The sequence below is a fragment of the Pygocentrus nattereri genome, chromosome 1, assembly GCF_015220715.1.
Source record: "Pygocentrus nattereri isolate fPygNat1 chromosome 1, fPygNat1.pri, whole genome shotgun sequence".
In the NCBI taxonomy this organism is placed as follows: domain Eukaryota; kingdom Metazoa; phylum Chordata; class Actinopteri; order Characiformes; family Serrasalmidae; genus Pygocentrus; species Pygocentrus nattereri.
The window spans coordinates 23,111,263-23,235,343 of NC_051211.1; the positions used below are offsets into that span (position 1 = coordinate 23,111,263).

General features: G+C 40.8%; 5 protein-coding genes and 1 non-coding gene across 15 annotated transcripts in view; all 6 read right to left on the reverse strand.

The window, feature by feature from the left end:
* setdb1a (SET domain bifurcated histone lysine methyltransferase 1a) overlaps positions 1-1,804 on the reverse strand; it is a 22,604-nt gene extending 20,800 nt beyond the window's left edge. Inside the window, exons 1-2 of one of the 6 annotated variants that reach the window (XM_017715359.2) lie at positions 1,694-1,804; positions 465-662 (exon numbers count right to left, since the gene is read on the reverse strand). In XM_017715359.2, the coding sequence (XP_017570848.1) occupies positions 465-655 (191 nt within the window). In that variant the 5' untranslated portion in view covers positions 656-662; positions 1,694-1,804. Of the gene's footprint in view, positions 1-464; positions 663-1,392; positions 1,652-1,693 lie in introns of those variants that run through there. The other 5 variants (XM_017715361.2, XM_017715358.2, XM_017715360.2 and 2 more) reach the window with 5 other exon arrangements.
* Positions 1,805-6,716: 4,912 nt separating this feature from the next.
* On the reverse strand, positions 6,717-30,153 carry lrrc71 (leucine rich repeat containing 71). Of its 3 annotated transcripts, none has more exons than XM_017715379.2 (16): positions 29,993-30,153; positions 28,690-28,824; positions 27,206-27,325; positions 26,922-26,997; positions 26,503-26,577; positions 25,936-26,004; positions 23,082-23,241; positions 21,379-21,462; positions 20,311-20,385; positions 18,690-18,791; positions 15,715-15,793; positions 11,678-11,751; positions 11,509-11,532; positions 9,587-9,698; positions 9,419-9,507; positions 6,717-7,943 (listed from the first exon to the last, which is right to left on the reverse strand). In XM_017715379.2, the coding sequence occupies exons 1-16, from the start codon at positions 30,066-30,068 to the stop codon at positions 7,821-7,823; spliced, it is 1,473 nt and encodes a 490-aa protein (XP_017570868.2). In that variant the 5' UTR covers positions 30,069-30,153; the 3' UTR covers positions 6,717-7,820. The 3 variants fall into 3 exon arrangements, with proteins under 3 accessions (XP_017570868.2, XP_017570867.2, XP_017570869.2); XM_017715378.2 differs by having other exon boundaries at positions 18,690-18,800; XM_017715380.2 differs by lacking the exon at positions 29,993-30,153 and having other exon boundaries at positions 18,690-18,800; positions 28,677-28,820.
* Positions 30,154-33,261: 3,108 nt separating this feature from the next.
* ash1l (ash1 (absent, small, or homeotic)-like (Drosophila)) lies at positions 33,262-75,856 on the reverse strand. Its single transcript, XM_017715356.2, has 27 exons — positions 75,706-75,856; positions 74,567-74,668; positions 69,340-70,108; positions 64,132-68,467; positions 60,190-60,898; positions 59,846-60,019; positions 59,624-59,718; positions 58,199-58,272; positions 57,976-58,021; positions 57,744-57,852; positions 56,887-57,093; positions 56,204-56,350; positions 55,324-55,432; positions 53,636-53,797; positions 53,058-53,128; positions 52,721-52,893; positions 50,250-50,402; positions 48,053-48,107; positions 46,665-46,797; positions 45,547-45,819; positions 42,515-42,601; positions 42,177-42,267; positions 41,423-41,561; positions 40,763-40,935; positions 40,295-40,461; positions 37,330-37,813; positions 33,262-36,086 (listed from the first exon to the last, which is right to left on the reverse strand). Exons 3-27 carry the CDS (start codon positions 69,916-69,918, stop codon positions 35,995-35,997), a joined length of 8,838 nt encoding a protein of 2,945 aa, XP_017570845.1. The 5' UTR covers positions 69,919-70,108; positions 74,567-74,668; positions 75,706-75,856; the 3' UTR covers positions 33,262-35,994.
* A 6,218-nt stretch (positions 75,857-82,074) lies between these two features.
* si:ch211-81a5.1 (E3 ubiquitin-protein ligase RNF115) lies at positions 82,075-95,026 on the reverse strand. 2 transcript variants are annotated; one of them, XM_017715377.2, is made up of 10 exons: positions 94,786-95,026; positions 92,033-92,091; positions 91,797-91,869; positions 89,129-89,367; positions 88,946-88,979; positions 88,472-88,540; positions 87,991-88,063; positions 86,401-86,494; positions 84,768-84,883; positions 82,348-82,475 (listed from the first exon to the last, which is right to left on the reverse strand). In XM_017715377.2, the coding sequence occupies exons 1-9, from the start codon at positions 94,861-94,863 to the stop codon at positions 84,793-84,795; spliced, it is 810 nt and encodes a 269-aa protein (XP_017570866.1). In that variant the 5' UTR covers positions 94,864-95,026; the 3' UTR covers positions 82,348-82,475; positions 84,768-84,792. The 2 variants fall into 2 exon arrangements, with proteins under 2 accessions (XP_017570865.1, XP_017570866.1); XM_017715376.2 differs by lacking the exon at positions 88,946-88,979 and having other exon boundaries at positions 82,075-82,475; positions 94,786-95,007.
* Positions 95,027-95,547: 521 nt separating this feature from the next.
* Positions 95,548-95,710, reverse strand: LOC119264436. The gene has a single exon (XR_005131021.1). It is a non-coding gene; the product is annotated as a U1 spliceosomal RNA (small nuclear RNA).
* Positions 95,711-100,383: 4,673 nt separating this feature from the next.
* On the reverse strand, positions 100,384-116,777 carry scamp3 (secretory carrier membrane protein 3). Of its 2 annotated transcripts, none has more exons than XM_017715355.2 (9): positions 116,260-116,777; positions 116,098-116,181; positions 106,745-106,855; positions 106,246-106,366; positions 103,963-104,091; positions 103,425-103,584; positions 102,584-102,685; positions 102,313-102,430; positions 100,384-102,136 (listed from the first exon to the last, which is right to left on the reverse strand). In XM_017715355.2, exons 1-9 carry the CDS (start codon positions 116,311-116,313, stop codon positions 101,987-101,989), a joined length of 1,029 nt encoding a protein of 342 aa, XP_017570844.1. In that variant the 5' UTR covers positions 116,314-116,777; the 3' UTR covers positions 100,384-101,986. The 2 variants fall into 2 exon arrangements, with proteins under 2 accessions (XP_017570844.1, XP_017570843.1); XM_017715354.2 differs by having other exon boundaries at positions 106,246-106,369.
* Positions 116,778-124,081: the final 7,304 nt, after the last annotated feature.

A 124,081-nucleotide genomic window follows, 5' to 3' on the forward strand; every position in this document is an offset into this window, starting at 1 on the left:
CAGTTACTTGGGGTGAGTAATCAATTTAATTAAGAGTGATTGTGGTATTGATGCATCCCTAATATGCAATACATATCACGATATTCTGACATGAAGACAAACACACTGTAAGTTGTATATTTACATTCTGTTTTTATCTTATACTATCCAGTATAAAAAACATCACATTGGCCAGATTAATCTGCATAAGTGTCTTTTCCAACATAACATGCCCCAAATTTGCCAGACAAGTCTAATTATGAGCCAGGACCATAGAAAACCAACAAGCATTGCATCAATGCCCTGTAAGTATCCCAACATAAGGTTTCCTCAATTATTCCCCTTACACAATCTGACAAATACAGTTACATAGGCAGGAAGATCAGCACTTACACTGACAAAAGAACTGACCTTGCTTTTATACCTCAACCATACTCCTGTTTACAAGCAATGGAATCAACCTGCTTAAAGCTGAGGGCACTTACTCGCAGGCATTGCTGTAGAGCAGGCGGGTGTAGTTGGCCTCCCTCTCTTTCTGCTTCACCCAGTCCTCCACCTGGGCCAGCTGCGCCCGCCTCCGCACCAGCTGCTCATCCTGGTCCACCTCTGCCCGCACCCAGCTCTGCAGCTCCTCCTCAGTCATGTTCAGCTCCTCATCCTCCTCGTCACTCTTCATTGCTGTGCTGCCACAGGACAGAAACCCAGACAGGTTAAGGGCAGCTGCAAAATCTGAGCAAGTTATACAAAAAGGTTTAATCTGAGAGGGCTGAGATTTATAAAGAACATCATGGTGACCCTTTCCTTCAGTCGGATCACACCAAACAACAAACTAAGACCTGAGGTAATGACTGACTGACTGACTGAAAGACTGACAGAATGACAAAGACTGACAGACTGTATGACTGACTGACTGAAAGAGTGACAAACTGAAAGTTAAAGACTAAGACTGACTAAAAGACCGAAGGACAGACTGATTGACAGACTGAATACTGACTAAAAGACAGACTGACTGACTAAAAAACTGACTGGACTACATGATAAAATGCATTAAACGCCTGTGTTCTCCTTTTAAAATCTCCCGCTTCTAAACTCATGAAATCGGCGCATTTCCATCACACGCGCCATCATTTAAACACCGCGGCTCAGCGCGTGAAGAAAATCATGACGGGAAAACGGCGGATATGTTTAAACTATACTAAAAAGCAAGAAAGCCGCGGCTTCCAGCAACAAAATACGAGACATTCGTGTAAAATATTCCCCCTGTTGCGGTTTATAAGCGCTACTTTAATCACAGCAGCCGTTCTGCGCGCCTTGCTGAACAAAAGGCGCAGACATGGAACAGCTAACTGGCTAACTAGCCCGCTGCGCTAGCTCCAGAGCGCACAGCAGTGCCGTGTTGCCTTCAGCGCAGACCTTCACACACGGAGCTGCCCAGAAAGTGACCACAAGTCCGCGGCGGCACCGGCGGGACCCGCTCTTACCAAAACGGCACCTAAACGCTCGGCGGGTGTCGCGTTTTGGCGGAATTCTGAGCGCAGCGCTGTCGCTTTAGGGCGCATGCCGTTCAGCTCGTTACGGCCCTGCACACTTCCCCTCGGGGACGAGACCCCCGTTTATCAGCCCTGAGCGGCTTCGTCCAGCGCGGGTGCCGGACATGTTTTTTCAAGCGTTGTGCGTGTTGTGTTGCAGACGCAATTAAATGGGCGCAAAGTACCTTGAACCTGAGCGGGTAGCTAGTGAAGAAGGACGGAGAAGGGGGAGTGAGTAGGGAGAGGGCTCAGCAGCGTGTTTAGACTCCGCCCTCCGAGAGGCTCAGACCTACGGGTCTCACGAGGGGACACGGGGCGAGGTTGTGTTAGTTGCGTGGATGTCCAAAGTGAATCTTGTGTGTACAGAGGGGCCGTCGCCTGCTTCGGACCCCACTAGAGAGAGAGAGAGAGAGAGAGAGAGAGAGAGAGAGAGAGAGAGAAGGGAGAAAGAGTGCGCGGGAGAGAGAGAGAGAGACGGAGAAAGAGTGCGCGGGAGAGAGAGAGAGATGGAGAAAGAGTGCGCAGAGAGTGTGGTTTATTTAGTAGCGATGCTGTGAAGGTGTAGGAACAAACCCGTCTCTTGCATATAAAGATGTTTATTAGCATTGAGAGGTCGAAGTCACAAACAAGCCTTCGTGAAACAGCTTGGAGAGAACAGCCAAAAGTCTCTGACACATACATTCCAGCTCCTGGTTTTGTAGCCCATATCTGGTTTCTGTTAAGATAGGCAGTTTCGATGTTTGGCACCTCTCAAGCCATATTTGGTATTTAACAGACATTCTTCTCCAGAATGACCTTGGTCTTCTAACCCCATATATAGGCATTGTTTACATTCAGGGGCCCCTTTCCTGTCCAGATGCCTCTTTTCTCAGCTCCACTGATACCCTATGGTCCTATTACTATTTCAGTCAGAGGCCCACAGAATAAACTTCAACCAGGATCTACACAGTTATAATAACCAATATGACAGAAATTAATGTTACGACTATAGAATTAATAAGATCAAATTCACCACAAGAGAGAGAGAGAGAGACGGAGAAAGAGTGCGCGGGAGAGAGAGAGAGACAGAGAAAGAGTGCGCGAGAGAGAGAGACAGAGAAAGGGTGCGCGGGAGAGAGAGAGAGACGGAAAAGCACATGACGGGAGAGAGAGAGAGAGAGAAAGAAAGGGGAGAGAGGGGAAGGGTAAAAGCACGCGGCAGGAGAGAGTAATGAGAGAGAGTGAGAGAGAGTGCACAGGAGAGAGAGAGAGACGGAGAAAGTGTGCGGGAGAGAGAGACGTAAAAAGCACGTGGCGGGAGAGAGAGAGAGAGAGAGGAAGGGAAAAGGCGGGGGGGGAGAGGGGAAGTGAAAAAGCACGCAGGGGGAGAGAGAGAGAGAGAGAGAGAGAGAGGAAGGGAAAAGGCGGGGGGGAGAAAGAGAGAGGGGAAGTAAAAAAGCACGTGGGGGGAGAGAGAGAGAAAGAAAGAGAGGGGAAGGGAAAAGGCACGCGGCGGGAGAGAGAGACAGAGAGAGAGAGATTTTAAACCCAGGGGTTATTTGTTTAGTGCAGTGTTTTTAGTCTAATATGTATGTCTAGAATGTAGCATTATTTTTTATGCCAGTACAGCACATTTAAATTTGATTGCGAGAGGGAGAGTGGAGAAAGATAGAGAGTAGAGAGAGAGTGGAGAAAGATGGAGGGAGAGAGTAGAGAGAGAGAGATAGAGAAAGAATGGAGAAAGATGGAGAGAGAGAAAGTGGAGAAAGTGAGAGTGGAGAAAGATGGAGAGAGAGATAGAAAGATTAGAGAGATAGATAGAAAGAGAGTGGAGAAAAAGTGAGAGTGGAGAAAGATGGAGAGAGATAGAAAGAGAGTAGAGAGAAAGTGGAGAAAGAAAGTGAGAGTGGAGAAAGATGGAGAGAGATAGAAAGAGTAGAGAGAGAGTAGAGAAAGAAAGAGTGGAGAGAGAGTGGAGAAAGAAGGTGAGAGTGGAGAGAGTAGAGAGAGAGTGGAGAAAGATGGAGGGAGAGAGAGAGATAGAAAGAGAGAGTGGAGAAAGATGGAGAGAGAAAGAGAGTGGAGAAAGAAAGTGAGAGTGGAGAAAGATGGAGAGAGAAAGAGAGTGGAGAAAGAAAGTGAGAGTGGAGAAAGATGGAGATAGAAAGAGTGGAGAGAGAGAGAGTAGAGAGAGAGAGACAGAAAGAGAGTAGAGAGAGAGAGAGTAGAGAGAGAGACAGAAAGAGAGTAGAGAGAGAGAGACAGAAAGAGAGTAGAGAGAGAGAGAGACAGAAAGAGAGTAGAGAGAGAGAGAGAGACAGAAAGAGAGTAGAGAGAGAGAGAGACAGAAAGAGAGAGTGGAGAGAAAATGTGTTTGTGAAATTTCTGTCAAACATCCATTACATAAAGATTCAGTACATAAACATTACATAAAGACTCGACCTTAACACTGCAGTGAGTCTGTTCACTGATATTTTGTGGCCGGTCTCTGTTTATCTGGACACTCATAAGCATGGTGCGTGTTTAAGCACGATCTTTATACATGATTATTGTCTCTTGTTCTGTTTTAGGTGCTATTTTTGCATTTAAAACACAATAATAGCTAAGCAATGTTCCTCTGTTGGCAGAACATTGTTGTTTATCAAATAGCGATGATGTGAAGATGATGAAGGAATCTCCGCTGACACCGTCTTACTTGTATATAAAAAGGTTTATTGCTAAAGAAGATCAGCATCAAATCAGACACCATGGATTGCCCGCGAGAGCGTTCCACGCCAATATGAAAACTGAAAAACAGCTCTGACTCACACTTTATATAGGGTGGTTGTTTTCCGTAAAACTGAGGCACAACATATGGAATTTATCTGAACAATCTCATCTGTCTGGTACTGAGAGAGAGAGTGAGCGTGGGGCCCATCTCTTGCGGGACTTTGACCTTTGGACCTGGTGTCCCTTAGCTTAAACATATCAAACTCATAAAGTTGGATATCATATAAAGCCCCAGACACCACAATGTCGGGAAAATGTACTTGAGTCCTAATTAATAAAAGTTCTGTAACAGTCATTAGCTCGGAAATGATTAAAAGCAGACCTATAAGCATTTAACTGAGACAGGCAGACTGATTTAGCGGAAGAGCAGGCCTAGTGTTTCCATATATGGAATGGAGTGAATTTCCACTCCAGACACAAAGCAGGGAATTGTATGAAAGAAGCCTTTGTGGTAGGAAAACACCTGGAAGGTCAGGGAGAGTGAGAAATCACTGCTTGTACAGTAGAAGCTAAGTGGGAATAGGAGGACTAGCTGATCAGGGTTGGTAAGAACCGGTCTTTGAGCCACATTAATAAGAAAGTGTTTCAAACGACTTCAGGCATGACAGGAAGACCTGATAAAACAAGGGCGAGAAAATGAATGAAAATCTCAAGTTGGATGAGAAATAATGGTTACCAAACATCTCAGGAAAATTAGACATATTGGGAATCAAAACTTGGGTCCAGGGACATTAAAAAAGGAGGGGCGAAGAATCGACCCGGGAGGGGTGATAAGCTCATCCAGAAGGGGTATATAGTGAAATGTATTGTGATGTATCATTGCACTGTGGCTTTCCAGGAGCCATCTAATCACCTGGAACTTAATAAACGAAGAGGGCCTTTTTCCTTTCTTCAAAAGTTGAACCTGCGGCTGAAGTTTGGTTTTTCAGCTCTCTTTGACTAGCAAGAATGCTTTTTCGGTCTTTTTGATTCGTTACGCTTTTTTGCATTAGAACAGACTTTATTACTTTTTCTGCATGAGAGAACAGATTAAATTAAAATGAAAACTTTAACATGAATTCATTAGCAACGTTTTTTCCACATCGTCTGGGACTTGAGGACGGGGTGCTCTGAGTCCCGACAACAACATCACTATAATTCTTTGTTCCTTTTCTGTTGCTGTTTTCACTCGTCTTGGACATGCCAGTCAACGTGGCTGAATCACTGAATCACTTTGTTGATGTATAAATCCTTTTACAGGTTAATTACAAAATATTGGAGAGGAAATCCCAGAACAGTCCCACAGTGAACCTGGCTGAACCCCCCGTTCAGACAACACACCTGAACTGTACCATATATGTAGCATGTAAGGCCGTTTCCACCCCTGGAGAAAAATATAGCCATTTCTCATAACAATAAGAAACTTTTTCATACCTATGAGGAAGAAAGTCATAACTATGAGACTGTAAGACATGCTCATGAGATATTAAGTCATAACTATGACATAGAATCTGATTATGAGATAGCAAGTCATATTAATGAGATGCAAAGTCATAATTATCACTACCTCCAGTCCTCATCCTCACTCTATGACCTGGATGGCGACAATTTGCCAAATGCAGTCAGACACACTCTCAGTATTGAAAGGGCCCATATAATGGGAGGGGGTTTGGTGTAGTATGTAAACATTTCTAAAGTTTCAAACTGTTCACTTTTCAGTCCATACAGTCCATTTAATGGATGTGCAAATTAGGCTGTTGCGAAGTTCTTAAGAGCATTATGGCCTGGACTGCTTTTCGTATGAGGCCCAGTACAGGGCAGTCTCTCAGAACAGAGGCTTACAGTGTCTGCAGTTTAAAGTCTTAAATGACTTTTTCTTTTAGAAATATAGTAACTATATTCATAATTTTATAAAAGCTGCAGTGAAGAGCAGCACCGTAACATGAACCCTATCTCTTACCATGCAATACACGTTTTCCTCAAATCCGTGCGTGCCACAATTGTTGGCACCTCTTACTTTAATCCTTTGTGCACCCTCCCTTTGCAATGATAACAGCTCTTCTCATGTAGTACACATATCTGAACTGAGACACAGCAGTATGTGACTACATGTCTTATATATGAGACTACAGCTCCCTAATCTACTACAAATCCAATTTTGTGTTTTGTAGGTTCAGATTTACGTGAGTATGTGAGTGAATAAAACTTCCTTACAGTTTTCTCTTGTCCCAGCAGTTTTTAACATTAGTATATTTAGCATAAAATGTGTTCACCATTTTAATTGTAACATTTCACTTAAAAATCCTTCTATAACATTTACACAGATTTTAAAAAATGTGAACAATCGCGATTAACTATGTGAAATTCTGAGATTAATCGTGATTAAATATTTTAATCGTTTGACAGCCCTTATACACACACACACACACACACACACACACACACACACATTTATAAATTAGATCCGTGACCACCAGTGAACATATTTTATTTAAACGTTTACAGAAAGTTTACGGAATTAAACAGAAAGTTTTATAAAACAAAGTTTTATAAGGATCCCACCGTCGCATTACTCGGTATCATTCCAGCAGGTATACAGGGTAGAGCTAAATTATATCTCTTAAATATCTTTTTTGTAGCAGCCTTGAAATGCATTACTATTAAGTGGATGCAATTAGAGCCACCCACCTACAATGCTTGGGTCTAAAAAGTTGGCGAACTGTACCAAATGGAAAAAATAACATACATACTAAGACTCCAAAAGCATATTTTCAGTTTACGGTGGGACTGTGCTAGAGCTCTACTCAGGTAATGCCCCAGTTAGTAAACTTGTTGCTGTAATGTCGGGTACCGCGTCCTTGCCACTTCAAGTAGATATTTTATTTAATCATTCATTTATTTTTCCTACTCTTGATTTATGTGATGCTGAAACCAAATGGAACCTGTTGTAAAACACTATTCTGAGATGTTTATTTTATTTTACTGAATGTCTGCACAATGCTCTCTAATTACCATCTGAAGTACAGTTGTATGATCTGCTCTGTTGTTAAAAATTCAATAAAAATTTTAGTTCTAAAAAAAAAAAAAGTTTTATTCTGTTCAAAAGTTTTATTGATATTCCATTTGAGTGTCCTCAGACGGAGGCATTTTACCCCAATACTGAGACAAGACCAAGACCATTTATTTACAGTCTCAAATCTGGACTCCAGTACTAGAACCTTGTTTATCAGGCAAAAGTTCATACTGTAAGATAGCACTCAAATAGCTTTTGTGTGTATCATTGAAAGAGAGAAAACTAGAGCGCATGCGGTAAAAGGCCTGAAACGCACCCTGTGTAAGTACGTGAACACAGAGAATATATGAAGCTGGTGCCGCTGTAGAACAAAGAAAACTGTTTTCTGATATGAGACAAGATTACTTCATCACAGGAAGATGCATACACATATACATATGCATGTGCATGTATATCTATATCTATATCTATATCTATATGTGTGTGTGTGTGTGTGTGTGTGTGTGTGTGTGTGTGTGTGTGTGTATATATAAATATATATGTATGTATAAGCAATATGTCTTTCTGCTATGCTAAGCTGCCTGTCTCTGCTCATCATCCACCTGACAGGAGCTAGTTTTGTTTAGAGGATCCTTAAGTGACATAATTTCCTGAATCTTCAGGAAGGTCTCACAGTCTGGGGGGAAGCAGTTCCTCTGGAAAGCAAATTGGCAGTGTTGAGGTTAACCCTTGAAATGTGAGGAACCAAAACAAGAGCACAATGCTGACGGTAACCTGTTAGCATTAGACTTTACAGTACAGACCATCAATAAAATGCAATTGAATTACCATTGTTGAATTAAAAAAATTGGCAAATGCTGCTTAAATGAGTCTATCCCTGCTCCCACACACATTCTTTTGCAGTTACTGTTGATAAGTTGTTCAAGCTTTACAGTATGTTGGCGAAAATCTCATTATCTTATTGAGAGATTGTACTGCTAATTTCTTGTTTTTCAAAATACCTTCATTTAGAGTGCGTTCATTTCAAATGGTGTATAGTTTGTAGGTCTGCAACAACTAATTGACATTATTGATAACATTGATGAAAGAATTGTTGGCAACTGATCATGTTATTAATTAGCTGACTTGTCAATTATTTTTAGGTCACTGAGATTTATTTGAGATCAGTATTTTATCAGTATTTGAACTGACTGATAAAAACATATATATATATATATATATATATATATATATATATATATATATATATATATATATATATATATATATATATATATATATGAAGGTCAACTGATAAAAATTTATATATTTGAAAACGATGACATTATGCACGTTTATAAATGTTTTACATGGGCTGATCAGGCCTTAGGTCTTTGGATCTGACCCAGCTGATGACTGGACTGTCAGTCTGTGATCTGTAATATCAAACTTTATAACATTATATTATTAATCACACAGTATTATTTTATTTAATTTTGCTTTATTGTCAGAAGAGATATACAGAAAAAAACAGTCTGCTTTGGACTACCGCTTAAGATTAGGTGGTACAGTTCCTTTATTGAACAGAGCTGATGCCCTTGATAGAATTCCTTTTAAGAAGATATGACAACATTAAAAAGAAGATTTAGGTGTGTTTATGTTTTTTATTAAGAAAGAATAATCATTGCATTTTTTTCATTTGTTGAATGGAATATTATTGCCATACTATAATTTGCAAGTTTTGTTTTAAGGACTAACTGATTAATCAAGTTATAATGCACCAATTAATTGATTGTGAGCCCTAATATTTTCTATGTGTAAACAGTCACACTCTTAGGATCGATGGGGTGCATTGTTTTCAGTTGTGTAATCCAGCAAATGCTAGCATGATTTGTCATTTACAACTTGTCTAGTTTTGAACAATAAATACAATACCATTGTCCAGCTCGATGACATAGTGTTCTAAAGTGGACACGTTATGTAGCCAACATAAATGAATTAAATAAACATTGTAGGAGTTTAATGTAATTTTTATATTTTCACAGAATTGTGTATCTCAGTTTTTCATTATTATAAATCAAAATTTTGCCAACTCATATAAAGCTTATCCATCTTCACAACTCTAGCACATGGATTGTGGGCAGAGCATGGAAAAGTCAACTTCAGAACAACCAAGGAAAATGAATCTCACATTGAGAGAAAGACGCAGGAGACCTCCTTCACCTTGGCCGACCGCAGATGCCAAGAACCTCTGAAGTGACAGTTCTGTCAGTTTATTACCTAAATGAACAGAAAGTGGTCTTATTAAACACTCAGCACACTCACAGACATGCTTTAGTATGAGCTGTGTATGACTGACCTGACAGGTTCAGAGAGACAAGTGCTGTGTTTCCTGGCTGAATGACTTTTCCATCGATGTGCCGTATGCCAGGATCCAGCAAAGGGCTCAGTGCCTCAACCACCTCACCTGTCTTATACACACAAACAAACACAGAGTCTGTTTATTTAGGAAATATATAGCATCCCTGGCCTGCACTCATATCTTGTGGAACTTTCTATCTAAAGCTGGCTTTTCACAGTTAAACTTTCATGCAACCTACATTGAACTAAATTGCACTTAAATCGCACAATGTAAAGCATCCTGTGATTCATTTGAAACTTTCTATCAAAGCACTGACAATGGATCACATGATCACAGCAAATGACATCATTTCAAACAACTGATTTCACCAGATGAACAGACAAGAAAACAAAAAACGATTCTTGTTCAGCCTGCTGTTATTGTGACCTGCATAGCTAGATAAATTTCCCCTGGCTCAATACTCCCTAATTTCAAGAGCTCAGATTTATTTGGAAAATCAATACAGAAGAGGAGACCAAGATGCACTCGTCTAGGACAGGATTAGTGAGACATCAAGTAGGCTAGACAGATAAAAAACAGATATAGCACTAAAGAATACCAATGACAGCAGAGAAATATACAAATATGATAAACTTGCAGCATATATGCAACTTTGCAGATGACTTTAAAGTGAGAGCAATATGTATAAAAATGAGAGCTACTAATTTGGTTAACTAGCAGAGTAACTGAATGAATTATACGTGACGTATGTGAAATATATGCTGCGAATTGCTTCATGTAAGTGTCAAGTTGCACTGAAATTATGTGGCAGGCAACCCACAACATGCAACTAGTTGCATGAAAGCAAGCTTAAAGAATTTAACTTCACACTGACCCAAAATTCCCCAAAAAATAGTTGTTGAAGATAATAAATCAATGGGCAAAATGAGCCAGTGTGAAAATAGGACAACATCCTAGCACAGTGCAAATGGATAGATGGGAATGGTACATCAAACCAATGTTTGGGTTGCGTTTTTTGGGGTCAGAATTCTCTGAACTATATCTGGACACTCAGATTCCTTTGGAGAACTATGGATCCAAACTAACTTCACATCGAATGATAGAGTTTGACTTTATAGGCTGGTTTTATAAGATGAAACTTCTATGCAACAAGCTGCATAATGTGAGCTGCATGCAACATTATTTCCATTCAACTTGACAGTTACATGAAGCAATTCACAATCAAAGTTGCATGCAACACATTTGGTTACAAAAACACTTGCTTTTTCCACAGCTGTTCTTTTTTCCATATCTACACGTCTTTTATCTATCTAGCCTAATTGATGTGTTGCTTACCCTGTCTTAGAAGCACATTTATCAAGGAGCACATCTCTGTCTCATCTTCTGTAATATTTTTCATCCTTTAGATTTCAAGTGAATCTGAGTTCCATGTAAAATTAAAGCACGCCATGAGAAGAGAAAATGAATCAAGGTACATATTTCACGATACCCGCAGGCCAAAGAAGAATAAAAGCTGGCATTAGCAGCCATTTAAACATCTGTTAACGTTAGCAGATTAGTTAACACAGCTTGTTACTGTAAAAGTAAACTTAGACAAACTCATGCATGTTGTCATGGATCAGAAAATTAACAAAATGAACAACCACCCTGAATCAGTCAGAAAAATCTCCTTTTACATGCCTAATAAGCCAGATTCTGTCCATTGAAGCATTTATATCAATAAAACCATGTAGTTTTACATGAGCATGTGATGCGTTATTGGTGTTTTGACTGAAACTTGTTCCACAAAGATAAGACGCTTTCAACTGTTGCGGCTCAGTTTCAAGTGAGTTGCAGGAAGCTTTAAATTATGCAAATAAATTAAAATTATACAATTATTGTATAAAAACATAGATTACAGTAGGCAGATATGAACACACCTTCTGTACAAAGCTGTTCTTTTCCTGGGAGGAAAACAGATGAAGAACATTAACTTAAAACATACAAACATTTTTAAAATAAATGTTTTGCTTTTGTGTGATCACATTGACTGAGGAAATGACCTTACAGATTTTTCACTCCGGACATCCTGCTCTTTCATTATATTACCTCTTGTTCTGATCCTGGTAGGCGCTTGTCTTTCCCTTCTGACTTTCCTCCTTGACCACGTGGTACCTTAGTGTCTGAAACCGTGACAGACAGCAAATAAAATTATGTTAAAAGCAAGATTTTAGCACTAAAGCTAGTATCTGCCAAACCCAGATGTGTCCATCAGACTCACAATTGGTAAAACATTTTCCAAGCTGTTGAGGAACCATTCTTGTGCTGCCATTACTCAGCAGTGAAAGCTTTTCATCATTACACCATGGGTCAGCAACCGAAATGTTAAGAAGGGAGCCACAATATTTTGTGTGTCTCAGTATGTTTCAATGTGTTAGTTTAGGCTAATAAATCTTATATAAACAAAAATGCACTTACTTTGCTCTGGTTTAAGCTTTAGAACAGCTATAGCTGGTTTTCTCACATCTCCAACAGGAAACTTTTGTAAAAGTGTGATAGTTTATTGTAAAATGTCTCTCAAAATTTGTTTTTTTATGAGGCTGAAGTCAGTTTCTGATTTGCTGGCTTCTTAAATGGTGCAGCACCTTCCTGACCTTTTAGTGTTTGACCATTTCTCACTGCAGATTGAACATATACAGGAAACCTGCTGGAGTCCTTATAAATTGAAAGAAGTCACCAAATGCTTTACGTTTGTCTTAAATCTCTCTCTTTGCCTTTTTGTGATCTACTAGCTAGGTGAGTTTTTTGTCTGCATTGCGGTGTGATCAGCTGTCTGTGCACCAACCTTCAGTAATAAAGGATGAATAAGCAGTTATACATTAGCTACAGTGATTAAGACCATTTAATGTTAAAACTGTGTTAGATCTTATGATCAGCAGTGCTCTATTTTACTGCAAAAGATGATTATTTTATTTTCTACCTAAAAATCAAATTCTACTGTGGAGCCACCACAATGCGTATGGTCTATCATTTCATGGCAGAGATGTTGTTGCTCTTCAACATTTACACTTAAACTGACTTGTTCGAAAGATGACATCCTATGACAGTGCCACTCTGAAAGTCACCCAGCTTTTTAATCCAATCCATTCTTATACAGTAAGGTATTGCAGTGAGTGCATTTACAGGCATGCAATAATCAAATCATACTTGGATTACTGCAGTTGTCTGATTATTCAAATGGTCATGTAAACAGCATACTTTGATTTCTTAGATCAGAGTAAAGTCTAGAAATCCAATAAAGAGAGCTGGATTTTAGCTCAATATTCAGATTTCCCAGTGCATGTATACTGTTATTCTGATTTCTTCCAGATTTCTCAGTCTGTGCATGTGTGTAAACAGACCGTGGTACTGGGAATAAGCAAGCAGCATTGCCACAAAAGAAGCATGCATACTGCAGCATGAAGTTTGAGTTTTTCATTAGGTTTATGTCATGTCTTCTGTGATTATACTGGCCGAGTGCAAAGCAGAAATCCAGTTACTGCCCGACTCACTTTGACCCGGGTATTGCATTTTTTTTAAGTTGGTGGGATTTCTGAGAGAAGATGAATGAATTGTAGATTATCTCCTGTAATCAAATTATAATCTTTCTAATATAGAATGCTTTGCTTAAGAATGCTTTGCTAACAACTAGGAATATTAGTTCTTTAGCTTTTGTGTCTCTGTGTGGCCTGTGACGTGTTCCTTGAGAAGGATGCTGTGCACATAGATAAGGACTTGTTTAAGCCCATCTCCAATAAGTTCATCCAGGTGAGTAAGTTATCCAGGCTAACTGATCTTAACTAAATTTACCTCACTAACTAAGGAATATAAGCAAATAGTATGTGTTACTGGATTTGTATTAGTAATTTTAAACAAATTAGAAACTATGCAATTCATCAACTGAACTGGACCTGTTTCATTTCTTGCATCTGAATAGGTGGACTTTCTACTGCTGTGAATATCTATGTCTGATACAGTGCATTTTTAAGGACATGGTTCTAGACCTGGAGGAGCAGAGCTGTAAGAGGTACTGTTTCTTTCTCCTCCTGCTTCCTCACCGCGTTATGACCTCCAAGCTGGAATTAATGCTGTTGGAGTGTAAGCAGCAATTTAAGCAAAGGATTTTGTTCTGCTGAGTTTTCATTGTTTTGATAGCACAAATACACAGACATAGAAACTAAAGCTGTTGAAATTGTTTGTCTTTAATGTTTGTCTGTCATAAACAGCACTATAATGACACAGTGTGACAGATAATACTTCTGTCATATTTATGCAGTTTTTATTAGATTTTTGGGATTTTTCTTTCTTGATGTGCAGCTCATTATTTACAGACTGCAGTGTAATGTTGTTGCTGTGCTATGAGGAGTTCCTCTTTTGAAAAACTGAACTTAAGCACAGAGAAGAGGGTCATGGATGACTAACCCTGTGTGAGACGGGAAAAGCCTGGTCCCTGGAGAGAGAGGACTCATTACCAAGCCACAGCATCAGCACACAGCATTAGAATTCTAAGACTTGTCTCTGGAATAGTGGGAACGGCAGACCTTTTTCTGGTTCATTATTATACGCCTGTGTATGTCTTATATTTTGAGAAATTCCCGGCAGGCTTGGGATGAACCCTGCCTTCAAAGACAAGACGCTGAGGACCTTTGCGAGAAGGCTGATTAATGAGATCATGAAGACTCTGTGATCCATGGTGGACATAATGGAGCAGGGAGAGTCAGGGGGCTGGTGCACAAAAGGCCTGTCCACCGTTGAGATGAAGAGACACTTGTTGTCATGCACGGTATGAGGACATACGTCCTCACTCCAACACCTTTTAAATATCATGCAAACAGCCCTGAGTTTTAATAAGAGTTTTATCAAAAATGACTACTTTAAAATTACTAAAATAAGTTAAAATCATATAAAAATTGTTGAAAAAAAGTTATAGTCGTATAGCTGAGACAGACAGATCTCCTCAGTAGAAAACAGGCCTAATGTTGTATGTATGGGACAGAATGAACTTCTGACGCAGGCACAGGCAGTGCATTGTATAAAGGGAGTTTTGGATGGCAGAAAACACGTGGAGTTTGGGAGGACTGAGAAGTACTACCTGTACAGCAAAAATAAGAAACCAAGCTAGCTGTTAATGAGAAGACTGGATGATAAGGACTGGCAAAAGGAAAGTGCCCTACCAATGGCCTTGGGGATAACTCAAAGCTCAGGATGACTCGATACAGAAAGGCTGACAACATTTAAAAAAATATATGTTAAGAGTGGTTGAGTGATTGGAAATAAGGGTTTCCAGAAGACTTGTTAAACTAATACGTAATGGGACCCAAAAAGGGATTCAAGGACATATAATAAGGGATGGGCGGGAAGATGAGCTCACCTCAAAATAGGATGTAAAGAAGGATGCTTTGTGATGATCTTTGCATTTGGTTGACCGGGAACCATCTTGCCACCTGAAGCTCAATAAATGAAGAGAGTTTCTTTTCCTTCCTTCGAAAAAGAACTCATCAACTGAAGTTTGTTTTTCTTTTTCTTTCACTTTTTGCAGAATGTGTTTTAGTTTTATAAACTTTTTGCATAAGAGATCAGAATAAGTTTAGAATAAAAACCTAACTTAGAATAGTTAGTTGTAATATAACATATGCCCGGACTTGGGGCAGAGGCTTAACTGCTCGTAGTCCCGACAACTTCCTGCTGTTTATCAGAGCATCACCACTACACAGTCTCAGTTTCAGTTTCCCAAACACTTTAGCCGACCACGCTAACAATATTCCTCCTAATAAACAGACACACATACAGCTTTGCCTCCTCATTGTTCACCACCATCACTGCAATATTTTATCTGACAAGTTTTATCAACATTAACTCACAAAGATAATAAGAGGGCTGGTTGAGATCATGCCTGCAGTGTCTGTGATTTTTCAATTTTAAACAAATTTTAGTTATGATGTGGTAAATTACCCAACAAGTGCGACTGCCCAAAAATGACTGCAGGATATTTTTATGTAAAACCGCTGTGACTGGACCATGTCAGTCAAACTGTCCCAACATGGCTCTGAAGGAGGTGTGATTGAGATTTAATGGAGATGAGGATGTACCTAAGTTTCAAGTACTACCTTTTTTGGTCACTTCTTTTTTTCCTGCAGTAGCTGCTGTCTGTAGTGCTGCTGTCTTCTCTTCCTTCTTGGGCACGTCCTGCAAGAAAACATGTTAAAGTCACTCAGGGCCGTTTCTGAACATCTGGGAGCCCTAAATGACAACCTACCTGGGGGGTCGGGGGGGACACACTCTAGCCACCCAAGTAGAAAGAAAAGAACTAGAAGAATTAGTACTTAATGTAGAAAAAGAAACAATGTACGAGCACCTCTGGACTCACTTTCTGACAAATAATGTTCATTCATTCATTCACTCATTTTCCAAGCCGCTTCTCCCTCAGGGTCGCAGGACAAATAATATTAAATAAATTAATTAAAATGACATATTCCAGTCCCCCGGTGGCTCAGTGACTGCTTATACCAGGGTGCCAAATCTTATCAGCAAAGAGTCAGAGTGGCTGCAGGTTTTCATTCTAAACAAGCAAGAGCACCTTTATCCTTAGCAGATAAGACTGGATGATCATTTTCAAAAAGGTTCTATATAGAACCAAATACATTCCATTCTCCATCATACTGAAGAATCATTTCACCATGCAAAAAACCATTCAAGCATGAAATGATTCTATTTAGAACTCATGCTTTATAAAGGACCCTAGAAGAGCCATCTTTTTAAGTGTAGTACTTAATTTTTGAGACAATTTGAAAATGCCAGATCATTTCCTTATGTGAAAGATTCATGACAAATGGAAAAGTACAAATGCCCAGATCTGCTTAAAATAAAATCTTTTTACATTAACTTACACTGGAATTCAAGGAATGGTGGAAATGTTTCTAAGTTTATTTAAGGTTAAAGTCTTTACAAGTAAAACAGCATTAATCTGAGTTAGTTCTCGAGCAGCAACTAACATACAGAAAGGAAATATATCAATTTTATACACCTCTGGGCAAAGGAGGGGTTCCCCTGCTCTCCTCCTCTACCCCTCCCATTTCATTCATCTCTGCATCATTTGGGAACCATTAAAGCTCATGGTGCTTGATCTTCTTGGCTTCCATTATGTCATCAGCATATTAGTTTTAGGTCATGTCCAGCTTTGTCTGAAAAAGAGCTGTATTATTTTTCTAGGCCATTTTCCAAATCCACAAAATCCTCCTTATTTCTATTTTAGAGACTATTTTAGCTCACAAAATCCTTCTTATTTCTATTTTAGAGATGTGCTTCATAAAAAATAACTAGGAACAGATGTCAAACCTGGCCATGATTACAATATCTGAGTGTTACGAGAACCGTCTGTTTAGAAAGGTACAGAAAGGTAGAAAAAATGCTACATTGTATTTGGTTGTAATCTTATAGGTCACACTAAATTTACTGTGACTGAAGGCACACTGTGAAGTGAACAAGAGTTCACTGCTCTAGAGCTACAGAACTTTCAGATCCTCCACAACATCCTTCAAATCCTCCACAACGTTTTTCTTTCTCCTGAAAATATAACATTTCAGGGATGCAAGGTTTTTGTCCTCCAGCGAAGTGCCCTAGTCAAAAAGCAGTTCAGGTTGTGTTCTTGAACGGGCTCAACTAAACTGCTATAGGCTGAATCAATGTATATAAGTAAATGTGCTGGTTTTCGTGACATCACAAAAACAATGAATGCAAAATAGATTGTTTTATATATGGACTGTATGTATGAAAACTTTAATAATGCTACATATGATGTCATTATTTTAAAATTTTGGATTTGCATAATATGGGCTCTCAAACCTACTGGATTTATACACCAGCTGCTGTCTGAGGAAGAGCAGGGGGACTCCACCCACCCACGCCACTGTCTGTTCTCACAGCTGCCAAGTGGTAGAAGATACAGAAGCATAAAGTCCAGAACCAGACGGTTCCGAGTTTCTTTCCCCGGGCCATCAGGCTGATGAATGGCCAGTGGTTCTGGTGCATCGGTCTATAGGCCTGTCACTGCACCTCTGAGTCATCATCATGATGACGTCCACGGACAATCTACACACCTCATCCACATCTCAACAGTCTTACTTTGATCTTACTGCACCTTCAATCTAGCAATTCTATATACAGTACTGTGTGAAAGCTTTAGGCACCCAAGTTTTCAAAATGTATTTATTTGTGTAGTATGTGTTTATTTGCTGAGAAAAGTGTTAATATTTGAATAAACAAAATTTATAGAATATCAATTAATAATGATTATATATATATATAATTGTGATTTATGGATGTTAGTGTGGGTTTCCTCCAGGTTCTCCGGGTTTCCTCCCACAGTCCAAAGACATGCAGTCAGGCCAATTGGACCTGTTACATTGCCCCTGGGTGTGAGTCTGTGACTGACTGACTGTCTGTGTCTGTCTGCCTTGCGATGGACTGGCGACCTGTCCAGGGTGTTTCCTGCCTTCCGCCCGATGACCACTGGGATAGGCTCCAGCACCCCCCCCCCCGCGACTCTGAGGGAGAAGCGGCTTAGAAAATGGATGGATGGATGTTCGTGTGTTTGTTTAACCATTTTCAAGCCTCTCCTCGAGGAAGCCCAGTATTATATGTAGTTAAAAAGCAGCTCCTGGTTTGACCAATCAGTGCTTCAGTAAATTGTGCTCATGATGTAATTGATGATATTAACGAGTCTCTGTGGAGGCTGTGAAGGTGTCAAGGAAAAATATGGACCCAAGAAATTCTTGTTACTTTTTATTGTTTTTATGTTTATGTGAATTATGAATATGACTTTATTCTAATGTATATTGTGAAAAACTCACTGCTGAGGTCAACTGTTAAAAAATTTGCTTAGATGCCTAAAACTTTCACACAGTACTGTATAAATGATTATAATTCAGATAAAACTAAAGGCATAAACACATTAAGGGAATAAATAATCTGACAGACCCTTTAAAAACAGTCTCAGACTACACAGCTAAAATGGCTCTCTAGATTAAGTTTTGAGGGACAGTAAGAATTAAACAAGCTGATGGGAGAAACAGAGTGACAGTACCTTTTTCTTAGAGGCACTCTTGGTTCCTTTACTGCTTTGTTCCAGTGATGAGCTGCTAGGGATGGAGAGAGTGCGCTCACATTTAGAGTCTGCAATGTCCACCTGAGATGGCTAAATAAAATGAGAGGTGGGGAATGAGAGAGTGTGGTGGAGGAGAGAGACAGAAACAAAAGAACAGACTGAGCTAATGGACGGCAGACAAATTGCAGAGCAAATATGATTTGAGAATGTGACCATATCAAGGACTGAAATGTTGGTGTCATAAAAACAACAGAGAAAAATTTGGCTAAAATTCCACCTTTTTTAATCTTTACAGAATGAAATTCTGAGTGGTTTGATGTGAACTGCTCCACTGGAAGGAAAATGAGTCTGTTATGAAATAAATATGAAAGTGAGGATTTTTTACAGTGGTGGTGACTGGAACTACTGTCTGAAGAGTTCAATGCCTCTGAAACTCTTACATAAAGTTTTAATATGCAATAGTTACAAATCCACTGGCTGATGTCTGTGACATTGTGTTACAATAGTTTTGAGATAAGATTTTGTTTTAAAATGTACTTTTTAAAACACATTCATGGTGAAGAGGCACTTGTGTGGCAAAAGTTCCCAAAGAAAACATATTTTTTTGACTTACCACTACTTTAACATCATTAATCTTACATATAAATGTAGGCTGTATCAAAGATTTTCTTTCTAAGCAACATTACCACAATGCCATCATTTTACCATCTATATCTAAATAACAAAGTAATGTGATACCTTTCATAAACAATCTACTTCACCACTAGAAAGTGAAGTCATGACAGTTCCTGGTAAAGCTTGCAAACTCTAAATTAATTCGACAGTGTCAAAATGCAAGCTAGCTAGCTCTTTCACAGGTAATTGCTCAGGCTAAACCAAAGAGGCCTTGGTTTCTGTGCAGTGGGTCTGAGGTGAGGGACAGATGATGAAAAGTCTGCCCTAATTCTGACTGATACCAGGAAAAAAATGGTTTCTATCTAAATTGTCTAATCGAAAATAGCTCAAATCAAATCCAACAGATGAATGTAAGGTGTAAACATAAATGCATTGTTTCATGTGAAATGCTCTGTTCTTAAAAAACAAACTGAGTCAAAATTGTTTAGTGATGATGGCAGGAACCAGGCATCTGAAGAGTTTAGTGCCTCTAACGCCTCTTAACTTCCTTAAATAAAGTTATTACATGTAATGGTTACAGAAACGCTGCCTGACACATTGTTTTATGATAGTTTTGAGAGAAGATTTTGGCTTAAAATGTACTTTTTGAAACATTCATGGTGGACAGGTTCTTCTTTTCTTAGATTAACAATTTTTTTATCATCAGAAGATATGTGTAGGTTCACTGGTGGAGGTTTTAGATAAATAGCAAATAAAATTGCTATATTTGTGCTGTAGACATTGAGATGCCTGGTTACCATCACCACCACTGTAAAGAAATCTGTGTTGGTAAATTTCTCTATAATGAACCATTTCGCATCAATTCACTCTTTATTACTTTTTTTTAAAGATTGAATTATGCAGAATATTTTAAAAGATGGTAGAGTTCTCCCTTTAAGCACAAGATCCAACAAATAAGAAATTACAATGTCATGTGATTCCTCACCAATTGGTCCCTCTTCATCAACTGCCTCCTTCTCTCAACGATCTCCTCATGTGTCAGAGCAAAGGGGCCAATCACCTATACAGAGGGACAGAGTCAGTAAACCTGTGTGGATTTGGTGACAAAAGCTTCACCTTTGAGAGGAGTACATGTGTGGAGTTTATCATAGCCGGTCACTTTACTTATATGTCCATAAATGATGTATGCTTTTAGAAGGTATATACTCACTTGTATGTTTACTCTGTATTTTTTTGCTTAAGATGACAGATATGTTACTCTGAAAAATTAGGGTGGACTATCAAATGGTCTACTCCTCACATTTGTCCAGGCCTCATGTTTTTCTCTCCTGAGGCCTAGCTAGCTGACAGGGGTTAATGTAAGCCATTGTTTAGTGGCCTTGAGGGCACAGACAAGAATGCTTCTAGAAAAGGCCGGGTGTATGAGGACTTTCTGACCATATAAGCGCGTTTAATTATGCATATATGTTTACATTTTCATGTTTATTCATATCACAATTAGATGTAACCAATAAATTGTAACTTCTTTGTTCTCTGTTAAGCAATGAAAAGTAACAACACCCTACTTGTGGAGTATATAACCGTTGTAACCTTGGTCTGCCTTTGGAGATCTCTAGGTGCTCTCCTGGAGTTTCTCCCTGGCCAAGAGCTTTTCAGTAAACACAGTACTTTGAATCATTAATTGTGACTATTTTCTGATTTATTTAGTTACTTTCTATGACACCTGTTTATACAGCAGGCATATTTGGTGAACAGATAACATTCAGATTTTACTTCATCGTATGAAAAGCCAGGTGTAGACACCTCTAGGATGCATTGAATTACACTCAAATCACTCAAACCTCATTCGGAGGTGGTCAGAAACAGATCATGACCACATTTATCACGAGTGTAACCAAAATACATTTTTGAGATCCATATAGAATTACGTCTGCTGTGTTCTGACTAGCAAGTGGCTAGAGAGAAAACTAGCATAGCTGCTTTAACTCTCTGTGGAAGGAGGAATCCAATAATTTCTATATTCATAAAGGGTTGAGAATCTATAAAGATGTACCTCAGCCAAACAGACCGCCCCAGTATCTGTAATATGATTGTTGGCCAGGGAGAGACACAACAAAGAGCGGTTGAGACGCAGCCCCTGAAAAAGATTAAAAAAAAAAAAACAATAAAAACAGGCGAGATAGAGAAGGTCAAATGCAAACAAAATATCTTGAGAAGTGCAAACATCTTAAACCAGTCAATAAAGCTTATATAATAATAGTTTGTTGCAATAGCATTTCAAGATTATTCAACTTATTTCTGAATGATTTTATTTGTTTTGTTGACATTTTTTCTACTGAAAGAGTCTTATTTCATCATCACATACATTTGTAAGCATTACTTTGGTTTAATTTTACTTTAGGCATTATTTTTTATAATAAGCAGAAGTATCTGCCAATGGAATAAGACATTTCCGCTAGGAAATCATTACTTCAAAATTAAGTAGCAAAATATCAAGAAACAGGCTAAATGATTTTATGATATTCCCATATCCCACAATAAGAAATGTTATATATATATTGACTAGATTCCAATTTTAGCCTTATTCCATTCCAAGGCTACTTCAGTAACTTTAATAACTTTAAAGTAACTACAATTCAAAGTGGCAGTTAACAACTAGGTTGACGCGGCTACATTAGTGGCTTATTAAAGTCCAACAATTAGAGTCGTGACAGTCTGGGGTCAGAACGTGGTCAGAACAAGGCAGGCAGATACACACATTCATTAATCAAAACCAGGAGATGAAGCAAAAGTATAAACATCACTAAGAATAGTGATGAGACATAGAGACTTTTCAACTAGCAGACCAAACAAAGGGGTTTGTATACACTAATGTCCTAGAAATGAGCTGGAGTTGTGTGTAGTTATGGAGAGGTGAAATAAGTGAGGTGCAAGATTTGGAATGAGCCATTCTAGATTAGGTCTCCAGGGGTGAGGGCCCTGTTGCAGTTATTCTTAAAACTGCACTACTTAAGTTTTTTGTTAAAATTTAAAGAAGTAGCATTAAATTGAAAGAAACAGCATTAAACACTAATAATAATGTTGGGGGATGTCATGATAGATTTTGTGGAGTTTTCAAATGACGCCACATGTCTTATACATATTGACGTCACACACCAGAGTCAAAAAGAAAGTCCAGCTCTATGTTTGGATCACAAATGCAAAATCAACATTATACTGATGGAGCTAGGATTGTAATAGCAGATCATTCACTAACACCCTCAGAGTTTTGACTGAGTTCTCTTTGAATACTCTTTCAACGCACTTGCAACCGGCAGTTTCATTTGCTCAAGGAAGAGGTCTGAAGCACGAAGCGTTCTTCCACAAGTTGCATGCAATTACACATTTGCACCAGAGAGGTCCAAATACCCAAATCTAACATTGCAAAGCTTAGAGCCAAAAAATTGAGTAACAGACATTTGGGCCTGCTGGTAGATCCTAGCCATTTGAGGAGATGTTTTTGTTCTCTATCATATAACTTTTTTACAGTTAAGACATGCATACCAACTACTGGATGCTTGTAAAAGAGCACAGGATCTGTCATTGGCATTCAGACGTTGGTTTAGTGATGCAAAATTCAAGATCATACACCATAAAATCTCAGAACAGACCTAACTAACTGCAGGTAAAGAATAAAGGTAGTGATTTGTGATTTGTGCCTATGGTTACAGACTTGCTGTTAGTTTGTTGTATTTAGATTTCTGTAAACTTCAGCACCTGCGCAATATGAATGGCACCTCCATCACCAATAGAGTTGAAGGCCATGTTGAGTGTTAGGAGGTTCTTGTTGGCAGAATGTACTGTGGAGAGAGCTGAACCAATCAAACATGCTCCCTCCTCTCCTATACAGTTGTTCCGCAATGACAGGTGGGTTATCCTAGCAGTGGCAGGGAAAAGGACTGGTATAGTTTAGAAGCAAAAAAACAGTCTATGTGTACTGGTTCAAAAGCAGATTAGCACATAGACCTCTGAGGATGTGCTTCATAGTCAATGGCATGGCCAAATAAGCCTTTTATCTTTAGAGAAAAAATCAATGCTGTTTTTGAAAATTGTCACTGTAGCACCCTGTGGGGAAAAAATTGCAAAGTTGATATGTTTAGTGCTATGAATTATGGAGTCATTTACAAATCGAACACTCTTGCGCTCAACTAATGTCACTAAGTTACATGAAAGTAAAGCTACTCTTATAACTATACACTACTTCAATATCAGACTGATGCACAGACAGACAACAGGGAGGCTCAAGCTCCTGATCTTTTCCCTTTAGTTTATTGGAGCGTATTACACATAGCCTCAGTGGTATAGGCTGAAATATTTTAGGCAGTACTGAGAAAAGTGGGTAAGCCAACAGGTAGATACAGTTTTCAAATGTGTCATGTCCCACAATGTCATAACATCACCCTACATATCCCAATGCTTCTGCTCTGTGGTGATACAAAACAACAGCAAGACTGTGTACACATCAACCAGAATTCTGAATTCATATAAACACAACCAACAGTGCTGCATTCTTCACTATAAATCATGGGTCAGCCTGTGATAGGTACAGCTTTTGCCCAATGAAGGCTAAAACATGGCCATGGCAGGAGGGTCTAATGAAGACAACATAAGTGAGATAAAATCAAACTCAACTGAGATGTAAAAAGACAGGAAAAAACAACACAGCAAACTTAAAAACTTTTTAAAACCTAATTATCCCAGGCTAAAGCATACTACCACAGCAGATAGGAAAAATGTTATAAGATCATTTATGTCTCACCTTTGATATCTTGATGCATTGAAGCAGACATTTGCTTTGACATTTCAGTTTTTGTAGTAAAACAGTTGTAAAACAGTAAGTACCAGTTGTACAGACCACAGATGACTATGATGTTTTTAAAATTTGTTTCTACCTAAATAGATAGAAAATTACTTTTTCAGAGACTAGATCTCACTTTTATCCTGGTCAAAATGACATGCTTGAAACTGCTATTTGCAGAAGAACAGATGAGAAAATCCCCTTCTTGTGTATGGAAAGAAGGTTTAGCTCATAATAAGTGAAATGTAATCTGGCATATTGAGATTTGTAAGGGTGAGAGAGTCGTAGACGAACACAGACCGGTAAGTAGCGTAATTTTAATAAACGGTCAAAGTATCAATAGAGCACAACAGAATTGTGGTCAAAGTCTGAGATAAGGTCAAAAAGGTACAGATCTAACACGACAAAGGCAGAGGCATCCAAAATAGGGGCAAGGCAAAAAACAAAAGTCAGTAAACCAATATGAAAGTCCAGACACATGAAAACAAACGGCACAAAGATAAAGGCTCGGTAAGGTTCAGCAGAACAATACTTCGCATTGTAGCTGTGCAATGTCTGAGCTTAAATGGCTCAACCTTAGAGTCCAGTCTAATCTAATGCAGGTGCAAGTCCTTAATAATCAGGAGACTTAGATCTCTGCCAGGAGTGGGGTGGGGAGTATGAAGTCATGTGAGACTCCAAAGGACTCTGGGAATTGAAGTCCCTGTCTTGCAAGGCTGGATCCAAGCGGTGACAAGATTCTAAATATGTTAAAATTGATTTTTTTGTAAGTAGGTTTTCACAACGGATTTTACAGGTTTTACAAAATATTTACACATTTACAATTTACACATGTGAAAATGACATATTTACTACTAAAATGCACGTCTTACAAGTAAAAACTGACTTATTACTATTAATAGTAACTATGTATATTTGCAAATCAAATTCCTGATACCAATATTTTAACATTTATTAAGTGAAATTAAATTTTCATATGCGTAAATTGAATTCCTGAGATAAAATAAATAAATAAAAGTTAAAAGTTTGCTGTAGTAATTAGAATTCAGCATGTTAATACAATTTTTAACTGTAATAAAATCATTTAGTACCAAATTGTAATATCAACGCTACACTTTATGTTAGCCAAAATTATTACTGTAATTACAATAAATTTGAAAAGGAATTTTAAGATGTTATAATTTGTGTCCTTATACAGGTCTCTTTTTATGGTAAAAATATTTTCTGACTAAGAAACAAATTTAAAAGCATCTTCAGCAAATTCCAACAGAAGCATCACTTGACATGAGTCATTAATATGCATAAGGTCATTTACATGTCTATTCTGATTGGCTCTTGCCTCTTAAAGCCACATTAAAAACACTGGCTTGCTAGTCACCACCACAGTGACTTTTTCTTATTTATCATGTTGCACATTTTGCATGATGGTACACTGTACCATCTTTTATTAATCTGTACTGAGTTTTATCAATCAGGCCCTCTATCTCTCTAAATAACAGTTTCTGCTATGTGATACAAATCAAATTAAATTTCACTCATGTTCAAATTGCCATTTTCTCCCTCAAATATCTATGCATGGGGCTGCTCAACACTATAAAATAACACAGTGCACACACTGTACTATTGTCAAACCCTCTTATTTACCAACTACAATATAAAGACACATCCTCAGAGGTCTATATCAATAAGCTCCTCTTTACGGTTATAGATGCATGTGACCATTTTTTAAATATCTGAGTTTATTATGTCAGTCTGTGTGTGAAAAACACTTACATACTGTCCTCTCCAATGAGGATATGATAACTTTGCTCTGGAATTGGGTTTCCCTCCAAAATGACTGTCCTACCGCAGACAAAGCAAGAACAGAGAGTAGTTCTTAGTTTCCAAGTTTCCAAGGCAAATGCATGAATATTATGACAGATAATAATTTAAGTTGTTTTCAAGTTGCTCCTTGGATGCGGTTCAGAGCAAAACAACCAATTACAAGTGTGATTATATTAGCTTGAAACCAGATTTTTTCATTGATGTATGCTTTAAATTGCAAAATCATGTCTCAAACGTCCAAATGCAATCGTGTACATTTCAATGTAAGAGGCACAGCAGACTAGTGCAAAGCATAAAGATTTCAGTCAAGCCATAATGACTTTCAGTCAACATGAAAAAGTCTAGGACATTGGATAATGAAACTTATAAACGGACCTCTTGTATTTAAAGCTAAATTTGAATGTAATATTTTCACAAGCATTGCTTTGATACTTCATTTTTTTGTTTTGTTTTGTACGGTGTAGCATTTTATTTGAAGTATGGCTCTCTACACAGTCACTCTCCTGTGTCAGTCACCTGAGATGTGAGCACATAGAAATGGTGTTCTTCAAGGAGATCAAAATGCGATCAGTCAGCCTGGCCTGCCACATCCTGAAAATATATCATCATGCGGTTCATAATATATTACATTATACAGTTGTGCGCAAATCCCAGTAAAATGACGTATTTTGTAGATTCTCTAAGTGAAAATAAGGTAAATCGTCAACAAACTCCATATTAATGCTCATGGTTTTAGAATGGGATAGAACAAGCTTTACGTCCACATACTTTTGGCCACATAGTGTATTTTCACTTAAGATATCTACAAACAATGCCATTTAATAATGTTCAAACTTTTTCATTTGTCAGTATATCATGTTATATTTATTAGCGTAGTTTACACACTAATTTACTCACACAAATCATTTATCATATCCAAACATTCAACTACTTACTTTAGACTCTGTAAATTGCTCAGTGATGGTAATATCTTACTCAGCACTTCAGCCATCACCTCATCCACCTGCCAACCTACAGAGTAGCACAAATCATAGAGCATAGAGTGTTTTTGTTTTTTGTTTTTTGGTAAACAGCAGTTACTCTTCTAACATAATGACACTGAACAATACAAGAACCTTGTATTTCAAATTTTCTCCTGCTATCCTGCATACACAATGGTACAATCCTATATTTGTGACATTTTGTGTAAATATTTAGTTTTTGGAGTTAATCATCTTACCAGATATGATGATTTTCTTTGCACTCTGAGAGTCATCATTCTCCATCTCTGCTTGAATGCAAGGTTTTGGACACCAAGTTGTCACAGGGCTTCCAGGCGAGATTTGGGTTTGACTGTCCTCTAAACAGAGAAGTTTGATTTAATTCATTTGATTAATTAATCTTCATCTAAACAACAGCCTTGACAATTTTGCACATAATGAGGAGAACAGCCAGAGCAATAATGAAGGGTTCTGAAGGGTTTAATTCCAAGAATAATCAAAATCACCCAATCAAGGTCTTTGGGGCATCTCAATATTGGATGTTTAAATTAAGCTTGGATATAAACTCTGCAGAAGTGTCTCCAAGATGAGTACTCTTGAGGTAAATCATGGTGTGATCAAAAATGAATGTAACAATGAACCTTTTAACAGGGAATTTCACTGATTTTCCAAAATGTCTGCAAAAATTCTCTAAACCCACTAATGCAAACAGCCGTTCACACTACTTTGGCATGAAATGCTCCATTCCATGCAGGGCATAGAGGGTGCTTTTTCAGATTTATCACTCAGTTTTTACTTCAGTTTTACAATTATCAAAATTATAGGTCAAAACTAAAGAAATTTAGAAATTTGACTGTAAACAAATTGGCTATATTCACACTGTGAACATCACAAGCCACGGTTCCTCTCAGCACCACTGTTAATAACCTGATAATCAGGGATGGGGGAGTAGCTAAGTAGCACGTTACTTTTTGTAGTTAGCTACAAATATTAGTAGCTAGTAGCTGTAGCGCCTATAAATTTTTGTGTAGCCATAGCGGAAATATTTGCTACAATTTCACTACAGGCTTCAGTCAACCTGCAAAATGAACCACAGAGCACGGTCGCCCCACGCACTGATCACCCCATACTAGCAGGCTTAACTCAGGGGTCGCAACAGAAATGTTAAGAAGCCTTGTCCTTTCAGCAATAATGAAACCACCTTGGGAGGAACAACATTTTCTGTCCATTTTACCGTCTTGGCTGTATGTCCCAGTGTGTACTGATGTGCTAAAACAGGCTAGAAATATTACGCAAACTCAGACTTTGCTGTGCTTTAAGATTAGCTTAGCTATAGCTGCTTTTCTCACATCTCAGGAAACTTCTCCACAACTCTCTCAATGTTCCACTTTTTACGAGGTTGAAGTCGCTTTTTTTAATCCTCCAACTACTCGTTCGAATTGTCCCGTTCCTCCTTAAATGGTGCCTGAGGCGCCAGAATGTACTGCTGTGCCATTTAAAGTGGAACGGCAGAAGTCAAACAAGTAGTTGGAGAATGAGAAGCGATTTCATTTTTGCGAGTTGCTGCAGATTAAGCGTATCAGGAAACCAGTGATTTATAAATGTAAATTTAGTAGAACTTTTAAAAAAAATTTGGTGGAATTCCTGTTATAAGCGCAGGTGTAACCCAGAACTGTATTAATGTTTTGAGAAAGGAAAGCTGATTTATACCCTAAATCTATACCCATTGCTCCGCTGTCTGTAGAAGGGAATGCTGCTGTCAGCTGTCTCAGCTTCAGGAGGGGGATTTCATTTATGCCAGCTAATGCACACAGCTCTGGGAAGTCCATCTCCAAATTGCCAGAGCACTGGTAGTCATCTTTGAAGAGAGACCAAAAGTGAAAGTTAGAGCAAGTTTAACAAGATCTACTGGGAAAAAAAACTATACAGCCATTTAATAAGTCATAATGATGAGACAGTTTTCCATAATTATGACTCACGCCCAATCCCATTTCACTTCTTATCCCTACCACTTAGACCTTACCCCGCATGTTCACGTCTGGGGTAGGGCGTCCCGACGCACGCTCCAAGCGGAGTGTTACGTGGGAAAAAAGGAATAGATGGCGGCACGAGCGACCAAAGAAACCCACAAATGTAAGTATTTTCTTGGTGAAAAATTACAATAACCATTGTAATATCTTACTTTAATGCCGTTCCAGTGTTTTATCTTCATAACAACCAAAGAATCGCTGACAGCATTCTGGATGTGTCCCGGTAGTTACGAGCAAAACTTCCTGTTCTGGCACCTCAGGTGTCAGAACTACTGCACCATTTAAGGTGGAACGGGAAATAGCTGACTAAAGCTTCATCTCACCGAAGAATTGTGGGTGGGCAATTACAAATAACTGTCCCACCCATGCTCCTAAAGTCACATTAGGTTGCAGACCTTACCGCTTACGGCAGAGTGGCCTACAGCAGCCTGTTAATGAAGTAGTGTTCTTTCTTATTTCGTAGGGAAGATTTGAACCACTTCCCCCTGTCAGTTCCAACGGGCAGGTGACACTCGAAAAGGCAGGGATGAAAGTAAGAAATGGGACTGATGGGGCTTAAGTAGTTACCTCATTATAATGAAATGAGAATGAGAATTTTTTTTCATAATTATGAAAAAGTATTTATGCTGTCATTATTATGAGATAGAAAGCCATATTTATGAGATACTAGGTCCCAATGACTATACAATTTTTTCCAGTGGAGGAAACGAGCTTGCATGAAGCCCACTTCAAATGTTTCTATAGGAAGAAGCACAAGGCTTTCTACTGACCCCTGCAGGGTAAACCGGGCATTTGTCCTGTACCTACAGCCCTGAAAGTCAGATAGTAACATAAGATACAGATGCAGTGTGTCCCTGTCTACACAGCTGATTAACGAAAACTTCATTTAACTTACTGGTAGATACACACAGAAATGTCTGCTTCTCACAGCAAATCTAAACGAAAGGGGAAGCTAATTGCTAACAGTCAACAGACTCCCAACCAAAGCCAGCCAACCTGCACTCTTCGCAGCGTCGTCCTCAGCTCCAGAGTCTCCTTTCTCTTTGGTGACCTTTTCCGTTCGTTTTTTCATCCTTTTTCAGTCGCAGGTTCTAGAACAAAAGCAACTAAAGAGAGAAAAAAGAGTCGTCTAAATAACTGAGGCGTCAGGAAGGTTATTTTTGTTGACGCGGTTACCATGTCAACAGCAGTACACACGGCGAGGCCGACGCGCTTTTTTGCATTTTGGCGCCCCCTACAGGCTGACTTTATATTTATGACAAGACTGAAATCAAGAGCCAGCCTGAAAGGATTACTGCAGCCGTTAGTCTGAATAAAAGGCCCTCCTGCCTGACCCGTGATCCTTGTAACCCATTTGTAACCCCACACAGTCACACCTGACACCCCGGTGCTGCCTCTACAGTCTTCTTTTAAAACAGCTTGCTCCATCTGTCTAGGAATAAGTAGACACAGAACGGAATGAGGCATAAACAAACAATATTTATTGTATAGACTGTTTCTTTGTAATCTTGAAGAAAAGTGAATGTTTATATTAGCATAAATACTTTCAAACCCAAGTAGAACTTTTGTGCTGGGCAAAAACGCAGCACATTTGCTGACATCAAACTAAGAGAGAAGACAAGTTTACCTAATTGGTGCTCCTGGAAGTCACTTGTTTTTAAAACCGGATGGATGGTTTCCGTTCATCCTCCCATCAAAGCTGTAAACAATACGCAGCTGTGACACGAGGCGGGAAGCAGGGCCCTCGTGTTATTTGTGGGGCCCTACGCAACGTGCACAGTGAGCGTATTGAGCCGACTGGCTCTGGTCTGAGTACATGAGAGAAGAGCAGCTTATTCAGTCTGAATACAGTAATCAGGAGTGGAAAATACAATTAGATAGGCCACTATAAGCATCCTGGAGCATTAAAAAGGGATTCTGGACAAATCAACTTGTGAGGTGTACACAGAGTCTTGCAGAGTGGTTTGATTTGAAATGGGCCATTCTAGAGAAACTTCCCGCTCACAGCGGTAGAGGATGGAGCCAGACTTTTGAAGGTTTTTAATACCTCTAAAAGCTACATCACAGAAAGTAATTGCATGAAAAGGTTGTGAATACGTTGGCTGATGGCTGAGAAGCACGAAACAGTACACATCACTGTAAAGTCCTCTCACTGTAAAGAAATCAGAGTCGGCAACATTTCTTTATAATGAACCATTTCATATCAAACCACTCTGAAGTCCTTTGTTTAAGGGCAAACAGGTGAAATGGGGCATGATGCCCCCTGCCTGCGCTAAGAAGACCCTCTACCAAATTTTGTTAACTGTCTTCTAATTTTTACAAAATATTTAACCTGTCAAAAAAATGTCTTCACAAGCTGTAATTTGTGATCGAACAGGTGAGGATGGCACATTTCCTAACTGCAAAAAAAACGGCAGTCATGGAAAGACTGAGAGAGTTCCAGAGTTTGGGATCATGGCACTGAAGGACCTCCCTCCCAAGGTGGGTCTGGTGCGTGGGACAAATCATTTTTCACAAGAAGACCTGAGAGCGAGAGGGAGTGTAAGAGGTCAGGAGTTCACTGAGGCAGAGAGGAACGAGGTGGTGCAGGGCCAGGACCAGTAGCCACTATAGCTGAGAGAGAATAGAGTAATGTGAGCTGAACTCTTAACATGGGTAAGAGCTCTAACTGCGGAGTTCTCAATACACTGTAGCATTTGTTTAGACTTTATAGGGAGGCCAGCGAAGAGGGAGCTACAGTAACCAATACGAGACATAATGAAGGCATGAACCAAAGTTTGTGCATTATTATCAGTCAGTAACAGGGAAGACAAGCCCCCTTTCATCCTGTTCTTCAGTGGTCAGGACCCTCAAAGGACCACCACAGAGCAGGTATTATTTGGGTGGTGGATCATTCTCAGCTCTGCAGTGTCACTGACGTGGTGGTGGTGTGTTAGTGTGTGTTGCGCTGGTCTGAGTGGATCAGACACAGCAGTGCTGCTGGAGTGTTTAAACACCTCAGTGTCGCTGCTGGACTGAGAACAGTCCACCAGCCACAAATATCCAGCCGACAGCGTCCCGTGACCACTGATGAAGGACTAAAAGATGACCAACACAAACAGCAGCAGCAGATGAGCTATGGTCTCTGACTTTACATCTACAAGGTGGATCAACATGGTAGGAGTGTCTAAATGGAGTGGACAGTGTTTAAAAACTCCAGCAGCACTGCTGTCTGATCCACTCGTACCAGCGCAACACACACTAAGGGTGTCCCGACCTTTGAAGAACAGGGTAAAAGGGGCTAACAAAGTATGCAGAGAACCAGATGGACTAGTCTAATTGTAGAACTACAAAGGACACCCGAATGATAAGTGGAGCTGATAAAATGGACAGAGTGGAGAAACGAGGTGGTTTTAATGAAGAGGCTGGTCAGCGTGTGTGTATATACATACAAACTGTTCTGTACTATTTTTATATAAACGCTTAGATCAACAATGACAAACAAGTAGACCCCAAAAAGTAACAGATGGCAAGAATTTCAGTAGCGCAGTTATACAGGTGAAAATGTAGAACTCCTTCAAACGGTTCAGTAAATGTGTTATGAGATTTCATCCCATTATTTAATAAGAATAGAAATGGGGGTTGTCCCTTGTGTCAAACACGAGACCCGGGGGCCAGATCAGGCCCTCGACACAATCCTTTCTCCCAGCCTGCAGAAGTGTTTTAATTTTCTATTAACATTAGCCCGTTTCTTAATGCGCTGCACTACAGTCCCCAGCATGCACTACATCGTAATGCGCGTTCTGACTCTCCTGCTCCAACAATAATCTATGGGACAGTGGTTCCGCCTCAGTTCTACACAATTCTATGTTTCCACACCAGTCGTATCACCAAAATGCATTTCAGCTGGTCCTGGGGACGTTTCAATTCTTAACTTGTATAGTACTCGTGTAATATTTCAAGCTCTACTACAAGTGCCTGTATTTTACTGCTGCAGTTCTGTGTATTTTGAACAAACGATGGCTAGTTGGGATTGTAGCACCACTCTAATGAAAAATGGAATAAAACATTGTTTTCTCTGGCCCACAGATTTGTCAAGATTTTTTAATATGCCCCCCTCCCTCCCTACCAACCCCCCCAAAACTTTTCTGCTAACATCTGTCCACACATGAAATGGATGTAGAGGCCAGGTAAAGTGAGCAGAAGAACAAGGCACCTCTAACGCTGTATCGCAGATAAGAGCACAGGACTCCGAGTAATTCAAATAACGGTACACAATGTAAATGTTCTATTCAATAGTTAAAATTCACTTTATTTGCAGATGTATTAATTGACTATCCATACAATTAAAATATGCTTTGACTGTATACCTTGAGTATCAATAGTTATGACCTAGTAAAGAACTATCACATGATTCTTGGCTAAATGTATGAGCAACAGGCAGGTATATTCACAACAATGTAGTGCTTTTTATTAAAAAACAAACAAACAAACAAAAAAACAAAACAAATAGAATATAAAACAAAAAAAAAGTAAAAACCAACAGCATTTTCATGACTTTTAGAATCATAATTACAAACTTTTAACCAGAGTGGAAGAAGTTTTGACAAACTGTACACAACACAAAATGTCTGTCAGTCTGTCCATATACAATGCTTGCATGTTATTTTTGTGATTGTCTAAAAATAACTAAACAAATCACACAAAAACACACAAATACAAGAAATACAAGCATCATAATTATGACCGCTATCACAAAAAGGAACCATTTTTTCCAATTTGAAGGAAAAAAAAGAAAAAAAAAAAAAGAAAAAGGAGATTAAGAACATGATATTCAGCTGACAGGTTCTTTTTTCTCTTTTTGTTTTTTTTTTTGTTTTGTTTCCATCTAAAATATCGTTTTTTTACATTTTTACGTTGGTTTGTTTTTTTAGTGTTCAACACTTTGCAGCAAAAAACGAGGGGTAGCTTTTTTCTTTCTCCCCCCTTCAAAAGTAATAATAATTAGAATAATGTTAAAAATTAATAATTACAATGACAGTTGTCAGGTCTGGGGTCACTGTGATGTCCACTCGAGTGCATCTGACCGTGCTCCTCTGTCAGTTCAGGGATTCTTGTTTTTTTTCATGAGTTGAAGATTTCAGTTGCATTTCCTGCTCATCAACCAGAAATGTACGTAACGTTCGCCAGCCACTTCATCCTCCAGCCCAAGCTTAAATGAACAAATATATCAATACAAATGGCATAATAATAATAATAATGATAATAATAGTAATAATAATAATAATAATAATAATAATAATAATACATATAGGGTTGAGTCCTGTACAATACAATACACAAAATCCATTATCAAGATATTGCTTTTGGAGACATCTCTCACATATTCCTGTCTGTATATATACATAGCTTGGCACTATACATTTTCCTTTTATTTTGTCTGTTTCTCCCCCCATTACTCTCCTTTATTCTCTGTTTTTTTCTGTCAGTCCATCAAAGGGGCAGGGATATCTCTCTGTGTAAAAAAGCTGATGCAGGGGGGAAAGAATAAGCAAAAATCTCATTACAATTGGTTTAGAAACGTTGTCCATGGCCATCGAAAAAACATGAAAGACAAAATAAAAAGTAACGTTCTAAATTCCCTCCAGCGCTCGCACTCGTCCCAACTTCCTCCCACAGAAAATGTGACATCACAGGATGTGTTATATCTCACCAATTTTGTCAACTGTTGTCAAGCCCTTTTTTTGTTTTTTTTACATTTTTTTTTAAAATCTATTAAATGTTGTCTGAAATTTTTTCTGACGGGTTACATACAGTTGGGCCAGCACGCAAACAAATGAACACACACGCACACACATACACGCACACACAGGTCAAGACCATGGCATTCTAAGGCGTTACAGTTAAAGTCAGTGCACCCCCACTGGTTAACGATCCTGTTGAGCTGGTGAATCAAACACTCAAAAACGGGGCAGGGCTGGCTGCTTCACGGACCAATCTCCACGCGTTCATAGACCGAAGCTAAACTAAGTTAAACGTCACGCTTTTCCCATAACAGAACACCCCACCCCCAGCCGCCCTGTTTCATTCCTAATGTAATTACAGTATGACAGAAAAACAAACAAAAAAAAAGAGATTATATTCATTTGTTTTGCTTTTATCACGCAGTATTATTCAATACTGTGTCTAGTGTTAGTGTGTCTCGTCCGTACGTACACCTCTGGGAGCGAACAATGTCCATGTTGTTAAACATATTTAATAATAATAAAAAAAAAAAAAGTGCAGTTAGCCATTGCTCTTTCTCTGCTGCTCCCTTCCTCCTCGCTCTCCACTCCTCCCAGTCCACGGGCAGTGTCTGTGCGCTACACTGCACCTCCTATGTCACTCCTCCTCTTCCTCTTTCTCAGTTCTCTGTAAATGTATGTTTGTCGTTACCGACAGCCAGGGGGCACTGTCCTCCCAGTCTTCTCTTTAAATCCACTTGAATGTCCTGACCGGTCCATTCACAGAGGCCTCAGAATGTATATAGTACCACTTGCTGCCTCGAAAACATTGACCTCTGGTGATGCTCAGAAATTGTAAGACCGTTAGATGACAACTCAGTCATAGTTCATACATGTTCGTTTGAATTTCAAGGCTTAAATAATTTTTTCTTCTTTTTCTTCAGTTTAAAGCGCCTGGAGTATATGTTCCTATGTTTATTTGAGTCCTTGACACTTGAGTCTTTGCATCGTACTTTTTTTAACGCATCGAGGTGATAACAGGATTCTCTGATCGCTGTGTCCTGTGCACTTACGCTAGGCTAGGTTCCTTTTTCACCCTCCTTTAGAAAGAGAGCGAACAGAAGGACAGAAGTATGAAATATAGGTACGTCACCGCCCTCCCAGCGTCTCTCCTCTCATACCTTCCTCCCTCTTTCGGCTGTTTTGTCGCCCCTCCTGCATATCTTCTTTTTTCTTTTTTTTTTTTTTGCTGTGGAAGAAAAAGGGGGCTGTGCTCCTCAGGCAGCATTGATGACATCACTTCCTGCTCACAAAGTCACTCAGCCCAAGCGTCCGTCTGCGCAGTCGACGGCCGGAGCCCTCCTCAAGAAGATAAGTCACGTCTATCGCTGTAGGACAGATTTTAAAGGGCATTAAACTGCTGATAAGACAGATTTTCATGGTACATGTAGTTGTCTAATTTATTACGTACATCTACCTTGTATTTGCACTCACTGGCCATTTTATCAGCTACACTCAGCGTGCACTCTGTAGGTTTAAAATTACTCAGCGTCACTACTGGGCAACCAAAGATATCTAGTCAACAGTGGCTCTGTGGTGAGAAACTAACCACTGATGAAGGAGTAGAGCAGGGGTTCCACACCTCCCAGTCTTGGCGACCGCGCTTTTGTGTTTTCCCTCTTCTACACACCTGATCCAGCCAACAAGGTGCCTGTTAATAAGCTAATGAGCTCAATCACAGGTTACTTACATGTTCAGCACTGGTCACCAACCCTCCTCCTGAAGACCTTCTTTTCTGCAGAGCACTGTGCTAACCTGCATCTAAGACCCTGTTCATGCCTGATCATGTTATGCATCTTGAGCATCAGGATTATATCAGGATTATCCATATAGAAATGCTGGTGTAAATATTCCCCAAGACACATTTAAAAAAACAGATTCAAACACATCTGATCATTCTTACCACTTCAAGAGCTGGTCTGAGATATACAAGAGTCAATGCATCTGTTTTCTCCCAACTCTGCATCTGGATAAGATTCCCACTATAATATTTATCTTGAGTTTAACTCAGTAGCCTTTATCGGACCAAGCTAGATAAAATTAAAATTTTAGTTGTTCTTTACTTAGCTTCATTATTCATCACCTCACCACAATTCATTACATTATAACACGCATTATACATGAGCATGATGACTAATACAGGAGGCTAATTATTCGAAACTGTTATCGTCTTGTAAATTTTGGTGTAAAGCCAGCATAAGGAAATAAATAGCAGAAAAAAGCTGATTTCTGCCTTTTTTTTTTATGGTGGTCGTACATGAGCTGATTTGCATGTTACGCATCATATAGCAGCTGGATTTCAACCTAATTGGAGACATTTGATTACCAAGTGCAAACGCACGGGGTTAAAAAGGTTACAACCCAGATGCAAGTAACGTGAAATGACCAGACATAAACGGGGTCTAGCACGTCATGGACTACAGTCAATAATAATACAGTAAGTTCACCTATATGGTAGGTGTAACAGACAAAACGACCAGTATAGGTACAAGGTGGATGTACATAATAAACTGGTAACAGGGTTTCCAGATTCAAATCCTGGTCTTTTGAACTTTGTCAATTCTTTCTCACCATTCTTGCTGGGTGCCCGATGCAGCAGGTGTAGTAGTATCTTGTTCAGCCGTTCCCTCTGTGCCTCCTTTCTTCCCAGAATGGAGGGATGCAAGGGTGACGACGAAAGTGACAAAGAGGTGCGAGCTTCCATCTCTGTGCCTCCTCCCCTCTCCGTGGAGCCCTCCTCCACCTCCCTTCTCTCGTCTTCCTCGTCCACCTCTTCGTCATCCTCCTCATCCTCCTCTTCTGCGCTTCTACTCCTCTCCTGTTGTGGTGCTAGCGTGGTCAGTGCAGAGGAGGAGTCCTCGTGGGCTCGGTCTACTTCTTCATCTGCTCCTCTACCCGCACTTTCTTCTGTGTCTCTGGAGAAGGCCACAGACAGCTGGTCACATGACCCGCTGGGAGAAGGGTCTTCATCGCAGGCTGCTGCCCCTTTGGACCGTTCACTCTTCCAGGCTGAACGCCCACCATTCCTCTTGTAGTTATCTGGCACAAAGTGAGGCTGAGAGAGAGAGAAGAGATGAGATCGGGACATGAGATCATGCAAGTCAGAGGAGGAAAAAAGGTGACATTCTTTTCTGTTTAATAGGCTACTAGTGGTCGAAGAAGTCAGCCAAAAAATGGAAGGTTCTGAGTTCAAATTCTAGACCAACTGGGTATACCTGGTTATGCCCTTGGGCAAAACCCTTAATCTCCACTGCCTCAGGTGGCACTGCTCTAATCCCAGACTAGGCATAGTTAGGCAGCAAAAACCACAATTTCTGCTGTAGGACAAAGTTCATAACATAACTTAAATAGACTTCTCATGAAAAAAGACTTCATTTCTCATGAAATAAGCATTTCAACTGCCAACTTGTCGTAAATGTTGGTCTATTAAACATGTTTATAAACAGGGTCTCCCTAACAGGCTAAGCTGATACACTGCATCTCGATCTTCTTCTTCTTTCGGCTGCTCCCTTTAGGGGTCGCCACAGCGGATCATCTGCCTCCATCTTGCCCTATCCACTGCCTCCTCTACTTTCACACCAACCATCTCCATGTCCACCCTAACTACATCCATAAACCTTCTCTGAGGTCTACCTCTTCTCCTTCTACCCGGCAGCTCCATCTCCAACATTCTTTGCCCAATATATCCACTATTCCTCCTCAACACATGTCCAAACCATCTCAACCTGGCCTCTCTGGCTTTATCTCCAAACTGCTCCACCTTCACTGTCCCTCTGATCTGCTCATTTCTAATCTTGTCCAGCCTTGTCACTCCCAACGAAAATCTCAGCATCTTCATCTCCGCCACCTCCAGCTCAGCCTCCTGTCTTTTAGACAGAGCCACAGTCTCCAAACCATACATCATAGCAGGACGCACTACTGTCTTGTAAACCTTCCCTTTCACTCTTGCTGCTATCCTTCTGTCACACATCACCCTCTTCTTCACCTCTTTTCTACACTGGCCATTGCTCTGGATGGTTGACCCAAGATATTTGAAGTCATCCACCTTTACGACCTCTACTCCTTGCATCTTCACCTTTCCACCTGCCTCCCTCTCATTCACACACATGTATTCCGTCTTGTCTCTACTGACCTTCATTCCTCTCCTCTCCAGTGCAAACCTCCACCTCTCCAGATTCTCTTCCACCTGCTCTCTACTCTCACCAAATGTCCATCAAAGTACAATGTCATCTGCAAACATCATGGTCCATGGAGCCTCCTGCCTGACCTCATCTGTCAACCTGTCCATCACCATTGCAAACAAGAAGGGGCTCAAAGCTGATCCCTGATGTAGCCATACCTTCACCTTGAAACTATTTGTCACTCCAACTGCACACCTCACCACTGTCTCACTATCCTCATACATGTCCTGCACCACCATAACATACTTTTCAGCTACACCTGACTTCCTCATACAGTACCACAGTTCCTGTCTTGGCACCCTATCATATGCCTTCTCTAGATTCACAAAGACACAATGTAGCTCCTTCTGACCTTCTCTGTACTTCTCTACCAACACTCTCAACGTAAAAATTGCATCTGTGGTACTCTTTCTGGGCATGAAACCAAACTGCTGCTCACTGATCTGAACCTCTCGCCTTAGCCTTGCTTCAACAACTCTTCCCCATAACTTCATGGTGTGGCTAATCAACTTTATACACTGCATCTTGATATCTCTACAAAAACAAAAGGTTGACATAAAAGGAAAAACCAAGTTAAAACTTGAAATTGGCATCAAGAGGGCATGAGACTTAACTGGGCCTAAGTTCTGAAGTTGAACCTGACCTAAGTTCATCTATATTCTGTGTGAACCTGCCCCAAGCCCAACCACCACTGCCACCAACCAGACTAAATAAAACTTTGTAGACAGCACCTGCTAAGACATCTCACAGTGTAGTGAAATGACAATCATCAGATCTGCAAAAACAAAACATCTAATTTCAGCTATCTAAAATATTAACTGTTTCCACTGCACTTTTGCTGATTTATCAGTTTAATTGAACATCATTGTTCAATTAAACACAAAAGTTTTTAAACACAAAAATATAAAATATAAAAACAAACTACATAATGCTGGCCTCATGGACCTCTAGTGCAGTTAAATAAATTAAAAAGTAAGCAGGAAGAATAAAGTGAGCAGAAAACCCAAAGCATAGGTAGATGCAGGTCAAATATCTCCTAATGCTAAGAGATGAGCTATTAGAAGCCCGACTTTGAAACCAAGTGCAACAAATATTTGAAAAATGTCCAAATTCAACCAAACCCACAAGGTTAGTCATGTTGAGGTGACAAAAACATACCAAGGTCTAGGTAGGAATAGTGATCACAGAAGGTGACCATCAGAAGAATGGCAAGGTTTTATTTCAGCAGTGGTCAATAAGCTCTACGTATAATTGAGTATCTTTTGCATCAATCTTTGAATCATACTGTAATCACATCACTAAATCAAGATCAACAGAACTTTCACAGAACCAGGAAACTTCCAATTCCTACTCACCGAAAAATCCCTCTTGGGTGTTAGCCTCTTGGGGAAGTGGTTGAAGGCGTAGGGTTTGGTGCAGACTGGGTAGCGGTTGCGGTGGATCTTGTAGAAGAGGTGCGCAGACTTGTCTAATCGATAATCGCAAATGTACACATCCTCCTCCTTCACACCTTTCGGCCGACCTGAGCGCACAGGTTCAGAGAGAGACAAGGTCAGAGAATTAAAGAGTAAAACAGTGTGTGTGTGTGTGTGTGTTTGTGCGCATGTAAAATATTTGCCAGGCATGACTTCTTCCCATATAAGAGTGAAGAATCCCTCTGGCATTGTCATTCTGTGTGACTGAGCAAGTGTAAAGGAGAGAATGCCACCCTGGCAATGAGCACAGAACATTAAATCCAGCACAAATGTGCCAATATGCCAGTGAGTTTCTTTAGGTTATTTCTGTAAGTCAGTGCATTATTGAGAGTGAAAAGTGTATCTCACCCTTGCAGTAGGTGTACAGGTCTAGAACGCAGCAAGTCCCCACCACTGCCTCCAGAGGAATGATCTCATAGAGAGGCACTCGGAACAGCTCGTTATGGTAGAAGCGGCGTGAGGGCGAGTGGTGGGTCTCGTGAGGGCGGAAGTAATGATGACCGAAGGCAAATCTCTCACCCCTTTGAGAGAGAAAGAGAAGGAAAATCACATTCAAAAGCAAAAAAGTAAGTTTAATTTTTATTTTTTGATAAATATGGCATCCATGCACTGCTGTGAGCCACCTGGTAAAACCTGAAAAAGGCATTTAAAAGTCAGAGGCTTTTCTAAAGATTTTTTAAGGCCATGTCATACATAACTCATATGTCTTATTGTCACATGCACAGGCATAGAAAGAAGGTCCAGTTTGAAATTATCCTCAGATCCAACCACTCAGAGAAGGGGCCCGAAGCACAGCCGACATTACAAAATGTTCTTCCGCACGTTGCATGCAATTAGGCATTTCCACCAGAGAGGTCACCAAATTCCCACCATGAAAGTCCAGCTTCATAGAATCAAAGCAGTTTGCAGTGAACTACGTACCAACAAACTTCTGTAGCTAATTTTGGTTTTAAGCGGAGCAAATGTCTGATATTGCAAAATTCCACAAATGTGAATGGGAGAACTTACTTTTCATTTTTCCAGAGCTTCTCGATGCGGAAGATGTCCAATTTGTCTCTGTTGATATGGGAGAGGAGGCGGTAGGACTGGCGCACGGGCTGGCCCTCCAGAGTGCGTCTGCTGTCCCTCATCAGGTACACACAATCACCTGTAAAACGCAAACACAAAACACACAAAATAAAATAAGCATGTGTCAAAAACCATAATAAAACATCAGTATTTCAACAGGTTACATATGCACTCAACATCCTACATTCTGATTCAGTAACACACTCAGACATACAGAAGTGAAACATACAGGTTTATAATAAAGTTAGGCGATATGGAAAAACTGTAACATCATGATCACTTTGAGATTTTTATTCTTAAGATATGCGTCATGACATCCTGTTTTTCAGAGGTTTGTTAACTTGAAACAGACCAAATAAAAGAACCACTGCTACCACATTTTAAAAAAAATACTACTAAAATATTTAAAATTTCAACTACAACATTTCAACTACAACATTTTCAAAAAATTACTACTAATAGGTTTTTAAAAATTAAAAGTCTATTAGTACTATGATTTTTATTCAATGTTTAACATGCTGCTCTGCACTACATCAAATTAAAACAGGCCTAATTAATTTTCTTTTTTAATGAAACATGCATTTGGTCAGTGCTCTCTAAGTATTGCTAATATTTAAAAAAAAGCTCAGAAAAGCTCAGTTCGTAACAGATCTATCACCTGCACGTATGCACACACTCACAACCACAAACATACCTTGGTGTAGCAGCAGCTCATCTCGGAGCAGGCAGATGTAGTAGATGGAGCCTGACTGGGCGTAACTGGGCTGAGGCACCATGGGGACCTCCTATTGGGTGAGAAGAAACATGACAACAAAGGAAATGAGGAAGACACATTATATAGTATGTCACATTATATAGCAACTCATAAATGTTACTGAATGTCCCTTTAATACTTCAGTACTAAAGAAACTTAGTAGCAACTCAGTTCATACAACTCAGCAGGTTTTTTTTGTGGCAGAGGCAATGATAGTCAGGGTCAAAGAACGCAAAAGGATCAGGGTCGTGGGTAACAGGGGTGAAAAGGTTAAATACCCTGTCCACTGGGCGAGGATCACACTGCTCACAAAGATAATGCTCCACTTCTGCCTCCAGACGCATGCAATCACAATGCTGCCAGACCTAGGAAAGGAAGAGAGAAAGGGAGAAAGAGAATGTTTTAAAAAAGAGGACAGATTTTATGGTTGCTGTCACATTCCTCTTTCCTACCCACAGTTAAAGATTCTTAAAAGAGTTTTCAGTTAAGGCAGGAAAATGGTCCCTAAGAATGCTACAAATGCTAATCAATCTTAAGTACTACATGTCTGGCCCAAGCTCCTGAGACCTATGGATGACCTTTCTCTGTTTGTCCTTAAAATAGCAACTTAGACTTTAACTATCTGGTCTAGCTGAGAGTCTTGTTGACTGGCCTATAATTAGCAAAACTTGGCAATCAATCATTAGCAAGTTATTTGCTGTTTACATGGGCCAACCTGAGAACAAGCACACAGGAATGAAAGGAGGACAGTTTGATAATCAATATTGATTCCTATAGCACATGAATAACAAAAAACAGTGGGTGAATGTCTGTTCACTCCAGTTAAACATGAGGCAGAAGAGAATTTTAATTTAAAACATACAGTGGCAAAAAAAGTACATGAACCTTTTGGAATTTTATGGTTTTCTGCATTAGTCATAAAATGTGATCTGATCTCAATGTCTTCAAGTCAAGTGTATTGACAAATACAATGTGCCTAAAATAGTAACACACAAAAAAATATGATCTTGCAGGTCTTTATTGCACACACTCATTCAACATTCAAAGTGGTAGTGGAAAAAGTAAGTGAACCCTTGGAATTAATAGCTAGGTTGACTCCCCCTTGGCAATAACCTCAACCAGGCGCTTCCTGCAGCTGTGGATCAGACCTGCACATCGTTCAGGAGGAATCATAAGCCATTCTCTTGTGGACTTCAGTGGCTCCAGTGTTTTGGGTTATTGTCCTGTTGCATCACGCAACTTCTACAGAGTTTCAGCTGACGTACAGACACTCTCACATTATCTGGTAGAATTTTTTGATACACTTGGGAATTCATCTTCCCCTCATTGACTGTAAGCTGGCCAGTCCCTGATGCAGCAAAGCAGGCCCAAATCATGATGTTCCCTCCACCATACTTTACGGTTGGGATATTTTCATGGTGATGTGCAGTGCCTTTTTTAAAGCCAGATGTAGTGCTGTGTGTTCCTTCCAAAGAGTTCAATCTTAGTATCATCTGTCCACAAAACATTTTGCCAGTACCGTTGTGTCAAAGTGCTCTTTCGCAAACTTCAGGCGTGCAGCAATAATCTTAGTAGTAACAGCGGATTCCTTTATGGCGTCCTGCTACAGACAACCTGCAAGGTTTTACGGACTGTAGACTCATGAACACAGACGTTTGCTTGTAACAATGACGCCTTCAAATCTTTGGCCGTCACTCGAGGTTGTTCCAGCTTTGTAAATCAACAATTTTTGATCACAGATCCTCTGAAATCCTTCTTGTGCAGAGCAAAGTTTGAAAAAGTTTGAGTGGTTTTTATCAGTCAAAGTAGCTCTAGTCCACACCTCCAAACTCATTTAGCTTTTTTGAGATCATTAATTCAAGGGTTCACATACTTTATCCACTAGCACCGTGAGGTTTTTATGGTTGTTCTCAATGCAGACATGAAGGATCAAAAACTTTTTGTGCTATTATTTTAGGCACATTATATTTGTCAATATGCTTGAATTGGATAAGGATCAGATCACATTTTATGACAAATTAATGCTGAAAACCATTAAATTCCAAAAAGTTCACTTACTTTTTCTTGCCACTGTATACTGTTTTAATATTTAAAACACAAGTAAGCTCCTTGAAAACACTGGGTACATTATTTGCCCAACAAGCTCTGCAGGCCAACCTTAACCTCTATTTACTGGACACAAAACCAGATTTCCACTAATTTTTTGAAAATACCTATGACACCCTGACAGCACTTTAGTTGCTTATGGGCAAGACCCCTCCTCAAAAAAAACGTATCATTTAACAATGTTGTTACTTCACAAATCATTTACTTAACATTACTGCTCAACTAGCCTACAAGAGTCACTGTCATTTACTGGGTCACTGACTGAGTGACAGATCCAGCATCTTTGACTGCCATTGTAGAAATGCACACGCACTGCTCATGTCAAACAGTAATTGGCAGTAGACACACCATTAAATGTCACTCTCATTTTACAACTCAAGCTTACATATAAATAAAAAAAGCAGAAATGTATTCACGAAAACACACTATGAATCATACCAAGCCAACATCATGTAAAATGACACATCAGCAAGTACTTTGAGTTTGAGCCGAGTCTGAGTTCAGTTGGAGTTATAAAGCTGCATAAGTAGCTCTATTTAGCTATTTGATCAGGTGAGGACAATGAAGATAATTGGTACATGACCATTTAATGCATCAGAATGTAATAGAGAACCCTATTTTCATGTCGATTACCATTTTTAGAATAATCATTTTGTAAAGAGTTCTCCAGTTAAATAGCCTCAAAACTATAATGCTAGCTCTATTAGTATTTATACTAGCAGCTATAGAATGAGTGGTTTTGCTCATATTTTTATGTCCAACATGAAATGCGAATCATCACATTGTGAAAAGTTTGGCTAGGCCAGCTCCAAAGCTATAAAGTTAACGCTTTAGCGAACAAATGATTTTAGCTCACATTTTGTAAATCTCAAAAGAAAACGCATTTAGCTTGATCCTACACAAGACTGAGTAACTATAGACATTTCTAAGAGAGTATGAGTGTGGGTATGAGTAGAAATCATTGTCTGACAGATATGTTTCTATTAACAGTCGGTTATTATGTTAATTAGACCTAAAGAGCTAAATCTGTTCTTATAGATTCAATCAGGACATAGCAGTAGACACACCATTATGAATGTGTGAATATACATACACTGTAACGTAGACACTACTGTGATAAATGATAGTGAGCCACCAAAACAAGGCTTGACTAGTCTTTTTTCACATAAACGCATCTCTAATGGCGTACAGCAGCAGGACTCACCATGCATTTTTCACACTGGATCATCAGGCCCTCGTCCTTGTACATGCCACAGATGCAGCGGATTACGTCGTCATCCTTGTCATGGCTGCCGGGCCCATGATGGTGATGGTGGTGGGCGTGGTCACGCTCCAGAGAATCGGAGCTGTCAGCCTCACTGGCTGTCTCGCCCACAATCTCGTCAATCTGGACGGCAGCCTCGTGCCGTGCGCCATAGTAGGCCTTACGCAGCCTGCACACGTCCCGACCAACAGGCGACTTGCGGCCGTAGTATTTCTTTAGAGGGGAGAGCACAGATTAATATTAAATTAAATATTAAATTAGTATTAACTCATAGAAATTATGTAACATTTGAATGTTAATAAAACTAAATATAACTAAACTCAGTTAATTAAATTTAAAATAGTTAATTACAATTAACTAAAAGAACACTAACAGTATAAGATATATTGGTAGCAGATATGTAATGTACATACATAGCCAAAGCACTGATGCAAATACTGTAACTACTGTAACGGCATTTTGGATAGCACAGTAAATAACACCACTGCAATACACCAGTAAGAGACCACAGCAGGACTCCTAATGTTAAATTTGAAAATTAAATTTCATACATTCTTACTCTGAATGTACTCTGAACTCTTGAATGTAAATGTTATGACTATGCAAAGTTAATCAATGGTCTGCCTTTAGAGAGTCATGTCCTGTGATATTTACTGCACTTCATATATTATAGTCTAAACTTGCTATAAACTGGACAAAAGATTATGGGTTACTGATATTGGCCTGACATTCCGTATAGGTGCATCCCTAAAAATTGATGGTGTAGCAAGATTAGACCTCTAGCCAAATTTATTATGGCTGTCAAACAGCATTGGGGAACAGTTATATTTGCCAATAATTGCCTTTTCTTGCTGGTTGAGTTTTACCTATTTGCAACAGTTGAAACTGAGACTAAAGCAATGCATTACAAGGCCATGCAATACCATTTACACTTTTTTCAACTAGCAAACAAGAGAAATGAATGAGGTTGGACGTCAGCAGCCTTGCCAGTGATCTTTCTCTTGTGTCAATGGGTACATCCATATTGCACAAAAAAAGACGGCTGGCGTCAGACTGACCTCAGCGTTGCGGAACACTTTGAGCATGTCCGCATCAAAGGCCTCCACGGTTTTGTAATGTCCAGTGAGGATCTGTTTCTCTATGGTACTGAGGTCCAGAGGGTCAGAAACTTTCTCATAATACTGCATGTTCCTGTAAATACACACACACAAACACACACACTTATATATACATTTTTATATTTACATTTTTTTTTGTAAGCCCCCAAAACATCAAAAGTGCTAATGATTCATGTGTCACTGTGACTATTACGTATATCTCTGATTGGTTCTGTTCATTACTGCTGATTCAGTTTAAGGTGCTGATTTAGTGTTCTCTACTGCTCTGTTTCTAGGTTTAGTTTACTGCATTTTTGTGTTCCCCTACTCCAACACACTGCACTCCTTTAATTACTGACCTACTCTGCTTCTGTAGGGGTCTTAGCAGTGGGTGTGGGAGCACAGTTTTATCCAGTACACTGCTTGAAATTCTTTCTCAGATATGACTTTTGCCATAACTGTTATACCAAAGGCAATTGGTACAAGCAATGTAAACCTCATTAGCCTGTTTAGCCAAACAGCAAAACCAGGGACGTTTCTATCAGGTTTCAAATGAAGAAAATGCAGCAAAAAAAAGCAATCCCTCGACCAACCTGGTTTGTTTTCAAAGCAGCAGGCATAAAGGAATGGATGGACTTTTGGGGTTAGCCTAAGCCTTACATGTACATCTAAGCACTTCTGTTTACTCTGGTACTCAAAAAGGAGCATTCAGAGGTATCAAACAAAGTTCTTGGTTTTTGTGCATGGAAAAAAACATGGAACAGCTGGTACTGTGACGTGAGAAATGCAACAATGATGAAGTTGGCTTCTTATTTAAATTCTACATCTAAATGATGCATCAATTACATTCAGACACCGGTACAGGTGTTGGAATATAAAAACTGCTCCATTTAAGGGGGAAAGTAAAATTTGAACAAAAAGATAACAAATAAGCCAAGCCGAGTTGTGTAGAAATTAAGACATAAAACAAGCTTTAGTAATGTTTTTGTCAGACCCACAGGGCTAGTATATTAAAGCCATACTGAATTAGGTTTATCTACACATCATTCAGTTTCCTTTTTACTTTTTCTGTACATTTAACACATTTTTTTTCTACAGAATGAGGTTTACAAAAGCATCTTAATGTCTACTTCAAAAAAAGAAAGAAAGAAAAAAAAAAAAAAAAACAGAAATATATATAATTTTTTGGCCACACCACCCATTACTAATACACATACAGTATTCCAGACTGAATATTATATTTGATCAAGAAACAGGCTAAATAACCCAAAACACACCCCCATGAATCTATTTTAGGACAACAGTGATCAAACAGAGCAGATTAAAACAGTAAATGATCAAAAGTATACCTCTTCCTAGAAGGCAAATTAAGCAGGGGAGCAGCAAGCGTCTGGCCAGCTGAATCTAGATGGAGAAAGAGAAGAAGAAAATTTCTCAGAACAAGGCGTGTGTGTGTGTGTTTGAGGGACATAATGATTTATTTCAATGCTTGTAATAATAAGTAAAGTCAAACATGTCTTATTTCATAACTGTATCAGATCAACACGACCACCATGGTTGGCAACATATAAAATGACTGTTCAGATGAATCTATATGAAGCCACCAACTTCATGCAGTCTCCCTCCCTCTCTTGAGGCCTTTCAGTAAAAGTAGCTCTTACACAAAGGGATCCAGCACCTGCCGATCTGACCTACATCAGTGCAGCGTTAGCATTTTGTATCTATGTTTATCGTAGAGAGATTATATTAAGCCTGCTGGAGAGTGTGGTAAACAGCATATTTCTCTAATTAACAGTGCATGTTGGCAAATGTGCTTGTTTGGCAAACCAGGTGAAATATTATCATAATTTAATGAACTAAACCTGTCCAGCTTTACAAGTAGTGAGTGCTTGTGTCATACTGGCACACTCTCCATTTAAAGAAATGTTGGGATGCTCATGGTGCACATTTTGTGCAAACCCATCATTACAAATGTTGCACCCGTGTTGATAGCAATGCGTTCAGAATGGTTCACAGAGGAAATGGCTGGGGAATAATGATAAAATGGCAGCAATTTACTGTTGAGAATTCATCATACAGCTGGTACATTACATAGAGCATTTCTCTTATAGTGAATGATTTCAAATACATTTCCATCCATTAAAAAACTAATTCAACCATTAATATGGAAACAAAGTTACTCTAGATAAGTAAACAGTATTACAGAAACATCCTAACAACACAAAATTTCCTAAATTCTGTCCTATCTTTAAGACAGCACCAGTAGTGTCCTAACTTCTGTTTTAACCATCTGTTTATATTATTTTTAGGCAACTATTACAGGCAGCATAGTTACCGTGGTTACATTATGTTTATGTATATTGCAAAACAGTGATTTCAATTGTGAGACGTGAGAAATCCTAGACAATGCAGACATCCCCACTAATACATCTGATCACCTCTGTGCCTTAATGATGATGAAAACTTGTCAAATAAAATATTGCAAGGATGGTGAATAATGAGTTGAACTATAGCTGTTTATTAGAAGGAACAATGTAGCACGGTCAGCTAAAGTGTTTGGGAAATGGAAACTGAATCTGGGTGGCACCTCTCTGATAAACAGCAAGGGGAAACACTCACAATATCCTTAAATCTGAACTTTGGTTTGGTTTTAACCTTTTTTTTCATAGGTAATGATAGCTCTTACTTGCATTTTTAAAATGATGTTCATTGCATGTTAACTCATCAGCTGTGCACATATTGTCCATCTCTAAAAGATGTCCATCACTAAAAGCTCCCTTACAAAGTACTGTCACATGAAATAGTTACAAATGGGCTGCCTGACACCAAGATATGGCTGCCCTGTACTGTGGCTCATTCAAAAAGCAGTTCAGGCTGAAACACTCCTTATAACTGACAACTAACTTTCTGTAGGCTAAAAACGCACATATATATGTTAATGTGTTGATTCCAATGAGACCACAGGAAGAATCAACGAAAACTGGGCTTGGGTTTTTGCAGCTTAGTTTCAGTATATGCGTTGCATGGATTGAGTAGGAAATTGGATGATTTGACAACAGTCTTCTCACACATCATCAAATTCTTTTTATTTATACACAAAAAATGAAGCAATTTTTTGGGGGGGGGACACATGCCTTTTAATTCATCCATGTGCTTTATAGCTGTATATTAGTTTATGCATTTCCCAAAAGCAGCAAGTCAGTTAGTCTCAATCCGAACCCGCCAGTTTCAGCAGACCTACCCACAAGCGAAACCGCAGCTCTTCTACTGCTGTATGTGTATGTATGTGTGTGCGTATGTGTCAGCAGCAGTATGTGCCAACGACACTGAGACAGATTGTCATTAGTCACTCATTAACAGTGAGATAACACATTAGCTAGAGGTGTTGAAAGGCTGTGTGGTAAAAGAACGAAGAGTGTGTGTGTGTCTTTGCGATGCAAGAAAGTGTGTGTTTTTATATGTATTAATCTTACTGATGATTACAGCCTGGCACAGTTTTACATGGTGCACATTTGTGTGTGTGTGTGTGTGTGTGTGTGTCCTGACCCTTGTAGCTGGTGATCATGTCGCAGATCTCTTTAAAGATGTGTGCAAGCCGTGCCGTGCGGGTGACTTCTGTATTCTCCTCAGCGGCAGCTAGTCTGCGTGTGCGCACCGAACGAGAGGTCTGCAGCGCCGAGAACTGTGTCAGGAACACATCTGAAACACAGAGATAAATTTGTGAAACAATAAATAATAAAACCAAAAGTAAGCCAAGCAAGACACACACAGACTTCTAACGAAATACAAGACATACCATTTAAAATAATAATATCGTCATTAGTTTAGTGAGCATTTTCATACCAGCCATGTGACAAAGCTTAATATTATAGATATTATAAAAGATATTGTGAGGCAATGACACAGATCAAATTAAAAAGATAAATACAAAAAAAGACAATTATAATTAAATGCAAAATTAAAGAGATGTTTCTTAAAAGGGTGAACCAAGCTTGTTCGATAAAATATGTAATCGAGTTCCACAGTTCAGAAGCAGAATAACCAAATGAGGCCTCTCTAAGTTTTCTGTATTTTACAGAAAGTGTTTGCAGAAGGTCAGTATTTGCAGAACTAAGCTCACGTGTTGGAACATGAACAGACATTCTGTGAGATAAGTGGGTACTACTTTATTTACAGCCTTAAAAACTAGTAATAGAAGTTTAAAATTTAAGAGATACAGGTAGCCAGTGTAGTTCGAGCTCTCTTTACTTGTTTTTGTTAGGGTCCATGTATCTGCATTTGTGCAAGTTGTAGAGGATGGATTGCTTTCTTTGGAAGGCCAGTAAACAGAGCATTTATCAACTCTGCTTCTAACAAATGCATGAACAAGTTTCTCTACATCACAAGAAGATAGAAAAGGCTAAATTTTAGCAATATTTCTCAAATGATAAAAGCGTTTATATGTGGGATGAAACAGGACTCAAAAGATTACAGGTTTCTTACTTTATGTTTGGCATACAAAGCAAAAGAGCCTAGTTTCTGGCAAGCACATTTTAGTTCCATTTTGTGTTTTTTTTTTTTTTTCTTGATCTAGTTTTAGAAAATTTTGTGACCTCTACGGAGAAAAAATTGACAAACAGCTGGTAAGCCATAAGGAATATATCCTAGGGCTTCAAGTAATATTTGGTAATATTTGATAACTTCAATAATTAAAATATTTGAAAATGAAACAGCCATTTGAATACCAGTGGGGAAATAAATGTTTGTTAATCAAGTCAAATAGCAGCTTTTCACCAGTAGGGCGCAGTTGCCAGCTATGAACATTGGACTCATTAGAGGTTTAAGAACTAATGCCATCAGCTCATCGTCACCTCTTGTCTCCTCTAAACATTTGCATGCAAACACACCACAAAGACTACAATGAACACGTCAAAAGGTAAAAACTCTATAGAGTCTAAAACTGTACAACTGCGAATACTAAGTAAAAAATATACTGTTTGAATGTATTGCTTAATGTTTAAGCTAAACCTACCATCTGAAAGTAAAGCAAACTCTCTTGGCTCTGGATGGGTAATAAGACCACTTACAGGTGAACAGTTGTACATGAATCAGTTCATTAAAATGCACAGTCACATGTTCATGATTATATACCAAAAAGTCCATGAAATGTGTGAGCATCTCATGCTTTATTATATGTTGGTGTGGAGTCAAAGCATCGTCAAAGTTTTTGTACATCTGTGTTTATTCACAATTCTTTTTTTTTTCTATTTGGGAATACAAATATCACGTGTTCAAATATCTGAACACTCAAAAAGCAGAAAGTCTCAAAAATGCCCATTCACTGAGCTAAAACTACTTGTACTGACATTGAAAAACTGGTGTTGAGCTTTTCAACCTAAATACATAAACAAGTATATACCATAACTGAAAAGAAGCTGCATCAAACACTGGCAAATTATTTCTGCCTACAATGTAGAAGAGAAAATATCAGTAATATCTCTTATTTACATGACATTTTAGTTGTACAGAAGAGTATGGACTGCAACTAACCCAGCTGTGTCAAGGCTGTACTTCAGCATGGCCAGCTCACACTCCGAGTTATTTACATGCATCAAAATGGTGCTATATTACAGCTACCAAGAGAGTTATTAAACAATAAGTAATAAAAATTTGTGCTTTCTGTGACTTTTAAACAAAATTCAGAAATCAAAAAACATGTATGAGCAAAAAAAAAGATACTTTTCTGGTACAAAGCGTTTTATGGATCTTGAGAAATATCTGACAAAATCCACAGCTTAGGCTGCTATGGGAATATAAAATGACACCCAAAAGCATATTCTACTTGAGCCCGCTTAACTACTTAAATTATCAGTTATATTTTATTCTGCAAAGACTGCACTCCTCTCTCACCTTTATGTAATTATGCATGCAATATTTATTTACCACTAAGGATACTGAATGATAAGTACTTGCTTATGATTTATGGCTGTAAATTACTCTGGAAGTGACCCATTTACAACACATGAACACACACACACCTGACTTAATGTTGCCATCGTCGCGGATGACGCCTCCCCAGCGAGCATACGGAGAGAGGCTAGTGCTTTCCCTCTCTCGCTCCCTCTCTCCTTCCCTCTTCAGCAGCTCCTGTTTCTCCCTCATCTTCTCCCAGTTCCGCAGCAGAAATACCCGGTGCTTCAGCACAAAGTTCCTGCAAACAGGAAGAGCCCTCATCAAGTAAGCTGAGATAAGCAGCTGCATTTGAACATCTGTTAAAACGCTGTTAAAAATCATAAATAAATGAGAGTCTGTGCAAGTGTTTGCTTCTAGGGAAGTGGATGTGAATGTGTGACTTTATTATGTGTGGTAACCTACCTCTCCCTGTTAGACATGGGCTTCATCAGAAGGTGCTGGTAAAACTTACTGCTGTCACTAGACTCCTCCTCCTGTCAGAGCGTTTAAGAGAGAGTCAATCTTATTGTTACTATGTTTTGAAACTACACTACTATACAAAAGTTTTGGACATCTGAAAAAAACAGAATTACAAGAACATTTATGGGCAGTAAGTTACTTGCTCACAAAAACACTACCTATACAGTAAACACAAATGGCATTAAAAGAAGAAGCACTGCTTTGATACATTGATGTGTTTGTTTAACAATTTTCAAACCTCTCCTAAATGTAGCCCAGTATTATACATGGTTAACATCCAATACCTGGTTTGGCTGATCTCTGATGGCTGAGAACATCCAGGTGACACATGGAACCAAACTTCAAGATATCAAATCATTTTTTTTAATGCATTTATGCTTTTTGCATCTATTTTTACAATATATTGTGTTTCTGCAAGCAAAAACGCTCACTGCCCAGATAAATCATTTTAAACAATGTGCTTAGCACAAAGAAAACTACAATAATTGCCCTCTATGACCCACCACAAAGACGCCCCATACCCGTTTTTTCAGCTGGTGCTTTGACTTTCGTTTCTCTTTCAGTCTGCCTAGCCTCCGGGCACCGCCCCCTGACCCCCCTGTTTTGCCAGGTAGGCCATTGATTCGTTGGCTCTTGCCACCAATGATGCCACGGCATCCTTCAGAGCCACACTTACAAACTTGCTGTACAGGAAAAAGAGATTTATGTATTAATGAGAGCATAAATGAAGAATAAGGAAGACAGCATGAATTCTCAGACAAACTTATAAAAAAAATTAAAAAAAAACACCACCACAATCAATCACATTTTAAATAAAAACACTGACGGGCAGATACTCAATGAAAATTCATATTAATAGTAGGGGTGGGCAATTTCAAAAATTTTCAATTTAAATATGTGCATATTTAAACAAATTGTAATGGGATATCCCAGTGTTTTCTATTATGAATTAAGGTTTAACAAACACTTATTGCACAGGGTGAAAAGTATGTGGACACCACTCCTAATTATTGGCTACTTTGATAATTCATTAATATAATTAATGTTATATGTAACATACTGGCTATTTTAGCCACACACATTGCATAAAATCAAGCATACAGTGATGTAATCTCCACAGAGAAATACTGGCTCTAGAACAGGTTGTACTGTAGCGCTCAGTGACTTTTAATGTGGCTTTGTCTTTACAACAAGTCAGTATATCAAATTGCTACCATGCTAGAGCTTCCCCAGTCATCTCTAAATGCTGATTTTGTAAAGTGAAAACATCTAGGAGCAGCAACAGGTAAGAGGCTGTTTTTTCACAGTTTAGGTCTCCTAGTTCCAGTGAAGGGAAATCCAAATGCTGCAATATAGTTACATTCTGGAGAAATGTGTGCTTTCAACATTGTAGTAACAATTAAAGTCACTGTTTTAACATGACAATGCCCCTGTGCATAAATCGAGGTCCATAAAGAAATGGTTTGCTGAGTTTGTTGTATAAGAATTTCATTGAACTGCAAAGAGCCTTGACCTCAACCCCATCCAACATGAAACAATGACTTATAGACCAACATCCATGCCTGACCTCACTGATGCTCTTGTGATTGAATGCAAGTGCACTTCTATAATCTTCATATTCTAAAATTTTACGGAAAGACTTCCATGAGGAGTGAAGGCTGTTACAGCACCAAGAGGTCCCAACTTCATATGTACAACCATGCTTTTAGAACGAGATGTTCAACAAGCACACACAGGTGTGACATTCAGGTGTCAACATATAAAGTTGACACGTAAAGTAGAGCATGACCTGTTCTTGATCGTTCAGCTGATTTACTCATTTGTATAACAGGTATATGATTTAACATACTACCCTTGAAGATTTACCAATTGCTTATGCATCACACAACTTGTTTACAACTTTTGTATGATATTCTTCCACATATAGCTTGGGTTAGGTGTCATTTTACTTGCATGAGATGTAATACCAGATGTTACTTTGTGCAGTTCCATGTCATGTAGCCACACAAGAGCAGTTTCATAAATTACAAGATACTACATCACATGCCCTAAACACCTGATAATGTAAATTAATAGTATGATGACTTTGGATATCCATATATTTAAATACCCATGCCCTTCCCTAATAAAAAGACCACTCTTTAGTGAGCCACATATTACTGTGCATATCAAATGTGGGACAATCAAAAAAAATATATCACAAACACACCTGTTCTTCTGTATTGAAGGAGTGGAAATTGTAGTCATAGGTGAGTTCTGTCCCGCTGTCCATGTCTCTCAGAGCAAACAGACCAATCCTGTACACCCCGTTCACTGACCTGAGACAGGAAATTGGTTAATATCACTTATCATCCATCTCATCTGTGTAATGCATTCAAATTATTTGACATGTTAATAAAGTGAATCTGATTGCAAGCAAAATGGAAAATAACTGTGACAAGATAAAGAGACTGAGTGAAAAGATAATGATCAAGGGGCATTATGACCATTAAACTGAAATTTTATGTAATACTTCCCAAGCTGCAGCTGGTTTAAGTTGATAAAAGACCGTGTGAGACACAAAGGGTTGAAGTCATAGCCAAGCATGGCTTTTGTGTCTGTATGTGTGCGTGAGAGAATGTGCATGGGTATGCATATCTAGTGGGCAGCACAGCTGTGTCCTCCACCCATTTCTACCAGCTATACATAATTGCTCTTCCATGACAAGATGGATGACCCACCACCACCTAGCCTGGAAGCTCTCTCACTTGTGTGTGTGTGTGTGTGTGTGTGTGTGTGTGGGGTGTGTATATGTATGTCCTTTGGTACCAAGCAGATGTTGGGTCTGTGGCCTACATCTTGAGTGCACTGCTCTACTCCTGAGGATGTTTACGTTTCACCTAATCATCATTCACAATATACAGTCGACCATTGCAGTCATAATGGTTTATGTCCAAATTTACAAACAAAATACCACAACATAAAACATACTTAAAAATGTCTAGTCAATCTGATTTACTATAAGTTTAAGTGTGGGTCAACAGGGATCATGACAAGTTAAGTTTGTTGAAAGGTACTGCCGAGTTATCTAAAGCTGTTGGTGAACTCACCATTTCTGCATCTCGCAGTTGGGCTCGCAGCTGTGATTGATGAAGCGAGCTTCATTGCCCATGCGATAGCTGTCGATGACCATGCCACTGTCCAGGTTTAGACAGTACTGACCACTGTGAGAGAAGTACTGCTCCATCATTCGACTCCTGAAAAGAGTGCATGAACGTTAAGATTACTGTTTTAAATTGCGTACTACATATAAGCAATGAAATAACTGATTTCATTTTAATAAAGATTAAACATTCATAAGTGCTGTTAAGTTTTAAAGAGTACTATAGTTTAACTCCAACAAGAATTTTGTGACCAATACGTTCAATTTTTAAACTGTGATTAAAACGTTACTTTGATTTTTAAAAAAAAAAAACATTCAAGATTGATCAGTACTTGTTTTCTACATCTCAAAAACTACAGAATATTTAAGCTTAAAATTTTGCAAACTATGCATTAAACACAATGGTATTATTGCATGAAAAGTACATTTTCTAAAATGTAGCAATAAAAGATGGATTTACTCTTTTAAATTTATGGCATTTTGCAAATGCTATTATCCAGAGAGCATAAAACATCACTCATAAAACTCCTAAATCTTCAACAAGAGAACCCAGAGAATGTCACTTCCCATCTGAACATAAAGATTTCTGAAAAGATTTCTGGACTCAAGTTTGAGCACTATGAGGCTAACCTGAACTCCTGCTCACTGACCACCTCTCCCAAGTACTCGATGATGAACTGGCCAGCACGAAGTGCCTCCTTCGTACGGATGCCCCAGCCCTTCCCTTCTGTCCGGAAGCGTTCTAGACACTGCACCCACTCATGCCTTTGGATGCGCTGGTTATCACACTCCTCACCACAAGGACACGTGCTTGGAGAACACTCAGCAAAGATCATCCTGATAGAAAAGAAGAGAACACAAAGAGAGGGTGAGAACAGCATGTTTCACCATATATGATCATATGCAAAATTTAAATACACATGCTCAAATTACATATTTTATTTATAGAAACTGATGTTATCATGCTCTACAGGAAACTTTAACGTGGCATTTTTAAGCAAATTCTGCAAAGTTTAACATATGAGAAAAAAACAAAATATTAAATATGACATTACTTTTGCACAGGCAACACTATGTATTATTTTGCTCACTATATTCAATTCAGCAAATAGTAACTGAGAATCAAATGTTGAGAAGTGTGTTCTGTGTAAAGAATGTATTTATTTTCACTTAACATTTAAAAAAATTAAAAAAATAAAAACACAATGTCTGTCAAAATTGCTGCATACTACTGTAATCAGTCTACCTGACACTGCTTTTAGATGTGAGTTTTTAAATCTAGAACATTTCCACAACTGACCTATAATGAAGAGAGTACCATCACAGCAAGGGGTCTCTTAAAGTACATATCAACAATGTACAACCTTTCAAACCTACAGAACACACTGACCGTCTTCATTAACCAAAAGTGTACCAGTCTGGTGAACAGGGATGGAGGCAAAAGCCTTCTAAATGAAGCCCTGTTAAATAGCATCAAGTACTATTACCTGTTCAGGCAATCGTCCAAGCAGCCCTTGTCGTTGTGTTTCCCAGGCGGCCTGCAGTTACATGTAGTGGCTTCATAGCCAGAGAGAGGCTTCACATCCACATATACATCTAAAGAGGGACGATATTAAACGGTATGAATAATAAAAGATAACCCACAAACTAAAGAATCAATAATGAAGCCGACTGTGGACTGACTGAATATGTAATGAATGAAATGAAAAACCTCCTTACTGGATCGAATTTTCTTGTAGAGAGGCACATCTGGTCTCTTATAAAGCTGGAAAGAGTGGTGAGAGGTTACTAAACTCATCACTGGTATATGACAATCTTAACACTTAACAATTGTAGAAATTCAGCTTAAATTAGCTTTTTACATATCAATTTAAATTGGCTTAAATGAGCAAATTAGCTTTCCTGACTTCCACTAAAAGAATGGAGATAGCACTACCAATACCTGGTCATGTTTCCAAAGCCACAGGATGTCGTAAGGCAACTGGAAATCAATGCGCTTCTGTCTCAAGTACTTCCCTGGAGAGATGAGGAGAGAGACAGAAGTTCATAATAGGCAGGCTGGGGATGATATAATGTACTGCTCATTTAACTTTGCAGGCTGCGGTATTACACAGCAGCCCATGCAACAGAATACATATCCAGTCCACAACCAATCATTTCATAACCTAATAGTCACTAAATGCGCTGGAGTAACAAATGGTGAGAGAGCACAGGGTGTACACTGAGTGTACTTCGAACTAATCGATGTGCAATGTGAGCTGAACACTGAAGTAATCCTACAGTCACAATTTAAACCATGAAAATTGTCAATACTGAATAATAAATTGGTAAATACTTCTCACTAAACTAACACTCAATAAACATGCAAAGATTTATGTATATGCACAACAAAGCTGAGATGGAGCACAGCAGAAAGTAAAATAAAGCTCCTGTGGTAACATTAATAATCAGAAAATAAACTAGTGAGATTTCATCACCCAATAAATGTAAAGCCACAAATCATACAGCAGCTGCTAAATGTCAAACAGTCTTAAGGAAAGATTACGCTAGTGCTAGCCTAGCAGACTAATAATTTAGCCCAATACACCGCAGAACAGATTAAATATCGTCTTTCTGTCACTTCACCAGTCAGTCGACTTTATTAGCTCAGAATCACGTGTTTATCTTCTAAACTTGCAGATATTAAACGTGTTGTAGTGTCTGAAGATATGCTAGCTTCTGGTTTTAGTTAGGACAGTATAGTGGAGCAAAAGTACCTTAGCTTAGCACACATAAAAACACAGCCCACAGATTTGAGTTTCAATCATCCAAACCTCCTTCAAGAACAGGTGAACTGGAATCGAATCCACGCTTTGGTGTGTAAAGCTCTTTTAGCCTACTCACTAAACTAAGGCTAGATTCTAATCGTATTGAGGACATTATAGTGGGGTACAAATAGCTTGGCTAACAGAGCCACACACAAAATAAGTTCACCCCCTAAGATTTAAGTCTTTATTCTCGAAATGTAACAGTGGAGCTTCAGTTAGCCGGAATCAAAAACTGTTGTAATTTTAAATACCACCATTATTTCTCTGATTTGTCTAACTGTACAAACATCTCTAAACAAGTGAGCTTCTATGGTGCAAGCATGTTCTGTAGTATTAACTCTTTAAAACAAAACAAAAACAAAGTTTTTGAACGCTGATTGTCTTTAATACTTTCAATTCCTGTTTGAATCTATACATCAAAGGAGGATTACAAAAAGACTGATACCCATTTCGAACCCCAAAATACACTTTAAAACTCCAGATTTGCTTTAGGCAGCAGAAAATGAACACGAGCACAGATTTAAGATGAAAGCAATGCAACCAAGCACAAACAGACTTACCAACATGGATGGGAGCAGGAAGAAGGCCATATTCGTGTTCACCTGGAATATATTCCAGTTTCTCTTTCTTTAGCTGTAGCAGCTGACTACGAGGGCTAGTGGAGGGAAAGAAAGAGAGGGGAAATTAAGGGGGTCAACAAAGCCATAAAGAGAGGGAAACTGGTGTTTGGTATTTGAAGACAGACAGAAACGCTGCCAAAAAAGTGTCTGTGTTTTACATACTCATCTGTTTTATAAACATCCGAATAAAGCCCCGCCTTCTGGAATTTCTTCTTAGGCGGCCTAGCAGCTCTCTTCTCCCGCTGATTAGTCATTGTTGTGGGTGGAACTTGTTGTATGGGGGGTTGACCAGTGCGCTCTGGGGAAGAGTGTCCATCACATTTTCCCTCCAAAGCACTGAAAAGGAAACGTGATCAAATTTCCACATTAGTATTTGATTTGGTCTGAAGGCAACCACAACATGAGCCTGAAAGTTATAGTCAGTTCATTAACTGCAGAATGAAAATCAATGGTATGAGACTAAAACAAATTAAAAAATAAATAATCAAATAAATAAAATTGCATACCTCTGAAAACTCTGCTCTTGCGTCAGCCATCCCGTCCCACCTGTCGCTTGCGCTCTCGCCATCACCTCCTCCTCTCTGGCCTCAGGTCTCTCCTCCTGCTCCTCCTCCTCGTCCTCTCTTTCCTCCTCAGCTTCCTCCTCATCTTCTTCATTTTCATCCCGCTCTCTCTCCCAGCGCTTCCTCTTCTTGGCCTTTCTCTTTTGACCTTGTACAACGGACTCAATGGCATCAATCACCGTGTCTCCCTCCCAGCCCACTCTGTGTTTGCTAGGGGGCGGCTGGTTCTCTGGTTCAGGGGCTGGAGGCAGAGGAGACGGGGGAGGAGAGGGCAGCGGGTGCTTACGCGGGCGCCCCGGACCCCTTTTCTTTACCATGTTGTTGCCTGTGCGCGCCTGTCGCTGCAGCTTCTTGGCACGGAGGATCTTGTTGACATGATGCAGGTTGTTTTTGGGTGGAGGTGGGGCTGAGCGGTGTGAGGGGGAGGCGTCTAGGCAGCATGCAGGCTGGGAGGGGCGTGTGGAAGGACTTGCTTGACGGCTGGAGGGGTGTGGTGCCGCTCCACCCACAGGCTGTTCCAAACCACAGTGGGGCAGGCAAGAAGAGGTGTGGGAGATGGACAGGGAGGGATGGTGATGGTGTCGATGTAGAGGAGATTCTGAACAGTCAGGTGTGCCCGAGTGGCCGCCTCGCATCTGCAGACCAGAGTTTCCTGCAAGACAAAGGACAGAAGATGAAAGATTAGAGGTGAGCAGTGGCAAATTGTGCTTAATTTGGAACTGCTCAAAAGTGACACAGATGTCATACCGTGATAGAGTTGTGCTTCCATTTCAATTGGGAAAATTACAATACATTTCAGCCCAGCAATAACCCTGTGCATCCAATAGCACTGGGATGTCATATCAAAACAAACTTACACCAATATAACATGTTCCTCTATACATATGACAGTACAACCTGAATTCCAAGTGACAGGATTAAGACTTCGCAAACTACAGATTATGAGAAATCCTATTTTAATAGATACCTACAAACGCCTAATATCGTCTAAAACCTGCGTAATCTTTAGTTTTTTATTACATTTCTTAGTACATTTCTTTTCTTTACATATCAGTATATAAAGAAAAGCTGGTCAGTCATGCTTCCACTAATCTTATGATGTAATAGCCAAATGTTTTAACAGTGCTATTACCATGCAAAATATGGAGTGGGATGACAAATTGTGTGTGTGTATACACACATTTATATATATATATATATATATATATATATATATATATATATATATATATATATACACATACACACACCCTAATTTATCTGCTCATAATTAATTTTCATCATTTATTTCTTGATCTTCCCCTCACTGTTGCCTGCTTTTATAAAATCGCCCAAAAAAGACGACAATCATGTGTGCATGTGTGTACATGCCATACTATCCCGCTCTTTCTTCCATTATCTCTTTAATTAACTCTCACACTCATTTCAACAGTGTCTACCAAGGCTATTATGTTCCACTCGCTCTTCTTCTATCCATCCTTTATCTTGCTCTCAATCACTCCGAGTACAACATTTAACAGCTTTTTCCCCCGGTCACATTCTCTTTCTGATAGTTTCTTTTCCCAGCTGTTGTGTTTACCTCCTATACTGACAGCACCCCAAATCTTTATTTGTTGCTGATAGTGATGCACAATGGCAATGAAGAAAATAAATAAATAAATGCTGATGTAAAAACTAACAACAATGAGCACCAATAATACTCCTAAAACAAACAAACAAACAACGAACACACAAAAACACAACACAATAAACTTGCACAGTGACAAAACGTCTGTGACATGGAACTACTTCAGTGTGTACAAAAATGCCAGATAACCTGCTATATGCAAGCTGTGTTCCTTTTGCTTTAAGCAGCATTGCTAAAACTGTAAAGCAACAAACTTGACAACACATCTAAAAGCGTGACACTTTAAAGAACAAATGATTTCTGTCAACACTCTGGACAACATCCACAACACTGATATAACCATGCTGCAAACACGTCTTGGTAGATACTATTACCATTACCAGATACTGAGACCATTACCATTGTCATAAGTCATACTGCTTGATGTCAAGACAGCTAATAAAAGTATGTTTCGTAGTCTGACTGTAGTTGTGAACTACTTTAAAAAAGCACTTTGTTTTATGGGTGTGAAGAAAATTATTCCTCACAAAGCAGTCTGTGATCTTTCTTGTGTGAGCATTTCTCCATGTGGACAAACAGTTTTGGCATTATCACAAAAAGAGCTCACCAGTCAAGACAATGACCATTCTCACCAAGTGTTGTGCATAAACAACACATTTGCACCAGCATAAGGAGCCTTTTAGGGCCTGAGACACATACTTATTTGTTTTTACAGGCCTACACTGAAATAGAAATATCTATATAATAGAATAGAAGTATACTTGTATTTGCAGCCTGATTGTAAACCCAGATTGCAAAGCTGTTCAGCGAATTCTGTTTTTATGGACAGAAACACTTCATGGAATTCATTCATTTCACAGTTTGTTTATAAGGCTACAAATTATCCACAAGGTGACACCATTAGCTACAGCCTAATCAAAAATTAAGAATATTTTAGGTTTAAGAGAAAAATGTGAAGCTGATTTCTTTTGTAGAATTTATTTGCAGTTTTAACTTGTGCATATTTAAGGAATGTGAGAGTAATAATGGATTACATTTATTTTCCACATATTAAAAACACAATTTCAGGTAAAGAAGTATATGAACATAAAATTAATTTTAAAAAGGTTCTATGAAAGGTTCAAGTTATCTAGCTTAACTATCAGTCCTGATTCTGAATGACATTTTCACTTAAAAAGGTGCATTATTACAACTACTTATGCCACTTACTTGAAGACATTTGCTCATTCTCTAACTATCATAACCTCCAAAAGATAGCCCTTCAGCCCCCCCCCCCCCCCTTTTTTTTTTTACACTACTCTAGCCACAACACTGACCACTGGATTATCCAGGATCTTGCAGTCTAATCCTGAAACAATTCAACTGGCTTTACACTGCTCTACATTTCACCTCTCAAGAAACCCTCGACATTCACATAGGTGCTTGAACACGCATGCGCGCACTCACACAAACAAACACTTCATCTATCTCAGTCAGCATGAATAGCCTGGATCATTACCCATAGCTCTCTAAGTCACCTAGTTCAGCATTACTGAGCAGGTGCATGAGTACATGAGTCAGTTTGCGTGAATTCTAGTCTATGCGGTATTCCATTCTGGTCTATACAAAATTCAACCTAAATAAAAAAATAAATATTCCAAGTCCAGTGTTTTAAAAAGAGCTTTGGAGTGCAGCGTCGGTATTGCCGCAAAGCCATTACTCTTCCCTCTTGTTGCTATTTAAAGCAAGGTGCAGCACTCATGCTGTGGGAGGCACTTCATGTTGTTTGGGCTTCAGATGTTTGAAAGCAAACTGCAGATTTGAGCAGAGAGACGTCAACCACACTGTCTGATTCTTTGAGATGACAGTCTTGCACTGAAATCAATACAGCCAACAGCTGTCTGATCCTCAATAACAGATTAGCCATCAGCATGTGGAGAACACTGAGGAAAAGAAGGCTCTCGTCCAATCAAATTACAGCAAAGAATTCTGGAGGACACACAAGTAATGGCTATATTTGGAGTATGGCTTTTTACTGCATTAATTCCGTAACCTTCACAATGTCAGACTGAATTTGGGTCACCTCAGAAGGCTCAAGCACTGATTTGCATTGTCACTTGTCAATGTTTTAAAACTATAAAGCAAGTTAACATAAAATTAGGTAAGATACAGCATTCGACACTTGGTTATCATCTTATTATAGACAAATTACCTGAAGGAGATTAATCATTATTGAACTGGTGGTTTAACATTGGCAGTAATCCATTAAACTCACTCACCAGACTCTCTCCTCTCTGCAGATGTGGAGCGATCCTTTCTCTGTGACCTGTCCAACCGAATCAGGCTTGAGCCCTCAGAGTTCCCACCTTTCCTGCCTCGATTGCCCTTAAAGGAAGTCCGAGTGAGGGCAGAAGCAAACAGGTTGGTGTGGTGGGACCCCAAATCTTCTTCCTCATTAGCTGAAGTGGGATCTTCCTCCTCGCTGTCTGAGCAGCCTGTAGGGTCCTCCACATGTCCATCAGAGAATGCACCCTGGCCAAGGATCTGGTTGCGGGACAGCTTGGAGTAATCAACATCAGAGCTGCCCATCCTGAACCAGGAGTCAACAGGGTGATGTCCCCGACTCCCACGGCCCAAAGACAGCCGTGAAGGCCCCAGACAGGACATAGAGGCTTCTTTACGCTTGTACCTTTCTGCTGAAGAGGATGAAGAAGAAGAGGGGGAGTTGCCAGATGTGGCAGCTGCCTGCTTGTTAGCACTGGAATCAGCTGAGCCATCTCGACCATATCCACACCGCTGGAGAGATTCCAGACTCCCTGCTCTTCTCCCTCTGTCCCCTCGTCCTGTCCCAATGTTCTCACCTCCGTTTCTTCCTCCACCACCACCTCCAGCTCCTGCACCTTCGTCACCCTCTTCATCTCCACAGCGGTCACGGTGCTTATGTCTGTGCTTGTGTTTGTGGTGCCAACCAAATGACAGTTCAGAGGACATAGCTGGGTACAGCACTGGTGAACGGCCCCCACCTAGATACTCTTGTCTTAGAAGCTTATGCTTCTTTTTGTGAAACTTAGAAGGATTAAGTAGAAGGTGGGAAGGGTGATGGTGATGAACATATGAAGGAGGGGGAGGTGGGAAGGAAGGAGAATGGTGCCCATGGTGGGATGGGCCTGAATGAGGAGCCTGATGGTGAGGGTGAGGGTATAGTGCACTGGCTGGAGGATAGCCCCGATAATAACCAAGCCCAAGAGGGGCAGAGGAATATGGTACACCATAAGAAGGGTGATAGAACCCTCCACTGGAAAGGGGGAAACCTAGCCCAGGAACAAAAGGCACCTCTGACATTGACTCTCGCAGCTTTGGGGGCCTTCCACGTTTTTTCTTGAGATCGGGCTTACGGACATAGTGCAGAGAATCACAAGGGTAGGCTGGGTGGGGAGAATAGTACCCACTGAAGTTGATCCTAAAGATGGTGGGCAGAAGGTCTCTATGTAGATAATGATGAGGTGGGGGGTTGGTTCCACTACCAATGCTACTGCCTGCTCTGGCACTAGCCAAGCCAGCCCCACGACTTGTGCCAGCTGGGCCTGCACCCAGACCCAAGCTGCTGCCCAAGCGAAGGGCAGGTGTGCGGTGAGAAATTCGTATTTCACTAAGCTGGACACAAATCTCATCAAGCTCAGCTAAGAAGTCAGGATCCTGTCTCCGTGAACGCAGCTGCAAGTACTTCTTCTTGCGTTTGCGTTTTTGTCTTTTCAGCTTGTCATAGCCGGGGCAGCCATGTCCGCGGCGTTTGCATTTATGCTTGTGCTTCTCTTTGTGCCCAACTAGCGCTGAGGGAGCAGCCACTGGGTGTGGCCGGCGTGGGTCAGGTGATGACCTTGTTCCAAGTGGGGACGGTGTGGGTGAGGGTCGATCAAGAAGAATTGACGATGAATGTCTCCTACTACCTCTTGGATTAAGTCCTACTCCAACACCCACTGATGAACCCATCAAGCCAGGTATCAATAGGCCACTAGTTATACCCTGTGGGACTCCCACCCCAGTTAATCCACTGGCACTCCCAGCCTTCTCTCCACGATCTGAAGTGCTGTTGTTATCTGTTCCAATGCCACTGTCACTTGGCACGGTTTCCTCACTGTGTGACTCACTGACAGGGGAAGGTGTAGCTTCCTTCAACTCACTAAGTGGTGCAGGGGATGTGGGTAAGAGTGGCCTGGGAGGTGAGAGCTTACGATAATGGTAGTGCTGCCGGTAGTGGTGGTGGTGATGGTGATGGCCTCTGCAAGAAGGCTTCTTTTGAGAGGAGTGTGCAGAGGTGGTACCTCCCAGGGTACGAGGGGATGGTGCTGAAAAAGTTGGTGGGGTAAAAGAAAATGAGTGGTGGCTCTGATGGGAGTGGCTACAGTGTGGGTGGGACATGAAGTGCACTGAGCCTGGCTCAACAAAGCTAGCATCACTGATGGGGCTTTGGCCTCCACTGGACTGAGAAAGTGATGGAGACGGGAAGATATCAGAAGGGGGCATCTGATGCTGCTGATTTTGTGAAGCCTGAGAAGCCTGGTGTGAGTGGTGCGGGGAGGAAGTGTTTGGGGTCAAGAAAGGTTCAGGTGGAGGTGTGGGAGCACCTGGCAATGGGGTGGATGGAGTTTTTGGCTTGCGACCCCTTCTTTTACCCATATATATAGTCCCCTTTTTGCTTACATTGATCTGAGGTCCCAGTTTTCCACCAAATGTTGCAGCAAGTGTTGAGAGAGACTGTGTCGCAGAAGCCACTGTTCCTGGCATGCCTGTGTTCTTAGTGATATCTTGATCAGCTGCTGAACCAGATCCCAACAGGATCTGGCTAAGGAACCGTTTTCGCTTTATCGTCTTCATCTTGTTGATCTTGCCTATAATGGTTTTCATTATGAGCTGTCCATTGCCCTTGTTGCGAAAGCCCTTGTCACCTGTTGCAGCATCCCCTGACTCTGGAGCTAGAGTTGGTGGCTGGGTTTCCTGTGGCAGGGTTGGAGGCAAGCGTTTCGGTCTTCCTCGTTTCCTTGGCATGGGTTTAGGAGGGTTCAGGTCCACCTCTGGGTGCAAGACAGGGGGATCCTGTTCCTCTTTGGACTTAAGCATGGAATAGACTTTTGAGGGAGCTGCCTTAAGAGGCGGGCGACCACGTGCAGGTGCATCAAGCCTTGGCATTTTGGACTTAGGGCGGCCCCTTTTCTTGGGTGGTGCTGCAAAAAGTTCTGAGACAACAGGGGGTACACGATTAGCATTGGGAGGCCTTCCCACAGGCCTGCGGATGGGTGTCGAAGAAGCAAGACCTGCATCCAGTGGTGAGATGGATTTGGGCTGACTAGAAGCAATATCTTGCATTGTCTTTTGTGTGCGACTGACCACCTTAGTCCAGCGAGGTCGTCGACCTCGTCGCTTTTTTAAGGGCTTTGAGTCCTGTTCTGCTGGTGATGCAGGAGATGCAGGCTCAGGATCATCACAAGGTGGCGCTGGGCTGCTGCTAGTACCAGAAGGGTTAGAAGGAGAAGCAGCATGTTTGGTGGATTCGGCAGGGCTAGGTTCCCCACTAGCACAACATTCCTGAGCAGGACTTCTTTTGGCTGGACTTAAGCTCTTTCCCCTTTCACCTCGAGGTATCAATGCAGGCAATTTCTCTTTAGTGTCTTGCTTCCCTGACACTATTGGGGAAGAACCTTTGCTTAAGTCTCTGGGGTTATCAATGTCTTTGTCCCACTCTTTCTCTCTCTCAGTGTTCTCCTCTGTTTGTGAGGGGCTTGCTCTGAATCGAGAACCAAGGGACATAGGCATTCCTTGGTGGTTACTCACACTCCCTATTCTCTCCAAGGACGATGAAGAGGACAAAAGAGGTGTGCAGGAATGAGCAGGGCAGTGCCCAAGACGGGACTGTGATTTCACTCCATTACTGTTATTGTTGTCGTTGCTATCATTTGTGGTGCTTGCAAAGCGGTTGTTGCTGTATGATACTGCTGGAATGGTGGTGGGGCTGCTGTTGCTTGTAATCCCCTTTGAAAGTCCATCAGTTTCCTCTTTTCTGGGTATGCTAGATAATTTCTCCAGGATACTATCTTTGTTTCGTGAGCCATATGGACGGCCTGGTGGCCGTGAGACAGGTGGGGGAGGAGCGAGGTGAACCGCTCTGGAATATGTATTCCTGTTCCGCTCAGGCCGCTGCAAATTGGATATTAATGGGGGAGAGCTACTGTGTGTTGGAACTGGGGACACTTTACGGGCTTTGGGCTTAGGACACTTAGAAGGTGGGCAAGTGGCTATGAGCTGCGCAAGTTTCTCAGTGACTGTAGGTGTACCCCAGTTCTGAGCTCCTCTTTCTTGTTCCTTCTGGTTATCTGTGTAAGTGTACTGAGGGCTTTTCGTGACGCTATCCATCTTGGGGTCCTGTGGAGTAGTTGCAGTGGGTGTAGGAGCTGGTGGAGAAGGGGTTGCAGGATTGGTTTGGGGTACAAGGCTCTTCTTACCAGAGGAGTGTGATTTGCTGTCTGTTACAGAGCGGTGCAAATTAAGGGGTCTCTCTGAAGGTGCAATAGATTTCACATCTGCCTTTCCCTCTGACTTGCAGGCCAGCTTTGGTGGACCCTAGTTTAGAAAAAAAAACACAAATGAATGATGTGCAGCAGGCAGCACAACAGTGCATTATTGCATGATGGAGATCACCATACATCATAACTATTACTCTGTTATTATTTGGTAATTATTTAAAAAGACAAAGAAATAGAAGAAATCCTCTTGGCCAAACTTCAGGCTAAAATTGTCAATTAAATGTCAGTTACTATCAGCATACTTCCTATCCAGTGAGGATTAACTACTAACTAGTCCTTGTGTTTTTCACCCAGAGAAGGAAAAAAATTCAGCCTAATAATACATATGAAGTCCAGGGAACAGCAAGATAGATATGTGGAAAGTAGGAGGGAGATCTCAAAGGAAACCTCAGTAGCACTGACAAAACTAAGAGAGACAGAGAATATAGACAGAAAAGTAAAGAATACATCACTGTGAGCATTAATTACCTATTGAGAAAAAAAGTACTTAAATACATATATTTGAGAAAAAAAGCAGGAAGAAGATATCTATACAAAAGAGCGCAAAGAGACTAAAGAGACAGAAAAAAGAAGAGAAAGAGAAAGAGAGAGAGAGAGAGAGAGAGAAACAAGACACAGACACTATAAAAAACATTAGTCAAGAGATTTGGGGGGGTGAAAACATCTGAGATCTCAAAATAAAATAGTTTTTGAAATACATATCAGCCAGGAAAATTGAACAGTTCAACACATCCTCTCCTAAATGCTGGTCTGGCTCTGTTAAGCAGAGCCTGTAGCAGAACTCTTGTTACATAACTCCTTCCAGTCTCTTTATTTTAAATTTCCTTAGAGAACCAATAAACAGCTCTTTTCCACTTCCCACTCCATGATTAAAATCCCACTCTGGGATGACACAGTGAGCCCACTTACCCTTTTAGCTGGCGTACTCCCATTCATAGGAAGGGTAGTGCTGGTAGAACTGGGAGGAGAAAGAGAAGGTGTGGGTGCGGTAGCAGCTGGAACACCTGATGACTGTGGCGCTCCTTGGTTAATGGTGGGGCCCTTCTCTGCTTCTTTAATATGAGGTGGACTAGGGGTGTTGCCACTGCCATCGCTGGATCCTCCCCGACGACTGCCACGTCCCCCTCCTCTGGCCCCTTGCCTAGGTGTGGCTCGAAAGGCTGGCCGGCATACATAGTTCTCTAGGATTTTAGGGGGCTTTTTCATTCGTTTGGCCTGTAGTCCTATCTTAAGCTTGACATTGCCCTCTGAGTAGCTAGTCTCTTTGACAGAGAACTGTGGAGACTGCTGTTGCTGCTGCTGATCACCAGGGCCACTCTCAGGGCTGCAGAGGCTGGCCGGCACCCCTTCTCTCTCCTTCTCACGCTTCCTCTTGTCTTCCTCATCCTCTTTCTGACCGCCTACTCCCTCCTTCTCACGCTCTACCGGCACAGCATTTGCAGGGAGAGGGGGTGGCGTGGTGGGCCCCCCCTGTGTCCTCTGATCCATTTGCAGGGAAGGTTGAGCAAGACAGGATGTGCTCACGGGTTATACAGTTGGGTTTAAAAGTCCAGTAGGATGGGGAAAAAAGGGGTGGTGGGGAAGGGGAAGGGGGGTATAATAATAGTTGAGAAGAAATCCTTGTTGGGTTGCAGCAATGTCGTCCTTTCCTGGCTGGCCAGCCCTCTTCGCCTTCAAACTGGAGAAATGAAGACAGAGTAGTGAATTCAAAAGGACACTCATTTTCACTGGACAAAATTAACCAAAGTCTAAAGATCAAGTAATCAGCTCAGCTGCTTGCTCATACAAACATGAGTAACCATAAATTTCTACAATTTGTGATGAAAGATGGGCCACCTACGGTCTCATAAGCTATATATTCTTGAGCTCATTGCTACACTGAGTGTTTGCCATATAGACTTTGCTCTCAGAAGAACATATTCAACATTTTTCATTTCATTTTAGAGTATAGATAAAAGTGAGCCAATAATCAATTTATTTAAATAATTATCAGGTAATCTGAATCCAAATTATAGGCAAATTGTCCCAAACAGTATTTAAGTTATGCAACCACAGCAGATCCAATGTGCAGCAACACTGATTTACAGGGACTGTGCAAAAGAAGCAAAGAAGCCACCTTGCAAAGGGAGACCCATATTAACCCCTACTATAACAGCAACCCCAAAACTGATCCCTGAATGAGGATGACTGTCCCAGTGAGCACAATAATGCACAGGGTCAAAGGCAAATCTCATGGAAAAGGAAACATAGAAACCCTAAAAAACTAAACAGCTCTCATAATAGCCTGCCCTTTAGCAATTTCTGGTGGCCTGGATGCTCGCGATCACACTGATTTCAGGTGCTGGGTGCAACACTGAGACAAACTTTCTGAATAACTGCCAACTTTGTTAAAATAGCCAATGCCTAGATTGCCCTCACCCTCCAAACCACACTCAAACACAGAAGATCATTCTTCCCATTGTAACTCACATATTTTATGCATCAGCTTCCAGTGTTTATTAACAAAGCCAGAGGATTGGCAGCTCATTAGCCTGGTTCCACTGTCGCTAGCCAGATTTGCTTGGTAATGAGGGCAAGCCAGGCACTACAAATTGTCGTTTTGGTAAAATGCACCAATGAGGACAACTACACAATTGTACTTCATTCTTAGACAATGCTGTAACTTGACCTGATCCTCTAAGCAGAATGCTAGTGACCATTTATTTTCTGATTAAATCACATCATTCCATTTAGTACACTTCCAGCACTTTTCAGATCGGCCAAACAGTTAACAGCCCACATGGTAGATTAGAGCAAATTATGACTAAACATCTGCCAGCACAAAACCAAACTTTTAGACTGTCTGCATGTCAGTTAGTAAGGCTGTAACAACACACATATTTCCAGGCTCAGTACAATTTTGAATTCTGAGGTCAATATTTGGGTTTTCAATAACATATAATCCCAAAAGTGACTTCAGAAAAGAGGGCCAAACATCTGAATGTGGGTGCTTGGACAGCATAGACACTAGCTTTTGTCAGAAAAATACCACAAGCAAAATTACATTTGCTTCAACAGAATCTGCTGTAACTTCTACTTTCAGAGCAAAACATTATTTTCTAGAAACGTGCTGATATGGTAATTTGTCACATTGTTACGAGATTGCATGTGTCAAGAGTGAAACTAAAGTGCAAATAAAGAGAAATAATTGAACTGTATCCATTCTAAATTGTTAAACATCAAAAGAATCAAGTGCGCACTGTGGAAATGTCCTCAAATATTATGAGACATTCAGCCATAGCACCCACCTGCAATGTCAGGTTAGCAAATCTGCATTAGTGCATTTAGCTTAGCTTCATGCTCTCCCTAACTCTCCAGCTTCGGAGTGATTTAGCACAGGGCTTGCCCAGAGCAGGTGCTTTCTGTGGGTGAAGTCATTGAGAGGCGAGTCGGAGCTGTGACCTAAGCACATACGGCCCTCTGGGAGTCAGAGGATCTGGCCGCGTTCTCCAGCCCTCTGCGACAGCCAATCAAAACGAGAGAGCAAAAGAGAGAGAGAGAGAGAAAGGCACAAGAAGAGAGAAGAGGCATGCAGACGGTTTCTTCATGCCCCACTGAGACCAACAGCTTAACGGCAGTGCAAAGAGTCTATTAAGAGCGCTTGGATCATCTAAATCGTACGCCTGTGAGCATGGCTGTTTACTGATCCGGGCAGAAGGAAAGCTCTATGTGAAATCTGACGGAAAAATGTACTTTCATTAGTGACTGCATTCTGTGCAGGGAAATTACTTTCTGCAGGATCGTTGCCACTATAAACTGTGGTCCAGAACTTGGAGTCTTGCCTGACTTTCCCCACGCCCACATTTCTATGTTTACTACGATTACTCAGTCCGTATCTCTAAAAACCCAAGCCCGTTTTTCTCTCAATGATCCCCCGTTTCACATACCGCCCGCCACAATCACATCATCCCTCTTTCCCTTTAACAACATTCCCCCCTCACAATACTACCTTCCCGTCCTCCCTCTTCTTTTCCTCCGTCTCTTACTCACTTGGAAAGCTCACAGTACCGCGGTCAAACTAGAGTCGCTGTGTTCCTGCTAATCGAAAACACATTTTCTCCAGCGCTCCCTCCCTACTTCGCTTTCCTCTGTCCGTCCCTCCCTCAGTGACAATCACTTCACTATTTCCTAAGTGTTCAGGGTCTTACAAACTTATTTGTTGTGTTATTCTTTCACCTTCATATGCTCCCTTGTTTACAAAGAGGAAAAGCAGGAGCAAACCTACATACTGGAGAACATCTGCAAACAAACACTCGTAACAGGATGCATCAGAATGTGAGTCACTGTAGTTTTTCTCCTCTTCGGTAGTCGAGGAGGAACATAAGTTTAACAACACACTCTCTATGGAATGTGACAATAACATGAGAGATCCTACTATGTTCTAATAAGAGCAATGTTTTATTCATTGTAGCCAAGACTATAACGAAGGAAAGCCATTCTGTAATTTTTCTCACATTCGCTTTAAGTGGAACCTGGCTTTCGCTGCATTAGTCCCCTCTCCTCCCTGCAACTTCTGCAGCTGGCCTTGCTGTGACGGCGAACAAATAAAGGACTTTTTAATTTGACAGACTATCTTCCACTATGGACCACATGCACTTGTTTCCACTGTGAATGCCATAAGGAGCGAGATCTAAAACAAAACATGCTGAAGGTTGAGACACACAGGAGGAGCTGCAGATCCAGGAATTCATCAACATACTGTGAGGCTGGAGGTGACCAGATGGCACTGAGAAAATGATGGAGGAAAAAAAGGCCACTGAATACACTGCAGAGGAGACGCAGTTAACAACTTCGTGCCACTTTCCTTCTCCAACTACCTCTACCTATTACTCGGTCTTTTGCGCAGCGTAAATGCTGAAACTGATTTTTTTGGTTCTTTTGATATGAGGGCAACCTTAACGGCTTACTAGGCTATGCTTACACGCAACCAAAAACAAGGACAGATGTCATCCTCATCATTTCTCATTACTCTGAGAACGTTTTGGCGGAGTATGTCACTTAGCTGCAGTCAGTGAAGTGAACCCACTTTAAAGCGAACAATGTACAGAGTACTACTGCTGGACAAAGCTGACGCATGCATTTTCTGCAACTTGTTCCAAAGGTAAGGCCGCTCTTTTTAAATAATAATGAGGCAATCAGCAATCCATTTGAGACCAGACTAACTTGAGATCTAAACTGAAAACATGTCTTTATCTGCTCGAGGAGACTAGGCAGAGCCGCTAGCGTAGATGGTGGGAATTCCTGCTTCCTTGGCAGCAAATAACCTCGCTTCAGGTCAGAGGTCAGGGGTGGCTTAGAGGTTCCAGACAGACTCTCCCTTATCAGCTGCTGAGCGGTCAGTCAGGAAAAGCTGCTCTCAGCTCGCATGCAAACCAGCCAACACAGGGCTGGGGCAAGTGTGCACGTGCAATGACCCATACTATAACTGAGGTTGCTCCAGGTTGACTTGTTCTACTACAGAGGCACCAAACCACTGACAGGTGCACAATCACACGATTGTTTAACACTTTCCAAGTTCCTTTCAACTTCCTTGCCTGTCAATAAAACAGTTTCAAATCGCTGGTAAATAAGCTACTTAAACCACTGTGTAAACAAACAAGGCTGAACATTACGAGCCCCACAGAACCTCACAGTAGCAGGGATTTTCGCAGCAAGTTTAAAGCATGGTGAATATCTACCTCTAAAGTGCAGCTAACAAAAAAAAACAGGCATCTGTCCCCAGAGAACTTTTAGCACGGCTCATATTCTCTGTTAACTGAAGAGAGCTGCCAGTCTGAATTCCAACACAGCCTACTTGTTACAAATGACTAATAAAAAGTCTTGGATCTTGAATACAGACTTCAAGAATGAAAACAGCAAGCTGTGCAATTTGGCTACACCTTCTTTTCTGCAGTAATGAGAGACTAGCTGCTAACTTCCATCGTTAGTTCTGGCAGGAGCCGAGGAAGTCATAAAAAAAGAAATACAAACACAAACATGTGGATCCTAAATCCTGACTGCGTTCCGTATTGACATTCCCTGACATCGAATGTAGCTTTACCTCCCGCAACCTTTCAGAGCTTTACAGCAAAAGGCAACGTAGGAAAACACAACTCACCGTGATTAACGGTCTAAAACGGCGATCACATAACGTTACTCCGGATCAAAATCCACTCTCCGGGCGGACCAACATGCTTCCTTCAGGGAATCTGTGTTGAAACTGCAGACGTTCCGAGAAAAATAAGACAGAAAGGGAAAAAGTATAAAAAAACGTGCAGAAAAACAAACCCCCAGCAACCACGAATAAGACAAAACTCTTCTTGAGTCTGGAAACAGAGCCTGTTCATTTCCACTCGTCTTGTCTTACGAGCCCAAGACGACTGGACAGCCACCATCCAGGGAGCCCAGCCTGAGTCCCATTATACAGGAATACGGACCGTTATCCTAAACAACCAGTTAGTAGACAGAGTCCGATGCTGCTTGGGAACATACACCAACGTTAAACTGCCGCCAACGAAAACATGGCAAGTGATACGCAGCAGTGCGAACCATGCCTTCTGCCTCTGTTTGTCTTACGCTGGACTGAAATTCATGCATTGTGCACAGACAACGTTGAATTTGCAGCGAAGTGGGCAGCACGAATAACCCTCGGCTACTTTCTATGTAGCTCCTATTAACGCTACGTTACAGGCGAGCTAGCTCTCATTTTCAGGCTTGGCTTGTGAGGGTAAGGTGGCTTTCCAGCAACGTGGCTGTAGCCCGTGAATACGACAGCCACTCGGACAGCGGAATTCAGTTTACAGCTGAAATAAAGTGATAAATCTAACGTCCAGCCTGCTAGGAATGGACATTCGGGCGAAGCTGGGGCGCCGTGTCCTGTCAGTGGCTCACACCGCTGGTACGGCTAACGTTAGCTGGCTAACTGCGAGCGGTCCGCACGTACGTAGGTTAGCTAAACGAGGCGCCCACTGTGGTGGGACTCGACTAACGTTAGCTTAGCCAAAGTGCTCCTTCACACCCAGGAGGCCGATAAAACGGGCAGTAATAAAACGCTGGCGTCTCCCGAGGCGTGAACAAGAGCGGAACGACCATCGAGGGCTGTTTGGATAAAGCCCCGCTCAGGTTATTAAAAAACACCAACTGTCAACAAAATGGCGGCTGCGTTGAATCAACAGAAACCCGAAATGGATCTCTCTCTCTTTCTCTCCCTCGGTTTCTTCGTCCTTTCGCTCTTGTGCATGCCCGAACAGCCATTACCCGTTAATGTTCCCGAAATGCCGCTGTATTCCCTCTCCGGGCAGCGCGTTATTCGAGCTCAGAGGCGTCCGAGCGGGCCTGTGGCGTTAATCGGGCCTCCATGTCTGCTGAGCCCGTATCGTTTCTGTCAGTACAGCACGGGCATTCTCCCAGTCAGGGGCGGGCGGGAGGGAGGGAGGCAGACACAGAGAGGAGGGGTAGAGAGGAGGAGGAGGCGGAGGAGGGAGGGATGGAGGGACGGAGGGCACAATGTCGACTGGTGTTTCCACTTTCTGCCGCGTTTTTTTATTTCGCGTCAGCCTGAAACGAGCTCGGGTGTCTTTAAGCTGCGGCTCGCCTCGACAAAATGTCGGCTTGTTTATGTTCGTCTTTCTCACTGCGGGGAGGAGGTCGGAGCACGATGGCCGCCTCTGGACGTTAAGAGGCTCGTGTTTTCGTGCGCCCCGTGCCGCTGTTGACCCACAGTGAAATATCCAGACTCCCGTGGGAACCGTGGCAGGGTCGAGGAGGGCTGGTGGCGCTGCCCGTTAACCGCTCCGACACTAAACGTCGCAGCGGAGGCGTCGCGAGGCTGCGCGAAGCCGCTCTTTTCTCCGCTCGTGTTTTTTTCTCCACGCTCGAGTTTTTCTATTGGCTCGCGCGATCAGGAGGCGGGACGCTGGAGCCAAAAGCCCAGGACTGTTTTCCACATTGATCCACCTGAACGTGCTACCTGTTCGGGTGGTCGGATCAGTGGTGGATCCAGTGGTGGTCCGCCCGAACGGAAATCCAATATATGGAAATATATAAATTCCAAATGTATGACATACATTAGCATACGTGGATTTCCCTTATAGCCAACTTATATTAGGACACAGGTGTGACGTATGTAAACCTATTTGAAAATGGCCAGTTTCAAATGTAGGACATATAATAATTAAAATGCTATATATGTGTAACACACACACACACACACATATATAAAGATATATATAATGTATAACAGAAAACAAAACAGTTTTCATATATAAATGTTATCTATTACTAATACATGTTAGTGTGATTTGTATAAGGCTTTAATGCATATTTGTTTATGCTTCCTAATAAAGTGAAAATGTGTATAATAGCTTTTAACTAAACTGTAAAATGTAAACAAGCTATGTAATAAAACCATTAAAACAAACAAACAAAAAAGAAGAAATATTGTTCCCTCACACATTTAAATAGTTTATTGTTCAAAAGCAAATAGTTAATGTGTTAAGATATGTGGATTTCCCTTATATCCGACTTATATTAGTGACATATCGACATATGTGGGACATATATTCAGACATGCACTATATTGCCAAAAGTGTATTTGAACAATTAAATTGGAACAGGAAGGGGCCGTCCCCAAACTTCCCACAAAGTTGGGAGCATGAACATGTCTAAAATCTCTTGGTGCTGAAGCTTTAAGAGCTCCTTTCACTGGAACTAAGGGGCCAAACCCAACTCCTGATAAACAACCCCACACCATAATCCCCCCTCCACCAAACTTTACACTTGGCACAATGCAGTCAGACAATTACCGTTCTCCTGGCAACCGCCAAACCCAGACTCGTCCATCGGATTGCCAGATGGAGATGCGCGAATCATCACTCCAGAGAACACGTCTCCACTGCTCTAGAGTCCAGTGGCGGCACTTTACACCATTGCATTCAACACTTTGCACTGCGCTTGGTGATGTAAGGCTTGGCTGCATCTGCTCGGCCATGGAAACCTGTTCTCTGAAGATGTCTACTCTGTTCTTGAGCTCATCTGAAGGCCACATGAAGTTTGGAGGTCTGTAGTGTTTAACTCTGCCACTGACAGTTGACTGTGGAATATATAGTAGCGAGGAAATTTCACGACTGGACTTGTTGCACAGGTGGCATCCGATCATGGTATCATGCTGTAATTCACTGAACTCCTGAGAGCGATTTGTAGAAGCTGTCTGCAGGCCTAGGTGCTTGGTTTTATACTCCTGTATGTCACATATATTTCTCATTTGTTAGCGTCATGTTGTGTAAGGTTGTAATGCATCTTTGTTTCTTCAACATGCTTTCTGATGAAGTGAAAATTAGTATAATAGCTACATAACTAAACTCTAAAATGTACACATTCTAAGCGATGCAATAAAATCAATAAAACAGAATGAGAAATATTGTTCCCTGTCACATTTAAATAGCTTAATGTTCAAAAACAAACAGATAATAGTAACAATTATAACCACACTTTAATGGATTCAACCATGTGTCAATCCTAGAGGTATAACCTATATATTATGCATATGTATTCACCCATTTATCTGACATATGTATGATCCATATATCATGCATATATGATCATTATTTGATACTTACATATTTGTACACAATATATATGTACATGTAATGTAAAGTAGATGCCCGACTTTTTATGATGTATGTCCATACGTGGCCGTGTATCTGATTTCTGTATGGGCAGGTTCCTCTGACTGCCAGAGGTCTCAGGGGACCACAGACCACAAGGCTCAAGGGGCTAAAGTGTCCAAAAAAGCCATATTTAAGTTTGTTCCCCATAGAAGATTTCTGTCACGTGACAAATCAACAAAACCATGGGGGTGTTGAAACATTTATATTTAACTACATATGTGATTTCATGTTATAAAAGTGTAACAACATAACAGTCAGTATGTGCCATAGAGCTGAAACTGGTCCTCAGGGACCCCCCAGATGGTCCACATACTCCCAATGCACAACAGATTTGAGAACCACTATCACAGTGCATCAGATAGTAACTTACTTTTGAAGTCAAGTATTTTGGGCTGGACTATGTGAGGACCGGAATTGAAAGCATCTCCCCATTTTATATAACCTATGGCGGACAGCTGCCAAAGGTCATTCATCAATGGTTTATGACAGGAGTGCCCATCTGCTGCGCAGGAGGTGAATGGAGGGAAAGGACTGGAGTTGGGCACCCCTAGCGTATCACATTAAGTTTTACAGTAATCAGAAGACAGACTTAAAGTCTAGCTGCTGGTGAATGTGTCTTTACATGCAATGCATCTCAAATGGCATGGCCTTTGTACTCACTGCTGCTTGTGCTTGAGGCTTTATTTCAAAATAATCGACCATCCAACTGCCTGACATGTAGTATAGTTAAAGCAGTGAAGGACCTCACCCAACCGCAGATGTTACATGATGCAGCTGTGACTCATATCCCAGCTGTCGAGTGTATTTCTCTAAATGTATATTTTAAGAATGTTGACGTCAGCCTGTTTATAGAGAATCCAGGCTTAAGCATTTAGGTTTTAAATAGCATTTTTGTTTTGCTTGCCTATTAAAGCCTGACTGCTGGTCACATGACAAGCTTACAAACCATTGTGGGCATTCCTTTACATTTCTTTACAGCAGAGGTTACTAATAGGCGGACCGCGGTCCGAGTCCGAACCCAGACGCTGTCGTATTCAGACCTGGATCTAACACTGATAAACTATGGATAACTAACTTTTGTAATCTTTATGATAGCTTTAGTCGCCAGAGACTCATAGACCAAGCGCATGCATTGTAAATATCACACGTGACACCACTCAGCCATTCAGATCTGTGCATTACGAGGAGCACTGAGACTGGAGTGAGTGATACACACACAGGGGAAGGACGAGGCGAGACACAGCGCTCAGAGAAGAAAGTGAGTCAGAGGGAGGTTATTTCACATGGCACATGTGCTCTAAAAAGAGAAGACGGACAATAAATGTTGCTGAAATATCACTGAATTGTACTTTAGTTGATTTGATATCCAGTTGTTGACTACATAAGATGTTGATATATCTGCTAGGCAGCTTCAGTAAACAGTAGGTTATATGGCACTGAATCATGATGCAAGATCCGGACCTTTGCTTGAGGAAATTTTCTCTAACTGGACCTTATTGAATTTTAATTATACACCCCTGCTTTATAGCATTCCATATTATCTGTAGTTAAATAATATTATTATTATCATGTTCTTATTACAGAAATACTTGGCGAGAAAAAACGGCAGTTAAGCTATCCTGTGGTTCCTGAATTAACTTTCTGTGCTGTGGGTTTTATATTGTTTTGACTCCTAGTGATGTAATTTGATGAGTTAAATGTGTGATATCAAAACCTTGCAGGACAATTGAAGGTACTAAGGCAAATGAAAGTGAAAAGTCTTGGTTTCACATTAGGGCCATCATGATTACTTGATTATTGCTGATCACAAAAAATAATGACAAATTTACATTCTTGATGAACTGCCTTAGTAACTCTTTTGCAATTTGAATGATAAAACTATATACACACACGTCATTATAAAGTCGTGTTTAACAGTCTTAAGTTTCTCCACAAGGGGCGCTGTTGTGTACTCAAGTTGCTTTTATGTGCCTTTTGTGGAAAAAGCTTTAAAATGCTTCAGATATCCATGTTTAAGTAGAGCCAATAAGTAGTATTGAACCCTAGTGTAGAACCATCACTAGCTTGGCTGAAACAACATATCAAAAGAGCTTTAGCAGTGGTTCTCAGGCTGCTTATAAAGTTAAGATTTCTAGAGTAAACAGAGTTATGTAATGACAATTTTGGTCTTGCAGTGTTTTATTTATATATGAAGAATTTTCAAAGACCTTATTACCTTTTTAAGCAAACTATCCTACCTTACTTAATAAGTTTAGCTTATTTTTTATAGTTTGGCTTATGAAATTTACTTGATTAGTCCTCAAAATAATCACTGCATTGCTCAATAACTATATAATCAGTAGCGACATCTCTATTTCACTCGTGGAGATGATGTGTATCTTACTACCTTACTTCAGCAACAAAGCCTGTGAAGCAAATTAGCCCAATTCAGTTTTTCTATGGACTGTTTTTGAGGAGCTGTTGGCTATTAACTGTAACAAAGCAGAACAAAGCAAAGGAGACACAAAGCCCCCCTTTTTCAAAAGGGGAAATGTATCATCAAACAAAGCAGCTCCAACAGGTGTCATTTGCTGTGGTGCCAGCCAACGTCATGCAAGATATGTATACCTGTTTTATTCAGCAGTGGAGTTCAGTTTATGAATGGGACGCCACTATGGCGTTCAGCAATGAATGCCCAATATTACTAATGTAAATAAAAGTTTATATATATATATATAGACCAGAGGTCATCAGGGGTCGCCAGTGTTGGTGTAGGTTTTCATTCCAGCCAAGCTGGAGCATACCTCAATAAAACCGGTCAATTGTTTTAAGACTGATTAAAGAGATTAAACAAGTGGAATTAGGGGTCAATGAAAGCATGCACCCACACTGACCCTTTGTGGAAATAATATGTGACCCCTAATACAGACATATGTATACATACAAGACAAACAGCACCAAGATTCCTATTTGTTTATTTTTATAAACTCATTTTGGGTTGAGGTTCCCCATAACTTATGACGTGATGCTCAAGAATAATGTTAAAGGGGGCAGTCATGGGCTGGAGGTTAGGGAACTGGCCCTGTGACCAGAAGGTTGCTGGTGACTGAGGTGTCCTTGAGCAAGACACCTAACCCCCAATTGCTCCCCAAGCACGGTAGACAGGGCTGCCCACTGCTCTGGGCAAGTGTGCTCACTGCCCCCTAGTGTGTATGTGTGTGTGCGCTCACTAGTGTGTATGTGGTGTTTCACTTCACGGATGGGTTAAATGTGGAGGTGGAATTTCCCCGTTTGTGTGATTTAAAAAGTATCACTTTGTGAAAATTAGGCTTCTCCTTTTTCTGTCCTAGGATTTGTCCTAAGCATTGTTATGTCCAAAGCTAATGCTGAGGCAGGCGAAGGAGAACAGACCGGTAAAAAAACATGAGTAGGCACACAATAGACGTACAGTGTTTGAAGGTGTTTTACTTCCTTAAAAATACTGTATAAGCTGGCTGTGTCCTGTATTTCATATTAGCTCACTGGTTTCTGCTGTTGAGCTAAACTGCAGAAATGATCAGCACATCAGCTTCAAAATAAGACTAATCAAAGCCAAACAGACAAATATAAGCAGCTCATCAAGGACAGACTACTTGAACTAGGCCCTATGAGTCACTGACTGTGAGGATGTTATAACAATTACTTAAATTAAACCAAAAATAGAGCTAATAGAGTTAATCAGTCAATACGTTCAGTGAGAATACAGCCTGAGGATACAATAGATTTTTCAAAGACCAAAAATCAAACGCTCTTGGAAGCTGTTTCTTTCATGTTTTATGCAGAGTCCGTGTCTCCCAAAGTAGCAGCTGTTCACATGTAAAGCAATGCGAGTTATGCAGAGTTATGATGTCTTTTGGGAGACATCAAACATTATTGGCTATGAAAAATCTAAAGGCAAATGTGTTTGTCTTTCAACTTGTTATTAACTTGGACTCATAAATTAAGGTTGGTTTCCTTGAAAATTTAATTCCATGTTGAGCTGTACAAACGTAAGCGTCTCCTGTCAGAAAATACATACAGTAGGTTCACTTTAGAAAAAAAGTGATCATGTGCATTATTGCTGTGCATAATATCAGTAAGAATCAGGGTTTATTGACCCCCTCAGAAAGACCGCCCGGAGACTTCTTCCCAAACAGCGATTCCAACGGTGTCCTCTGGAGTGCTTTATGTCTCTCTCGGGTGGACGACTTGCAAAAGAGAGACAGTAAGGAAACATTATCATAAATGCTGGGTCCTGTAGGGTTCCGTGGTGACAGGACTGGTCTCCTGAGGTGCAGGTTGGCTCTGGAGGCTGTAATCTTCACCATTCAGACTCTTGCGACAGACAGGGCATGTATCATGCTGTGGACAAAGGGTATAGATGCCAGTTTATTAGGTACCATTGTAACATTGGTTATATTATGAGATACGTCTACTAATCATATAATACCATATAAGTGCCCTTTGCAGGTTTACAGTTACTGACCGTGGCTCATCTGTTGCTGCACAATTGACTCTCATGGAAAGAGACCTCCATGACACCACCACTGGCCAGATTTTATCTGGATGGTGGTGAACCATTCTCAGCACAGCACTTATATCAAGATGGTAATGTGTTTCGCACTATTATGAGTATATCAGCAAGTTTTTTGGGTCTCAGTGTCACTGCTGGGCTGAGAATCCACCAACTAAAATATCCTGCCAACAGTGTCCTGTGACTAGAAACTGACCACTGAGGAAGGACTGATGGATGACTGTATCCAATGAGTTGGGTTTTTCAACATGTAGATTTGAAGACTTAAAACTCTTCATTTTCTAGTATTGACCACAGAGTTTGAGTGTGGTTCCCAGTGTTGCTCAAAAAAGTAATTCATTACAAATTACTAATTGATCTAACTGTCATGTAAATGGGATTATGTTACTTAATACTTGCTGGAAAATTAAATCTCATTAATTACTACTCTGTTACTCTGTACCAGTTACATGACAGAAAACTCAATAGTAATTAATTGCAAAATAAAAAGTCAATCACAGTAAACATCATTTAAAAGACGTCACTATACACCTTTCAGACAAATCATTATGAAAACTCATAGGTCAGGGGTCGACAACATGTGGCTCCATAGCTGCAAGCCGCTCCTTTACCGCCCTGCTGCGGCTCCACAGCAAGATTATATTTCTAGGTAAAAACATTATAATCCTCCCTTAAAAAAACATTATAATCCTCCATTAAAACAAAGCTCTGCTGATCGATCGAACACAGTTTTAACACTAAACTCTTGACGCTGGAGTTGTATACATAACTGCTAATTCATCAACCTTTAACCCTGAAGGTCAGTGCACAGACTGCTGGTCACACAGCAACGCAGACAACAATCTCGCCTAGGTTAGTAGCTAACAATAAGGCACAGACAAAGATTTAGGGCGAATGTTGATAATTTGGAGAAAGGACTTATTTTTTTATTTATAATCACTCCAGTTTTTCTGATATGTTTAATCTGCAACAAGAAACTGTCAAACACTAAAAAGTCGTGAAGTTTCTCAATCACAGCTTCTTGTTTTAATTTTCCCCTTCCATCTTAAATGGTGCAGCAGTTGCATTCTGGCACCTGTAAAAATCTGTAAAAAATCTAACATTGAGAGACATACTACAAGAAATTATTCTACTTTTGCAGAACAGTTTCCTACCAGAGATGCGAGAAAAGTGGCTACAGCTGAGCTAAAGCTTAAAGCAAAACAAAGTCTGGATTTTAGTTTATATTTTTTAGCCTAAACTAGGACATTAGCACAACTGAGATATCCTTACAGCCAAGATGGTAAAATGTTACTTCACTGAAATGGACACAAAATGTGGCTCACAGGGTGGTTTGATTTTTGTTGAAAGGAAAAAAATGGCACTTCTTAACATTCGGGTTGTGACCCCTGTCATAGGTGAAACAAATAACGTTGATTATCTCATAACAACAGCAGATGTCAAGATCTGAGATATATTAGACAGTTTACAAACAGTCAGTTCTTAATATAGACAGGAAATTACAGAAAAACAGAAAAAACTAATTAAATGCATCACGCACAATATGTTTTGTTCTCTTAAAGACGTTTGTGTTGCGAAAGTCAGTAACAGTGATATGATTACAGGAATTTAAACGACAATGTGTTACACTACTTTGTTAGTGAAAAATAAATGTTACACTAGTTTGTGCTGCAGTGGTCCCTGAAAACCTTTACTATTAACTTGTATTACCTTTATTGTCAATGGCCAAGCCTTTAATTAGTTGAGTCACTGGTGTTACTGATACAGTGAAAAAGGCCAAACTGATACTAGACTAAAACCTATGCTCTGATGCCCAGAAACAGTTGGCGGCAAAAAACAACTTGCTCAGAGGAGAAGACAGTATATGTTATCACATCAATTACACTGGCAAAGAGTGTCACCAGAGCTGCAATCAGACTCGCAACTGCAATTCAAATGCCAAGACTGGGAGACCCATCTTTGTACTGCTTTACCAGATAAGCCCCTCGGGAGCTTTTAAGAGGCACAGAACTGATAAAGACCATGAAAAACAATGCAGTCAGACTGGGCTAAAATCCTTCCCTGCTTTTTTCTTTTTCACAGATATGAAAAGTCTGGAAGCGGCTGCACTTGGCTCTCACCAGTTGTAACCAAGGCACAATGCAGTCACTGTGAAAACAGTGCAGGCAAGGCAGCTGTCGGACCGATTCCCCTACCGAGTACTCCTCTCTGCACACGGGACATTCCAGACGACATGCTGGGGGATGAGATGAGAGAGAGAGAACAAAAAGGCATGAGAGAGATAGAGAGGACAAGCAAGGGGGAGCAAGAACAGCCACTTTGGCAGTGAGATGTTTTTCCATTTGAAGGAAGATTTACATTTAAATAAGCATCCCAACAATAACGACTGCACCAATCCCACTTTTACTCTCTTGATACTGATTTCAACATGCCAACTCAGGGTATCGGCTGATACTGAGTACTGATCTGATAGCAGGGCTATTTTTCTCCAGTTTACAGACTGGGCACCTCATGAAGTTGTAACTATGCATTACATTTTAACTGTAAAACATTAAAAATAGGGGAGAGTGTCAATGTTATATAGGTAAACAGATTCAAGTATAATCTGATGATTATATGATTTTGTTCATCTTCTTGATTTCTTTGGGACAGGGGTTAGTTTTAATACAACAACATTTGCATTTACATTTACAGAATTTGGCAGATGTTCCTATCTACATCAACTTACAATTTGATCATTTTACAGGTGAGCAAAGGTAGTGTTAGGAGTCTTGCCCAAGGACTCTATTTGCATAGTGTAAGGTGCTTGCCCAGGTGGGGGATTGAACCACAGCCTACAGCATAGAAGGCAGAGGTGTTTCCCAAGGCACCCTACCAACCACCACTAACACTAAACTCAGTGATAGCTTTCTATATAAATTTTTTATATATATACACTTCACATTTTGATTGCTTTTATGCTCAGAAACATCAAAAAGCACTACTGCTAATGTCATGTAAATAAAAACCTGTTTAAAGTGTATCATTCTGATATTAGCTGCATCTGTTTTGATGCAACAATTTCATACAGTTTTTCTAGTTCAAACTGTGCAATACAGTCCTGAATTAATTTGATTCAATTTAACAGACTTTTATAGCACCTGTTCAAACAGCCCCTCACCCTGCATATATGGTAAGTTTAAACATTTATACTAGCACCTTGTAGGCTGAATAGTTTCATACAATTTGTACTATAGATGTGCAGGTTGTTTTATCAAAAATATGAATCATTCTCAAATTCTTCTGAAATTGTATAGCAAAAACCAAAACAAGTTGTCCCCTGCTTCCCCTACATAAGATAAGAAACTAATCCAGTGTCTTATAAAGCACTTCCACATCTTACTTGTGTTACTGCTAATGTGGTGTTCCAATTGTATAATGACTAAGAATCGGTATGTGTTTGAAACAGTCTGGCTGCTATCCGATCCGTTTAATCAGGTCAGTATGGGTGCAGATAACGATCCAGTAGATCAGATCAGTGCATCACTACAAACAATGTACTCACTCCTAAGGACCCCCGCCCCCAATTCACACTGACTGGCTCTACAGGCCTTACAAGCCTTTGAGAGACTATCAGAAGTCAGCAGAAGCTGGAAAATCCCTTCTGGTAAGCTGTCAAGAAATATGTGGGCGGGTCTTTTTTTTTCTTTTCGACACAGTAAGGCCTGAAGGACGGTGCTGTGTGTGATGACTCAGGAGATTATGGGAACTCACCAGCCTGTTCTGATGAGACGTGGACGGTAGGGAGGGATGAGATCATTTCTTTCTCTGCAGGCGGTGGACCAGCGCTCTCCGACTGACCCAACAACTGTAGGACAAAGGCATGCAGGAGAGGAACAGAAAATGAGATCATTTTCCCATTTTAGACAACATAAAAAGAGGACCCTACCTTTTTAGCTGGGACTTACATAATCAATACTTTTTAAATTATTAAAGGGCCAGTAACATCTGCTGCTCTATGTAGGACGTTTGTTCAAATTGTTCAAAAGAAAAAAAAGTAAATACAGTATCTTTGTATCTACCTCCCAGAATGAATTGCCCTTCCTTAAGTACTTCACTGCACTGAAATATTACAAACCAGGGAGATCGTATTTTTCATATTCATGTAGGACCATGCAGTGTTATAATACAAGGTGCGATGTTCACAGAGGATGTTTTTGTTTGTTCTTGCTTTTGGGAGTTCAACTATTACAGACCATTCCCACATACATCTAACTCTTGTAGGTCTGTAAATCTTGTGGAAAAAAAAACGGAGAAAATGATCAGGTTTGGATACCGCAGATGTTTTTCGGACCACATTGTACACCTTCACGTATTAACGTCACACATACAGGCACAAAAAGAAGGTCCGGCTCCATGTTTAGGACACAATGTCAACATTATTCTGTTGAAGAGATGATGATACTAATAGATAATTCACTTACAGCCTGAGAAAACATGATGCCAAGTGTTCTCTTTAAATTCTTTTTCAGCGCTCTTGCAATTATCACATTCATCCACTTGTAAGGGGTCGAAGAACAACCAGACGATACAAAATATTCTCCATCACACTGCATGCAATTACACATTTCAACCACAGAGGTCTCCAAATCCCCAAAATGTACATAGTGTAGCTTTAATAAAAGAGTTGCTGTTGTATGTAAACACTGTCAAAGTTTCAAAACTGCTGTTAAACTTTAACCACTGTTTAAGTAGCATTAACTCTCCAGTTTATACATACGGAAACAAACCTGCAAAAATCATTTTTAATAATTTTACACATATATCCACTTATTCAGCCTACAGTCATTCAGCCAGCCCACCCACACTGAAGTTATAAGGAGCCTGGAATGCTTTTTGAATGAGGCACAGTTTTGCCCTAGGGTGTCCAGTCTTATTCACAAAGAGCTGATGTGGCTGTAGGTTTTCATTCCAAACAAGAAGGAGCTCACCTGATTCCACTTGTTAATTAAATTGGTCTCTGTTAAACAATCGGTCATGTCATTGGTAGAATGAAAGCCTGCACATCGGCCCTTTGCAGATAAGAGTGGATGCCCCTGGTTTAGCCAGTCAGAACAGAGATCATTTACATTTTCAGCCTCTTAGGCACATTAACAAAACCAGCCTGTTTAATTCTGAGGGGTAAAGAGAGGTGAATAATGACTCATTGTGAAATATAAAACTACATAAAATGTTATAACGGGAAAAGATAAAAGAGGGACAAGTCCCCTTTAAAGGAGAAAGTGAAAGAGCTGAGGAGTGCGGGAAATTGAGATTGAGGTCATCATCTCATCCGTCGATGTGGTCAGCATTGACGTCACCCACCTGTGTAATGACAGCATCGAAACCTCCTTGTCCCCAGGCATAATCTCCGGGGTTTGAGTGCAACATTCCAGACCTGAGAAACAAAACTATAGTCAGGCCTGTAATCAGACCAATAGGCATTTCAAGTAATCGTACTTGCAAAATACGAGTAAAATTCTTTGAGACAGTAATAAAGTGAACTTAAATGACCATTTAAGGTTAACATATTTTACAAACTTAAAAAGATGGTTCCTCTGTGTGTGTATGTGTGTGTGTATACATTTTTAAAGTTTTTTTAAAGGCACCCAATCTTTTTCCTATAAAGTATTCTGGAATATTGGAAAGTCTGTGCAGGGCTTGTTACTGTTCAGTCCATTTGGCCTTTATAAAATCCCTGATTGCTCAATTATCTACCAAAATCATAGGTAAATTATTCGATTACTAATATAATCAATAGTGACAGCTCTAAAATAGACATAAAAAAACATGTAAAACTACCTACCAAGAGGATGGCTGGGAATTCATATTTCCAGAGTTGGCGAACAGGCCAGCCAAGAATTGCTGAACAATTCTTAATAAGAGAAGCAGAAACAAGGTCAGCTCTTAAGGCAGTTTGGATATAGGCTGTGGCATGAGCAACTCTGAACCAAGAGTGAAACTAATCTTGTGGATTTTTGTTAAATCCCCCAGTAAAGTGCACAGTAAATGATTACAGGCATTAAAAGGAGCCTGGTAATTGACGTAATCTGGGTAATTAAGGGATCGGACAGAACAAAAAGCAGACAAAGCTCTGGTTATCCTCCTCATCTAAGTTTAGCATGGTTTATATACTTTCAGATCCTCCCTGTGCAACAGAAAACGTGCCTCTGTTAAGCCTTAAAAGCAGTTAGCAAGCATAGCTGCCCTTGGGATTGCTTGTTTAGTCTCAGATAAAGTGCAAGAAAAAGAATCTTGATGAACAGCTTCATCTAATCACCTGAAACAGGAATAGCTCTTTATAGATGCGGATCCTGGGCAGAAATACAATGCAATAAAATCACCAGGGGTTCATTATCTCCTACAGCATTCAAATGTGTTTAACACCGCATGGTGTGTAATGGGCTGAGCAAATCAATACTGAGAGTTAATGTAGCACATTTTACAACATATCAGGACCCACCCTTCCACTGCTGGTCCTCGGTCTGGGCGAGAGTGCCTCCGTTGACTGTGCTGTTGAGGCACCTGCTCAGGAGCTATGGCTTCTGAAGGCCCTTCAGGACCAGCTACAGGCCTCAACGTCTCTGGTGGATGATCAGCAACTACAGTCTGCACAGCAGAAGTGCCAGAGAGTGATTCCGAGCCAGAGATAGTGGGGTCGGAGAGGAGGGCAGACCGTTCCATGAAGAGCAGCTGCCACAGCTGATAATGAAAGAGATGACGGTAAAGATCATCCAAAGCAGCAAATAAAGATAAAGATAAATGGGTAAACGAGTTGTCTGCGGTTATAGCTCAATCTCATACTGAAGACTTTTTTTTTTAATCTGACGATGTAATTTTAGGCAAGGAAAATAAAAACGAATATTAAAAGTGCATTTTTCACTTTACGCAGCTTCCCTTTGTCAACATAACAGCAACAAGTCTACAGAGCAACAAGAACACAGAGCAAGGAACCTGAGACATAATACAATACAGAATCTCTCCACATGCTCCTCCTATATAGACTCCATTTAATTCGCCCCACAGGTTTTCAGGAAGATTTAATGACAGGGGACTGGGGTGGCCATGTCAGAAGCTTCATTCTGTGGTCACTGAAACATTTTTATGTGGATTTGGATGTATGTTTTGGATAATTATACTACTGAAAGATCCAACCACAACCCAGTTGAAGCTTTTTGGCAGAGACAGGCAGATTTTCATCTTAAGTTTCCTGGTATTTCGTGGAGGCCATGATGCCATGCATCCTAACATGGTTTCCAAGGCTTTTAGAGGAAAAACAGATCACCATACTAGGAGGATGAGGTTATTGTCTCTGTAACTATTTTATTTATTTATTTTTTAAACCAAACCGATTTTGTTACCAAGAGCTCTGTTTCTGAACCCGATTCCACCCAAACATTTCAGCAGCATCTAGCAAACTCCAGGTGCTCCAGGATCATTTGGCATGGAGACAGCATCTAAATGTAGTTTTGGGCACTCAATGACTTTTGCCTCTCAAACCATCCTCTTCACTGTGTATGGGGGCAGAATACACTTGTGGCTTCATCCTGAGAGGTTCACTACAGCTCTGGTTGTTTTAAATGTCTTAATTATTGCCCTAACGATAAAGATGCACCTTTTCAGCTGTGTAATTATCACCACTGCCTGATTTATATAGGTTAAAACACTTTAGTCTAATTTAATTAGTGTATTCTCTAATCTTAACCTCATATTTATACCTCAGTAAAGCAGGAGGTCAGGAATGACCACTTGGAAGTTCCTGAACGCTCAGGTGGACGTATAGTGAAATATAAATGAGAACATGCTTCAGCTGCATTTTATTCATATAAATCTCTAAGGGTGCCAATAATTATGATACATGTTGTTTGAAAGAATTGTAATTAACTTCATTTACTTCAATTAGAGATCAATTTTCTTTCATGTTTTCTGTCTGAGATTCAGATAATTAACCATGAAGATGTTTTTCATGACCTTTTTTAATCTGTGTTTACCACAGATTTTACAACTTGTGGAGCTGACTGGAAATCATCTGTAAGATTCAGCTTAATTAAATTGATTGTGAGTGTGGTTTAGCCTGTTTAGCATCTCCAAAACAGTTGGCACCCTGGGCTTTTTCACGCACAACCATTTCAAAGGTTTAATGAAAAGCAAAAGCAAAAAGTACCAGTAATCAGCAGTCCTGTGGACAAAAACAACTTGTGGAGCTTCAAGCAGCTTGTGGAGGTTCAAGCAAACAGATGACCTCAATGATGAAACCATATTCAAATTCGACATTGGGGTGCAGAATCTCATTTCAGGACATAACATTGATCAAACTTTGTCTTGAATGGACTACAGCAGCCAAAAAACACGTTGAGTGGGCACAGGAGCATCAACACTGAACCACTGAGGAGTGGAAAATATTTGCCTGGTTGGAAGAATCAGGGTTCCTTTTGGGAAGGATCAGAATTCAAGCAACATGAGTCCATGGAGCCATCCTGTTTGGCATCAACAGTACAGGCCAGTGGTGGCAGCGTAACACTGCTGACCAAGTTTATCCCTTCTTGACTACTGTTTATACTCACTCGGACTGACACTTCCAGAATGAAATTCACCATACTGCAAGATACATTTCTTCACTGAATGGTTCCAGGAACATCAGCATGTTTTCATTGCTTCAGTGCACTGCACAGATCCCAGATCTCAGCCATGTGTATTTAGTATCTTTAGGATGAGGTGGAAAGGGCAGCAATTGCGCCATGCAGTAATTTCCACATGGTATAACATTCCTGCACAACTTATCAGCCCTCTTACGGCTCTACAGGCCAAATGAGTTATGCCACTATATACCTAATAACCTGGCAACTGAGTGGAATAAATTATTTCCTTATAGTTTTCAAACTGTGGCTCTGTCGGCAATTTAAAGGGACTATGAGTAAGAATGGGTAGGAATGAAAGTGGGACCAGTTTGAATGATCTCACCAGCTTAATGCTAACTGGCTCTTAGTGCTTGTCTTTGATGATCAAAAGAGTTTAATGCCTAGTTTTCTTTATTTACACTAAGCATAAAGATAATGCTACTCTAATAGTCCTTGTTCTTTAAACATGACAGGTGGAAAACTGAACTTTCTATAGAAGATGAAGAAAGTTACCTCAGCAAACTGTGAGGTCATGCCATCACTGCTTGATACTCCATCAGTAGCAACATTTCCACTCTGTAGAACGCTAAAAAACAACATCTATTCAATTTAAATGAAGCCACAACATAACAACAACAGCCATTTGTATAATAAGTATGTTGCCTTTGTGGTCAGACAAAATAAAGGCTGACTGCCAAATAAACATCATCAATAATTGCACATTACTGGCACAAATGGAAACCTCTCACCTGGAGTCCTCAGTCACCTCCTCGATGAAGCCAGACTCACACCTGGGGCACAGATATTCCTGTATGGATGGTCAGTAGGTTGCCATTTACTCACATTTAAACCAGCAACACTTTTTACACTAAAATGTAGCTGAATATTTGCTTTTTAATGTTGCACTGGAACTAAGAGGATATGGTACAATTAGCATTGTACAAACTACACACACACACACACATACACACACACACATACATTTTCCAAGCTGCTTCTCCCTCAGGGTCACGGTGGGTGCTGGAGCCTATCCCAGCTGTCATTGGGTGGAAGGCAGGATACACCCTGGACAGGTCGCCAGTCCATCGCAGGGCAGACATACACAATCATATACACACACACTCACAGCTAGGGGCAATGCAGCATGTCTTTGGACTGTGGGAGCAAACCGGAGAACCCGGAGGAAACCCACGCAGACACGGGGAGAACATGCAAAACTCTGTACAAACTACAATGATGTCGAAATCATCAGAATCTGAAATGATGACATATTTCCCATTCATATTGTGGCATACCATAAAATACGCATCATAAATACAGGGACAGTCTCTGAGCAATATGACCGTTCAGATTTGAGTATTTTTTTCAGTCAGGGGTGTTATAGCTTTACTGATAACACCGATGACATCTACTACACTTGCCCATAAAAATGATCTCAAATCAAACCTATGTTTCTCTGTGGAAAAAAATTATAAAGCATTTTATATCACTTCTGTCGGGTATGTCATCAGATTTATGACTTTTTTTTTATCCACAATGTTATTAAAGTCCAGCTAGCATGACCAGTTTTAAGAAGTCACAGTATCTTGAGTATGCAGGTGAGTATTGAGTATTTCTTGAGTATTGAGTATTTCTGAGTTTATCATGGTTCCGTTTAAATGATGGTGTTCTTGAACTTCAGAACCTTTACTTCCAAATAACGGGATCTAACTGCTCACCATGTGGCCATGAGGGACTGGGATGCAGTCTCACTTCGTGTTCTGAAATGCAGGGGTGTGGCAAAAATAGGCTCTGCCTACAGACTAAAACTCTTTAACGGCGCCCTCTTCACCATATAACAATAGAACTGTTTTGAGGTTCCTCCGTTTTGTAGCCGATCCGAAAACATAAGACAGAAGATTCGGTACATCCAATCACAGAATGTACTGCATTAAGCAGTGTAAAACTGGTTTACCCTAGCTGATATGGGATGCCCATACTTTGGTTTGAAGAGTCACACGCAACTTCGGTGGAATAACGTTTATAGTGTTACAGCTGTCGAACAATAATGAGCAAACCTGTATGACGTAGTGTCCAAAATCATTTACCACCATCACAAATTCTGTTTCCTATAACAGTGTTCTGTATAGACATCTAGATTTTCTAATGTAGTGATTAGGGGACCATTCTGGACATGGCGTTTGCGTTTCAGTAGTGCAGGGGTCAGCAACACACGGCTCTTTTCCTGTCCTGTTGCGGCTCCACAGCAGAATTAGATTTTTAGATAAAAATAAAATAATCCTCCTTTGCAGTAAAATAAATCTCTGCAGTCACATTCTGGTGCCATTTAAGGTGGAACGGGAAAATTTGAACAATGGCGAATGAGACGCTGCCTTCAGCCTGCTGGAGATGTGAGAAAAGCAGCTACAGCTGAGCTAAAGCTTAAAGTAGTGCAAAGTAAGTCTGTGTTTTTGTTCATATTATATTTTTAGACTACACTGGGACATGCTGAGACATATTCACAGCCAACAGGGTAGAATGTTATTTTAATAAATGGACATGAAAATGTTCTGGCTCCCAAGGCCAGTTGATTTTTGTTGGAAGGATACAATTTGGGTTGCCGACCCCTGCAGTAGTGACATGGGACAGCATTTTTTTATTGTGGTTTATTTATTTATTTTTATTCAACTCTTGATACATCTAAATCTTTCAACTTCACCTTAAAATAAAAATTAAAAAAGGTAAGGCATCATTTTCACAAGTTGAAATTTAGGGGGTAGGATTTGGGACACCTCCCAACATAAAGTACCCTATACATGATGATTTTGTATATATTGAGCTTATTGCCATCTCAATTAATGCTTTGAGTTTAAATAGATCACAACATAATCCCTGCAAATATCTAAGCTCTGAATAGTTCGTTGTCCTGAAAGTACTACAGCAGAAAGCTCCACATACTCGACATCTCCACAGGCCACAGTGTGGGGACAGATCTGCTCAGACTGGCCCGGGATCTGGGTGACAATTCTACAGGGAGGCCCTCAGCCGTGCGCGTGCTTTAGGGGGCGTGGTGGGGGTCTCACACAAACGTGCGCGTGCTCAGCGGCGTCAAAGCAGCTGCTGTAAAGCAGGGGAGCCTAATCGGTCAGTTTAACGCATCAGAGTGAAGAAGGACACACGGCTCGCCCTCGTGAACTTACAGTCGCACAGCTCGCCGCCTCGCTGTCCGCGCTAAATATGGACACGATGTCACTCCCAAACTTAGACCACCAATGGCTCCCGAGCAGCTAGAGACGGAGACCACCTCACCACCCTAAACAGCCGAGAGTTCACTTTAATAAACCGCGACGATCGCTGATAAACACCGAGTCCGGCCTCCGACAGGGAGTTTAAACGGGTTAGAGACGAAAAGGTTCCGGCGGTCAGTCAGTGATCCGCTGTGCTACACACACACACACACACACACGCGTCTGAGAGAACACCCAGTGTGTGTAACACGGAGAGAGAGAGAGAGAGAACTCACCGGCACTTTGGGCTCCACCTCACTTTTACAGCAGTGACAGAAAAATCTGTGTCTCGGACTCTCAGCGGCCTCCGCCATCTTCACACAGCACAACACACACACACACTCAAACAGAAGTGTGACGCGGTTAAGGGGGGCGTCGACCGTTGGGGGGGTCGCATCAGTCCACGTCGCCTGTGAACCTGTGAACTCAGCTAATCCTGCGGTCAGCGAGAACCACTACTACACATTTCAGCCCTCATTCAATTCACTGAGCGCACAGCCGAGTTTGCCGTTTTAAAGGCCATATCATAGAAAACCCAATCTCCCTCGCTCTGTTGACAAAAAGGACTCTTCATGGTCGAGCTGTAATGCAAGTACTGGGAAAACATGTTCAGAATACAGAAAATATGTGTATTAGTATCTGTACTCAACCCAAGTTACATTTTGTAAAAGCTGTGTTCAGAGTGACTTTTTACACTTTACAACCATTTGTCACCGTGTTCGTCACACTGAAATTAGACCTCTGTTTAACTCATCCATGCAGTGAAACACCCACATACATGCACACTAGCAAACACACACACTAGGGGGCAGTGAGCACACTTGCCCGGAGCAGTGGGCAGCCCTATCCACGGCACCCAGGGAGCGATTGGGGATTAGGTGCCTTGCTCAAGGGCACTTCAGTCATGGACTGTCAGCCAAGTGGATCGAACCGGTAATGTTCCGGTCACAGAGCTGGTTCCCTAACCTCCAGCCCATGACTGCCCCCCCCTTTTTTGTCAGGGGACAGTGCGAACGCAGTCCCCCACTACCAGAAATTGTGCAGTCGAGATTCCCACGTTTGGGGAATTCGCAAGTGTCAGCACCACCCAAGTGCAATGGCAGAGCCTCGCTCCATCAATACTTCATTAGTTCCCGTTAAAAACAAGCACAAAATGTGTAAAGTACCATAAAGAAAAACTCATATAACGGCTTCTTTACAAATGCTGAAGTTCCTGCAAAAGCTTGAGTAGACTGATAAATCAGTGTGATGATCAGTTAGTCTCAGTGTTACTGAGCTCTTCTAAAGCCTGAGTAGACTGATAAATCAATGTGATCAGTTATTAATCTCAGTGTTACAGAGCTCTGCTAAAGCCGGAGTAGACTGATAAATCAATGTGATGATCAGTTATTAATCTCAGTGTTACAGAGCTCTGCTAAAGCCTGAGTAGACTGATAAATCAATGTGATGATCAGGTATTAATCTCAGTGTTACTGAGCTCTGCTAAAGCCTGAGTAGACTGATAAATCAATGTGATGATCAGTTATTAATCTCAGTGTTACTGAGCTCTGCTAAAGCCTGAGTAGACTGATAAATCAATGTGATCAGTTATTAATCTCAGTATTACAGAGCTCTGCTAAAGCCTGAGTAGACTGATAAATCAATGTGTTTAGTTATTAATCTCAGTGTTACAGAGCTCTGCTAAAGCCTAAGTAGACTGATAAATCAATGTGATGATCAGTTATTAATCTCAGTGTTACAGAGCTCTGCTAAAGCATGAGTAGACTGATAAACCAATGTGATGATCAGTTATTAATCTCAGTGTTACTGAGCTTTGCTAAAGTCTGAATAGACTGATAAATCAATGTGATGATCAGTTATTAATCTTAAGATAAGATAAGATAAGATAATCCTTTATTAGTCCCACAGCGGGGAAATTCACAATACATCTTAGTGTTACTGAGCTCTGCTAAAGCCTGATTACACTGATAAATCAGTGTGATGATCAGTTATTTATCTTAAGATAAAATAAGATAATCCTTTATTAGTCCCACAGCGGGGAAATTCACAATACATCTTAGTGTTACTAAGTTCTGCTAAAGCCTGAGTAGACTGATAAATCAATGAGATGATCAGTCATTAATCTCAGTGTTACTGAGCTCTGCTAAAGCCTGAGTAGACTGATAAATCAATGAGATGATCAGTTATTAATCCCAGTGTTACTGAGCTCTGCTAAAGCCTGAGTAGACTGATGAACCAATGTGATGATCAGTTAGTTTCAGTGTTACTGAGCTCTGCTAAAGCCTGAGTAGACTCATAAATCAGTGTGATCAGTTATTAATCTCAGTGTTACTGAGCTCTGCTAAAGCCTGAGTAGACAGATAAATCAATGAGATAATCACTTGTTAATCTCAGTGTTATTGAGCTCTGCTAAAGCCTGAGTAGACTGATAAATCAGTGTGATCAGTTATTAATCTCAGTGTTACTGAGCTCTGCTAAAGTCTGAGTAGACTGATAAATCAATGAGATAATCAATTATTAATCTCAGTGTTACTGAGCTCTGCTAAAGCCTGAGTAGACTGATAAATCAGTGTGATCAGTTATTAGTCTCAGCGTTACTGAGTTCTGCTAAAGCCTGAGTAGACTGATAAATCAGTGTGATCAGTTATTAGTCTCAGCGTTACTGAGTTCTGCTAAAGCCTGAGTAGACTGATAAATCAGTGTGATGATCAGTTATTAATCTCAGCGTTACTGAGTTCTCCTAAAGCCACCAGACACAATAAATTATAAATAATGTACAAAACACCTCTATACTAACAAATAATGACATTTAAATGACACTAAAGTCATTTTTTGGAGTGTGTGCATACCATGAGCTTCTGCATGTGGCCACTAGAATGGCCATACCTCCTGACTGTCTTGGAGGCAGTGCCAGCCAGTTAATAGTTCACTACAATATGTAGTCTAAATGTTTTGTAATGAATGCAGAACTGAATATATGAAGAAGACTATTCAGTTTTCAGTCACCACTACTTTTTCAAAGTATTCTTCCCAGCCCTGCCAATATGTAAATCCAACTCATTTACATGTATCCACCTATTTAGGATACAGCAGTTTAACTCTGCCCACTCACATTGAACTGTTTCTGCTTTCAACACGCTACACGACTAAAAATACTAGCAGATTTCGCAGTCAGAGGACATCACATACATACGTTACTGTTTTACCGAATTTTAGGTCTTTTTGTCGTGAGGGTGTGCACACCAGCCAATAAAGCAAAAAGATGGTACTACACATGCAGTGAGCTTTGGCTATGAAAACACCCCAAATCTCCTTCAAAATCCCAAATCTTACACAACATAAACAAAGCTAAACTGGACCAGACCTGTTCATGCTTTCATGCTCGCACATGAAGCGTAGCAAAAATGCAAACTGAGGATGAATATGCAGTTGAGAAACACAGATATCACAGTGAGGTTCTGAAGAAATAGCTACTATGAACTTGCAGCTGTACTGAAACTCAGAGAATAATTATTTTCTTGTGTTCATCTGGCAGCTCCTCTATCTGTGGTACACATGGTGTGCATATGTATCTCTCAGTTTTTTTTTCTCCATTCTTCTAGACCTCTCACTGGCCGTTGCCTGAATCATCATGATTATATCACTGACCGTGTCATACTACAGAACTCGTGATTTTGAGTTGTAAAAGTCAAACATGCTTGGAAATATCAGAAATCCTTCAGCAAACAGGTTTTGGGTCATATGATGCTAGCATTACTCCTACTGTGTGCTGATTGGTTGGCATTACTGCTACAGAGTACTGATTGGTTAGCAGTACTACTACTGAGTGCTGATTGGTTGGCATTACTGCTACAGAGTACTGATTGGTTAGCAGTACTACTACTGAGTGCTGATTGGTTGGTATTACTGCTACAGAGTACTGATTGGTAAGCAGTACTACTTCTGAGTGCCAACTGTTTATCATTACTGCTACTGAGTGCCGATTGGTTGGCATTGCTGCTACTGAGAGCTCATTGGTTAGTATTACTGCTACTGAGTGCTGATTGATTAGCATTGCAGCTACTGAGTGCTCATTGGCTGAGTGTAGTTGGCACTTACTGAAGTCATGAACGTACGAGAGTACATAAGCACTCAAAAATATGAGTTGTTAAAATGCTTTGTACTGTGTTCACAAAATGAATGCATTTCTTTTTTGTTAACAGTCAAGCATTTTACAGTCTGATTTTGCTCTGATGTTGCACATTAACCTATTCATTTTGGACTGTTCAGAAGCGCCCTCTAGTGTTTAACAAACCCAGTAGACCGTACTGAGTAGCAGTAATCTCCTCTCTACAGACTTCCTAGGAAGGCCTCAATGGGAAGGCTAAAGATGGACTTGTATCAACTATCTGACCTGGAAATTTTTGCTTCAAAATTGGTTGGCAGATGAAAATTTTGGTTAAAATCGGGCTAAACGTTATACAGTGTTGGCTCAGCTCAGTTTGTTTTTTGAATGAGGCATCCAATCAGAACACAGCTCATTTAACTTACATCATTCTTAAAGGCAAAGTAACAAAAACAGCCTGTTTAATTCAAAGGCATAGAGATTAGAAAATGGTCATGTAAAAATGAATTATGATCATTTGGGTACATAAATCACACAAATATCATAAGTGGACCACAAGGAAAAACATAAGACACAAGAAAAATGTAATATACGGGCCCTTTCATAGGTAACAGTATGTCCTACACTCTTAAATAACTGCACAAAAAAAATAGTTCTTTGCTTGATGACACAGAAAAACCACTGGAGGCCAATTTATGTGAGGTCAGACACTGACGGTAAATGAGACAAACTGGCTTGTAAATGACATTCCAGTTCATCCCAGTGGTGTTCAGTCAGGTTGAAGTCAGGGTTCTGTGCAGGCCACTGGGGTTCCTCTACACCAAACCTATCAAACCATGTCTTTATGGACCTCAGCTTGAGCACAGGGGCTCAATCATGCTGAAACAGGAAAGGGTCTTATTCAAACTGTTGTCACGCAGTTGGAAGCGTCTAAAATGTCTTTGTATGCTGTAGCATTAACATCACCCTTCACTGAAACTAAGGGGTGCAAACCCTGAAAAACAGCCCCAGCCCATTATCTCTCCTCTACCAAACTTAACTGTTGTATGCAGACTGCCAGATGGTGAAGCTGGCATTGCGTGTAGTGATCTTAGACTCGAGTACAGTTGCTCAGCCATGGAAACCTATTTCATAAAGCTCCTGCCCCACAGTTCTTGTGCTGATGTTGCCTTCAGAGGCAGTTTGGAATGCTGTAGCAAGTGATGCACAAGAGGTCAGGTGCTTCAACACTCAGTAACCCTGCTCTGTGGATTTGCATGGCCTACTCCTTTCATGGATGAGTTGTTGTTACTCCTAAATGCTTCCATTTCACCATAATAGCACATACAGTTGACCGGTTCAGATCTAACAGGGCAGAAACTACACAAACTGACTTGTGGCAAAGATGCCATGTTTCAAGTCACTGAACACTTCAGTATGACCCAATTTACTGCAAGTGTTTGGAGATTTCATAGCTATGTGCCTGATTTTGTACACCTGTTAGCAATGTGTGAAGCTGAAATTAATAATAAACAACATTTTCTGCCATATACCGTATCTGCTGATGACAACAGATACATATTTATAGCGTGTAGCAATTGGCAGGGGCACTGATTGTTTTAGAAGTGTAAATTTACTATGATGAAAAGATGATAAAAGAATGATAAAAAAATCTGTTGTATACAACTGTAAAGTGAAAATGGGAGGCGGTAAACTAACTATAAGCCATGGTTCACAGAGCCAACATACATTGGAGGCATATTCATTAATTTTATTAAAACAAATTAACTGCATTGACAAACACGACAAGAACACAGCCTACAGCACCAATATCAAAAACACCCCAAAATAACACTTATTTGGAGTTATACATTTGGCATTACGCAAAAGTTTAGGTTGGCATTCTCTGTAAAAGTTAAAGAAAGACAGCAAATATTAGTATTTATGAACCTATTATATATAACAGTAGCCTGGCTACATGACAGTTGGCAGTTTGATTTGCTCCTGGTCTAACAGTCTAAACTGTCCCACTCATGCTACATTGGAACGAATCAAGATTACAGCATTTAGGAGTTTTGCTAACTGGTTACTGTTAAACAGTAATTCCTTTTACTCTTGTATATACTCAGAAAGTAAAGAACTGGTACTTCTTGCAAACAACTTCTAAGGCTTCATCTTTGGAGTCTGAAAACACCTATAATGTTGGCAATTGGAGGTCTGTTAACAGTCACATGCATCTTATATGCAAGGCAATTTGAAAAGGTAAATCCATTCAAAATCAATGTCACACAACATCTGGCACAGCTTCACAAAATATTTGGCAAATAGGAGTTTTAAATGTCAGTACCAGGAGCAAGGCATAATGACAACAGTGTTCAGTTCCATTGTTTCTCTTTAGTAAGTACATGTAGAAGCTGCATTGTGTAAGACTTGGAACAAAAGACCAAAAATCAGCCCATTTTTTTTTTTTTTTTTTTTTTAAACACAGAAGAAGTGAAGATTAGATTCTGGCAGGTTACAGAGCAAAGAAATTCCTTGAAAAAGATGGTTCAATCTTAAGAGAATGTGGCTTTTTTTTATACCTATTTACATATTTGCACTGTCCTTTACTGTACATTTCATGTTTCTTTATCTGCAGTTTGAAGGCATTAAGCTACACTACATATTGTAGATCTATTGATGTTGCAAGTAGTCGTGTGTGTGTTTGCGTGCACTCAGCAGCTCAGGTTTAAACTCGGTGCTCTTTCACAACTCGTGATCCAGACCTTGGTGGTGCCATCCACCTTGACTGCGTGATCACGAAGCGGAATTACGATTCTATAGTACATGCTGTTCTTCTCCTAAGCTTTTAAACATCTCTGCTTTCATTTTTTCATACTGCTTAACGGCCCTGACTCAAACCACCATAAGAGTATTCATCACAATACTTAGACCAGGTAACTGCTTTATGGCCATTAATTAAAACTTGATTGTATCTTCTCCCTTTCTTTATTTGGAGGCCTCGACAACAGTGTGGCCAATTACTGTTCTGTCATTAAGGCAACATACAAGTGCTTGGTTACTTTCTCCTCTCCTTTTTCAACCATTTTATCAGTCACATTGATGTCAGAGTTGAGAATTCCTAAATCTGCACCTACACCAAACTGTTAAGAGTCCAGCACAGCTATGATAGCTAGTACATTATCCTGTTATTACATGTCATGTAGGGCTTCGTCTAAGTGCATAAATGTCTGGAACAGAGCTGGACTGTAGGAATAAATGCTCTCTATTGGCTGTACTTTTTTGTTTTAAGCCCTCCAGCTTCATTCTCATCTTCCCCGCACCCCACCCCCCCTCCACCCTCATCCTCCACTCTACCGGGCTCCGGTGAAAGCCCCTTGTGCTGCCGAGGCCGTGGCGTTTGCAGCTGCCTGGCGCACAGCCTGATTTGAAAAGACCTCAGTGGCAAACTCAGCCTGTGCCTTCTGGAAACTTGCTCCAGTTTGCCTGTACAGAGAGTGGACCTGGGGGAGGGAAACAGATATTATTCTACACTGGAAACAAAAAGAAAGGAAAAACAAAAAAGAATTACTACCAAGTTTGGCAGTGGCTTCTCAAAAACCTCAGAGATCAGTCAACACTGCCTGGGGGAAAAAAACTTTGAATCTTTACATTCCTGATTACTAGGACATCACTTTACCTTCTTGAGCATGACCACTCCCATGGCTGCCTGGGCAGTGAAGAGCACAGCATTCAGCAGCATGATCACCCCTACAGCCACTTTCTTCTTTAGTGCATAAAGACCCACAATCCATCCGCTGAGAAAGAGAGTGGGAGGGAGAGGTCGTGATGAATAAGGCAGGAGTAATCACAGCTGACATGGATCAAAGTGGCAAAAGAAACCAGACTAAAATTATAGTTGGGCAGATTTTGAAACATATCTGGATCCTGCCCTGTGCCACAGAGCTCACCTGAAGCCCCAGCCTGGGATGCCAATGGTCATGAGGACATAGAGGATCACTTGGGCAAAGAAGATGAAGAAGAATGCAAAGAAGTTGAAAGAGCTATCACTCCTGTTGAGACAGAGAGAGACCCACTGATTAAGACACTTTACTCTCTCTCTCACACACACACACATATATAGGTAATGTAAAACGTAAGCCGCTTATCATCCTGGGTTGCAGAGAGCAGGAAACACCCTGTACAGGTCACCAGTCCATGACAGGGCAGTTGTGGCAAATATCTCAACATCCTTTTTTTTCTCTGCAAATATCCAGCTTGCATCAAATTTCTTGTAATGCAATTCTAATTTAAAAATTAAAATTGTCTTCTGTTTTTTTCCAAAATGTTGCAAAACTCTACACTGGAAAAGGGTTTTTTTGGGGAAAGAAAGAAAAAAATAAACATTTATGTATAAACTTTGTGTCATGAGAGAAATTTCCATCACGTGCCTCTTGCAACAAACAAAACGCATGGTGGCGAGGTTTATTTTGTACCGAAGAGGAGATGGGAGTCTTTTTAAAAGAAATGCTGACATTTTTCAGCACTTACAGAGAGAGATGTACAGAAAGAGCTACAGCCTTTCTAAAAGGAAAGTGCTCAATCAAACGCATATGGCAGAGAAACGTGATCTCTTGCGTAACTGTTCTGATGGGATGAAAATATAAAAAATAAACTAATTTAATTTCCTTGTCGATAGATGACGGGGTAGTTAGGGAACCCAAAGAAACACAAGTTGAGACAAATCTGGCCAAAAAGCCAAACAACAATAGCTTAGGATGTCTGCAAAAAAGAGAGCTAGGTGATACATACCTGAAGGCTTTGTACACAGGCCTGTACCAACAGACAAAGGAGCAGGGGGTAAAAAGGACAAGCCAGAGGATGGCCAGGCCAAGGCCCACTCCGTTTTGGACATCCACACAGAACAAAGCCAGGCAGGATATTAAGTTAAAGATCAGAGTACCGGCTGAAACTTTAAGGAGAGAGAGAGGGGGCAAAAAAATAAGTTATCAGGAATGGTGAGGGACAACAATGTCTAAAATGACAGAAAATGATTTTAAACAATCGATAAAGACAGAGACAGACTGAATACTGAATATGGCAATATATGATCAGCCTTTATGAAACATCCCATTTAGTTTAAATGTGACAAATTTTCATGCATCACAAGTAACTCTGTTTAGACATCTAGTGGTACATCTGAGTTACTGCAAGCTCTGATGTTTGATTTTACTGCATGAAAACATCAATAGTGCGCAATAACACGAGATGGAAGCATCACACTTTTGCAAAGTTCCATGAAAAGACACAACTGGACATTCAGATAAACTACAGATAAACAGGGTCTTACACATCCAGAAATAGTACATGATGGTGACAGTGCGCTGGAATCTCTGGTTGATCTCCACATTAATGTCCTGATAGAAGCAGGGTCCCACCGGACAGAAAGAGGGCAAAGGAGGCCAATTATTCTGACGAGCTAAAAAAGGAAAGAAAGATCATTCCATTAGTGCCATTTTCATTGACAGCCTCAGGTCAGCCCTTCTTTTCTACTCTTTCAGCCATCATCCATCCTCATCCATAACCTGCATCTCTCTACATATGCAAAACTGTCCTCTGTCCTTTTATCTCTCTTCTTTCAGTTACAATATATACACTATGTCTGTTTCATTGATTCAGACTTGAAAACTCATGAGCAGAAAAAAGGTGACAGTTCATAAACTAAAACCCATGCAGCATCACTCTTTGGAGAAAATGGTGGTGATTTTAACATGAAATTCTGGTGGACTCTGGGGTATAAATACTGGGGTAATTGCTGTGGAATTATTTAGTTCAACATCTTTGCAAATGCAAGACACCTGCAAATGTTTAGCTGTTTTCCAGACATTTTAATCTCTGTTTAGATTGGTTTAAAATCTATTCATGGTTTAAACGTATTTGTCAAATCAAGGTCAATGTGTATGAAGTTTAGTGTTTCGAGACTATTAATCAAGACCATTCTAAAGACCTCTTTTCAAACCCATCATTTGTGTATTTAGCAATAACAGAACATAAAATGTGAAAATAAAACCAACGTCTCCACTCAAAAATGTAGCCCCCTGTTCACACTTCAGTAATGTTATCCAAGTTCTGACTGGCCAATAAAAATGAAACACTGCATCGGTGGGTTGGTTGAATAGTGACCGTGAGCTGCTGCTGTGATGTGTTTGGAACAGAGGAGGGATTCACGCTTAGAATTCTCTCCCTAAAATGACCATTTCTTCAAATGTGTATGAATCTTTAATAGGCCTTTTCAAAAGGGTGAATTTTGCCTAATAGTAATCAGAGTGCATGTATGTAGGTTGACCCACCTTGTAGCTACATTCAAGCCTGGGTTTTGGCTGGTTTTTCACATTAGAACATCAGGCTCGCACTGGGCTCATGCCTGTTTGATCTAATTCGTGACTGTTTTTGAAGGAATGAGTCTCAAGTTACCTTATAATGTACAGGTGCATTTTGAATACTGGAATTTCAGGAGTCTGTAAACAAACCCGTGAATAAAATCAGGGCTACACTTTACATCATTATATCAATCACTTACACCATGGATGATGAGAGGGATGTGCTAGATTGGTGCAAAAAGATCTTTCCCCTTGCCTGTAGTGCGAGCAGGTTCAGGTCAGGTTTGGGTTTCAACTTTTCTGATCTAAGTCATTTTATTAGATACACCTAACATACAGATCAACTTTGCAGATTTTAAAACAGAGATAGTTTTGTTCCTAAGATGTGAACTGCATTCTAAGCTGTTGTAAAATATTCAATATACAATTAACGCTCGATTTTTATATGCACCGAATGCTTGATTTATAAAGGGGGGGGGGGGGTGCCATCCCTTCCGGTCAAAAAAAAGGACAAAAGTCATCCCTTATAAAACAACCACCCCTTTCAATCCCCTGAACATGTTTTTACACACTGCCAAAGTTCTTGTCATGTCAGTCAAGTTCTGATAAGGGCAGAGTGCACACAGAAGGTATGCACTTTCATTTTTCATTGTTTATACTGTGGAGTGTTTTGTACAGTGCACACACCCACTGAAAGAACCCTAAAACACAGCAGGATCTGTGGATTATCTTTATAAAGAAAAACAGACATGACAGCCTGCCAGAAATGTTTAAAGTTAATAAAGCTGAAAACTGGAGCTTCTAATCTGCCATGATTATCTTCATATTTAAAAGGGAAAATAATACAAAAACGTCCCCAGAGTGAGAGCTGCTAACTAACGTGATAACATATTACTCCCAGAAGTGTTGCTAAAGCTACAGTGACGGGTGTCAACATCCCATATTCCAAATGTTGTTGTGGAGAGCTTTGGGCTACACCTGCATGGTAAGTGTAGCTGACAAAATGACCACTACGTGAAGGTACAAGCTAGGGGAACCTAATAAACAGGCAACTCAATAAAATACGAGGGAATGAAAGTAAGTAACCTTGTTCTACCTTTCTCACTAGCCCCCTTCTTCCCTTTACTCTCTTTGAACGTTCATTCTGCTTGGCCTTTAATAAACTGTATAGGCCTGGGTGTGGTCTAATCAGCACCAAGAAGAAAGGTAGTACCACATTCTTTCTCTTCTCCTACAACCCTTCCTCCACTCACACGATCCAGTGCCGCGAGCGTGAGAGTCCAGCTCTCTCTCCCTCCTCTCTAACTCCCTTGCTTTCCTCTCCAACTCCTCCTGCTTCCTCAGGAGATCCGCTGTGGTGGCATTCACCGCAGACTGCTTCAGAAAAAGAGGAGGTTACAGTTTGCCAATTAATAATAGACTTAATCGCTTTCACTTTTTTTTCTGCTACTGTCCACAAAGAAGTAACAAACTTCTTTGAAAAAAATTTCACAGCTAAGAAACTTCTGTTAAATTTCTCAACACCCAAAGAAGAGTTGCATCACACTTTCTGCACAGCACACTTAATACAGCGACTCTAAATATTGCTTCCTCTCCACAGGAAATGTGAGAATAAGCTAAGATACTAATATAGATTAACAATAAATTAAGTTATTCAATAAATACGATAATCACTATATGCAGTCGAATTGTATGAATGGCTTGGAATTTTATCCCTCCTACTAAACACATGTGAACTGGCTGTAACATTACCTGCGTGCCATAGGATCCATAATTTCTGGGTTCTGTAGGAGTTGTTCTGATGGGCGGAGTCTGAGCAGGGGGTGGTGCAGATGGAGGTGTGGCCTCATAAGGAGGTGGAGGCTATACATGTACAAAAAAGAGCCAGAAATCACCATTGATTACAAATATCAACAGCCTCTTTCCCTACTAGCAATACACAGGACTGAGCAATATGTCAGTAATTACTGTCATAGTGATAAACTATATCACAGAGCATCGCAACATGCTTCTCTGAGTATACCGTGGACACTGTCAGTACTCAATGAACAATGACCAACTGCATGTTTGATTACAAAGAGAACATAAACAGTCTTTAATTGGATTTTGTGCAGCGCAGTGTGTAAAACGTTGAATACAAATCACTGGATTCACGATATTTAACCACATTTTTTTTAAATATGGAGCTTTACTGACTGTTCCAGCTAATCATAAATGTATGTCATGACAGCCTGTGCATCCTGAACTATGGCAGTGTCATACTTCTGATTTATTGCCCAGTTCTAACTATCAGTTCACAATGTTTTTTAATAAATGACTAAATACTTCGAACACAGCACTGCTTTTGACCCGACCTGTACTGACATAGTTGAACTCAGTGAACTGAATCATTGTAGAGCACTTATTTGCTTCCTTGTGTTTTATTCTCAGAGTGCGCCAGAACATTATTTATATATTATAAAATCACTAAAACGCTTTCTGATGACTAAAGCTTCCGAACCCCCCTTCAGGGGACTTTTTCACTGCTCGGGAGTCTTCAGTCTTCCAAATACGGCAGTTGTGAAATGATGAACCTTGTGATCAGATACGTTACAACTGAGTCTGCAACTGAGTAATATATAGAATGAGCAAAATCCGTAGTGCTGCTGAGTGCGGCCGATTGCTCTTCAGCCTTAAACAGGAACTGTGCCCCCATTATGACTCGACTTTAAAAGATCTTAGAGTCACTGCTGAAATAGAATAAATTACAGTGATGGATATTCGCACAGTATTTGTTTTGTAGTACAGTAAACAACAAGGCCTGTACTTTGCATAACATTAAAGCAATTCAACCCCTCCCGCCTCTCTCTTTCACACACACACACACACAGACACACACACACACACACACACACACGGTAAAATCTCAAACAAGCAGTGCAAACTACAATAATGGAGTGGAACAATGGAAAGACTCTAAAGGCTAAACAAACAATTCTACTAATCTACTGATCTATACTCATCCATACTGTGCAACTGTTATTTTACAGCACTTATCAAATGTATATTAAATGTTTCAACATTAAATAAGCACAATAAACCTGAACATTATGCTGCTACTCTCTACCTGCACTGTACACTTTAAATACTGATCACTGTTTACATCTCTTTTTTAACCAATAGTACTTCTGCATTTACTGTACTGTACTGCAATTCACCAGCACATTTCTGTCTATATACCTGATACACTTGAATATCTGACTATGCACTAACTGTCTATACATCCAATACACCTGCTATAACCTTGCATATGCACATCCTGTCTATGTTCGACACCTGTACTTACTGACTATGCACATTTTGTCTGTCTGTGTTTTGCCTTTGCACTGTTTACTATGCATCTTTTATTACTGCACTGGAAAAGTAGCCCGATAGTGTTTCGTTATATTGTACTACCCTGTATTGTATAGTGACAATGAAGTTGAATTGAACTGAATTGAATTAAACATTGACTGTAAGGGTGGACAAAATGGCAAAAACGTTATATACTTGAAGACATTTTCTTACATTACAACGTTTAGTTTTTCCAAGGTTTGATTAGTTGGAACAGACGAAAAAGAACCAGGGATGCCACATTAAAACCACTGTCGAAACAATGAACACTGTTATATTTTTATTCAATTTTTACTTGTTGTACACATTAAACAGGCCTAATTATGCTCCCTCTGTAATAAAACAACAATTCAGTTCACACCAGACTCTCCTTGTCTTTTGGATTCAACCTTAAAATGAAAGTAACAGACTTAATTAAGCGTAATCCTTCACCCAAGCCTCACCCTAAACGTATCCCCAATATGTGTCAACTTAGATTCACCAGATGATTTGTTTAAAAGTTGAACGTCTGCAGGCCGTCTGTAGGGACCTGCCACATTAAAAACGTGACGGAGACATGTGGTCAGGCAGTCGGTGCTCTGTAAGTACTAAAGATGTCCGTGTTTTGCTCAGTAAAGCATGTTGTGATGTAATAATGTGACATCAACAAAAATCGTATGGTGGAAGGCTAAAGATCAAAACTGGTGTTTGGGAAAGTCAAACAAAAATAACTGCAGGGCTGCAAATGAATATTCGACACAGCTGGATAAAACTGATTCAAATAATCAGGACTTGTCAGTCTTATGAAGCACGCGCGCATCTGTGCATTGGTTTTTATCAGATAGACGGGATTTCTGTCGGCAAGGCTACAGTGTGGATTCAGTGATTCTGGACGCAGATCTTTAAATTAGCTGTGGCTCTGGGCGCCACAATCCACAATGCAAAAAACTGACACCTTGCCAAGTGCCCTCATATTAATTCTAGCTGATACACCTAATATCTCTCACTTTGAGATCGTTGTAAGAATGTTATGTGGTTATTTAACTTAATTCACATTCTTTACTTTGCTTGAAGCATGCAAAATTTCGTCAGTATAGTGAATAACCTTGATAAAACTAATGAATAGAGAGAGAAATGAAAACTTCCAACAAGTAATAAATAATATAATCCCACAAGATTTTGAAAGAAATCTAGAGTAACTACCCCAACACTGTAGCTACCTACACCAACATCAACACCAGCATTATGTACAGCACTCTGTTCTCAAGGGAACACATAAAGAGCACACGAGCAGTCAGTTGACAGAGCGTCTGATTTTCTCTTCTGCACTTGAATAATTGAATTTTTCCCCTGAACAACCAGAAAAATCACACTGAGGAACCTTCAGCCTGTCTTCTCACAGTTGTGTCAACATTTGACAACATGGAATAGTCTTTTATACCCATGAGTGGAGAGCGGGGCTGCATTGAAATGACTGAAAATAATCATAACCTTCAGAAATTCCAGCTATGTTCATGATGTGTACACACTTCAGAGTAGGTTATTTAGCATCAACACGTAGTGTATCTAATTTGTATTTTTATGGGGCCTTTGGCTCTTGAAGGCCCCAGATGGCTGCCTACCTTTGCCTAGTGCACATGTGATAAGTTAGAACAGACAATTTAGTCCCACTTCAGAAACTGTGCATCAGTTATTTGTACTGAACCTTTTACACACTGTGCTGCCTTAAATCAGACAGAACTGATTATGATTTCATTTCGGTAAAATTTGCAGGTAACCGGTGTCTTTTTAGTACCTACAATATCCACAACTGTGGCCTACTCTACTCGTGATGACAGTAAGCACTATCATACAGCCCAGGTCTAGCGCCCTGCCAACTCCCTCACTTAAAAACTAAAAACAGCTTTCCGGTTACGCTGAAAACTGACACACTGGCTCAAATCAGCATTTTCTGCCTTTGCTATGAGAATAGCTGCTCCCCACGCATGCTTTCCCATTTCACTGGGGGGGGGGGGCACACACATCCGGAGCTTTCCCTTTTCTCACAGACAAGTCAAAAAATTTGCGAAAGAAGTGAGAATTTCTGACAGCTGCTGCAGGGGAGTGGCTGCTGTCTCATGACTGCTCTCAGAGCTTCCTCCTCACAGCCGGCCCTCGCTGAGAGGTAGAGCCGTGAGAAACACTCTGCCCCCCCCCTCTCTCTCTCTCATCTTCACTTTCTTTATTTCTCTCTCTCATCTTCACTTTCTTTATTTCTCTCTCTCTCTCTTTATCAGCCACTTCCTCTCTCTCTCTCTCTCTCTCTCTCTCTCATCTTCACTTTCTTTATTACTCTCTCTCTCTCTCTCATCTTCACTTTCTTTATTTCTCTCTCTCATCTTCACTTTCTTTATTTCTCTCTCTCTCTTTATCAGCCACTTCCTCTCTCTCTCTTTATCAGCCACTTCCTCTCTCTCTCTCTCTCTCTCTCTCTCTCATCTTCACTTTCTTTATTACTCTCTCTCTCTCTCTCATCTTCACTTTCTTTATTTCTCTCTCATCTTCACTTTCTTTATTTCTCTCTCTCATCTTCACTTTCTTTATTTCTCTCTCTCATCTTCACTTTCTTTATTTCTCTCTCTCATCTTCACTTTCTTTATTTCTCTCTCTCTCTCTTTATCAGCCACTTCCTCTCTCTCTCTCTCTCATCTTCACTTTCTTTATTACTCTCTCTCTCTCTCATCTTCACTTTCTTTATTTCTCTCTCTCTCTCTTTATCAGCCACTTCCTCTCTCTCTCTCTCTCATCTTCACTTTCTTTATTTCTCTCTCTCTCTCATCTTCACTTTCTTTATTTCTCTCTCATCTTCACTTTCTTTATTTCTCTCTCTCTCTCATCTTCACTTTCTTTATTTCTCTCTCTCATCTTCACTTTCTTTATTTCTCTCTCTCTCATCTTCACTTTCTTTATTTCTCTCTCTCATCTTCACTTTCTTTATTTCTCTCTCTCTCTCTCTTTATCAGCCACTTCCTCTCTCTCTCTCTCTCATCTTCACTTTCTTTATTACTCTCTCTCTCTCATCTTCACTTTCTTTATTTCTCTCTCTCTCTATCAGCCACTTCCTCTCTCTCTCTCTCTCTCTCTCATCTTCACTTTCTTTATTACTCTCTCTCTCTCTCTCTCATCTTCACTTTCTTTATTTCTCTCTCTCATCTTCACTTTCTTTATTTCTCTCTCTCTCTCATCTTCACTTTCTTTATTTCTCTCTCTCTCTCATCTTCACTTTCTTTATTTCTCTCTCTCATCTTCACTTTCTTTATTTCTCTCTCTCATCTTCACTTTCTTTATTTCTCTCTCTCTCTCTTTATCAGCCACTTCCTCTCTCTCTCTCTCTCATCTTCACTTTCTTTATTACTCTCTCTCTCTCTCATCTTCACTTTCTTTATTTCTCTCTCTCATCTTCACTTTCTTTATTTCTCTCTCTCTCTCATCTTCACTTTCTTTATTACTCTCTCTCTCTCTTTATCAGCCACGTCCTCTCTCTCTCTCTCTCATCTTCACTTTCTTTATTTCTCTCTCTCTCTCTCATCTTCACTTTCTTTATTTCTCTCTCTCTCTCTCATCTTCACTTTCTTTATTTCTCTCTCTCATCTTCACTTTCTTTATTTCTCTCTCTCTCTCTTTATCAGCCACTTCCTCTCTCTCTCTCTCTCATCTTCACTTTCTTTATTTCTCTCTCTCATCTTCACTTTCTTTATTTCTCTCTCTCTCTCATCTTCACTTTCTTTATTTCTCTCTCTCTATATCGGTCACTTCCTCTATCTCTCTCTCTCATCTTCACTTTCTTTATTTCTCTCTCTCTATATCGGTCACTTCCTCCCTCTCTCTCTCTCTCTCTCTCTCTCTCTCTCTCTCTATATCGGTCACTTCCTCTCTCTCTCTCTCTCATCTTCACTTTCTTTATTACACTCTCTCTCTATCGGTCACTTCCTCTCTCTCTCTCTCTCATCTTCACTTTCTTTATTACACTCTCACTCTCTCTCTATCGGTCACTTCCTCTCTCTCATCTTCACTTTCTTTATTTCTCTCTCTTTATTGGTCACTTCCTCTCTCTCTCTCTCTTCCTCCCTCACTTTCTTTACCCCCCTCCCCTCTCTCTCTTCCTCCCTCACTTTCTTTATTTCTCTCTCTCTATATCGGTCACTTCCTCCCTCTCTCTCTCTCTCTCTCTCTCTCTCTCTCTCTATATCGGTCACTTCCTCTCTCTCTCTCTCTCATCTTCACTTTCTTTATTACACTCTCTCTCTATCGGTCACTTCCTCTCTCTCTCTCTCTCATCTTCACTTTCTTTATTACACTCTCACTCTCTCTCTATCGGTCACTTCCTCTCTCTCATCTTCACTTTCTTTATTTCTCTCTCTTTATTGGTCACTTCCTCTCTCTCTCTCTCTTCCTCCCTCACTTTCTTTACCCCCCTCCCCTCTCTCTCTTCCTCCCTCACTTTCTTTATTTCTCTCTCTCTATATCGGTCACTTCCTCCCTCTCTCTCTCTCTCTCTCTCTCTCTATATCGGTCACTTCCTCTCTCTCTCTCTCTCATCTTCACTTTCTTTATTACACTCTCTCTCTATCGGTCACTTCCTCTCTCTCTCTCTCTCATCTTCACTTTCTTTATTACACTCTCACTCTCTCTCTATCGGTCACTTCCTCTCTCTCATCTTCACTTTCTTTATTTCTCTCTCTTTATTGGTCACTTCCTCTCTCTCTCTCTCTTCCTCCCTCACTTTCTTTACCCCCCTCCCCTCTCTCTCTTCCTCCCTCACTTTCTTTATTTCTCTCTCTCTCTCTTTATCGCCCCCCCCCCCCCCTCTCTCTCTCTCTCTCTCTCATCTTCACTTTCTTTATTTCTCTCTCTCTATATCGGTCACTTCCTCTCTCTCTCTCTCTCTCTCTATCGGTCACTTCCTCTCCCTCTCTCTCTCTCTCTCTCTCATCTTCACTTTCTTTATTTCTCTCTCTCTCTATATCGGTCACTTCCCCTCTCTCTCTCTCTCTCATCTTCACTTTCTTTATTTCTCTCTCTCTCTATATCGGTCACTTCCCCTCTCTCTCTCTCTCTCATCTTCACTTTCTTTATTTCTCTCTCTCTCTATATCGGTCACTTCCCCTCTCTCTCTCTCTCTCATCTTCACTTTCTTTATTTCTCTCTCTCTATATCGGTCACTTCCTCCCTCCCTCTCTCTCTCTCTCTCTCTCTCTCTCTCTCTCTCATCTTCACTTTCTTTATTACACTCTCACTCTCTCTCTATCGGTCACTTCCTCTCTCTCATCTTCACCTTCTTTATTTCTCTCTCTTTATTGGTCACTTCCTCTCTCTCTCTCTTCCTCCCTCACTTTCTTTACCCCCCCCCTCTCACTTTCTTTAGCCCCCCCTTCCTCCCTCACTTTCTTTACCCCCCCTCTCTCTCACTTTCTTTAGCCCCCCTTCCTCCCTCACTTTCTTTACCCCCCCTCTCTCTTTCTTTAGCCCCCCTTCCTCCCTCACTTTCTTTACCCCCCCTTCCTCCCTCACTTTCTTTACCCCCCCTTCCTCCCTCACTTTCTTTACCCCCCCCTTCCTCCCTCACTTTCTTTACCCCCCCCTCTCACTTTCTTTAGCCCCCCCTTCCTCCCTCACTTTTTTTACCCCCCCTCTCTCCCTCACTTTCTTTAGCCCCCCTTCTCTCTCACTTTCTTTAGCCCCCCTTCCTCCCTCACTTTCTTTACCCCCCCCTCTCTCTTTCTTTAGCCCCCCTTCCTCCCTCTTTCTTTAGCCCCCCTTCCTCCCTCACTTTCTTTACCCCCCCTTCCTCCCTCACTTTCTTTACCCCCCCCTTCCTCCCTCACTTTCTTTACCCCCCCCTCTCACTTTCTTTAGCCCCCCCTTCCTCCCTCACTTTTTTTACCCCCCCTCTCTCCCTCACTTTCTTTAGCCCCCCCTTCTCTCTCACTTTCTTTAGCCCCCCTTCCTCCCTCACTTTCTTTACCCCCCCTCTCTCTCTTTCTTTAGCCCCCCTTCCTCCCTCACTTTCTTTACCCCCCCTTCCTCCCTCACTTTCTTTACCCCCCCCTTCCTCCCTCACTTTCTTTACCCCCCCCCTCTCACTTTCTTTAGCCCCCCCTTCCTCCCTCACTTTTTTTACCCCCCCTCTCTCCCTCACTTTCTTTAGCCCCCCCTTCTCTCTCACTTTCTTTAGCCCCCCTTCCTCCCTCACTTTCTTTACCCCCCCTCTCTCTCTTTCTTTAGCCCCCCTTCCTCCCTCACTTTCTTTACCCCCCCTTCCTCCCTCACTTTCTTTACCCCCCCCTTCCTCCCTCACTTTCTTTACCCCCCCCTCTCACTTTCTTTAGCCCCCCCTTCCTCCCTCACTTTCTTTACCCCCCCTCTCTCCCTCACTTTCTTTAGCCCCCCTTCTCTCTCACTTTCTTTAGCCCCCCTTCCTCCCTCACTTTCTTTACCCCCCCTCTCTCTCTTTCTTTAGCCCCCCTTCCTCCCTCACTTTCTTTACCCCCCCTTCCTCCCTCACTTTCTTTACCCCCCCTTCCTCCCTCACTTTCTTTACCCCCCCTCTCACTTTCTTTAGCCCCCCCTTCCTCCCTCACTTTTTTTTACCCCCCCTCTCTCCCTCACTTTCTTTAGCCCCCCTTCTCTCTCACTTTCTTTAGCCCCCCTTCCTCCCTCACTTTCTTTAGCCCCCCTTCCTCCCTCACTTTCTTTACCCCCCCTCTCTCTCTTTCTTTAGCCCCCCTTCCTCCCTCACTTTCTTTACCCCCCCTTCCTCCCTCACTTTCTTTACCCCCCCCTTCCTCCCTCACTTTCTTTACCCCCCCCTTCCTCTACCCCCCCTTCCTCCCTCACTTTCTTTACCCCCCCTCTCTCTCTTTCTTTAGCCCCCCTTCCTCCCTCACTTTCTTTACCCCCCCTTCCTCCCTCACTTTCTTTCCCCCCCCCTTCCTCCCTCACTTTCTTTACCCCCCCTCTCACTTTCTTTAGCCCCCCCTTCCTCCCTCACTTTTTTTTACCCCCCCTCTCTCCCTCACTTTCTTTAGCCCCCCTTCTCTCTCACTTTCTTTAGCCCCCCTTCCTCCCTCACTTTCTTTAGCCCCCCTTCCTCCCTCACTTTCTTTACCCCCCCTCTCTCTCTTTCTTTAGCCCCCCTTCCTCCCTCACTTTCTTTACCCCCCCTTCCTCCCTCACTTTCTTTACCCCCCCCTTCCTCCCTCACTTTCTTTACCCCCCCCTTCCTCTACCCCCCCTTCCTCCCTCACTTTCTTTACCCCCCCCTTCCTCCCTCACTTTCTTTACCCCCCCCTTCCTCCCTCACTTTCTTTACCCCCCCCTCTCACTTTCTTTAGCCCCCCCTTCCTCCCTCACTTTTTTTACCCCCCCTCTCTCCCTCACTTTCTTTAGCCCCCCTTCTCTCTCACTTTCTTTAGCCCCCCTTCCTCCCTCACTTTCTTTACCCCCCCTCTCTCTCTTTCTTTAGCCCCCCTTCCTCCCTCACTTTCTTTACCCCCCCTTCCTCCCTCACTTTCTTTACCCCCCCCTTCCTCCCTCACTTTCTTTACCCCCCCCTTCCTCTACCCCCCCCCCTTCCTCCCTCACTTTCTTTACCCCCCTCCCCTCTCTCTCTTCCTCTACCCCCCTCCCCTCTCTCTCTTCCTCCCTCACTTTCTTTACCCCCCCCCCTCTTTCTCCCTCCCTTCTTTACCCCCTCCCTTCTCTCTCTCTCTTACCCCTGGTGCTCTGGTGTCGAAGGGGTTGTACAGGTCCAGAGTGGGGTAGTCTGTGTTGCTGCTGTGCTGTGTCACTGAAGGATCCTGTGGACACGACAACAGAAAAACAATCAGACTTAATCAAATCCTCCGTTTTACAAAGCTTCGCGGCTAGAACATCACCTGGAAGGGATTGTGGTCGTCGCCGGGCTCCGGGAAACTCGTGTACTTGGACATTTCGAGTGTGGAGGAGGCTCTGAGAGCTGCGATAGCGAGGCTGGCCAACCCGTCCGCCTGATGGCTTAACACGCAGAACTGAAGCGCTGAGACCCGCAGAGCCCCTGTCCGCTCACACTAACCCCGAATCTTCCCCGCAGCCTGGTCTGCCGCTTTACTCGGCTGCGCTTCGGCTTGTTTTCGAGCTGCGCCGCATCCAAACACACAGCCACACCGTCAGGACGAGCCTCCTCCTCCCTTTCCTCCTTCTCCTTCTTCAGCAGCCGAGAGGCTCTAACAGCTCCTTCACGGCGGCTTTAGGACTCCTGCTGTTCGTCTGCGCGACGCTCCGCTCTTCTGTTAAACCGACGGCGCTGCTTTTTCGGATTTGCGGCCGAATACAGCGATTTTTTTATCGCACCGTAACAACGGAGAAGACTTCGGGAAATACCAGTCATGTGACTGCGGACGCAGAGCCACGTGCGACCGAGTCATGACGCGCTCCTCGCTCTGCTCGGCGGAGAAACGCGGGCGAGTCTCAAACGGCTCCGTGCTCCCTACCCCTAGTGCCCTACACAGGGCAGGACTCACGCTCCCAGACAGGGCTCTGAAACAGCGGTGTGTGCTTGCGACACGGAGCCATCTGGGACTCTGCCAGGAGCTCAGATGAACTAAAATGACCCTTTATTTCATTAAATGAGCGGATATGAGCGGAAAACCCGACCAGCTTTCCAGTTTACTCTGTTTTAACGGTTCGTCTTTAGAAACGAACCTTACAGAAAAAGGTCAGTGTCCTCTTCCACAAGGCGGCGCTGTCCTACCGATACTCAGGAAATGAGCTAGGACCTTTAAAGGGGGACTCCATCGATTTTTCAAAATTACTTTTTAATTAAATGGTTGAGGTGTAAACAAAGTCATTCTAAATAGTTTGGTGTGAAATTCTCCGTTACAGAGAAACTTTAGGGGTCAGAATTGTTCACAGCGGTGATGATAGGAACCAGACGTCTGAAGAGTGTAGTACTTCTAAAAGCTCCCTCACAAAGAGGATTACGTGAAATGGTTAGATATAAGCTGCCTTATGTTTGATATTTTGTTTTATGCTAAAATTTTGGCTTAAAATGTGTTTTATCTATTTATTTTAATCTGTCAGCTTTCCGCTATTTTTCATGCTCCATTCTAGAGAAACTTGCTGAGTCAGAATTGTTCATGGAGGTGGTGATATGAACCAGACGTCTGAATAGTTTAATGTCTCTACAAGCTCCTTCACAGAAAGTTATTACATGAAATGGTTAAAAATATGATGTTTTGGCCTTTTTAAGATTTACCACTATTTTACCATCATCAACATTACATATAAAAACTCAGATATTGAATAAAATGGCTAAGTTTGTGTTGTGGGCATGGTGACTCCCGGTTCCTATCACCACCACTGTAAAGAAATCTTAGTCTGTACATTTTTATACAATAAACAATTTCACATCAAACCACTCTGATTGATTCTGTTTACACCTCAAAAACGGATTTTTTCAGAAAGTTTTCCCCTTTAAATTTGTAAAATGATTTTTTTGTTCCTTTGGATAATTTACTGATTCAAATTCACACTAGAGAAAACTAAAACCTAAACTTGCTGTTTTATTAAAGAAATAAAAATAAAACAATAGAGCGTTGTCACTTTAAAAAAAGTATAAACCTCTATTCAGTACGAACACTTCTGAGCGCATTTTCACTTTTAATACAGCCTACTTTCAGAGCAGAGCTATATCCGGCACAGCAGGAGATATCAAACCGTTAACAGGCCTTCATGTCCTATTATTAATCAGTATTTCACCAAATATTTACTCTAACACCCCTCGCTGAAACTTGCAATGCCTCTGTCACTCATGTGAAAAAGTAATTTTCCCCCAAACTTATTAACTGTATTAACTGTGCCACATTCACCTGCAAACAAAAGCTTCACACAGCTGTAGATCGGTCTTTCACATCACTGTGGAGGACTTTTGGTCCACTCTTCTTTGAAGAATTGTTTTAATTGAAGCACATTGGAAGGCTTTTGACCATGAACTGTCTGTTTAAGGCCCTGTCACAGTATCTCAATGTCGTGCTGAGTTATCCAATTGCTTTTCAGCTTCAGATCACAAACTGATGGCCAGATGTTCTCCTGTAGGATTTTCTGGTATACAGCAGAATTTATTGTTCCATCAGGCCCTAAAGCGACAGAGCATCCCCAAACCATCACACTACCACCACCATGTTTGACTGTGGGAATGATGTTTCTGTTATGTCATTCTGTGTTAATTTTACGCCAGATGTAATGGGACACATCTTCCGAAAAGTTCAACTTTCGGCTTTATCTGAGGTGTGCGAGGTCAGCAGCTTCTTGGATGTATATCTGGGTTCTTTTGTGACTTCCAGGATGAGTCAATGCAGCACAGTTTTGGTAGGCCAACTACGTCTACAAAGATTCACTGCTGTTCCAAGTTTCCCAAGTTCCAAGGTTTGAATCCCAGAGCCTTAGAATTGGCTTCACAGTTCACAGCGAGATCCCAGTTTTCTGAGTTTTAGTTGAACACGATTTAAAACAGGGTTTAGGTGCTCTTTCAGTTGTACTCAAAGCAGATGGCTATTTCCAGGTCTCTGGAGCACTGTAACAGATTTGAAAACTATGTGGCCATTCTCTGAAATACTGAATACAGTGTTTCTCAGGCCATCACAAAACCCCTGTATTTTTCTTATTCTACTGATTTGTTCACAAACACTGTCATGCTCTCTCTGCCACCCTTTAAACCCTCTGTATTTTCGATTCCTTGTCCACCCCACTTTCCATCTTTCCGTATTTTCTCTCATTACTGAAGCTGTGCGACCCTGCAGTCATGTGGGGTCACATGGGTGAATAAGGGGCAGTCATATGATATACGTACACATACACACACACACACACACACACACACACACACACACAGAGCCCACACACCAGGCCCATAAGGTTTTGGACTTTCACCACATCATTCCTGGAAGAAAAACATCCTCATCTTCCTGTTAGTCATTTGCTTTTCTCAGGGCACAACTGACATATTTGCAGTTTATATGAGAGTGTTTTCATTTGTGGCCACTCCAGGGTGTAGCACCAACCCCAACACCCCTCTACTGCCCCCAACCCCCACTCCTCCCAAAACTGCCCCTTCACCAATACAGCTCCGGCACCGACAAAACCACAGCATTCCACAGCCAATCAAGCGGCGCGCGGCCCCATGATATCACCGCCTCAGGAATGAGCTGACTTCAAGCCTGGTGCCGGCGAGTTGCCGTGGCAACAGGCAGGGATGGAAGGAACTCCAGTGGTCTGTGTGGGTTTGTGGGTTTCGTCCCCCCACTTCCAGTCTGTATGGTTTAGATTAGTGCATGGAGTTGGGCCCCATTTCAAACAAACCACCACAGTGCCTTTGCGCAAAATGGGCTAAATTCACAGAGGAAAGTCAGTGACCCCTCACCAGTGTTGGTGTAACATGACCCTTGTTAATAAGACAACTGCTGAATGTTAAAGGCATTTCAAACCATATAAGCTTGGTCAGAGCTTGGTCAGTCTTACACCAGGCAAGCCGGCATGTTTTCTGACTCAGGAACAGAAATGGTTCGTACATAAGTACATTTAGAGCCGAAAGTGCTCTTTGGAGCGACACCACAAAAGGCCCACTTTGGTTCCCATAGGGACCTTACAATGGGCGGTTTTTTAAAGAGAACTTTCTGTAAATCACATGTACGAGTGTAAAGAACTGTTCCAGAGTTTAGGTACCTTTACATAATGTAAAGACTATAATAGGCTTATAGAGGCTTATCCATGCTCTGCCAAAAAATTCAACATTTACAGTATGTTGGCAAAAATCTCATTTAAAACGGATAAAAACACATTTTTTAAAAAACACAACACCTACAATTAGAGTGCATTATTAATTACAATTTATATTTATTTTGAACGCATGTCACAGGTCACACTGTTAAGATAGGATATTTAAGACGTAAGTAGTGTGGTGGCGAAATCATCATTGTTGTTTACAGCCTCTTTTATTCTGATTAGCGACAGTCAGTGGGGAACTCTCAGGGTCTTCTAGGCCTTCACAGAAGTCCTAAAGTCCTTCTAAATTTCCTTTGGGATCAATAAAGTATCTTTCTATCAGTGGTGGACAGTAACTAAGTAAATGTAATTAGTTACTGTACTTAAGTAGTTTTTTTGTGTATCTGTACTTTACTTAAGTTTTCCCATTCTGGGCGACTTTTTACTTTCACTCCACTACATTTCAGAGTCTAATATCTGACTTTTTACTCCACTACATTGTGAGAAATCTGTCGCTCCTTTCGGTTTCTGTGTGTATAAAAACATAACATGTCAAAACGAAAGAAGAGCAAAGCCAGAGCACCAATCAGGGCCCAGCAGTCACTTTGTTCTGAGCTTGTTTTGACCTGTTGGTCATACCAACCCAGTGCAGCACACGGTTCAACGTCAGTGCAGCAGCGTAAAACTTTGGGAGCACATACGTCTATAAATGATGAACTAACCTAACTTTGTGTAAATAGACCACAGTATAGAAATATGTCCACATATGAAGTCGTGACTGACTAACACTTTCATTTTATAGTAAATTAGTTTGGGTTAGTTTATGTTTATGAACAGAGACTACAGATCAACACAGTAAAGGAAAACTTATTTGTGAATCTGAGTTTAAAGCCAGTTTTTATTCAACTTGTAACTAATTTACAAAGAAATCTTAAACTGAAACTTTGCTTGTGTGTAAATCTATCTATCTATCTATCTATCTATCTATCTATCTATCTATCTATCTATCTATCTATCTATCTATCTATCTATCTATCTAACTAATGGTTTCTGGGGATTAAATTACTAAACTATAAAATATAAAACTATAACATTACTGTACTGAACTGTAATTTTAGTTCATTTGTATTTAATAAAATCATCGTGACTGTTGTATTAAAACTCTAATTATTCCTGTGGCACTCTTATTTCAATGTTAAATGTTCACCATTAGGCCAACACTAACATGCTATTAGAATTCACATAGGGGTGCTAGCAGAAATTAGCATTATTATACAGTTTATTTCATTTTTCTTAACATTTTTGGCTGAACAGTCACCACGGGCTACAACACAGTCCAGCTCTTTAACAAAACTCAACATTATAGAGTACCTCATCGAAGTGTGTTTCAAATTTGCTATTGGTTAAGTGGAGCTTTTGTCAAGGTTCTAAATCTCCTGAGGGCAAAAAAATCTAGATGTGATCTGTTTAACATCTCTGGAGTTCATCCCAGACAATTATGTTTCATCAGATATTCCTCCTCAGGAAAACTGGCCAGTAATCTCAGACTCCAAATCCCAATTTGTAGAGATCCCAGTAAAGTCACACATGCTGAGGTTTGTCAAGAGTATTAACGATTAATGATTAATAATGAATGATTCATGATTACCTGCAGCTGAACTCGACAAATACATTCTCATGGAGGGACTTCTCTGTTTTGATGCTGTGAATAACTATTATGGTTTTATTCGGGCCAGAAGTCTCTCATGTTGCTTTTTTGTCTAATACTATTTCCCTTAAGGAACTTTAGGAGAATGAAAATGAAGTCTCCTGAGCCATCAAAGAGCAACATTTGAGAAAGAGAATGCTCCTTTGAAACCACTGAGAAAGAGAATGCTCTGACAAGCTAGGGCTTGTCAGAATGCATCAATGGGCGGAGCACGAATGAGTCAATTCAAGTTTTTTCCCCAGAATCCTACATCCAAGCCAAGAGCCCTTTAGGAACCTTTGTTTTTAAGACTGTATGTCTGTTAAATCTCTGATGTGGTGTTTAAGTATCTAACAGAGCTGAGTCTGTAAGATGCTCTGTTGTTTACGGTTAGTGCTCGTCAATGAGACCTAGTCAAGGTGCTCTAACAGCGGCCTGAGGAAACAGTGGGTTTATTGTCTTCCTCAGACTGTTTGAAAGAGCGGGTAAACTTGATGAGGGACTATGTGAGCACTCACAGGGCTTGTTTGACTTCAAGAATGTAAAAGTCTGAAGAGGACCCCAGAGATTTTTCTGCACTCTCTCTCTCTCTCTCTCTCTCTCTCTCTCTCTCTCTCTCTCACACACACACACACACACACACACACACACTGGACTGGAACCTTAACCTTGAAACAAACCTCAGTGGGCTTTTCTGTGTGCTCTGCTCTCTGGCAACCTGGAAAAACCATCACAGCTGCCGACTGAGAAAACCTAGAAGACTTATGAGCTCAGAGAATGGATAGTGTATGTGTGTGTGTGTGTGTGTGTGTGTGTGTGTGTGTGTGTGTGTGTGTGTGTGTGTGTGTGTGTGTGTGTGTGTGTGAAATGTGTATGTTCGTACCCTTTCAGATCCAACACAGTCACCCTGACTTATGTACATGGCTTTTTATAAAAGCTACACATCTCATTTATTTGAAACTGAAAGAGCAATTGGCTGCTGAAGTTGTGGTTCGGATTCAGATCAGACCTAGAAAAACTCCTATTACATATAAGGCTTCACATTTATGGATCATTCTACCAAACTGGCTCATAGTCAGAGTTAAAAACACATTTTGTACTTCTAACTGACCCAGACCTTAAACTTAAATTATTTTGCTTTGAGTGACGTTGTACCTTAATTGTGTTTATTTTATTAGAACACATGATTGAACATTCCATTCGTCACTATAAAAACATTCATAGCACTGCTAAAACTTCACTATAATGACAGTTTCAGCTGATCTTGAGCATAACTCAAAAATGCTAGCCAGCTCCTCACAAACACACTTCTTTTACAAATTAAACTCATATACATCTAAATATTTCAACCTCATACATATTTCTAAAACGTTCACAAGTTGGAATTTATAATATATATATATATATATATATTTTATATATAATTATATAATTATTGCTTTGTTTGTACAGGGCCTGAATGGCTCGTAGCAAAGAGCCATGTGCCCCGTACTCCCGAAGCACCTCCCACAGAATACCCCGGGGAACACAGTCGAATGCCTTCTCCAGATCCACAAAGCACATGTGGACTGGTTGGGCAAACTCCCATGAACCCTCCAGAATCCTGGAGAGGGTGAAGAGTTGGTCCAGTGTTCCACGACCAGGGCGGAACCCGCACTGCTCCTCCTGAATCCGAGGTTCGACTATAAGCCGGACTCTCTTCTCCAGTACCCCTGCATAGACCTTACCAGGGAGGCTGAGGAGTGTGATTCCCCTGTAGTTGGAACACACCCTCCGGTCCCCCTTTTTAAAAAGAGGCACCACCACCCCAGTCTGCCAATCCAGTGGCACCACCCCCGATGTCCACGCAATGTTGAAAAGGCGTGTCAGCCAAGACAGCCCCACAACATCCAGAGCCTTGAGAGGCGGATCTCATCCACCCCTGGAGCCCTGCCGCCAAGGAGCTTTTTAACTACCTTAGCAACTTCGGCCTCAGTAATGGACAAGCCTATTCCCATGTCCCCAGACTCTGCCTCCTCACTGGAGAACGTGTTGGTGGGATTGAGAAGGTCCTCAAAGTATTCCTTCCACCGCCCAATGACGTCTTCAGTCGAAGTCAGCAGCACACCATCTCCACTATATACAGTGCTAGTGGCACACTGCTTTCCCCTTCTGAGTCGCCTGACGGTTTGCCAGAATCTTTTCGGAGCTGACTTAAAGTCACTTTCCAAGGCCTCACCAAACTCTTCCCACACCCGGGTTTTTGCCTTGGCAACGACTGAAGCCGCAGATTG

What these genes read in the sequence shown, in the direction of transcription:
- ash1l (XM_017715356.2), bottom strand. Translation starts at nt 69,918, where the DNA reads ATGGATCAGAGGACACAGGGGGGGCCCACCACGCCACCCCCTCTCCCT. An exon ending in TTGGACGATTGCCTGAACAG is followed by an intron (nt 57,094 to 57,743) that starts GTAATAGTACTT and finishes CTTTTCTATCAG; the next exon opens with GATGATCTTTGCTGAGTGTT. An exon ending in CCTTCAATACAGAAGAACAG is followed by an intron (nt 53,798 to 55,323) that starts GTGTGTTTGTGA and finishes TTTCCTGTACAG; the next exon opens with CAAGTTTGTAAGTGTGGCTC.
- si:ch211-81a5.1 (XM_017715376.2), bottom strand. Translation starts at nt 94,863, where the DNA reads ATGGCGGAGGCCGCTGAGAGTCCGAGACACAGATTTTTCTGTCACTGC. An exon ending in GAGGTGACTGAGGACTCCAG is followed by an intron (nt 91,870 to 92,032) that starts GTGAGAGGTTTC and finishes GTTGTTTTTTAG; the next exon opens with CGTTCTACAGAGTGGAAATG. An exon ending in TCGATGCTGTCATTACACAG is followed by an intron (nt 86,495 to 87,990) that starts GTGGGTGACGTC and finishes TTTGTCCTACAG; the next exon opens with TTGTTGGGTCAGTCGGAGAG.
- scamp3 (XM_017715354.2), bottom strand. Translation starts at nt 116,313, where the DNA reads ATGTCCAAGTACACGAGTTTCCCGGAGCCCGGCGACGACCACAATCCC. An exon ending in TCGACACCAGAGCACCAGGG is followed by an intron (nt 106,856 to 116,097) that starts GTAAGAGAGAGA and finishes GTACATGTATAG; the next exon opens with CCTCCACCTCCTTATGAGGC. An exon ending in GAGTGGTCATGCTCAAGAAG is followed by an intron (nt 102,137 to 102,312) that starts GTAAAGTGATGT and finishes TCCCTCCCCCAG; the next exon opens with GTCCACTCTCTGTACAGGCA.
- lrrc71 (XM_017715378.2), bottom strand. Translation starts at nt 30,068, where the DNA reads ATGAAAAAACGAACGGAAAAGGTCACCAAAGAGAAAGGAGACTCTGGA. An exon ending in GGGCGGTCTGTTTGGCTGAG is followed by an intron (nt 20,386 to 21,378) that starts GTACATCTTTAT and finishes CCCTCTGTATAG; the next exon opens with GTGATTGGCCCCTTTGCTCT. An exon ending in TGTCTCTCTGAACCTGTCAG is followed by an intron (nt 9,508 to 9,586) that starts GTCAGTCATACA and finishes CTGTTCATTTAG; the next exon opens with GTAATAAACTGACAGAACTG.